The sequence below is a fragment of the Erythrolamprus reginae genome, chromosome 3 (genome assembly GCF_031021105.1).
Source record: "Erythrolamprus reginae isolate rEryReg1 chromosome 3, rEryReg1.hap1, whole genome shotgun sequence".
In the NCBI taxonomy this organism is placed as follows: domain Eukaryota; kingdom Metazoa; phylum Chordata; class Lepidosauria; order Squamata; family Dipsadidae; genus Erythrolamprus; species Erythrolamprus reginae.
Window position 1 is genome coordinate 115050189 of NC_091952.1, and position 144179 is coordinate 115194367.

Here is a 144179-nt window from a genome sequence, read left to right on the forward strand (position 1 = left end):
AAATATACTTCCTTTTTGGTGGATCCTGAAATAATTGTATGGTCATTTTACATGATTTTCTGGTTTGCTTCTGGTTTGCTCATTGGGTGGTTCTTTGCACTCCAAGGCTTCAGGGAAGCTTCCCTAATGCATCCCCAGGGTGAAACAGCCTTTCCCAAGCCCAAAAATCATCTGGCCAGCATGGGCATGCACACTGGATAACATAGGGCAACACATGCCTTCTGATATGGCTCCATGTGCCACCTGTGGCACATGTGCCATAGTTCACCATCACGGTACTAGGAGATCCTAGAACTGTAGTGTAGTCTGGAAGAAAAAATCACCTCAAATTAAGGCAATGGCAAATCACTTCCATAATATTGCTAAGAAAGGTATACAGAGATTTGATTATTAGAAGTTAAGCATGACTCAAGGGAACTTTTACCTTTTATTTATATAAAAGCAAATAAATCTTACTTTGAAGGCAATTCCCTTCCAAAGTAATAGTGGACTGAAAAACCCATTTCTCCTGCCTGGTTTCCCCAGATTGTTAGCAAACTGGGACAAATTTTTCCTGAAAACAGTTCTAATGATTCCCACTCATGTGGGACATACTGTAGCTATCTGTGTTCAAACGACTGAGCCATCAAACCACACCCAGCCACCAGTATTTATAGAAAGAAGGCAGCTCAGGTCTCGCTGTGTTCACCCTAGAACAAGGACAGAAACACCAGCCTGAAGATGATGAGTGGGACCTCATCGAAACGTCGCCAGAAATTTCCAAATCCTACACGGGAAGAAACCCGAATATACCAAGACCATCACATATACATATACATATATGTATACATATACGTATACATATACGTATACGTGTATATGATATGCATACGACACATATTCATATCATATACACGTATACGTATACGTATACGTATACGTGTATATGATATGCATACGACACATATGCATTCTTACATGCAAATCAGATTGGCTAAGAGAAAGGGATAACTGTGGTGGAATGGAAAGGAAAGAAAAAGGTAGCTGAAGAAATGGAAAATGGATAGAGAAGGAAAGGGATGAATGGACAGGGGAAAAGAAAGAAGGTAAAATTACACAAGCAAACCTCTGTTTCCAAGAAGCAATTAAATTTCAGTCTGCTTTACAAGTGGCTTTCTGCCATTTGCAACTGCCCCATCCGGGATGGCAAGGTGCTAGGGATGGAGAATAACTAAACCTGAATGATGCCATGCCATTGTTACTAACTTGCTTGCATCAGTCAGACATCAACCCAGGGATGGGCTACTGCCCAGATGCGGGGGAACGCAGTGGGGTAGCAAAAATGGAGCTCCACCCCAGAGCACCCAATTTGCACAGAAAGATGTTGAAAGAATATCAGGGCATCCTGCATAAGCCACGCCCAAAGTGTGGTAGTAAAAATTTTGGTAGTCCTTTTTCTTGGGGAGGGGGGTATAAATTTTTATTGTTTTTCCACACCTTACTGAGATTCAAATTCACATACCTCAAATTAAAATACAATACAATATAATACCAAATGTCAAATTCTTAATCCAAATTTCCTAATTATTCATCCAATTTATTCTGATACATATCATTCATCCTGTGCTACATGCTTTTCGGATCCTATCATCCGGATTTCAGATATTCTCCTTCGCCTTGATTTGAATTCAAAGTGTCTTTAGCTATCTCAATTTCTCATGGCTATTTGGTGTTTATCTACCAAAACTGTGCTGTTTGTGCTACAATCCATTTCTTATATTCTTAAATTCATTCTTATGATAAGACCCTCATCTTATAGTAACTGCCCTTAACAAAAGAAATTTCCAAATTTACTTCTCTTTATGTCCCAGGAAGGAAAGAAAAGATAACCATTCATATCAAATCTTAATCTAATTATAACAATATTAATATACATAGGAGGAAGGGTTGTGTTTTTAAAATTTAAAAATTTATTTCCCATTTGTTGCATTCCTTTCGTTTCTTTCATTATACCAATATATCATTTCTGCCTTAATAAATCATAATCATTATATATCATATTATTGAATTACTTTTCAAGAAAAGTATCAAAAATCCCAAGTTAAAAAGTAATATTTTTCCTTAATCTATATATCCTCCAATGTCGTTCTTAGTGGAATAAAATTCCCTAATCTATAAATTCCACTGCCAAGCCCAGTGTAATTATCTTCCCTTTTCTATGTGTCACTCTCATAACAGTGCAATAATCTTCCCTATTCTAATTGCTTTCACTGCCAATTGCAGTGTGATAATCTTCCCTAATCTATATATTTCCCTATTTTATGTACCTTCCATTATCAAACTCAGTGTAATAATCTTCCCTAATCTATTAGATTCAGCTTTTTCCTACTTCATCCATTTTTACTGTCATACCCAACATAATCAATACTAATTATTATCCCATATTAATCCTCCTTTAATAATTCTTTTCCACTTTTCCTCCTATTATTTATCAGTGTAAATCATATAATGAATTTATAATTCAAAAAATCAATAAATGATCAATTTATAATTCAAATAATCAATAAAACTATCAAAAGAAGTAATCATCCAAAATAATCATAACCATAATCACAACCATTTTTTATTTTCTCATCCATAATAATCATAATCATAACCTTTTTCAATTTTCTTATTCCTAACCATTCCTAACCATTTCAATTTCCTCTCCTTATTCCATCATCCCATTTTAACCTTTTTATCTCTAATTTTCTTTTCAGGAATAAACTCCAATAAAATTAAATCATTAATAATTCCAATTCATTTAGTTTCATAGTCAATTCCTTTTATAATTTATAGCTTTATGGGGGGAAACTCAGTCCCTTCCTCTTCTGAAGTACTGCTATCTTATGCTGTCTTCTGGGTTTCCAATGTCAATGTTCTTAAAATTTCTCAAACCTCTTTTCAACTTGCATTATCCAATATGTTTTCAAACAATTAGGTCAGTTCTATCTTGAATAGTTTCTTCCTTCCAGGCCACAGCTGACAACCTCCCTTTTCATAAAAAAAAAAAAAGACAACCAATGTGGAGGCCAAACAGATGCTTCCAAGCTGTATACACAGATTAGCTGCTATATTTCCTCTGACCACTACATGATGCTAAATAACAGGTTTGTTCAAATCTTCTGGTATTTTTAGAATTCCTCTTTCTCTTTCATACCTGTAAATGAGAAAGAAAATAGCCTCCACAGCCAAAATTTAAGGGATCCCAATTAAAAAAAAACAAATTTAAAAATGGTTAAGAATCTTAAAAGTCCAATCTTGGGCAATTGCTGATTTTAAAATCCTTCGCACTTTGCCTCGTTGCAAGGACAGCTGCTTCCTCCATTTCTGGCTGTTTTTGCTCCATTGAAATCAAATCAAGCAAAAAAAAATTCCAAAAATCCTTTTTGGCTGCTTCAACTCACCAGCACAGCTTTAAATCTCTCCTTTCTCTGTTAGTAACACCTCCAGTTCTTTCCATATGTTACCAATCATCTATCCATCCTGGCGTTGCATTGTCTCTGTGGCTGTGTTGGCACCACAGCCGGTGCGAGACTAGGCCAGTTTATCTGCTGGGACATGCCAGCCCCTACCAGACCTCTGGAAGCGTCCCCTACATCACCTTCTCTTCAGGTAGCATCCGGTCTGGTCCAAAAGGGCCAGAATCCCCAGGCAGTGGGGATTCAGAACCTTTCCAAGGGAGAGAAAAGATTCCTGCTGCCGCGGCCATCAGACCCCACCCCTCTCCCAAAATTTTGGTATTCCTTCACTGCATCAACCCTTCTATTCTTACAAGAAAGCAATCACTCCCTTCACAGTTCAGAGATGGGTTCCTTCCAGTACGCACTGGTTCTATAGAACCAGTAGCAAACCACTGGAGCTCATGCACGATGGAGCTGGTTCTGGAGTGGACAAATTTTGGGGGGTGGGATTTTGTTATTTTCGGCTTTTTTTAAAAAAAAGATTTTTGGCACTACGCATGCTCATGCCTTTGCACAGTATGAGATGAAGTGAATAAGTGGCAAGATAAGGTGGAACCTTATCACAGTTAATTATTTGACTTCCTGTAAGGTATGTGCAACATTAATAAATGTTTCATAAATGAAGTACTATGGGCTTTGAAAGTGTTTCATTTTGCTAGCTGTCTTATTTTACTCATCCCATTCACTCCCTTCAATGCCTTTTTCATTCAACAGGTATTATCCAATTATTGGGGTTCAGAGCTTTATTTAGAATGGTGGAGGGTGGCCCTTTACTCTCCCTCCCTATAAATATAAATACAGAGCATGACTGATTGCAGGAAGTAAAAGTTTGGAGAAACATCGCATATGGGATATGCATTGAAATAATCATGATCATTTGGCAGTGAGTGGGAAGTTATCTACGTACTTGGCAATTCAATTCCCTTTCATCTCTTCTTGTGAGATTTTGTGGCCTATCCTAGGTTATCTCTACTGTATCACCTGGAGAACACTTGAAGCCCACGCTCTTCTATTCATTATATATCTCTGATTCATTTTGTTCCTATTCATACATTTGTTTTCACTTATGCCTCCAGTGAATCTTAGGGTCACTTCGTACTTCAGTAAACACTTAAACATGTAAAGAGTGAATGCTCTACACTGTTTGGTTGTATGATTGTACTCATTAGCCCAACCTCCCTTGAGAAATGCCTCTATTAATAAGCTGAAGTGTGAATATCCAGTCATCTAATTTGAACACTTCAAAAAGCATTCATGCTCCGTTTAAGCAAACCTGTTAAAAATGCTGTCCAGAACATTTAAGATTTCCCTTAAATTTCCTAAATTTTAATTTAAAATGACTAGCCTGCATTTAAAGAGAGCAATGTCCCTTGCCATGTTGCCTCTTTATGTAATAAAGATGCAGCTGATGTGTCCTCACTTAAAGCTGGTATTTTAAGCCAGCATAACATCATTTTATTTGATTTAATAGAATCTAATAGAGAAGGCCTTGGAGGACTTTCGAATGGCTTCAAATGTGAACCAGAGCTGCTAAAGCCACAAGTAACAGATATAATGAAGATACTGCTACATATGTAATCACACCACAAAGGTACTTAAAATTTGCCTAGGAATGGAAGGCTGTGCAAATAGCAGAGAACCAATCTCCTTGGAGGTGCAAGCAACTAAGAAACAAAACTTTAAAGATCCAAGCACAGCAAAGCATTACCTGTAAAATCCTATATGGCATAGGCCTTGATTACGCAAGGGTTTACTATCTACCATAACATTGTCTGGCTTATGTGATCTTGCAGGGTTGTCAGTCTGTTTTCCTTCAATCTATATATATATAAAAACAAAATCCATGCATGCATTAATCATAAAATCTCCAGAACCGTAAAGCTTACAAACTTGAAATTGGCCATATATGTTCCTCTTGGCTTCTAGATGCTCACTAAGACAGGGTTTTTTGAAATGACCATTTAAGCATGAGTATTTCTTATCTTATTATTAACAAGCTCTGATGTTAAGGAGTTCTACTTCCCCACCCCAACTGAAAAGAAATCTGATCCAAGTGCAACACACAAGCAAAGGAGTTTCAGTTTCACTTTTTCTTTCATAACAGCAAGCAGCTTTGCTTAGTTGAGCTTAGCCATGCTAGCTAGATAAATACTGATAGATGCTGGAATCCCCCCTTATTTTCTTCCTCAGTTCAGACAAATCTGTTCCTTTTATTGTAACAGCAGTTAAGTGAAAAAGAAGCAAAAAATGAGGGGAAAAGATTTACAGAAATCTGTACAGAAAAGAAATGTCGTGATGCGAACCAGTAGCAAAGGTAAGTGGAACCCACCCCTGGAAGTATGATTGCCACATACCATATTTTTTGGAGTATAAGACACACCGGAATAAAAGATGCACCTTAGTTTTGGGGGAGGAAAATAGGGAAAAGAATCTGCTCACCAGATATTTATCTGGCTAGCATCCTTAGTCTGGTCAGCTTCAGCACATTATTTTATCCATTGGTTAAGGGCTTTTTAAAAAACCTTATTCAGAGAGAGTAACAATGAAAGAGCCTGCAAGCAGGTAAGAGCTGGGGACATCGTTAGCACCTGGTTAGGGCTGGAAAGAAACATTTGGAGCAAATAGAGCAATGAGAAAATCCCTGCAAAGACTTGGAGCTTGGAAAACATTCTTCGCAAAGTGTAACAATGAAAGTGTTTGCAAGCCGGTAAGAGCTGGGGACATTGTAAGCTGGATAGGGATAGAAAGAAACATTTGGAGCAAGTTCGAGCAATGGAAAAAAAGCTTGCAAAGACTTAGGGATGGAAAACATTCTTCGCAAAGATATCAATGAAAGAACCTGCAAGAGTTGGGTAAGAGTTGGGAAGATCGTTAGCATCTAGTTAGGGCTGGGGGGAAAAAGCTTTGAAAAAAGCTACATTCAGAGTATGAGTCACCTGAATTTTCGCCTCTTTTAGGGAGGAAAAGGGTGCATCTTATTTTATTTATTTATTTATTGGATTTGTATGCTGCCCCTCTCCGCAGACTCTGAAAAACACGGTATTTAGACTGTATTGATATTTTATCCTTCTATCAAATCCCTCCCAAGGAGCTTGGACAGATGGATGTTGTTCTTTGATAGTTTTAGAAGGGCAGCCTAGAAATCCAAACAAGTAAGTAAATTGTTGCAGGATGTAAGCTGTTTCAAATAAACCTGCTTTTTGCAATTGACTGATGAGTATTTTGTTATCACTGATGCTGTTCAATGGTGCTCCATGTTGTTGTGGGATTGCACCAAAATCCTATATCTGTTAATACTATATTTGCTTTCTTTTTGTCACATTTTCTTTAGTTCTATTTGCAGGTCTTGGTGTTTTATGGTTTTCTCCAATTCTTTCTTTTCTCTTATGCTGTCTCCAGGTACTGCAACATACACTGTCTAAAGTTTTTTAAGTCTTTCTTATCAGCAATTGTTAAGACTGGGCTACTGTATGGTAGGTGTTTGTCTGTTTGAATTCTAAAATCCCAGAACACTTTAGCTATTGCATTTTCGATTACTTTGTCTGTTTTATGTCCCACTAGTTCCTGCCTGCAGGCATGTCTTGCAAATATTCCAATACATAATTTTTCTACTTTGTCATGCCTTCTGTGCAAACTTCTTTAATATGATAGGGGAAGGTTTGGTAGGGAAGGTTTGCCTATTTGCCGATGACTCTAAAGTGTGCAATAGGGTTGATATTCCTGGAGGCGTCTGTAATATGGTAAATGATTTAGCTTTCTAGATAAATGATCAAAGCAATGGAAACTGCAGTTTAATGTTTCCAAATGTAAAATAATGCACTTGGGGAAAAGGAATCCTCAATCTGAGTATTGTATAGGCAGTTCGGTGTTAGCAAAAACTTCAAAAGGGAAGAATTTAGGGGTAGTTATTTCTGACATTCTCAAAATCGGTGAGCAGTGTGGTCGGGCGGTAGGAAAAGCAAGTAGGATGCTTGGCTGCATAGCTAGAGGTATAACAAGCAGGAAGAGGGAGATTATGATCCCGCTATATAGAGCGCTGGTGAGACCACATTTGGAATACTGTGTTCAGTTCTGGAGACCTCACCTACAAAAAGATATTGACAAAATTGAACGGGTCCAAAGACGGGCTACAAGAATGGTGGAAGGTCTTAAGCATAAAACGTATCAGGAAAGACTTAATGAACTGTTGAAATGTACCATGAGTAGAGTGCATTATGGAACCATAAGTACTGTGAATATATATTGAGTCAGACAAAATCTAATTGAAAATAGCCAAATCGGTTAACTTGAAACCATGTTATTTTCCTAAATGTTCATTTTTAAAATAATTTTGGTTAATGCCTAGTTAAAAATATGAGCTGGATGCAATGGCAGTAGTGTGGAGTTATGATAAGAACAAAAATGGAACTCAAGGAATGTTCATTCCTCATTCTTCATCAAAGTGAAGTATTGAATGAGGGTGCCATAAGATTCAATCTTGGATCCTGTCCTCTTCATTATTTTTATTGATACTGATATTAATTTGTTTATTTTTATTTTATCATTTTTTAAAATAAATAATTCAAGGTGCTGAACATAGTTAATGCTCCTACCTCCTCCTTATTTTACCCAAAGCAACAACCCTAGGAAATGAGTTGGACTGAAAGAGTGGGATTGGTGAAAAAATCAACCAACTAGGTATCCTGCCTAAGGAAGGATTAGCACTCATATGCTCCTGGTTTGTAGTCTAATGCCTTAAGCATCAGAGAAAACTGGAAGGAAGATTTATTAGGTTTCTAATTAAAAAAAACAACACCCCAAATGCATGAAATAATATTCAATTTTATCTTGACAGTCAGAGAAGGTGTTGAATGCAACAGAATGAATTTGTAATAGAAAAATATGGAGCTCTTCATTTAGGAAACAAAAAAAATCAAATGTGCATATAGGTAGGGGTAAAAATATAGTTTTGGAAGTTCTATAAATCAGAATAGTAGTTGATAACAAGCTGAATATAAATCAATAGTATAATGTGGTTGCAATATATCAAATTCACTCTTACATGTACTAACAAAAATCTACTATCTAACTGATGAGAATAGTTCTACTTTATTCTGATTTGGTCAGTTCCAACTTTGAATACTGTGTTTTGTCCTCAATATTACTTGAAGGATTCAAACTAGGACAGATTCAGAGGAGAGCAACAAGGATTATCAAGAGACAAAAAACTAGAAAGTCATACGAAAAGACATCAACAGAAATGGGAATTGTTAGAGGATGGGGGATAAGGATGGCACTCTTCAAACAGCCGGAAGGTTATCACACAGAATGTCAAGATATTTTCTGTATTATTCCAGAACACAGGATTTAAATTGTAAGAAGATAGGTTCTTATTGAAAGTTCTGGAGGGGAGGGGAGACCCCTTCCAAGTTTGAGAATGATTTGACAGTGGAACTAATTACTTAGAGACAGAGTGGAATCTACTGTACTGGTTGCGTTCAAGCAGAAGATAGACAACTGTCTATTTGGCAGCCTTTTGTCTGAATCTCCATTCTGGAGAGGGGGTTGGACTCAGTGGCTTAAATTCTTCCATTTCTGTGATTTTGTGTAATGACTGGAAATGGATGAAAATGACACAAATACCTGTATTAGACTACTTCAGCTATTCTTTGGGTTTATCCATGCTTCATGAAGATTGTGAAATGGAACTACTGGTTATATAGGATCAGATAGTATGCAGACAGTTCTGATAGTATGCAAACAAGGGCCTCCTTCACCATTGCCAAACATTCCACTCTCCCTCCCTCTCTCCTTTCCTCCCTCCCTCCCTCTATTATTATTATTATTATTATTATTATCATTATCTTTATTTTTATTTTTATTTTATTTTATTTTATTTTATTTTATTTATTTATTTATTTATTTATTTATTTATTTATTTATTTATTTATTTATTTTATTATTATTATTATTTTATTTTTATTTTTATTTTTTTTATTTTTTTTATTTTTATTTTTATTTATTTTTTAAATTAGATTTGTATGCCGCCCCTTTCCAGAGACTTGGAGTGGATCACAACAGCTATCCTAATATCACTAGAGATTATTGATGAAATTTGATCTTTTTAATTCCTAAAATTATTTTCCTCTACATTTTGTGTATCAAAAAGAATATTTGATATGAGAACATCCCATTTTGTATAAGAAAATGCCATGGGCCAGAAAGTCTTGATGAAAGTCTTCCTAAACTTTATTGGTGTATACTTTTTTGTATTTCTAATGCAATTATTTTTTTAAAGTACTTTTTTTTACCTTTATGAGGTAAACTTATATTCCATCCCATATTTTACAACATTCTATGGGTGTTTCACAACGTCAGCATATTGCCCCAGCAATCAGGATCCTAATAATTATACCACCTTTTTTCTTTTCTTTTTTTCTTTATCCTATTTTATATTTTATTTATTTATTTATTTATTCTTTGTCCAATATACAATACATATGAAATATAAATGATAGGAAGTGAAGAGGAAGAGAAGTAGGTGGGAAGGAAAGAATATATATGATAAAATGGAAAGGAAAGACAATTGGACAGGGGACGAAAGGCACATCAGTGCACTTATGTACGCCCCTTACTGGCCTCTTAGGAACCTGGAGAGGTCAATCGAGGAGAGTCTGAGGGAGAAATGTTGGGGGTTGGGGGTTGACACTATTGAGTCAGGTAATGAGTGCTCTTGTGTTGTTGCGGTTGAAGCTGAAGTAGTCGTTGACTGGAAGGACATTACAGCGAATGATTTTGTGGGCAATACTTAAATCTTGTTTTAGACGCCGCAGTTCTAAGCTTTCAAGATCCAGGATAGTTAGTCTGTTTTCGTAGGGTATTCTGTTACGGGTGGAGGAGTGGAGGGCTCTTCTGGTGAAGTATCTTTGGACGTTTTCGAGAGTGTTGATGTCTGAGATGTGGTGAGGGTTCCAGACAGATGAGCTATATTCGAGGATGGGCCTGGCATAGGTTTTGTAGGCTCTGGTCAGTAGTGTGAGATTGCCAGAGCAGAAGCTACGTAGAATCAGGTTTACAACTCTGGAAGCCTTTTTGGCAATATTGTTGCAGTGGGCTTTAGCACTTAGGTCATTTGAAATTAGTATTCCGAGGTCTTTTACTGAGTGTGGGTTTGCTGTGAGAATTTGTTTGTTCAGTTCATATATGAGGTTTGGGTTCTTTTTGCCGATGTGGAGGGTAGAGCATTTGTTGGATGAGATTCGAAGTTGCCAGATGTTAGACCAATCTGAAACATAGTCAAGGTCTTTTTGGAGAGTGAGTGTGTTGTCAGTGGTGTTGAAAAGTTTTACATCATCGGCAAAGAGTACACAGTTGCTTGCGATATTATCACAGAGGTCGTTGATGTATAGGATGAAAAGAGTAGGACCTAGTACGCTGCCTTGGGGAACGCCGCTTTTGACAGGGACAGGGGAGGAAATGGCGCTTCCGATTTTGACAACTTGTTGCCTGTTTGACAGGAATGCAGTAATCCAGTTGTGGAGGAGTCCTGAGATGCCATAGGATTTGAGTTTTAGGAGAAGTTTGTCATGAACCACTGAGTCAAAGGCTTTGCAGAAGTCGATATAAATTGCATCTATGGATTTTCCTTGATCAAGGTGGGTAGTCCAGATGTTTTTGAAGTGAAGTAGTTGTAGGTTGCAGGATAGTTTCTTTCTGAATCCAAATTGTTTTTTTGATAGTAGGTTATTAGATTCTAGGTAAAGGGTGATTGATCGATTTATGATTGATTCCATGATTTTACAAGGGACGCAGCATAGTGATATTGGTCTGTAGTTGTCAACTAGTGATGGGTCTCCTTTTTTGAAGATGGGGATGACTACTGCTTTAGACCACAGCTTGGGGAGAGTACTGGTCCTGAAGGATTTTTGGAAGATAATGCTTAAGGGCTCAGCTATGGCAGAAGAAAGTTTTCTTAAGAAGTATGCACAAAGACCATCTGGTCCAACAGATAGGGAAGGTTTGAGATCACGGATTGCTTTTTCAACGTAGTCTGTAGTGAAGATGATTTGGGTTAGGTTTCTTAATGAGTTAGAAGTGTGGTTGGTGAAGAGGGGGGATGAGCCATTACTGTTAACAAAAATGGAGCCAAAAAAGGAGTTGAAAAGGTTAGCTTTGGATGGGTCATCATGGTATTCTATGTTGTGTGGTCCTACAAGAGGTGGAATAGGTCTGGAGTCGTTAAGTTTGTTGTTGACAAAGTTGTAGAAGGCACGGTTAGATTTGGAGCGTAGGAGGTTTTCCTCTTGTTCACTGTGGTAGTTGAGACATTCTGCTTTTATTTGTTGGCATATGCTTCTGTAGCGGCTTTTAAAGTTGGTTACTGGACCTTTTTTGTTTCTACGCCAGAGGGATCTTTTTTTGGTTTGAAGTTTCTTTATTGAGACAGGAATGTTATTTTTTTGTTTCCTTCTAGGAGAGGTAATAGGGACATGCAGATTTATGAGATTATTAATTTGGTGTAAGAATGTGTTGTAAAGTTCATCAATGGTGATGCAGTTGGAGAACAAGGAATGCCAGTTGATTAGTGAGAGATTGGCATCTATGAGTTCGTAGTTGGCTTTCCTGAAATTGTACTTAGGTGCCGTGTTGTTCTGTTGAGTGTTATGATGGCGTAGGTTGAGGTTGAAGTTGATCATACTATGGTCGCTGTTGGAGAAGGGTTCTATGATATGCAGTCCATAAATAGCACTTTTGCTATTACAGAAGATGAGGTCGAGACAGTTGTTGAGTCTGGTATTGTTGGATACTAATTGTTCCAGTCCCAGGCTGGTGACGGTGTTATAAATGGTGGTATGTATGGGTTCGGTGGAGCATTCATTTAGTGTCCAGTTGATGAGTGGTAGGTTAAGGTCACCTAGGAAGATGATGGGATAGGGGCAGGAGGATGCCCATGTTAGTAGGGAGGTTAATTTTGATGCATGGGTAGTGTCATAGTTTGGAACTCTATAGCACAGTAAAAAGCGGAGAGTAGTGTTGAGGGAGAGATCACAGATTAAGGTTTCAGGAAGGGATAAATCATGTGCTACTTGAATGTTTTTTAGATTGAGTGAGCTTTTATAGAATATGGCTACACCACCTCCTCTGCGGGATTCGTGGTCAGACCGGAAAACCAGGTAGTTATTATGCGTGATGATGGAGTCAGGAAAGGAACAATTCAACCATGTTTCGCAGACAAAGATTAGGTCAAATAAGTTGGTGTCGAGTAGAATGAGGAATTCTGATAACTTATTGATTAAGCTTCTTGCATTGATGAGTTTGCATTTGAGATTGAATTTGTGTTCAGGGATGAGATTTAATTGGGTTGAGTTGGGGTGGGATTGAGGCAAGGTAGTAAGGGGCGCATTTTCCTATTCATTGCTGGAGGTGCTGGGGAGGTCAGATTGTTGATGAGGGATGGTGGGCAGAGAAGTGTGGGAAGGTTGGGGAGGGGCAGGAGGGGTAGTGGGTTTGGGGATGAAGGGAGGGTTGTGGGTTCTGGTTCTGATGCAATCAGAGTGGTAGTCAATGAAAAGGTTATTTTCCCCGAGTTCACGACGTCTCCTAAGTTCAGCACGTAGTTCATGGGAGCGGATGCGTTGGAGTAATGTTAGGTCTGGTCTGCATCTGAGTTTGTTGTATTTGGTGTAGTTTCTGGCGATGGAGTTCATGGTCCTGATGAATTGTTGTTTGGAAGTTTCGTTTGTGCAGACTATTCTGCACAGTCGGGGGGGGGGGCGTTGATCCGTCGCTGTACTTTAGTGTGGGGCCGCTTCTGGAAACCTCTAAGATGTCATCAGGGGTAATTGTTTGAGGATGTTGATTGTGGATAATGTTTCGTATATTTGTTAAGTCAGTGATATGCTATCACTTCCCCCCAAAGGGGGGATAATGCCAAAAACAATGATGAAAACAATGTAATATAAACATCAGTGTCATAAATGCCTCCCCCCAAATAGGCAAAAGAACAAACTAATATAAATTTACATTGTAAACTCAATTCAGTGCTTATATTTCAAAATTCATTGCAAAATGCTTACAAACATTTATTTTGGCATCAAAAGAAACCCAACAACCTAAAAATTCCCTCTCCCCAAATCGTCCATATATAGTGATAGGACAAGTCCATCAGATATTTGGATATATACCATCTTGAATTAAATATTGAAGAGCCCAGTTAGAGCCAACATCATTGCTTATTGTATGACCAAGTTGGTTCCAATGGCAATGGGGTGTGGGGTGTGGAGTGTGTTTAAAAAGGACACAGTTCTAAAAACTATGTTGTTCTATCACCTTGCAAGCTGTGGCTTCTTTGTATGTGTGTTGTAAAGTTGCATTTATGTCTCACAATAGCAAAGCCTGTGGTGTAACAGCATGAGACTTGCTTTTGTCATTTTAATGAAAGATGAAAATGATGAAATTCCTGCAGGTACCTATGTAAGATTTCACTAAGGTAAACTTGTAAACTAGTCATAATCCCAGCAACCAAATTCTGCTTCTGCATCATGGGATAATGTGAACAATGCTTCTATATTAATGAAGGAGCTGGCCAAATAGGCTTTAGGCAACAGCCCCTACTCTAGTGCAAGAGAAGATGTCAATCATGGATTGAAAAGGGAAAACTGCACAAAAATCATTTTATTAACCAATCACTTTCTAAGTTCACTAATGAAAATAAGGTGCAACCTGGTAGAAACATAAAAATTCTTTTTCATATCAATCAAAAACACTTGTATATGGAAACTAGTGTCAACATTTCATGAAAAATTCATTGTTTTTTATCTCCCAATCCACACTCCAAAATAAGAATGCCATATTATGATGAACATTGATTTCTAGTTTCAATGAAATGTGAGTACTACAGAAGACTTTGGCCCACTAGACTTGAGATTCAATTTCATGCTTATTTGATTTATGATTGGTTATAATGTTTTCTGTTTTGACCTTCACTAGAGTCAAGTAAGATATTTTAATGACAAGACTAAATTAGGACAAAATAAATTAATAATAATAATAATAATAATAATAATAATAATAATAATAAACAACCCTGAATCTAAGAGGTCTTTCAAAACTAGAACAGGGTAGTTATTGTTGTTAAATTTATTATGACCATCCACTCCAGAAGACTTTGTTATTTGTATTATGGTAATGGCCCTGTGGCTATTCATATTGTGCTTAAATCAGTAGGGTTCTGTAAACAAGCAAAACAAACAGCAATAAAAAAATTATCCTGGGTCATGAATATTCACATTTATTCATAAAACACAAAGAACGAAAAGAAACATGTTCTAAGTTTATATTTAAAATCATTTCATATATTTGAAATCAATGAGTTTTAAATGCATTATTAAACTTTGATAACAATTCAACAATTGAATTGATAACTTTATTAAAATTCTAATTAATCTTTATTTAACTGAAACACCTTGTTAACTTCCCTTAGAACCACCTTTGAAGTACAGTGGTACCTCTACTTACGAACTTAATTTGTTCCGTGACCAGGTTCTTAAGTAGAAAAGTTTGTAACAATAAGCAATTTTCCCCATAGGAATCAATGTAAAAACAAATAATGTGTGCAATTGGGGAAACCACAGGGAGGGTGGAGGCCCTGTTTCCTCCCAGGAGATTCCTACAGAGGACCCATGGATGCTTCTCCCTGCCTTTTCTGGCTTTGTTTCCTCCCAGGAGATTCCTAGAGAGGCCTCACAGAGGCTTCTCCCTGCCTTTTCTGGCCCAGTTTCTTCCCAGGAGATTCCTAGAGAGGCTCCACGGAGACTTCTTTCTGCCTTTTCCATTTACAGTTTTGGTAGCTTGGGTTTGTAAGTGAAAAATGGTTCTTGAGAAGAGGCAAAAAAATCTTGAACACCCGGTTCTTATCTAGAAAAGTTTGTAAGTAGAGGTGTTCTTAGGTAGAGGTCCCACTGTACTTTAACTAAACTAACCAAAATCCTGTTCATACTTTCCACCAAACAATTCTCAAATCCTATGCTTCCATCTTATGGCAGAAAGGCATTTCTGAGAGGTATTTATGACAAATGCCAAGAGTATAATCAAGGGTCATCCAAGGAGTGAAGGTCATCACAGCTGCCCAGAGATCTGTATTGGGGAGTGATATGGGAAAACACTAGGGATAGATTATTACTTTAATGACAACAGCAAAGGCATAATTTCATGCTGCATGTAAAATGACAATGATAAACTTCACCTGTATTTTAGCAAAAACAAAAATCAAACAAAACACCCACAACCCACATGTGGAAGTTAAAGTGATTGATGATATAGTACCTTATGATGTTCACCCTGCACTCAAGAGTCTGTTAGGGAAGAAGTGAGGAATTTTCAGAGTACTAATGGTGTTTATGATGCAGACAGATTAAGGCCTTCGGGATGTCTAGTTCCTGATGTTGCCATGCAGTAAAGGAAAATATGAAGCTGCAAATACAGTCATGGTGGAAATATTGAATGTAAAAACATGATCATAGAAAATGTCCACATTGTGAAAAATGAAGCAAATCAGCTACAAGATCAGAAAGTCAAGCTGATTATTAACCAGAACATGAAAATCCAGGAAGGAACAACATTGTTGAATGTATTTGGGTAAAATATATTCAAAAATCAAATAATATAAATTAGACTTCACTGATAACCCTTTATTGCGCCAGACGCAGAATAAGAACATGGACACAAGAGCTGGGTTAAATGGGTCACTTTATTAAAGTTAAATGAACTTTAACTGATTATAAACCAATAGCCAGGACCTGCAGAGGCCACTAAGAATTTGGGGCAGAAATAATTCACGAATAACTTTCCTGGGCAACTATGGACATAGGTCCTTGATGAACAAGATGAAGGTACCATGCCTTCACCTGGTTCCTGGCCCCACCTTGGCATGTGGGAGGGCTCATCATCCCATCCCCTTGCAGTTATTGGGATAGGTGAGTCCCAAGGGCTCCCCCTGTCCAATTGCCCTGGCCACATCGTATCTTGAGCTCCTGGCGAGAGGCTGCCCATCATCTTTGAAAAGATGCCCTAAAGGAGAACACGCAGTTGCTACCACTGTCTATTTACGCCACTAACCTGCCAACCCCAGTGACCAAAGGGAGAATCAATTATAAAATTGTGACTAAATGTGCCACACCCCTTAACCAGTCCATCCTCACTCCCCAATGTGGAGTAGGTGAAAAAACAGTCACAACTAAAAGCGCTGAGACCACAAAAATTCCTATTCAGCCTGCGTGGACGAACTCTTCACGGCATACTGAAAAATAAGGTGGGCGGGCAGGTGGCCGCTCTTCTACAGTCAGAGGTGAAAGGAGGAAAGCATGAGGTGCAGCCCTATTTATAGGACTCACCCGGCATGCCCATGGCAAAAAGATGACACATGCGAGGGTGTGGAGCCAGCCACAGCGATCTCGCATTACTATGTGAGACTGCTGACATTCAGGCTGGCGAAAGTGCGCAGGCACTTAGCCAGGTCTGAAAGGCTGTGCACGGTGGTGCGAACCAGTAGTGGCTATCTTGCCATCCCCGTGAGATTGCAGATGCCCAGGCCGATGTCAGCACTGGGGGTTGGGGATGTTCTCCTTGCCCTGGTGCAAATTTTGCCTGGCTGTTAAATGGCTCACGGTGCAGATATGACACTTATTTCAATTTTTGTTGCAACTTTTGAGGCAGATTGACAAGTTTTATGATGAAGCTCTATCTCAGTTTCATGTGCTGAGTTTGAGATTGCAACAACAAAGTCAAAAACAGGAAGGATGGAAATATAATCGGGCTATGTGGCCTAGGACACAAAAATGAAGCAGAACATCTGATCAGCTTCTGCCACTCTAATGCTTTCTTAATTCTTCAAAAATCCAAAAATAATGCCTGTATAAATAGCCATTACATAATGGGGCACTCATAAGTCAAATTAAACTATATTCTTCGTTCCAGAAGGTAGAAGACTTCAATTATAAACGTAATTGAATGGCTAGATGTTATGATCACATGGAAGTTCAAAATCAAGCTAAAAGGAAAGTACATCAACCAATTGACCCCATGACAAGTGTCAACGAAGCAGCGGAAGTGATGTGCCGGTGCCTGGAGGCTGTTGGGGCCTGGATGGGTGTCAACAAACTCAAACTCAATCCAGACAAGACGGAGTGGCTGTGGGTCTTGCCTCCCAAGGACAATTCCATCTGTCCGTCCATCACCCTGGGGGGAGAAACATTGACCCCCTCAGAGAGGGTTCGCAACTTGGGCGTCCTCCTCGATCCACAGCTCACATTAGAGAAACATCTTTCAGCTGTGGCGACGGGGGCGTTTGCCCAGGTTCGCCTGGTGCATCAGTTGCGACCCTATTTGGACCGGGAGTCACTGCTCACAGTCACTCATGCCCTTATCACCTCGAGGCTCGACTACTGTAACGCTCTCTACATGGGGCTACCTTTGAAAAGTGTTCGGAAACTTCAGGTCGTGCAGAATGCAGCTGCGAGAGCAATCATGGGCTTTCCCAAATATGCCCATGTTACACCAACACTCCGCAGTCTGCATTGGTTGCCGATCAGTTTCCGGTCAGAATTCAAAGTGTTGGTTATGACCTATAAAGCCCTTCATGGCACCGGACCAGATTATCTCAGGAACCGCCTTCTGCCGCACGAATCCCAGCGGCCAGTTAGGTCCCACAGAGTGGGTCTTCTCCGGGTCCCGTCAACGAGACAATGCCACTTGGCGGGACCCAGGAGAAGAGCCTTCTCTGTGGCGGCCCCGACCCTCTGGAACCAACTCCCCCCAGAGATTAGAATTGCCCCTACCCTCCTTGCCTTTCATAAGCTACTCAAAACCCACCTCTGCCGCCAGGCATGGGGGAATTAAGACCTCTTCTCCCCCTAGGCTGATACAACTGTATGTATGGTATGTTTGTACGTATGTTGGTTTTATACATTAGGGGGTTTTAAGTTAGTTTTTAGTATTGGGTTTTTACTGTATATTGTTTATGACTGTTGTTAGCCGCCCCGAGTTTTCGGAGAGGGGCGGCATATAAATCCAATAAATGAAATGAATGAAAAGTGTTGTACCTCATGATTCTTGGGAAATGTATATTTTCTTTTATGTACATTGAGAGCATATGCACCAAGGACAAATTACTTGTGTGTCCAGTCACACTTGGCCAATAAAGAATTCTATTCTATTCTATTCTGTTCTGTTCTGTTCTATTCTATTCTATTCTATTCTATTCAGACTAGCACTGTTCATAGAGACAGAGTTCCTAAGTACAGCATCAAGTTTCCAGTTTCCCTTCCCTTGTAACAACTCCTAATTCCCGCATCTCTCTATTCTGCCCAGTGCTGCAGCATTCTTATGTCTATTCCGGTGGTGCAGTGGTTAGAAGGCAATATTGCAAACAAACTCTGCCCACAGCCTGAAGTTTGATCCTGATGGACGTCAAGGTTTAATCAGCCTTCCGTTCTTCTGGGATTGGTAAAATGAGGATCCAGATTGTTGGGAGAAATATGCTGATGTTGTGAACTGCCCAAAGAGTGATGCAAAGTGCTATGGGATGGTATATAAATCTAATTCTTATTGTTATTCCCCACTATTTCTTTGGTCTTCCTTACTTCTAAATGCATTTTCAATCAAGGATTGAAAGAATGGAAAAGCATTTTTGGTTACAGGGACAAGCCAGCCTATGTATATCCAATCCATTCTTCTTTCTGTTATGAATCTTGCCTAGTCAAAATATGTAAATTTGCATGGTATTTCATTTACTAAGGAAGATAACTTCAGAGACACTGAGAGCAAATGTTTCTCCTATGTAGAGTATCTCACCCATCTCTGAGGGTTACTTCATATGCATCTTACTAAATTCAGCAGGAACTAATTTTCAAATAAGTGTGCATAAAAACAGAGCATTAACAGCTCGTAACAGGGTTTTTTGCTGAGATTTATTTCGGCTGTTCTGCAATATATACTGTTAATATTTCTTTGTGTATTTGCTGCTCAAAGAAGAATATTAAAGTAGTTCTCTCTCCTGTGGTCTACTGCTTCTACTATGTTGACTGATATTTTAATAATTGAGTATCTGCCTCTTTTCCCAAGATATTTCCTACCACACGAAAGTCCTTTTTATTATTCAAGTTCAAAGAAAAAGCTCCTTCAGTTAGATTTGATTTAGGATTTATATGTAAAAGAGCACACTTTTCTCCTCTGACCTTCTTAAGGGAGTGATCTTTAGAAAAGGAGATATGGCTTCCATATCTTCCACCCTCCCCAAAAATATGCTGATAAAGTTTGGGAAATCCTTATTCATGAGTCTGAAGCATAACTAGGCAGAGAACATTCAAATGCTGCATTGCAAAAGTAAATAGCAGTATGTTGTAAACTGTCATTACATGTCATTGGTTCATGACATAATAGTCATGATAGATAACTTTTAATGTAACTTTCTCTATGGAAAATTTGCATATTATTAGGTCAATTCCCTATCTGCAGGTCAATAATCTATTCTGGTCCCAGCTTCTCCCATTAAAAATCACCTAAAATTTTAGATCTCATATAGAAACACTGAAATATCATGAAAACTTGCATGAGAACGGCCAAAATGTTGTGAGATTTCAAAGTTTTTGTAAGGGGCTTCACAAGATTTCAAAGTTTAGAATTGGTTTGCTTATATGATCATTTGTTCTCCATGTATTATTTCCTATTATGGAATTATGTTTTCCCTATGAATAGATCTCTTATAGGCTGGCTTCGCATATTGAAACTAGATAAACCAAATAAATTCAGTGTATGAACTTGATTATTCTGATAATCCAATGTGATCAGCTGCATTTAATCCCCAAACCTTAAGTGCAGATCACAAAGTACGTAACAGGTACAGAAAATGTTTAAGAATATGACTGAAGAAAAACCATGTTAACTGCCTTTAATTCATAAAATATATATATAAAATTTTAAATTAAATTAGAAATCTGTTGTTAAGCAGTCAAAATGTGGTCTTTGCTTCCCCTCATCTAAAGAGGTTGCACATTCAGTTATCCAAAGAGGCTGTGTGACCTTAATGGTTATGTAAGAAAATGTTAACAAATATTTCCAATAGAAAATTGAACAAAAATTTCCTAACATCTAAAATTTGGCAGGTGTTTGCTATGTAATCCATTCTGTATCAAAGGGGAAATGATAATGTTTTTCAAAATTAGATGAATTAAAAATTAATTCATGAATAAACTAAGCGATGGAGAAAGAACATTTGAAGAACACAAACTCAAACGGATCTATAGTATATTTCTAGTAAATCTGATCATATTCTAGTGTCAAATGCAGCATTAATCTTCCAGGAAATGATATCAATTAATGATTAAATTATTAGGAAACTAAATCTCAACAGGAGTACTTGCAACTATGTCCCAGAAAACAGATGACATTTTCTCTCTTCTCATTTATAATAACATACAATAAAACATAAAATAAACTTAGGTAGATGCAGAACAGAATACAGAATAAAAGAGTTGGAAGGCATCTTGGAACCTTCTAGTCCAACCCCCTTGTACCATTCCAGATAAATGACTGTCGAATCTCTTCATAAAAACCTCCACTGATGGAGCACACATAACTTCTGAAGGCAAGATGTTCAATGATGCTTCATACATCTCAAAGAAGTAATTATCTATGAGAAAACATATTCATTTGGTCAGAGTATTTGATATCTTTTCAGTGGCAACTAAAATGAGAATGTGCAAAATGAATATGCATGAGGGAAAATTTTCTCAGGTCTCAAATATCCTTATATCTAGGCATCTTGAAATGCACATAAAATGATTTTATCTGGATTTTAGACTGAAGGAATGAGAATATGAGGTCCTTTTAAAAATATTTTACTTGAGGTAACCACTGCCCTTTCCTCATCTTCCAAACCTAAGTAGGGGAACAACTGAAGGATGGTTTGATCGGAGACTAGGAGAAAATAAAATATTTGGAACTAGACAGGAAAATCCAAACATTATCCTAAAAGGCAATGACAGATCATTTTGAAATTATTTTGAAATTATTGCCCAGAAAGATATATGACTATGTACAGGTCAAGGAAACCTATTTATTTATTTATTTATTTATTTATTTATTTATTTATTTATTTATTTATTTATTTATTTATTTATTTATTTATTTATTTATTTATTTATTTATTTATTTATTTATTTATTTATTTATTTATTTATTTATTTATTTATTTATTTATTTTTTTATTTATTTATTCATTCATTCATTCATTCATTCATTCATTCATTCATTCATTCATTCATTCATTCATTCATTCATTCATTCATTCATTTATTTATCTATCAGATTTGTATGCCGCCCCTCTCCACAGACTCGGGGCGGCTAACAGCAATAATAATACAATGTAAACAAATCTAATATTTAAGTTAATTTAAAACCCCAATTTAGAAACCAATCATACATACTGACATACCATGCATAAATTTTATAAGCCTAGGGGGAGGGAAAGTCTCAATTCCCCCATGCCTGATGACAGAGGTGGGTTTTAAGGAGCTTACGAAAGGCAAGGAGGGTGGGGAAAACTCTGATATCTGGGGGGAGTTGGTTCCAAAGGGTCGGGGCCGCCACAGAGAAGGCTCTTCCCCTGGGTCCTGCCAAACAACATTGTTTAGTTGACGGGACCCAGAGAAGGCCAACTCTGTGGGACCTAACTGGTCGCTGGGATTCGTGCGGCAGAAGGCGGTCCCGGAGATATTCTGGTCCAGTGCCTTTTTACCATTACTTGAATAACCATTATATTGAAATTTAGCTACAAGTACAGTAAAATTTAGCTACAAGTATAGTAAATAATTAAAAAAATCAGTAATTAGGATGATATCCATACTCAGCCATGTAGTTTTAGTTATTACATACTGGATGAATTAACACATGAATGGAGTTTAGTGTTGAACTAATAAAGGCATGTATATTTCAAAAGATTTGTCTTTATTGAGGATAAAATTTCAAAAGATTTGTCTTTATTGAGGATTTTTCTTTAATTTTTTCCTCAAGGGTTTCTAAACCTTTGGGATCATAATTTGGAATTTGATGATATTTAATGAGCAGTCAAAAATGGCTGCTAAGATTGGTGTTGGTTTCACTAATACAATATATTATTATCATCAAACCAATAAGTGAAAGTTGATATTTACCACTTCCCAAAGGCTTCTATAATGTACTCACTTTAGCTTGCTTATGATTTTTTTAAACACATAGGCATATGTCTCAATGTATTGGAATCCTTATTGCAATCTATTTTTTTTTTAAATTAACAAAATGCCTCCAGGATAAATGCAGGGCCCAGAAAATACTTTGAAAATAATTATTATGTTTGAAGCTGGGATTTTGCTTTGGAGCATACCAGCTCTTCATTTAATCTTTTTATGTTTATTTATTTTATATTATTTATTTTATGTTTATTTAACCAGGTAGTTTCTTCCAGCCCAAAGGTGTTTATGGGCACCACAGTATTCATGCAAAATGCCTATAGACATCTTTGATCCATGCATGCAGAGAAAAATGGGTCAGGGAATGAAAGAACATAAAGGTTTTTTTGGTTTAGTCCTCAATTCTCCTGATTGAGCAATCTCAAAGCACAGAGAGCCTTTGCCACTCAGGGAAACAAGTACAGTGGAACCCCGACATAAGAGCTGCTCTACTTAAGAGCAACTCGAGATAAGAGCTGGGAGGGGAGAGATATTTTTGTTCTACTTACAAGCCCAAATTCGAGATACAAGCGCCAAGGAGCTGTCTCCTGAAGCCAAACGCTAACTTCCGCGTTCGGCTTCAGGAGACAGCTGCGAAGCGGCGCGCGTGTTTTAAAAGGTTGCAGCCGGCCTGGGGGGCTCGGGGGGGTGCCTGCAGCTTTCTTTCTTGCTCTTTTTCTTTCTCTCTTTTACCTTCCCTTCCTCTATTTCTTCTTTTCTTTCTCCTTCCCACCTTCTTCCCTCCCTCCTTCCCTTCACTCATTCCTCTCTTACTCTCCCCTTTCATAAGTTTCCTTGCTTCCTTCCTCTGTTCCTGTCCCTTCCCTCTTTCCTTCCTTCCTTCCCACCCTCCGTCCATTCATTCACCCATTCCTCTCTTGATCGCTTAAAGCCGGTCCCTGGTGCAAAAAGGGTTGGGGACCTCTGTCCTACAGGATTGGGTGGCAGAGAAGTTGAACATATGTAAATTTAAAAGTTTAAGAAAGTTTACAAGTTAAGTGAAAGAAACTTCATTATTCATTTATATGTACATGTACATTTCTTCATTAAAAACATGTCTTTCTGCATAATTTAGACTAACTTTGTGAGTTTTTTGAGGGCTGGAACCAATTAAAATTATTTACATTAATTCCTATGGGGAAAAGTCATTCGAGATAAGAGCTGCTCGACTTAAGAGCCCAGGTCCGGAACGAATTAAACTCGTATCTCGAGGTACCTCTGTAATATTGAAATTGGAGAGGACTAATGATTTGACTTGATATAAAGCAGCATCCTATATTCCTTCTTGTCCATAATGCAGCTGAGATATTGATGGATGCATGAATAAGCACCATTTGTTTATTTAGAAGTAGCTTTTTAACTAGACTCCCCAAAGCAATGCACAATATGAATACAATAATAATTATGGATGCCAGCTGGAGAAAGGCTGTTATACAGTTTTAAAGGTTAATACCAGCCCAATCAATAAAGCCCAGAAACAGTTTGATAACTACCAGAATACGTTCAATAATGGTTTAAAGTGTTCCATACAGTTTGCCCTGAATAAAAGCTCTGTTGTCAAATTATAGACCAATTGAATTCCAGGGCATCTCACTTCCCTCCCTGTCTCCATCACAAATTATATTTGTCTTGGGCTGCTCCTCATTTGGCCAGAATTTCCAGTTGTTCACCTCTGATCATTTGCCAGAATGAGTCAGTTTGTGTGAAATACAGTGAAGAGTCATTGACACAATATTCCATTGTAAAATTGGTCTGTACAAATACCAGAAACTCACTTTCAACTGAAACTTTTTTTCCTAAATTGTTTAATATTTTATTATTCATTAAACCGATTATCAATCAAAATATTATTGAATTAAATAAAACATTCCCGATGTATATGCCCTAAGTGCTTCATGCTATAAAACATAAGTAATTTTAACAGTTTTAAAAACAACAAATCTTATGTAATGGAACATGAATGAAAATAACTGGAATTTAATTTCGGCCTGATAACATTCTGAAAAAAATGATGTAATTGTCTCTTGATATCAAAATACAGTATTATTATGTAGAAATCCAGAGAAGCAAGGGAACTTTCTCTCTGTCTATCTCTCCCTGTCAGATGCACTTCTAAACATAAGAAGCCATTCAGTAGTGGTTTCTAAAACCCTTTACTACATGTGCACGTGTGCGATCACGTGCACTTGCAATGTAAACTCAGAAGCATCCCAAGTGGGTGGGCAGAGACTCCCACCACTGGTGCTACCAGTTCTTAAAATCAGATTGAACTGGAAGCAACCCACTGCTGATGCCACTATAGTATCAGTTTTATACCTACGTTCTCCTTATCAGCACCAGAAGGCTGAGTTGTAGAAGATGGCTCTTCAGATACCCTGACAAGAGACCATTTGGGCTTCACAGCAAAAGATCTCTTCCATCTTATGGAATCACCATTATTGAACAGTGATACAGAGAACATTGAGCAAAATTGTTCTTCTGAGATTAAGTAAAAAGATGTCGCTCAGATTATACCTGAGAATTAAGTGGTAAAGTTTTATGTCCCATACTATAATCTTCATTGGGCAAAGAAAGGTTTCTATTTGTGATAAAGAATGAAATGGAACTGCTGTCCTAGTTCTACAAAAGCTGACAGTTCTGGTAGCTGAATATTGCAGAAGAGACGGAGTAACGACTCGGACACAAGAGCTGGATTTAAACTTGGGTCATTTTTATTATAATAAATTTGCATAATTTATTAATTAAATTAGCATGAATTAGCATAAATTTGCATAAATCAACATATTCAACTATGACCCGGAAACAGTGGACCTGCAGGGTCAAACAAACACTTCCGGGGCGGAAATGACGTAAAAGGTCAACATTCCTGGGCAACTATGGGCGTAATCGATGCTGGTCCAGGTGAGGGACCTCTCCCTCACCTGAGACCCTGCCATACACTCGCATGAGGGGGGTCCCGCCGGCTCACCCCTACCCTGGGACTTCAATAGCGGGACCCAAAGACAGGTTCCCCCCAAGTGCGCAGGTAGCACCCACCATGGGCTTGGAGAGAACCTGTCAATCATCCCCAAAGATGCCCAAGGGAGAACGCGCAGTTGCTGAAACCACCCAGATTTCCGCCCCTAACCTGCCTACCCAATGACCAGAGGTAAGCCAATTAACCTAATTAAATGCAAAACACCCCCTAACCGCACATCCATCTCCCCAGTGTGGAATGGGCGAAAAAACAGCCTGGCCTAATGGGCGAGGCTGCAAAAAATTCCCATTCGGCCCCCGAAGGCGACCCCTAGGCACACTGCAAAATAGGGAAGGGCGGGTGGGTGTCTGCTCAGGCAACCAGGTCCGGGCGAAAAGGCTGTCTTCCCGGCCTGCTGCCCCTTAAATAGGGCCAGCAGGCCCCGCCCGGACCCGACGTCATGCCCAGCCACATGGGCAGGGCATTCTCAGCCGAAATCTCGCCTCGCGAGATTTCGGCCGAAAACAAGATGGCGGCCGCCATCTGAAGGGTCCGAGTCTGCCCGGCCCTTCAGCAACATCGCCGTGGGGCCGGTAAGTCAGCCGGCGTTATTGCAGAAGAGACGGAGTAACGACTCGGACACAAGAGCTGGATTTAAACTTGGGTCATTTTTATTATAATAAATTTGCATAATTTATTAATTAAATTAGTATGAATTAGCATAAATTTGCATAAATCAACATATTCAACTATGACCCGGAAACAGTGGACCTGCAGGGTCAAACAAACACTTCCGGGGCAGAAATGACGTAAAAGGTCAACATTCCTGGGCAACTATGGGCGTAATCGATGCTGGTCCAGGTGAGGGACCTCTCCCTCACCTGAGACCCTGCCATACACTCGCATGAGGGGGGTCCCGCCGGCTCACCCCTACCCTGGGACTTCAATAGCGGGACCCAAAGACAGGTTCCCCCCAAGTGCGCAGGTAGCACCCACCATGGGCTTGGAGAGAACCTGTCAATCATCCCCAAAGATGCCCAAGGGAGAACGCGCAGTTGCTGAAACCACCCAGATTTCTGCCCCTAACCTGCCACGGAGCGGGGGTCAGATCTCTATCTTGGCCCCCCGACTCCCCCCTCTATCTGCGCCAGCTCACGCAGAGACCGCTGCAGGTCCTGTAAGAAAATGGCGTTCCCCTGTTCTGACAGGTGAACGCCATCGGCCCGGTAAAGCCACGGCCGATCTACGGTGATGAGGGGATGGGCCACTACCACCCCACCTAATTCTTTGACAGTTTTTCCCACGGCCTTATTCACCCTACGTCTAACCCGGTGGATGGCCCTAAGGGAAATGGCGTCCCTCCAAACGATCCTTGGAAGGATCTCTGACCACACCACTTGCGTGGTGGGCCATACCGTGCGAAGCCGCCGCAGGTCTTCGCGCGCCTGGACGATCAACGGTAGACCGCCAAGCAGGCACAGGTCATTGCCACCGAGGTGCAAGACCAGCCATCTGGGTGCGGCTATGGGCTGCCGACCACCCAGTCCCATCTGGGCGCGACCCTGGGTAGCCGCCCGCCCAGCAGCGCCGGGTACCGCCCTGAGATGCTGCGTACCCAGCAACGTCGGTAGGAGTCCCTCCCACCGCATACCCCTCCGGCCCATCCAAACAACATTGACCCACCGTCCCAACGACAGCTGGGTCCCGATGGCGCTTCTAGCTGCAGAGCGGCCGGCCCAGAAGACCATGCTGTGGCCACACAGCAGCGCCGTCGGTTTCTGCCTGGACTGGGAACCTGGAAGAGGACACACACAGAGAGGTTACCTAGCCTAAACCCTGCCCAGAATCCTCAGCGGGCCTAACATAACCCAAATATGCCGCTGACCGCCAGCGGCCGATCTCCTGAATCCGTTGGGCCGGGAAACCAGAAAGTGCCGCGCTAGTGGCGGCGCCGATACGGAACGAATGCGTTCCATAGCCGGCGGGATCCATGCCTATCTGAGACATTGCCTTAGACACTATTGCCCAGAATTGATACCGGGTCAGGGGGGAGCCATCCTGGTGTAGAAAAAGGTACCCACGCCCTGACCCACGCAAAACACAAAATTGCTGCAAAGCAGCCACCGGGCAAACAGACTTATCGGTGGCTGCGCTGAGTTCAAGTCTAACCCCTCTGTGTAACTGATCTGTCTTGGAGTGTCTCACCAAAAGAGAGACACCCCCCTGTCTAAAAGTCAGATCAGCGAGCTGGAAAGCGCGGAGCGACACGTCAGACTGCGAGGAGGCCAGTGCCTCGCTGACCCTAAGGGCCCCAAAAAACATGACGCAAGTCGCTGCCCTGAACAGCCGAGCCTCGTAAAGAGAGGCACACAGACTGCCAAATGTCTGATTAATCAGAGACAGCTGCTGAACCGTCAGGGCCCGGCGAGTGTCAGAAGGGAACCCCTGTCGTTCCCTCACCCAACCTTCCAGCATCCTCCGGATGCGAAAATCACCCGAAAAATCACCAAACCCCCCCGCCTTGGACAGAAAGGCGAGGCCGGCTAACCTAGCCCTGATAGTCCTCACTGAAAGGCCACGCCCCTTCAGCAGGACACAGAATTCAGCCAGGTGCTCAACCGGGGCAGGCCAGCAATGGGGGTAACCCCTACCCTGCCTGAAATCCCCAAACTCCTTACCTGCACGCTGATAAGCCCGCAGGGTGCTAGGAGCTACCGATAAGGCGATCGCCCTGGAGGCCTCGTCTCTCCAGCTCTCGAGAGCCCGCCCAGGCTCCACAGGTGGGCCGGAAACACCTCTGGCGACTCTCGGGCCACGGGGCCAGGGTCCGAAACCTGGACAACTGACCACGGGACAAGGCGTCAGCCACCCCGTTGTCTAAACCAGGGACGTGCCTAGCCAAAAACAAGGCGTTCAAAGACAAGGACCTGTGCACAAAATGGCGGACAAGCCGCATTACCCTGTCACTCTTAGAGGACAGGGCGTTCACAACATGGACAACCGCTAGATTGTCACACCAAAAATGCACAGTCTTATCCCTGAACTGCTCTCCCCAGAGCTCTAAGGCCACTATTAAGGGGAAAAGCTCCAAAAAAGTTAAGTCCTTAACCAATGAACAGGCACTCCATTCCGGAGGCCATGCCGACCAGCACCACTGGTCACCTAAAACTACCCCAAAACCGCAAGTCCCTGCGGCGTCGGAACACAGCTGCAGCTCCGCTTCCAAAAGAAGCTCCTGCCGCCAGAAAGACAACCCGTTAAAACGTTCCAAAAACTCCCGCCACACGCAGAGGTCAGCCCTGACCCCTGCACATAAGCGGGTACGATGGTGGGGCAAACTTAGCCCCTTCATCGCATCATACAACCGGCGAGAGAAGGCCCTACCAGGCACCACTACCCGACAGGCAAAATTAAGAATCCCAGCCAACTCCTGGAGCTGCCGAAGAGTAACCTTCCTGCAGCCCAAGACCGCCTCAAGCTTGGACCTGATTTTAACCAACTTATCCAGGGGCAATCTGGAAGATTGCTCCACTGAATCCAATTCAATACCAAGGAAGGTAATCCTGGTGGCAGGGCCTTCGGTCTTCTCGGAGGCTAAAGGCACCCCCAATTGAGCACAAAGGGCTTTGAAGTCCCGCATCAAAGCAAAGCATTGCTCCGATTGCGCAGGCCCGGCCATCAAGAAATCATCAAGGTAATGAACGACGGAACCCAGGCCACTACTACGCCTCCTGAGCACCCACTCCAGGAAGGTACTAAAGCTCTCAAAAAGGGAGCAGGAAACAGAGCAGCCCATAGGCAATGCCCTATCCACGTAAAACCCACCTTCGAAATGGAAGCCCAGCAGCTCGAAGTCGCCCGGGTGAATGGGGAGGAGCCGAAATGCCGACTTAATGTCGCATTTACCCATAAGGGCTCCCACCCCACACTCCCTAACCATGGCCACGGCCGCATCAAAGGAAGCGTACCGGACAGAACAAAGCTCGTCAGGAATGAAGTCATTCACTGACTCCCCTTTTGGAAAAGACAAATGGTGAATCAACCTAAATTCACCACTCGCCTTTTTGGGGACCACACCTAAGGGGGACACACGAAGATTCGGAAAGGGCGGCTCCGGGAAGGGCCCAAGGACCCTGCCCTCAGCCACCTCCTTTCGAATCTTAGCCCGTACAATGTCCTCATGTCCGACAACCGACCTGAGGTTGTCGGACATGAAGGCCCGCCTAACACCCACATAAGGGATCCTAAATCCCTCAGAGAAGCCCCTCAAGAGCAACTCGGCTCTCGGGCGAGGGTGGTAGTCGAACAACCAACCCTCGAGCACAGATACTTTAATTGGGCTGGGCCCCTTTTCCCCCAGCCGGTGGGGGAGGTTTTCCTGGACCCCCGCCCTTCTTCTCCGCCCCTTTCTTGGGGCGGGGACAGACTGAAGCTGCATGGGACCCCCCACAATTCCCGCAGGCATGCTTGTACTTACAAAAGGGACGAAAACACGCCCCTTTTGCAGCAAACTCATGACAAGCGGGCGAGGCCCCCTTGCCAGCCACACCAGGAGTCGCCTTGGCCGGTGAAGCCGCGCCAGGTTCCTCCTCCATGAAGTGCCCACTATCCGTACGCTCACAGCCTTCCTTTCCAGACATATGCGTGGCCCGGAACCACAGGTCCGGGACCACCATATCCCATGGCAAATTAGGCTCAACCGAAATTCTCATACGGAAACCCTTATCATAATGGCGCCATATGGTGCCCTTATATTCGAAGTGGGCCCTGGCAATCAAGTCTATATACTTAAACATGGCAGAGGCCATAGCCGGCTGCCTTTGTATCACCACAGACCCATAAGTAAGAAAAGCATACAGCCAGGAGCTGAAGCATTTCGTTACCTTGGTCTTCTTCGTCTTCTCCCCCGGGACAATCTCTTTCTCCTGCTTGGGAACCTCTCGGTTCAAAAGCGAAAAAAGATCCACGTACTCACCCCGCCAAATAGCCTCCTTGACCGACGGGTGAAGGTGGCATCCTAGAGGGGTGGACGGCAGCCCGCACGGTATGGCCCCCGCTTTAATACAAGCGAAGGGGTCCCATACCGAGTTGGCCGTTACACCAAAAACTCCCGCCCCATGGGGGTAAGGGAAAACCGGGAGCGGGGGCATGACAGGAGGGGCCGGTGGAACCCACCCCCCAGCACCTGGCACCGCTGGTGTCCCCGCAGGACCCGTCCCAGACAATGGAGCAGCGCCGGCCGCCGGCGGCCCCGGAGGGGGAACCGGCGGAGCCCACACCTGCCCGCAGGCACCCGCGGGGGACCCCAAAAAGCTGGACCCACTCCCGACCCCCGCCTGGGGAAAACCCGGGGCGGGGGGAGGAAGAAAGGACAGAGATGTAGTGTGTGGTGCAGCCTCACCTGCCCCGAACGGGGTTGAAGACATCCACGGGGGGCCCAATGGTGCGGGGCCCGGGAAAGCCGCCATCGGCCCTGCCGGGGCCCGCCGTCCAAATGGAGCCGTCTGCCCAGCCTGGGCCGCCGCCGGATCTCTCCCCAACGCCGCGGGCACTTGATCGCTGGACGTTCCGGGGACCGCACCGCTCCGCCACTGTTCGAGCTCGTCGAGCCTCTCCAGCACCCTAGCCCAAGACATGGCAGGAGAAAGATCAGGTTGAGGGACAGGAGGCACCGAGACCACCCCCCCTTGCTCAGGTACCACCCCTGCAGTCCCCTCCCTACTGGCCCGAGCCCGGGCAGAAGGCCTAAGGGCCCTCCTGGGGCGCGCCGCCGGCGGAGCCGCAGGGGCAGTGGCAGGCCTCTTCTTTGGAGCCATCCCAACTTTTCCCCCAAGTATACAAAGAGCCACAAACAACTGAGGACCGAACCCCCTAACTGAGCGGCAGGCACAGGTCCCCCACCGCAGAGCCCTACCTAGGGCCCGGTACCAGAAAAGGGGGGAAGCCCTTGCTACCCCCTAGGCCCTTATGCAATTATTTTATTGTATGCTCCTCCCTTCAGGGCTATTGGCAAACCCCCCTGGACAGGTAGGCCCAAAGGCCTGCGATCCGGCCCTCCAACAAACCCAACCGGGGGCCCAGACCAAACACCCCCCCCCACGCCCTCCTCCCAGCCGGGAGGAGGTTACCAGTCCCCCTCGGGCCCGAGGGGGATCGCTGACAACAGCTCGCAAATGGAGAGGAGTAAGGCCTCAACGACGTTCAGCAGTCTTTTCGCCCCCTCGGCAGGCCACAAAATGGCGGCCGCGACACGAGGGGATCCCAAAATGGCGGCCGAGCAGCACCAAAGAAGCGTCTGCTCAGGCAACCAGGTCCGGGCGAAAAGGCTGTCTTCCCGGCCTGCTGCCCCTTAAATAGGGCCAGCAGGCCCCGCCCGGACCCGACGTCATGCCCAGCCACGTGGGCAGGGCATTCTCAGCCGAAATCTCGCCTCGTGAGATTTCGGCCGAAAACAAGATGGCGGCCGCCATCTGAAGGGTCCGAGTCTGCCCGGCCCTTCAGCAACATCGCCTTGGGGCCGGTAAGTCAGCCGGCGTTATTTCCTCAGTAATGAAGATGTGAAAGACCCTCCACAGCATCTGAATACAGCTGAAGAAACACATGTCACATCATGTGGCACCCAAGTCTCTCTTCCAGCAACTTGCAATTGCTTTCTAGTCTCTGTTTCCACTTCACATTTCTTAATTGGAGAAGTGGCTTCAGTCCCAATTTATATTAGTGTGGTAGAATGTAATCCAAAATCACAGGAGGAAAGAGCTTTTCCCCCAGGGAACAAACAGACAACCTAGCTTGGAATCTTTGGGAATCATGAAGAGGGCAAAGGTAGATTCATGCTAGCAGTTCACAGGGTTATTTATTTTATTTTATTTTATTTTATTTTATTTCGTTTTATTTCATTTTATTTCATTTCATTTTATTTCATTTTATTTCATTTCTTTTCTTTTATTACTTACTTACTTACTTACTTACTTACTTACTTACTTACTTACTTATTGGATTTCTATGCTGCCTCTCTCCGAGGACTCGGGACAGGTCACAACATATAAGGTATGCAATACACAATATCTTAATCCAATTAATTAATTAAAAATAAAATAAAAACACCATAAACCATAAAAAACAATCATTCCATTCACTCCATATTCTCTCAACACATTCATTGAGCAGGGGGCAAAGATCTAATGGCCCCAGGCCTGGCGGCATAAGTGAGTCTTCATACTCTTATGGAAGGCAAGGAGGGTGGGTTATAAAATGCTTTAGTCTGGCAAGATTCATGTCCCTAGAAACTATTCTGAATTAACAACTACGCTGAATCAGGGGTGAAATGCTCCCAGTTTGGGCATGTCTACAGAGAGGGGCAGCATACAAATCTAATTAATAATAATAATAATAATAATAATAATAATAATAATAATAATAATAATAATAATGTCTGCTGGTCATCAGTCGCAAGAGCAGTGGAGGCATTGCCCACATGCCTGGATGCCACCATTTCCATAAAATATTTTATGCATGCATGGAGGGTAAAAGAACCAAATGGTGGGTGGGCAATGCCTCCTGCTGCCATCATGACTGACTCTCCAATGACTGGCAGGTAGGCCCAAACTGGGAGCATTTCACCCTGCTCTGAATTAACTCTTTGTGTCGCTGTTTCCTTGGGCCTGAGAATTCATGTTTGTAGTAGCTAACATAACAGGACTTCATTAAAATAGATTGATGGGAATTAGAGTAGATTAGTCTAAAGAACTGGGAGAGTGAAACCAGTGCCCAGTTAGTATAGTTGTAATTCTTTCTGCTGATCTGTAACAAGGAGCTCCCAAATCAAACATCAATTATTATGGTAGCTTCTTAACTGATATTTAATAGTCTGATTATGCCAGGGGTGGGTTCTAACTTACCTTGCTACCAGTTCGCCTCCTCCCATGCCATGTGGGTGTGCGCACATGTGCAGGGCCAAAATCCAAGCTTCTGCAAATGCACAGAAGCAAAAAACAAAACAGTTTCTTTGCATGTGCATAAGCCAAAACCAAGATAGCCAGTTCAGGGGCATGGCCAATCAGCAATCATTCCCAGTTTGGTGAGTAAGGGAAAATTTCTGCTACTGGTTCTATAGAACTGGTCCGAACTTTGAGCAACTCACCTCTGGATTATACACATGTAATTTGGTCTATATGAAATTTGATCAATATATGACTTTATATGTAGAAAGGCATAAACTATAACCCTGTCAAAATCAAATATGCCAAGTCCGGTCATCTACATAGAGTCTGTCTTGGGTATTCCTCCTGGACTGTAGGAACCAGGCTGAGAAGGAGTGCATTGAATGCAATAAGAGTCTAAATATGGATTCCATGGAAAACTAAAATTTTATTTATTTATTCATTTATTAAATTTATATGCCACCCACCTCGCTGTCTGAGGCAACCTTTTAAGCAAGCCACACCTTAACTGGCTTACTATTAGTCTGCTTAGCATCTTAGTTTTATAGATTTTTATTATTCTTTTTTAAAAAATTCCTTTTGGAAATTTGTGCTTGTTGAGTTGCCAGCTATTGCTTTTAAAAAAAAATAATTTGAAATATTATTCCCCCAGTCATGGATGACACCTATTCTATTAGCACAGGCATGCACATGCCCTGGCATACTTGATGGGATACTAATACAACCCCCAATCACTCACTCTGTGCCAAAGAGACCTTTTCACTAGTAGCTGCCCATTTCTATGTGGTGGGGGGGAAAATCAGCAATATAACTGGAAGTTTTTATATCTTCGCCTCAAACAGCCTCCTTGAATAATCTGAGGGAAAACAAATTTATCATGTTTTAGTCCATTATGTTTGGAATGTTAAAATATGGACAGCAAAGAGCAATCCAATAGAGACAGAGAATCAGTAAAACGAAGACAAACTGAAGGTCAGCTGTGACATTGCAAAATGTATTTTATAGCTCTCTTTTCTCTCTTTTTTTTCAATCAAAAAGAAAAACGAGTAAAGCAGTATTTAATTAATTTCAGTGTTTTGTGCCCTCTAAATATGGATATGACAGCGCCTTTCCTTCCTCTTGTTTCTGGCAGACCAAAATCAATACCTGTTGCCTCAGTAAAATCTGACTCTGAGAGGACCTCCCTGTATGCAGTGTAACAATACTAATGGTCTTGTACTGTTCCTCAGACAACCAGCACTGCCAATGCAATTTTGTTCCACTTTTCTGGCAAGCCATCTTCCAGCCACTTTGTAATTCAGTAGTCATATACCTTAGCCCCAAAGGCCTTTTTTTCCACTTTCATTCTTAACTGTCCTTTTCCCCTTTGATGCTTCTTTGATCACTGTGACAACCCTCTAAATTTACTTTACCTTTAATCTTTTACTCAAAACAAATAAGAATTGCTTTCTTGGCTATGGGAACTTTTAAGTTAACTCCTCCCTCCCTCCCTCCTTCCTTCCTTCCTTCCTCATAAAATCATACTCCTATCAGACCAGATAAGAAATATTACATTTATAAAATCATGACCAAAAATGAATATGTCTATACATACAGAAATCTGACACACATACGCACACCCCCAAAAAAACCTCCATACACCATTGATTCATTCATTTCAATAGAGTCTAGTTTTGCAAAAATATATATTCTTAAACCAAATCTCAGCCAAACCATTCTTTAACTGGTGAGGGGGGAAAAGACAGTTTAAGAGATTGTATAAAAAATCTGAAAGAAACATGTTTACAAATTTGCACATTGCCAACAGATGGATAGATCTAAACATACATATGGACAGACAACAGGAAATCTGCTCTTTTAACCATTTCTACTTATGGTTGTTTCACTTCTGCAATCCCACATTAACACTTGGCACTTTTCAGTAAAAGAACAAGTGGAGGTTAGAGATGGAAATTCGCTAGCCAGCAACCCTGAGGAGGCCTGTGCAGTTGCTAAGGGAGCTGTGAGCTCTTCTACTGTGAATAGCTACTAACTAGATTTTATGCATATGTCTGCTTTCCAGGAGTGGGATTATGATTTTAACATAAACAAACACCTTGCTAACAAATGCCACACATGTTCTCTTAGATATACACATAATTTAAAAACAAAACACAATTAATTATTCCAGCAAAGTGTAGAATCTTCAGAAATGGAGGTTAAGCGATTTAAGTATTCTGGAAGTTTGCATGCTGCTCAGTAGCAGAATATTTTTACTCTTTGCTAGTGCGATGTAGAATGAGGGGGGTGGGGGTCCATGCAGCCATTCAGCTTGGGGAAGTGATGACAAAATGAAGTAATAGAGAAGATAGTGGCCACACTGGGATTGGGGTGGAGCTACCATTTTTGAATGCATAACAAAGGAAAACCAGGAAAACAGGCAAAAGAAGGGACTGAAACATTTCAACTTGATGTGCTGTTCATAAAAAGAAGAAATCTTTTTATGTGTAAGAAGTCAAGAATTGGGCATTCTGGAAGTAGTACATTAAATTATCAAATTAAAACCAAGGGTGTCAGTCTTTGCAGCATCGTAACTTCCCTAAATTTTCTTATTATATCATGTTTTAGAGAAACTTTAGAAGATCTCTTAGTTCTTGGGCAGAGTTTTGAACTGTAATGTTGCAAGACGTATTTGCTTTGATGGTTACATTCTCTGCATCCAACTTGACCATCTGCACTCCTTGATATATGTGTCCTCATGATGTCTTGATGTCTTTCCTTGGACACAGTTGACTGTATTTTATAATGCAAAGGGAAATAAAATAGCACCCTTGCAGATTTCAAGGAGACTTTGATCGTGAGAACCTCACTCTTTGATTGAAGTAAATGAACATAGTTAAAAAAGAAAACTCAAAAGCAGAACAAATGTTTGGCATGCATCAGGGTTCATGATGGTCCTAATGAATCTCATACTAAGAAATGATAGTCCTCGCCAGCCTCAAGCAGTAATCCCATGCACGTTGTCACAAAAAGGAACTTATTTTGCTGTGTTAACAGTAACACTAATCAGCAGCTTGCTGCTAATGCTTTCTAAAATAATTTTTAAAATGGTGTCTATATTTCTGCTTGATGGATGCTGAATTTTCCTTGTTGAAGTAGAAAAGGAGAGGAGAATGTGCACTGGTGGTGGGAGTAAAAGTGATATGTAAGAGAAGACACACTCACAAAGAAGAAAAAGTTATTTATTTATTTATTTATTCATTCATTCATTCATTCATTCATTCATTCATTCATTTATTTATTTATTTATTGGATTTGTATGCCACCCCTCTCCGGAGACTCGGAGTGGCTAACAGCAATAATAAGACAGCGTATAACAATAATCCAATACTAAAAACAATTAAAACCCATTATAATAAAAAATCATACATACATACAGACTTACCATGCATAAAATTGTAAAGGCCTAGGGGGAAAGGGTATCTCAATTCCTCCATGCCTGGTGGCAGAGGTGGGTTTTAAGTAACTTATGAAAGGCAAGGAGGGTGGGGGCAATTCTAATCTCTGGGGGGAGTTGGTTCCAGATGGCCAGGGCCACCACAGAGAAGGCTCTTCCCCTGGGTCCCGCCAAGCGGCATTGTTTAGTTGACAGGACCCGGAGAAGACCCACTCTGTGGGACCTAACTGGTCGCTGGGATTCGTGCAGCAGAAGGTGGTCCCTGAGATAATCTGGTCCGGTGCCATGAAGGGCTTTATAGGTCATAACCAACACTTTGAATTGTGACCGGAAAGTGATCGGCAACCAATGTAGACTGCGGAGTGTTGGTGTAGCACAATCTGAAGTTTCCGAACATTTTTCAAAGGTAGCCCCATGTAGAGAGCATTACAGTAGTCGAGCCTCGAGGTGATGAGGGCATGAGTGACTGTGAGCAGTGACTCCTGGTCCAAATAGGGCCGCAACTGGTGCACCAGGTAGGCTGTGGCAGAATGATGGAAGCGAGATGGCAGAGAAAGTGTGTGGAATGTAAGGAGTTGGTGGTTCTGAGACAGGAAAGGGGAGAGGAGAAAAAAGATGCATAAATGGCTGTAGCGATGACTGGCATTAGGATGAATGGCTAGGCATTAGGAATAGTGAAAAGGACAAAAGCATTTCTGCAAATGATTACCTCATTCCTTAGATATTTCAAATCCAATTCTCACCATTGGCTTCAGTAATAATAACATAGATTGACTTCAGTAGCAATGACATAGACTTGGGCTGGATTTTTGACATTATACAGCCTCATATTAGTTCTCTTCGACGTATTTTCATATTTTATCAGTTTTTTTCTGATTTCTTGACTATTTTTATTTCCTCCAGAAGTCATTCCAGTCATAATAAAATTCTTAAGGTATTTTATTTTTTTGAGTCTAACACAATTCATGGTATGATCATACATATTTTTTTTTTGGGGGGGGGGATTGAAGAACTGATTTGCCACTGCTTCCTTCTGACTTCTTAATCTATTGTATAACCTTCACATATCTTGGTTACTATTGCATCCAAGTAGTAATCATATCTAATCCTATTTACTTTGTTTCTATATTAAAAATGATAAACAGATATCAGCAATAATCTTGGATAATCCAAATCAGGGATTTTCTGGTAGAATTTTTTTTAAAAAATACTCAAAAGATTTTTGGAGCCATTCTATGAGCAGTGAAGTCTACTCATTTTTATTTGTAACAGAGAAGACATTTATGAGGAAATTAGAGAAAATAGATGAAGTTAGGTACCTTTGTGGAATGTTCCCTAATGAGAGAAATTGGAAATTGAGTTGCTAAAGAAGTGCTGTGATAATACAAGAAGAGAAAATATAGGGATGGGGGCTGTAAAAATGCGGATTTATTTTAAAAAGGGACTAATAATGCAAGAAATTTACTGTGACAATTTAGTCACATACTGTAGAGAGAATAAAATGAAGTTTGAATCACAAAACAAAACAAATATATGAAGGAAGGGTGAACAGATAAAGAAAAACAGGTCACATAAAAAAGTGGTGGTTGTAATTCTGAAAAATAAAGAGGCAAGATATTTAAAAGCTCCAAAATATTGTACAAAGTGGTACCATGTCTTGCAAAGATAGAAATGTCCAGAGATATATGTCAGGTAATGCTGAGGTAAACTAGAATTGGGTACATTTCCTTTCCTTTTCTCTTACCTCATGCCTTGAATTTTCTTGCTATTTCTTCCTAATATTTCTTCCTAATATTTACCTAATATTGCTTACCCCCAAAAGGAATAATATAATGGGTATGTATGTATGTATGTATGTATGTATGTATGTATGTATGTATGCATGTATGTATGTATGTATGCAGGCCTGCCTGATTTCCAAGGCATCTTGGTAGTTTGTAATGTTGTTATTGTTTTTCAGAAATTCATGTCCTTTTTATCTAAGGGCCAGATGAGGCTAGATTTTTTTTTTAATTCTCTTCCTTAGAACAAGAAACTCAAATATCTTCTTTTCTTTCTGAAGTAAAATACCCTACACGAAAAGTTGCTTCAATCTATCAGCATGACTCCCAAGGAGTCAAGGAGGATCCTTTAAATTCACAGACACATACACAAAAGGAACAATAGCTCTAAATCCAGAGCATAAAACCTTTGGCTTTTATGTGGAAAATTTATTTGTCAATTCTATTCAAAAATATGAGGCAGCTGACATCTACAACACATGTGACCAACAATTCATGCTAATGTTTTATCTATAAGCCAGGTAATGATGTATTGTATCATGTCTCCTTTCTTTGAGAAATGTCACTAGCATTGTTTTATTTCTTCTCTGGTTTTTATTTCTTATAAGTCCTCATTCCTTTGCCTATACAGAAGCTATCACATTTTACATTGATATTTCACTTTCTGCAGAATTTACTGGCAAAGTAAAAATAGATTCTCTATGGTTTCTTTTCTCTGTAGCTATTTGCAAACATTCCTAAAGTTTATAACAATTCAATTTCCAATTAACTAAAAATATAGGAAAAATAAATTAGAGCTAGATTGCCAAGAATTTCCCTTCCTCCTGATAACTTCACCAACTGCTTTATGGAGAAAATCCAAGTGGTCATTTTAGATTTTTATTAAATAGGCTTTTATTTTTATTGTTGTTCTTTACTCTTTTGTAAGATCTAGAAGGAAAGATGTACTATTATAATTATTATATTGATAATGATAAAGAACTGGCGAAATTAACTGAATGGTCTTTTATGCAAGCTATTATTTTACTTTGTTTAGCAATTTAGATTGCTAAACACTCAGAACAGTGATGGTTAACCTTTTTGGGGTCGAATACCCAAAGTGTGTGTGCATGCACAAATGCATGTGCACATGCCCCAATCCCCAAAATGCAACGCGAGCACTCCCCGTGTATCGTCCCAGCTCCTGCGCATGCTCCCAGCCCCTGCATGCTTGTGCATGTTTCCTGTGCATGCGTCCTCCCCCGGACCATGCATCCCAGCCCTGTTTTGCCTTCCAGGTTGGTGCAGGAGGCTTTTCAGGGTGAAAACGGGGTGTGGGGTGGCCTCATGATCTCCAGTTTCTCTCCCAGGTTTTTATTAGCTTTCTCCTCTATTCCTGCCTTCTGTGCCTGTCCATGAATATGGATTCCTTTGTTTTTTTGCTTTTTTATTCGTCATTTTACCTAATTAATAAAATAAATAAATAAAACTGGAATAGTCTACATTACTGGAATATTGTGAAGATAATGGAGGCTGGAAAAATGTTTATTAAAATGTTGTTTGCAAGAAAACAAACACGCACACAATTACATTTGTTAAGGACTATTGATTTCTTGGTGTTTTGACTGTAGGCTATTGTGTGCAGAAAATGAACCTATGGTATAATTATGTGAAAATCAGCATATTCATTTCTCTCTCTCTCTCTCTCTCTCTCAAATAACTGACTCTCAAGAGACCAAATCATGAATTTATCATAGCTTCTACCAGTCACCAAGCAAGTTACACTCACTTGTTTTTAAGAATGTCCCCTTGAAGATGTTCTACAATGGAATTTTTCTTTGACTGTCATAATTTATATTTGCTCCTTCTAGAAACTGTTGTACATAATCCTGGTCAGTTGGAGGATGATGAACTTGAGGACTCTGATACAGATAGTGTTTATGAATTAGTGGTAGGTCCGGGGTTACAGGTAGTACAACAGGTGGGAGGCCAGCCACAGGATGTTGCTATGAGTCCAGAATCTAGCGAGAAAGAAACAGACATTCGCTGGGTCAATCCTAAATTCAGAAGGGTCCAAAAATGTAAGGAACAGGTGTTTGGAAGAAGATATTAAGGGGAGAAATGGGTTAAATACTGGAGTGATGTATTTTGTACGTCAGGGGGCCAGTGGGGAAGAAGGGTGGAGTTTCAATGTTGTAGTGCTAAAATGAAAGGTGTTCCCGTTCAACTCTCAAGCGAGCGAATTCATACTGAGTTATTTTACAGTCATTTCTGCTGTTTTTGAATCATGCTGTGACTACATAAATCTTGGTAAATGGAGGAGGCTGGGAGGAATGCATGTGGAATGTAATTAAGAGAGATAATGGGAGAGAAAGGAATGTGCTAGTATGAACTGCATTTTGAATACAGAAGAGAATAGAATAAAGATGGATTTTCTTTGTTTATGAAATACTGCATTTAGTAAGAGTTATTTGTAATAGCTAAAGTTCTACCAGAAACCAGAACAGAAACCGCTATACCATACTTGTAAAATGATGGCAGAAATTTTGTTTGTTAAATATATGTTTCTGTATAAGGTGCATATCTGACAGCTGTTGTAACTGTAAACTCTGTCACATTAATAGGGTGTTTCCAGTTTTGATCATCTAGAATGCTAGGTAGGTAATTACAATGGAACTTGCACAAATGAGCTGCATTCTGTAATTTATGTTAGTCATTTTGTTACCTGAAAGTACATGATACAATTTGTGACATATGCAATATGATGATGTGATGTTGCCCAATTGCGGATATGCTGGCAATAATATTGAATAACCTGAATTCAAAAAGCTTATTGATGCTTTAATCCTTTTCCCCAAATCATAAAAATGTGAAAATACCCTGCTTGCTTTGCCATCAAATAATTTTGTTTCCACAAGGCTCTTGATGTCTATTTAAAAAAAAAATCAATGAAAGGAGGGGGTTTTTTTTCAGTCATTCTCTAAAGAGCATGTTCAAATATGCAGTTAAATGAAAGCTAGACAGATGTTGTGGAATCTATATTTTATTTGTTCTATTCCACAATGCATCTGTCTCATCAGATAAAAACCTGGCAAAGCAACAACATTGCATTTATGTGTGTGTTTCTATGCATGTGTGCATATGTGCATTTGGGTATATGTACTGTGACCAGTAATCTCTATATAGTGAGTAGTACTGATATTTTTCTAGAAAAAAGTTTGACATTGGGGACCAATGGGGACCATTGATGCTGCCAAGAGATCCATAATGACAGAACACCATGTAAATTCTTGTTTCAGAGAATTTTGCAGTTTATTCCTGCTCAGTTTAATGAATTTATAACTTACATGTTCAGTTTTTCATTTTAAGTCTTGATGGACTTAAACATAATTGTAAAAGCTTGAAAAGTGATTCATACCCTCCTTATTTTTATTTATTTATTTATTTATTTATTTATTTATTTATTTATTTATTTATTTATTTATTTATTTATTTATTATATTTGTATGCCACCCCTCTCCGTAGACTCGGGGCGGCTCACAGCAATAATAAACAATATATAACAAACCTAATAATTTAAAAGAAACACTAAAAACCCCATTATTAAAAGCAAACATACACACAAGCATACCATACATAAACTGTATAGGCCCGGGGGAGATGTTTCAATTCCCCCATGTCTGACGGCAAAGGTGGGTTTTAAGGAGTTTACGAAAGGCAAGGAGGGTGGGGGAAGTTCTAATCTCTGGGGGGAGCTAGTTCCAGAGGGTCGGGGCCGCCCCAGAGAAGGCTCTTCCCCTGGGTCCCGCCAAACGGCATTGTTTATTTGACAGGACCCGGAGAAGGCCAACTCTATAGGACCTAATCGGTCGCTGGGATTGATGCGGCAGAAGGCGGTCCCGGAGATATTCTGGCCCGATACCATGAAGGGCTTTATAGGTCATAACCAACACTTTGAATTGTGACCGGAAACTGATTGGCAACCAATGCAGACTGTGGAGGGTTGGTGTAACATGGACATACCTAGGGAAGCCCATGATTGCTCTTGCAGCTGCATTCTCTTCAGCTTACATTAAACATTCCAGAATGTCATTCTTTATGTTAACATATAGTGGGTGTATCAAACTGCCCTCTGAAAACTCTATCAAATATCTTAATGTATTTTAAAGAAAGTGCTGTTTTGTTTTCCTCATAATATGATACGCGGCAATGGTCATAAGTTATTATAGAGCTTGGGTGGCGCAGTGGTTAGAGTGTAGGACTGCAGGCTACTTCAGCTAACTGCTTGCTATAGTTCAGCAGTTCAAATCTCACCACCGACTCAAGGTTGACTCAGCCTTCCATCCTTTCCAGGTGGGTAAAGTGTGGACGCAGATTGTTGGGGGCAAAATGCTGATTCTGTAAACTGTTTAGAGAGGACTGTAAAGGCACTGTGAAGTGATATATAAGTCTAAATTCAATTCAATTCAATTTATTAGATTTGTATGCCGCCCCTCTCTGAAGACTCGGGGCACCTCACAACAACAATAAAAACAGTATAACAATGGAACAAATCTAATAATAAAATTACATTAAAACCCCCAACAATTTAAAAAACATACAACACATACATATAAAATATAAGAAAGCCTGGGGGAGATGTCTTAATTCCCCCATGCCTGGCGACATAGGTGGGTCTTGAGTAACTTGCGAAAGACAAGGAGGGTGGGGCCGTTCTAATCTCTGGGGGGAGTTGATTCCAGAGGGCCGGGGCCACCACAGAGAAGGCTCTTCCCCTGGGACCTGCCAAATGACATTGTTTGGTCAACGGGACCCGGAGAAGGCCAACTCTGTGGGACCTTATAGGCCGCTGAGATTCATGCGGTAGAAGGCAGTTCCGGAGGTATTCTGGTCCAATGCCATGCAATTGCTATACTTTTTCAATGCCATTGTAACTTCAAACAATCGCTAAATAAATGGCTGCAAGTCAAGGACTACCTGCATATGTATAATAAAGCAATAGATAAATAATAAAGAGCATATAAATGGAAATGAACCTATTTGGCTACAGAATGAATAATGTGCCAGACAGATTGCACAGGGCTGATTCCTTTATACATATGCTTAGAACGGTACAAAAATTGCTAGAGTACCATCATCTGATGAGATGGCTGCCACAAGCTGATTAGCAGAAGTATGGATTTTCTGTCCTTATTTAGAGGATGGAGGATTGGAAAGTGGAGGCAGGAAAGAAATACTGTAGCCATAATTGTGCTAGCATTGCAATGGCCTATATTTGGATCAGATCTGGAGCTCCTAGTTAGCTGTTGTTCACATATCTAGTGCTGACCTAACCTCTCACTAAAACAAAACACAGGATTTCATTTCCTTCACCAAATAATTTGGTAAAATCCCTAATTATTTAATCTAGAGAATCCCCCCCCCTGGCCACTGTTATCTATAAGAAAATAGAACTGAAAGGAGAAGGGGGGAAATTAAAAATAACAAGTTGAAAATGTCGTAATTGGGACCTGATGCATAGGATGACAATAATCATATAGTGAAATTCTTGTTCAACTAAAGTTAGAGATGTTTGCAGTCAGAGAGAAGGGAAATTAGAAAATGTGTGTGATGAGGTTATCACACCAATGCCATAAGCTACATACATAGTCAGGCTTCAGGACACAAGTACATGCATGTTGATATCACTGTATGTGCCATCATTGCTGTTTGCTGCAGGTCATACCAATATGGAATTTAGGTAATAGTTCAAATATTGAAACTCCCATTATATAATACATGACATACATACATACATGCATATACAAACTGGATACATTAGCTTGTCATCTCTGAGGGAGATGGATAGTTACAAAATTTTAAATACTACTACTACTACTACTACTACTACTACTACTACTACTACTACTAATAATAATAATAATAATAATAATAATAATAATAATAATAATAATAATTTATTGGATTTGTATGCCCCTCTCCGTAGACTCCATAGCTGGATAACCATTCTTCTCTACGAAACTGAACTCCTTAGACTGGAGTAGAATTTCTAAACTCCAAGCCCACAGGCTGGATGAGTCATGCACTGGCCACACCCACTGGCAGTTGGAATAGAGTTCTTTTCAGGTGGGGAGGGGGAGTAAAATGTCTAACATCAGAGCATGTTAATAGTAACATAAGAAATAAATAATGATCTGATGGTCAAAAAATCCTTTGTTAGTAGCACCGAGAAGCCAAGAGGAACATGCATGCCAAGTTTCACGTTTATAGGCCTTACAGTTCTGGAGATTTTGTATGATGCATGAGTGGCATTTGGCTTTCTTTCTTTCTTTCTTTCTTTCTTTCTTTCTTTCTTTCTTTCTTTCTTTCGGTAGATAGATAGATAGATAGATAGATAGATAGATAGATAGATAGATAGATAGATAGATAGATAGATAGATAGATAGAGACGGGCGGACAGACGGGCGGATGGACAGACAGACAGTCAGACAGACAGACAAACGAATCTTCTTCTTGTTCTAATTTTCACAGTGTGTATTTCTGATTCTTTTCCATAGTTGTTATTTAAAAGAAAGAAGCTAGACACAGTAAATCCCATCAAGTACATAACATCATAATTAGCTAGTCCTCAGTTGCTAAAATTTTGGAATCCCCATGATGGGAAAGGAAGCAGGCTACTTTACAGGAGGGGCAGAGTCACACAATGTACAACAGATTGCTAGGGTTGGCTGCTTAATTAGTATAATAAGTATTTTTCCCCACAGATTCTTTCTCAATGTTTAGTGGTTCTTTTTTTAATTTCATCTGACAGTCCCAGATTGCAATGAAGTTATCATTTGCTACAAATCATCTGGCATTCTAGCTCAAAGTTTCACTGATTCAAAGAGCACCATTAGGATAAGAATCTGTGTCAAGGAGCCCCAAGTGACTTAACTTGGCATGGCAATCAAGTGCAGATGTTAATTAACTTTATCTTCTAGTTAACTTTTACTTATAAAAGCCATTTTATAATTTAAGTAACATTGGTATTGGTAAAGGGAGTTGAAATCCAGCTAGTTTGCTTATTTGCCATTCAGCAAAAGGATAAATTTCAAAATCCAGAGGTAGAGCCAAGGAAACTTCCTTTAGGCCCATAGTAGGCCTGTTAAGTTTCATCTTATCGTGGTACAGAAATGCCATATTGTGATTTTGGTTGATGTTCTTATGTATTTTTAGAGTAATCAAGCTATTATTATGACATCTTCATTTTTATAGGAAAGACATTGCTTGTACAAGTCTTATGGTGAACTTACGCTTCAGAGGGGTTCATTAACACAAGGCTGTCAAACTTGAAGCCTATAGGCTGGATTGTCATGTCTTCGCCACACCCAAGCACAGTTTAACAAAGGGGAAAAAGTTGCAATACAATCATGTTATGACACCATTACAATGTGAGTTTTACACCCCTGCCTTAATACAATAGAATAGCAGTTTCTTGTTTTGATGCCCAAAGTGTTCTTCAGTTAGTGTCACTGGCTATCACGGCCAGAGATTGTAACAATTGTGCCATGGGCATCACGGCTAGAAATTGTGTGAATTGTGTTTTTGGTCATCATGGTTGGAGAGCATGAGAACTGTGCTCCAAATAAGAGTGAGATCCTAATATAAAATCATTTATATTTTGAAATTACCAAAACTGATTGAAACAAGTTGAAAGAAAAGCCAGCAAACCATCTCACATGTTATTGACAGACAAGCCCTTGAATGGTATGTAATCACAGACGAGATAGAATACTTGTCTATATATTTCATCACATTACATTTTATCTGTGTGATGATGCAGTGATTTTGAATGCAATGGCTACATTGAAGTCTCACCGTAAAGCATGTTTACGAGAACAGTCCTTTAGAGATGCAATATATTTTCAGTTTATCTATTCAGCGGTAATCTATAAACATTTTAGCAGACAGGTGGGGCCTGTTAAGTTGCACTTGATAGAATACTTAAATATTATAATACACTACCCCTGCATAAATTGTATCAGAATGACAGAGAAAAGGCTTGCGTGCTCAAGTCAGACTGGGCTAATTATCTTATGCAAATAGGAATAATTTTGTTTAAACATATTTCAAAAAGCCAGCAAACCATCTCACTTGTTATCCACAGATAAGTCCTTGAATTGTATATGCAGTGATGGGCTACCAAAATTTTTACTACTACAATGTGGGCGTGGCTTATGCATTTTGTTCTCAACATCTTTCCATGCAAATTGGGTGCTCTGGGGTGGAGCTCCAAATTTTGCTCCCGGAACTGAGCTCCTGACCAATTCCCGTAGGAGCCCATCACTGGGTATATGCGTCAAACTCATGTCATCACATCATCACCATGTGATATATTGGGACTTTTCCCCCCTTTGCTAAACTGGGGGTGAGCGTGGCCAGGATGGGACGCATCCAGCCCATGGGCCACCCCTGGTTTATGCCATAAGAAGCTGAAGCTGGTTCAAGTTTGCCCACACATGAACCTCGAACTGGAGGAATGTAACCTGTGGGCAGGTGAGTTATATATCATCTCAGGGCCCTTTTCCTTAACCTTTAAAACCTTCTCTGTCCATAGTGAATTGACTTTTGTGATGTGGTTTCGAATTAGACTGTGCAGCCTTTTGGATACATTTCCAAAATTCACTTTACTGCCTGCAAGAGTTATCTGAACTGTGCTATCTGAAAAAAAAAGGTGTTACATTCATGGATCCTTGTGCTCAAGGGTGGGCTGCTGCCTGGAGAGGTGGGAATGCAGTGGGTTAGCAAAAATGGATCTCCACCCCAGAGCACCCAATTGCATGAAAGATGTTGAAAGAAAATGCAGAGTGTCCTGCATAAACCATACCCACAGCATGGTAGTAAAAAAATTGCTAGCCCTTCACTGCTTGTGCTCCAAAGAACCTTTCTGAAAATCAACTCTAAACTTGGCGATCTGCTTTCTGATGCTTTGAGACACTTAAGACTAAAATAATCTCCTTTTAAAAATATTTATTTAAAAAATTCTCCCCCAAACAAAGAAACAAACATCCTGGTTCCACTTATTTGGATCCTCAGCCTGATCGTGATGAGCTTTGGCCTCCTCCCAATCCTTTGGTGTAGATTTTAGTCACCCAACCCACCCCCAAATTATATATAGTACATGCTTGCAGACTTACTGCATTCAGTCAGGCATAGTTCTCTGCTCCACAAAGCAATGCCCTAAACAACTATGTTATAATAGATTCACAAGTTCCCCAGGAACAGTCCATGCTATTCAATATTTTCCACCTGAGTAGAAATCTGACATACAATGCCTATTCTCAGCAGGATTCCTGTCTTTAGCTGTGAGGAAAAGATTCATCTAATTACATATGTAATTGTGTTCTAATACTTTTCCAAGACAAAGGTCTGCCAGCTAAAATAGAGGTGCATAATTATTTATCTATGCAATGGTCCTTGCTTAAAGACCATTCATTCAGAACCACTCATTTGAAATTACAATGGCACTGAATGTCTACTTATGTCTAGTCCTCAAAGCAAGGGCTGTTGGAGTGTGCCTGTAGTCACTGATGAAAATTTGAGGACCTAGCAACGAAAACAGACTAACTATCCTAGGTCTTGAAAGCTTAGAATTGCGGCGCCTAAAACACGATTTAAGTATTGCCCACAAGATCATATGCTGCGATGTCCTTCCGGTCAACGACTACTTCACCTTCAACCCCAACAACACAAGAGCATGCAACAGATTCAAACTTAATATTAACCGCTCCAAACTTGACTGTAAAAAATATGACTTTAACAATTGAGTCGTCGACACGTGGAACTCATTACCGGAGTCTATAGTGTCTACTCCCAACCCCCAACATTTCTCCCTTAGACTCTCCACGATTGACCTCTCCAGGTTCCTAAGAGGCCAGTAAGGGGCGTACATAAGTGCACTGATGTGCCTAACGTCCCCTGTCCAATTACCTTTCCTTTTCTCATATATCCTATATATTCTGTCCCTCTCATCCACTCCTCTTCTTTTTTTACTTACTATCCCTATATATACTACTTAATGTCTATTTCATTCCATATGCATTGTATATTGGACAAAGAATAAATAAATAAGATAAATAAATAAATCCATCTTTAAACTGCAGGGAACACATTGCAACCCCCACCTGCCTATCTCTCCCCATTTCTGCCCTTTTAGCCCCCTAAATTCTGCAGCTTCTGCTGCTTTGCGGTCTGCTGCTCCAGTTGATTTATGGTAGCTTTCGTTCCCACTGCTGATGAGAGGAGGGAAGCACTGCAGGGCAAGCAGCTGCCTCAGAAAGGACCAGGCCTGGCCTATCTCAACAGTAGAAAGAATAAAAATTAATGGTCAGCTGGTGTGGTGGAGGACAGGATAGTAGGAACCTCAAAATACAAGATGGTTGAACCACTGGGGTTGGAATGTCAGCCTATACTGTATGGCTGGGGCAGCTATGGTTTTGCACTGAAATTAGAATTAGAATTATTAGAATTAGAATTACAGAATTGGAAGGGAACTTGGAGGTCTTCCAGTCCAATCCCCTGTTAAGGCAGGAAATTCTCCACCACTTCAGACAAATGGTTGTCCAATTTCTTCTTTAAACTTTCAGTGTTGGAGCATTTACAACTTCTGAAGGCAACTTGTTCCACTGATTAATTTTTCTGTCAGGATATTTTTCCTTAGTTCTAAGTTACTTCTCTCCTTTATTAGTTTCTACCCATTGCTTATTGTCCTGCCCTCAGGTTCTTTGGAGAATAGCTTGATTTTCTCTCCTTTGTGGCAGCCCCTGAGATATTGGAACATTGCTATCATATCACCCCTGGTCCCTCTTTTCATCAAACTAGACATACCCAGTTTCAGCAACTGCTCTTTATGTTTTATCCTTCAGTCCCCTTAATCATCTTTATTGCTCTTCTCTGCACTCTTATAGTTTATAGTTATAGTTTATTAGATTTGTATGCCACCCCTCTCCGAAGACTCGGAGCGGCTCACAACATAACAGTGATACAATACTTTACAAATCCAATAGTAGAAAGTTAAATCAATTTAAAAAACATTAATACATAATAAAATCCCTAACTATACAATCATACACATTCAGCCTAATCCATCATACAGTAAGGCCAAAAAAATATTAAAATGGGGGAGAAGGTGGTAATTATCCCCACGCCTGGCGACAAAGGTGGGTCTTCAGCATTTTATGTAAGGTGAGGAGGGTGGGGGCTGTTCGAATTTCTGGAGGGAGTTGATTCCAGAGGGCTGAGGCCACCACAGAGAAGGCTCTTCCCCTGGGTCCTGCCAGCCGACATTGTTTGGTCGATGGGACCTGGAGAAGGCCAACTCTGTGGGACCTAATCGGTCGCTGGGATTCGTGTGGCAGAAGGCAGTCTCAGAGATATTCTGGTCCTTCACCATCAACTCTTCCTAGAGTCTCAACATCTTTTTTACATCAGGGCAACAAAAACTGGATGCACCCGCACACTGTACTGTGGTGCTAAGGTACTTGCTAAGGAATAGCTTTGTGCTAGATTGTAGCAACTCCTTGTGTACCACCCTGTCACCAACAGCACCCATCCCTGCTCAGGACTTCTTTGTCTTCCTGCTGGCTTCCTTATTGACTTTGTTTATCAAGAAACTGTGACAATGCCCTCACTCTATGACACACAATTCTCACTGAATGATGGCAATATGGACAGCCAGGATTGCCTTCAATGATGAAGGGGTCATGTGGTCATGTAATGCCATGCTTTTATTATTATATTGCTTAGTGATGAGAATTCCATTCCCAATTACCATCACAAGCCAGGGACTACCTGCATATATCCACACATTTTGAAGGGTGCTATGCTACAAACAAAATTGATGGCACTTGGAACAGGGAGAGAGATGAAAATTATATCCTTGTTCAGGTAATATACTGAGACGATAGCATCTTTTGCATACACAGCATGAGCCTTTTAAATTTAATTACAGGTGCTTATTGTTAACAGTGAAGCTGGGGCTCTTAAAAGAATTACGTTGTGTATGTTTTATCTCTCTGTTTTTCCATCATTATAGCTATTTTGATTCAAGAACTGTGTCATTCACTTAGAGGTAGTTTAAGTGCATTCCGTATGTTTTGTTTCTCCACATAGATAATGTAGATTGTTTAACTCATCAATTTCAAACTACATTTTAATCCCAATGGGCTTTATTATATATATGCAGTTCCTAATAGAAATTGTAAGCTCTAGCAACTACATCAAAAATAAGAATGTCATTAATTCTTAGTCTTTTTAATCCTATCTCAAAACTTGTATGTTTATTTACATTTATATAGATGCAGGGGTGGGCTGCTGCCCAGATTGGAGGGAGGGAATGCAGTGGGGTAGCAAAAATGGAGCTCCATCCCAGAGCACCCAATTTGCACTGAAAGATGTTGAAAGAAAATGCAGGGCATCCTGCATAAGTCATGCCCACACTGTGATAGTAAAAAAATTGGTGTATAGATGTATGTACATGTAGATATATGACTACTTCACCTTCAACTGCAGCAATACGCAAGCACGTAATAGATTCAAACTAAATATTACCAGCTTCAAACTTGATTGCAGAAAAATATGACTTCATCAATAGAGTGATCAATGCCTGGAATGCACTACCTGACTCTGTGGTTTCTTCCCCAAACCTCAAAAACTTTAATCTTAGACTGTCTACAGTCGGCCTCTCCCTGTTCGTAAGAGGTCTGTAAGAGGCGTGCATAAGCGCACCACTGTGCCTACCGTCCCTGTCCCACTGTCCTATTGCCCTCTTTATTGTTACTTTTTACTTATGTTATATTTATACAAATTACTACTATCCTATACATGTCAATATGTATGTGACTGTCATGGAATGTAAATAAAATGTATGCTACATGAACATATGTAATATATTTTTATTATATTTCCTTTTGCCTTTCAGCCCCACTCCAGGGACCATCCAGGTTACACACCATATTATCAAACTTACAAAGAACTGATAAAGATATAAAGAGAGACTAGTATAGATCTCTTTTGTGAATGGATAGTATGGATCTCTTTTGTAAATCACTTTTGTGAATGGAAGTATTCTATTCTTTATAAGGGGACAGCAGTGCTGAACTCTCTGTTATTCTCTCCTTAATTTGTGTAATTTTCAGGATGGCTAACTCAATTCCTTATAGGAATTTAGATCTTCAGTTTTGTTTGGCTCATTATCACTAAAATCAGAGCTCTCAATATATGAATTACTGTACTCTAACGGATGATGATAAGGAGTGCAGTTTCAGCAAATGGAAAGTCAAATTTAAAAATTCATGGCTACCTAATAATGGGAACTCCTCTAAATCCTTCTCTGCTATCCTTCTCTGGGATAGTTAACTGAATATAGTTAACTCTTAACCAGGGGTGGGCAGCAGGCAGAATGGGGTGGAAGGCAGTTCCACCGGCAGAAATGAAGATGTATGCGCAGCTCCAGCTGATCAGTGGCTGTCACTTCCTGGATTACAGGGCTCGGCTCGGCTCTCCTTTTCTCCCTGCTGCTGCTGCTACATCTGTGTTCCTTGCTTTTTTCTTCTTTCCTCCTTCCTGGCCTTGGACGAGTGTCCTTCTCTCCTGCCCGGGTCCCCTCCAGCCTCATGCAGCCACCTTCCACCTGAGGAGCAAACAGAAGACAATTGGTGGAAGTGGCGCCGGAAGCATTTATGCTTCTGGCAGCACCCATTCGCCTAGCTACCCAGCCTGAGGCAGGGGGATGATATAGGAAGGAGAGCACGGGAAACATGAAGCAAATTGGCACCTCAGTAAACCACATTGGTAAGGTTATAAGTCGAGGACTTAACAGTTCACTTGAAAAATGATGATCATTCAAGCCACTCCCACGTGGTCACATGGCCGGCAAGCCACTCCTATCCAGTCACATGACCATTAAGCCACACCCACAAAATAAGCCACACCCACAGTGTGGCAGTACAAATTTTGGCTGCCCATTATTGCTCTTAACTATCCTTTTCTGGGATAGTTAACTGAAGAACACAGAGTGTGTTAATCCAAGAGTTATCTATTACTGGTAGGGTTGCCCAAGATGTCAATGTGGTTCCAGAAGTTCAGGTAAAAGCGAGAATGATGATTAGGAAGAGCATTTTGTCATACTGAAATATACTGGATAAGGCAGTAGTAAATCAGTCCTCTGCTTTACTAAGAAAACTGTAGGCTTGGATATCGCCTAGCAAATTAGACCAGACTGAGAAACCAATGTCGCATAAGTTAGGACTACTGTTATTGTAATATGTATAGAAACAGAATCTTGGAAATCTAAATGTGCTTCTACCTCCCTCCCTTCCTTTATCTTTGTGTGAGCTAGGTAATGGCTGGCTTGTCTGAAATATTGTCAAGTTATTTTCTCGGCCTAGGTTCAAACCCTTCTTATTTGACCATTGACTTGGTAGTGACTGTTCCTCCTGTCCTTTATGGGCATTCTTTAATCCCTCTATAATAGACAAGATAAAGTCATTGACTAAAAAAGAGTCAGATGATGGCCCTCAACATGCTACATGCTGCTGAAGAATTGCTAAGGAGCTTTCAGATCTTTCATATACAGTATCTATAGCAGCTGGAAACATATTTTGCAAATCCTGTACGTTGCAATGTTGCAAAGACAGAAATACAGTAGAAACACAGAACATAAGAAGCATGAATATGGGAAAATGCAACATAGCAATAGGTGAAATAAATCAATTATATTTGTATATTTTAAGCAATATGGGGGGAGGGATGGTCTAGTGTTCTTGCCCCAGCTCCTGCCAGCCTAGCCATTTGAAACCCTGCAAATGCAAGCAGATAAATAGGTACCACTTTGGAAAACAAATCCCAGGATCATCCAATGAGGTTTAGAGCCCTACATGGAAAGGAAGCAGACAAATATTCAAATCATTTTTAGAAAAGGTAGAGATAGCAAAAAGAGACTTCATGGCTGATGCATGCTGGATAGGTGGCTAAGGCAGGATGTGAAACAAAGCAAGTCATAAGTGGAGTAGATGATCTGTAAATGTCCCTTTTAGCACTGAGATCAATAAGGCTTAATGCAGTAGAGAAAGTCTCTTTTGGAAAAGTACAAAAAGAGAAGTAGCTAGACTTCCTGAGAATTGGCTGGCCACAAACAGGAAATAACAGGAAATTTAGGAAAGTCAAAGATGTCTAAATGAACCAATGCCCCATATATGGGAAAGTAAAGTATACATGGCCAAAGGAAGACAAGCATGTGTTATCTTAATTTCTTAATAAGGTAAAGGGCTGATCTATTATGTAAAGCCAACCCATTAGGTCTAAATGTCTTTTGTAATTGTGAAAAAGTATAAAATGGCTCTCTTTTGTATTAGAAATTGTTCAGATCAGAATTTCACATGCTATGTTCTGCAAGCCTCAGACTGAACCTCTCTGCACAGAGTTAGAAATAAAAGGCTTATCTTGGTCTCCTGTGGTCTGAATCTTCTGTATCAGGCAAAGTGAACAAAAAAATACCCCCCAAAAATAATATCTGTTTCATTAATTACATAAAAGCCTTTAATTCTGATGTCCATATCAAACTATGGAATGTACGTTAGGACTCTTATTGTCTTTATGAGAAAACTTTCTATCGAATAGGAAGCCACAGGTAGAACATGGTGTCATGATATCTGAATGGAATATGGAGAAAAAGAATAGAATGTCATCACATCTTCTCCCTTCACAGTGGAATTTTAATATACACATCTCCCTAAAAGTCCATATATCAACCTGAGCAATGAAAACGACACATATAACAAAACTTCAAGAAAGGTGGATTTATTGTAACAATGTAATTAAAAGGTATTTTATACCTCTCCAGCATTCTGTCTGCATCTCCTCAAGGGAGATATACAGTGAAGAACTACCAAAATTTTTACTACCACACTGTGGGCGTGGTTTAAGCAAGACACCCTGCATTTTCTTTCAACATCTTTCAGTGCAAATTGGGTACTCTGGGGTGGAGCTCCATTTTTGATACCCCACTGCGTTCCCCCCATGTCCAGGCAGTAGTACACCCCTGGAGATATATCTCATAATCTGAGAAAACATAAGGCCTCTTGTTGTCCTGATTGCAGGCCATGGAACATACAGTGGAACCCCGACATAAGAGCTGCTCTACTTAAGAGCAACTCGAGATAAGAGCTGGGAGGGGAGAGATATTTTTGTTCTACTTACAAGCACAAATTCGAGATACAAGCGCCAAGGAGCTGTCTCCTGAAGCCAAACGCTAACTTCCGCGTTCGGCTTCAGGAGACAGCTGCGAAGCGGCGCGCGTGTTTTAAAAGGTTGCAGCCGGCCTGGGGGGCTCGGGGGGGGTGCTTGCAGCTTTCTTTCTTGCTCTTTTTCTTTCTCTCTTTTACCTTCCATTCCTCTATTTCTTCTTTTCTTTCTCCTTCCCACCTTCTTCCCTCCCTCCCTCCCTTCACTCATTCCTCTCTTACTCTCCCCTTTCATAAGTTTCCTTGCTTCCTTCCTCTGTTCCTGTCCCTTCCCCCTTTCTTTCTTTCTTTCTTTCTTTCTTTCTTGCTTGCTTGCTTGCTTGCTTTCTTGCTCTTTTTCTTTCTCTTTTACCTTCCCTTCCTCTATTTCTTCTTTTCTTTCTCCTTCCCACCTTCTTCCCTCCCTCCCTCCCTTCACTCATTCCTCTCTTACTCTCCCCTTTCATAAGTTTCCTTGCTTCCTTCCTCTGTTCCTGTCCCTTCCCTCTTTCCTTCCTTCCTTCCCACCCTCCGTCCATTCATTCACCCATTCCTCTCTTGATCGCTTAAAGCCGGTCCCTGGTGCAAAAAGGGTTGGGGACCTCTGTCCTACAGGATTGGGTGGCAGAGAAGTTGAACATATGTAAATTTAAAAGTTTAAGAAAGTTTACAAGTTAAGTGAAAGAAACTTCATTATTCATTTATATGTACATGTACATTTCTTCATTAAAAACATGTCTTTCTGCATAATTTAGACTAACTTTGTGAGTTTTTTGAGGGCTGGAACCAATTAAAATTATTTACATTAATTCCTATGGGGAAAAGTCGTTCGAGATAAGAGCTGCTCGACTTAAGAGCCCAGGTCCGGAACGAATTAAACTCGTATCTCGAGGTACCACTGTATTCTAAAATGATACATTTGCCTCAGAAGTTTGCTTTTTTCATTGTACTCAGTGATCTCTGTTTTCATGATTATTCCATCTTCTTGGCTACTTCCATAATTATTTTGAGAGCAGTAAGAGAATTTATCTTCTGTTAAATGCCCTTCTTCTCCAACTAACTCAGAACCCATTGTTGTATATAATGTGCTTCTGAATGTTAATGGGAAATGTAGCAAAACCAATTTGTTTAGTCACAAGTGCTGTAATTTATTTTGGGACATACATAAATATAGATTTCACTGCTACCACTTCAGATTGGAAACTGGAGAGTTTTTGTTTCCTTCCTGCAGCTCATTTCCTGTCATGCAGTATTTTTGGTTGGGGGTCAGGATTATATATTGTGGCTCATTACTCAGATAATTGTTAAAGGGCCACCAGTGTGCCTAATCCAAATTGTTCTTTAAAAGAAAACTTTAGAAGAAATTGTCTTCTTTTGCTTTCTTTATATTATGTCCACTGCCAACTCCCTCTCTACCCCTCCTCATACATGGGCCCATAGTTCCCTCTAAGCTGAGCAGTGAGCAATCACTCACTTAAAAATCATCATCAACTCAGAGTTTTCCAAACCTGCCCAGAAGCCGAGAGGGAAAGAGTGAGAGGGAAGGAGAGAGAGAGGAAGAGAGGAAGAGAGAGAAACAGATAGAAAAAAGAGAGGAAGGAAAAGAGAAAGAAAAAGAATGGGAGTAAGGAAGAGAGAAAGGAAATCAAAATCTAGTTTGAAACTAGCTCAACTATTTAAGTGGCATTTTGATATTGATAGAGTTGCCCTATTATGAGCTCACTGTTATAGACACACAGTACAGTATTTATTTTGAAATTCTCTGAGGCAAAACAGGGTGGGTTTTTTGTTTGTTTGTTTGTTTGTTTGTTCGTCCGTCCGTCCGTCCGTCCGTTTGTTTGTTTGTTCGTTCGTTCGTTCGTTCGTTCGTTCGTTCGTTCGTTCGTTTATTTATTTATTTATTTATTTATTTATTTATTTATTTATTTATTTATTATTTCTGTGCCGCCCAGTCCCGAAGGGACTGCCGCTCAGACACTATACTTTTCTGCCCACCCACCCCCAAAAAATTAGAGGGAACACTGCATGGGCCCCCAATTTGGATTTCTTTCCCATCTTTCTTATAAGGAAGTATGAGTGGCATGGTGGGCCAGTAGTAAAGACACTTGCCTCCCACTTGGAAGGTTAAGAATTCAATTCTAGGTAGCAGCAGATGATTCTTTCCCAGGGAGCAAAGCAAAAAGAAAATCTGCTATGAACTCACATAGGCATCAGGAGAACATACAGCCAAGAAATGCTCAGCTATGTCCAGTTGCCTTGACTCTATCCAGAATAGAGGCTACAAGATCATAAAAAGACAATTTCCCTATAAGAAAGTTTCCAGGATACACTTATTATTTATTAGATTTATATCCTGTCAAGGCAGCACGCATACATAATATTTCTTCCTCTTCCTACTTTCCTCTAATAGGTGGTGGCCAAAGTCATCCACTTAGCTTTCATTCCGAAAGAAAGATTAGAATTCACAGTCTCCTGGTTTCTATGCAGGTACCTTCACCACTATACCAAACTGGCTCTATAGCAGAATGGAACTAGTCTGACATTTTATTGCAGATTATTTATTTTAATGATCAAAGATTATTTATTTATTTTATTTATTATTAGTTGGACTTGTATGCCGCCCCTCTCCGAAGACTCGGAGATCCTATATTATCTAAAGAAGAACTCTCAAAGAGGATGTTTTTGTATGATAAACCACATCCCTCAACTTTTTCGGTCTGATTCTTGTTCACGTTCTGCCAAAACTGTACAAATGTATTTATGTATTTTTTTTCTTTTCTTCTTCTTTCTTCTTTTTTGTATTTTTTAAAAAATCTGATTATGGTTTTATATCTAAATGGCAGTTTGTCACATACTCTTCATTGTATTCACATTTGCTATGTCCTTTACCAGAAGATTAAAGTCACGTCAAGACAGACTGTAATGTGTGCTGTCGCCTTTAATATTTGACAAGTAATATTTCCTCAACCGGCATTATCAATCATAGGAAATTGTATGCTAGAATGGATATGCTTTCAGTCTCATTGTTTAGGGCATTAGCTATGCAATCATCAGAAGATCAGGAAGAACTTTATTCATTTGTTTTTCAAAATTTGCATTGTTTTTATCATTAAAAATTACTCAATAAACATTTAAAAAATGTTTGGTATCTATTGCTTTTGAGAATATTGGTATAGGAATTGTAAACATAATGTACAACATAATATTTTCTTTATATATACAATGATTCATCCATCTATCCCTTCATTAGGAAATCAAGGTTAATGTGGCTTTTCGTTATATTGAATCATTAGATTAGATGTGCCAGATTAAGAATATGGACTTGAAACAAAGTTGTGCCCAAAATAATAATAATAATAATAATAATAATAATAATAATAATAATAATAATAATAATAATTTATTAGATTTGTATGCCACCCCTCTCCGAAGACTCAAACATTTTTATGAATTTCAGCAATTTATAGGTGAGAATAATATTTTATTTGTTTGTTTGTTTGTTTTGTCAAGTACATATTGGTGGTATACAAAAATATAATAAAATTTATATTATTATATAAATAAATAATAGCAGACATAAATGGCTAACTTATTGTGAGATACTAGAATTTTGCCAGTTGGGATGCAATATAAAACTAAAAGAAGTACAGAACCGAAGGGTATACAGGCCAACATTTTTATTTATTTATTTATTGTTATTAAAAAGTAGACAAGGTGTTTTGAACATTGTAAGAGTTAATTTGAAATAATCTTGTTCTTGTGTACAAATGATGAATATGTAAATGCGTAAACCTTTACTGAAATCTGAAATAGGAAAAAAAAGTGAAACATGATAAAGTAGATTAAAAATGTTGGTTAGAATATAGAGATGGAACACTTTGAATAATGCATATATGAATACTGTGACCATTTCATGGGATTCGTTAATAACACTAATCAAGGCCTACTTGTGCTATGAAGAATTACTGATGGTACAATGGATACATTTTTGCACACTTTGGCAAAATTCAAATGTAATAGACCAGTTGTTCTCTACTATTAGAGCGGATGTAGTGTAAATCTCTTACTAACTATTATGGTTTTCATAGGTAGGTAAACGAGATAAGGTAGATTGAATATGCTGGATCTATCTCAAGAGATAGTTCTTGATAGAGAACTGAGATAGATACAACTGAAAGAGACCATTAGCTCAATATCAGCATGCAGTATTTAAAGATTACATCTGGGCCTGTGAATGGGTTTTCAGAGTTGACAATTTTGTTGGTGTGTTTTAATCCTGGAGCCCTATCCAGCCGAATTTATGTGCTCCCTTGTTGATAAGTCTGGCACAAACTGTATCATTGTTGGAAAGAGATATAATTGTTAACAGTTTCCCCCTGTCTCCCGCCCATTGGCTTGTTACATGAGTGCATTGTGAAAATGGCACTGAAAGGACAGGATTGCATTAAAAGCATCCTAGATTAGTTAAGGAGGGGTGGGGGAAAACCATTCATGAAAAGTAGCCCTTTTTTCAGAGTTGCATCTTTTCCTGCAAATTTTTGAAATCAGTAAAGTGTAGCTAGACTGTGTTGGAGGTGAGGGCTGGAAAGTTGCCAGCAGCACACAAGGGCATGCGTGACTGGAGAGAAGTGAAGTGTCAAATGTGTGAATTTCCAGCTGAAGAGCTTTTTCACTTTGAAGGATTCTTGTATTCCATACCTCCAGGTTAGGAGAAATTTAAGTTCAATACATTTGCATGTAGTAATCTTATTTCGATTGATGCATTTCTATGAGCTCTGGGCGGAAGGATATTTGCTAAACCCAAAAATGCTTGTGTGAACAATTATCCAAGCTAGAAAGGCTGAAAACTGTTTTGTGAAAAAGAGAGAGAGAGAGAGAGAGAGAGAGAGAGAGAGAGAGAAATATATCTCTAGTTGAATACAGTGTTTAAATATGTCCCTACTCCCTATGGTCCTGTAGTAACAGAACTCACAAAATTACCCCCAAAATTTCAAATACCGGTACATCCAGTTAAATTGTATGACTTTCTCTGGTGTAATTTTATGTTCATAATCGCCTGGTAGAAAGCAGAGGAATTTTCTGTCTAAAGCAATTTAGGAAAAGTAACGAATAGTTTCCTTTTGAATAAAGACAGAAGGCGACCAGGTTATTTTGTGACCTAATGTTGGAAAGCAATTGTTATTCTTTTTTGGCGTTGGTTGAAATCTATACTGTTTTTTAGATAAACTGGTAAAGAAACAATAAGACCTATAATAACATTTCATGATATCCCCAATCTGCTGCCCAAATTAACCATGTCATTCTGCTCTGCCTATTGGTGGGGCTGAATGTACAAAGAAGTGTCTAAAGGAAAGGAGTCCAAAAAGTTGGTTGCTGTAATGTATTTGCCCAGAGATAGCACGCCGCTATCTCACAGGCTGCTCCCTATCTCCAGGAAAAGTTCCCAAGTTTCGGCGGGAGCGGAGCTGGGCAACAATTGGTTGTTCTAAGTTTTAGCCAGGTATAAATAACCTGTCATTTACCATGTTCTTGTTCTTCTCCTATTAATCTTACTTCTAAATAAACTTATACTCTCTGAGACTGGCTCTGACGTAATAGTTGCCATAACAATACAATTGCCTTCCTGTTTCTTTTTATATATGCACACATATAAATCACATGGTTGCAGTTTTGATTTATTGAACATGCCCCGTGTGAATCCTCCTGTCTGAGCATACAGATTGCAATGGAGCCTGCCCATTGTAGTTGTAAGTTGGGTATAGTCATAAAGTGGGTCACTATATGACTGGACCTGATCTTTATTTGTAGCAGTCATAAAATGAATGCTGCAGACATAAAGTGAGCCCATTGTTTGCCACATGCCGTTTTTGCTGAAAACCAGAAGTAAATAAATAGTGGTTTTGGACTGTAAAATGCAGTCTTGTGACCCTGGGACATTTTACATGGCCCATAAAGCCTAGGGCATGATATGCAAACATGTGATTGGGGAGGGCAGGGTAGGCTGGCCATCAAAACTTTGGAATTGGGTTGTAAGTGCTTTGGAGAAGGGGGCCTGTTGCAACTTCAAATGGCCACTAAGTGAATGATCATGAATTGAGAACTACCTCTAGATAGTTTTCTATCATTGTCCTGAACTGAAGAATTGTGTGTGTTTGTGTGTGTGTGTGTGTGTGTGTGTGTTTGTGTATACAGCTACAGAGCTGTATACAGCTACATAGTATTGCTTTGCACTTGAACAATATCATTCAGTATTACAGTTCATCACACAGTCAGCCAGACGTTTAGCCTAGATTTGGCATTTTTATCTATTGAGTCATTCCAACAGAGCTAAGATAGGCAGGTATGGATGTGTGATGGTTGTTAGAAGCATTATTGCAGGGCAAAAACTGTACCTACTCTATTTTCCCTACAATAAGACATCCCCTGATAACAAGCCCAATCGGGCTTTTGAGTGCATGGCAATAAGGCTAAGTGCTTATTTCAGGGTTCAAAATAATATAAGAAACATGGTAGTAAAACTGCCTTTTGCACTTGGCGGATGGTGAATTCGTCAATGCTGAAAGGTGTTCAAGGGATGCTTCAGCTGTTTTGGATTTGCACTTAAAGCACCTATTAATATTTTGTAATTTATAACTTTTACTTTCTTTTGTCACAGTTGATGTGTATCTATTTCAAGGTCTTTGTATTTTGTTATCTTTTCTAATTCTTTTTATGGTTATGGTTATGGTTATGGTTGTGGTTGTGGTTGTTATTACTATTACTATTACTATTACTATTACTATTACTATTACTATTACTATTACTTATTGTGGTTGGCTCTGGGACAGCTCCTGCTCCAAGGACTGTGGGGGTTGATGTGGGAGAATCCTCACATTATCAGAGGCCGGTTTTACTGCCAACAGCTTCCGACAGTGAAGCGTCTGTATCAGGGGAAGATTCTGGAAGTCAAGTTGGATCTACGGAGGAGGTAATTACAGGCAGCCCATTAGCTAATTACCCCATTAGTGAACCATCATCATCATCATTATTATCGTTAGATTCAGAAGGGCAGGCATTCATAGATGTTCGCAGATGCAGGTAGATGTCAAGGAAGGAACAAACACGCAAATATTATAGGAAAAAAGGGAGAATACCTGTAGCTCGGGCAATTAGGCTAATGGGGCTGCTGATAAATTTCCAGCGTTGTTGCCTCTCGGCTTGGGAGTTTATCCGTTTTATGAGACAGAGAGACTTGTGGTTTGCTTCGGGATTTACAAAGACTTTTGTGAATGGCTTCAGGATTTTCAAGGACTTTGTGGAACAATTCACAGTTAAGTTTCATCATGAGGGCTCTTTAAGGGGGGTGGCTGTGACATCTTCCCAGCTGCTTTTTATCTGCTTTGCTTTTGTTTTATGTTTTTCACAACATTCAAGGATTGTGGTGTGTGGGAGAGCACTTTGGCTGATTAAAAGTGCATTTTGGACAGTATTTTCCGTTTGATAAACCAATTTTGTTTACTTTACAAACCTGTGTGTTTGAATATCTCCTTTGGACTTAATTTGGGTCTTGTAACATTATTATTATATTCACAAAAACAGTAATACACAGCAATTGAGATTTATATGCTGAATTTCGTATCGCAATATCACAAGTCGAACACTTCCCAAGCATCTAGGCCTATGTGATATATTTTTGCATGATGTGCACAGATCCAAGTATGGTGGCCTTTTGCAACTTACAGATCATAATTTTGTCAATGTTTATTGTTTTCAAATGCCAGCTGAGGTTTTTGGCACAGTGAGCCGATTACCACTAGGACCACCTGTACTGGTTTATGACAGAGTAGTTGTAGTTCAATTTTAAGATCCTGATATTCTTGTTGTTTTTCATCAATTCGGCTGTTACCTGGTATGACGACATCAATGAGCCACACTTTTCTCTTTTCTACAATTGTGAGATATATTGTGTTCCAAAACCTTCTCAGTTTGAATTTCAAAGTCCCAAAATATTTTGGCATGTTTGTTTTCAACTACTTAGTCAGGTTTATGATCCCACTAATTCTTTACCACTGGTAGGTGGTAGTTGTGGCACAGGTTCCAATGAAGCATCATAGTTTTGCCTCTGTTTGCCTCTGTCTGTGCAATTTTCTTTCACTCACAAGATGGTGATGATTATGATGATCTCTTTAATTCATTAAACATGAAACTCAGTCAACTGAACATTTAAAAAAGTGTGACAAACACCACTGACTAGTATTTACAATACTTTTTACGGGTTGCTACCAGGATCCTAAGATATCAACCAAATATCTTCTTAAAATATATGATGTTCCAAGTAACACCGTTTTTTGCAGTTTTGCTGGTATTATTACATCAATTTCTTGATGTTTTTGTGAAATTCTTGGACTTGGTACCAAATGCCCCAGTGACAATGGGTATCATTGTTACATGTTTTATCCATAGCCATGTAATTTCAATGGCCAGGTCGTGATATTTTGTAATTTTTTCCAGTTCTTTTTATTCTACTCTGGCAACTCCTGGTACAGCAACATGAATAAACTGTACTCTTTGGCCCTCGACAACCATGCTATCTGGCGTGTTGTGTTCCAAATGACAATCTGTCTGTATTTAAAAATCCCACAAGATCTTTACCATCTCATTTTCAGTAAATTTTTCCACTTTGTACTCCCATGACTTTTTGGATATAGGTATGTCATACTTTTTACATAATGACCAGTCTACTAATCAACTCAATCATGTCTAACATTGTTGTTGTTGTTGTTGTTGTTGTTGTTGTTGTTGTCGTTGTTGTCGTTGTCATTGTCATCATCATCATCATCATCATCCCATTTTTTTTAAATATTTGGAAAGGAGGTGAACATGCCTAATGCACTTGTATATTTTCCTCACAACAACAACCTCATGAATGTTCAGTTCTGGAGACCTCACCTACAAAAAGATATTGACAAAATTGAACGGATCCAAAGACAGGCTACAAGAATGGTGGAAGGTCTTAAGCATAAAATGTATCAGGAAAGACTTAATGAACTCAATCTGTATAGATAGTCTGGAGGACAGAAGGGAAAGGGGGGACATGATCGAAACATTTAAATATGTTAAAGGATTAAATAAGGTCCAGGAAGGAAGTGCTTTTAATAGGAAAGTGAACACAAGAACAAGGGGACACAATCTGAAGTTAGTTGGGGGAAAGATCAAAAGCAACATGAGAAAATATTATTTTACTGAAAGAGTAGTAGATCCTTGGAACAAATTCCCAGCAGACGTGGTTGGTAAATCCACACTAACTGAATTTAAACATGTCTGGGATAAACATATAGCCATCCTAAGATAAAATACAGAAAATAGTGTAAGGGCAGCCTAGATGGATCATGAGGTCTTTTTCTGCCATCAGTCTTCTATGTTTCTATGTTAATGTGGGTTAGGCTGAGAGAGAGTAACTTACCCAGGCCGAAAACTTACATTCTCCTAGTTTCTAGGCCAGCATCTTAAAGACTACCTCAAACTGCTTCTCATATATGATTAACTAAGTATTTATGTAATTTCATTCATTTATGTAACTATTTGCATAAACGAAGTCAATTAATTGCATTTATGTCCATAAGACAAATATTCAGTACTTCAGAAGAAATATATTTTTTTTTGTAATAGAAATCTTCAATGAAATACCAACCTCAGTCTGACAACAACAACAAAAAGAACCTTTAAAAATAACATTTGACTTGATGACAAAATCTCTAGGGTTTCATGTGGTTAAAAAAAATGTGTGTAACTATATTTATTAAAAAGCTTACCCTAGGCAGATTGTACAACACATATTACATGATTTAATTATTTAACACTTTAAGCTTCACATAATACAGTAAATGGCTGACTTCCAAGATATAGTTCTCTTTGTAATACTCTTGTCAATTTCAATAGGATATGTATATATAATGACTTTTCCAAAAATGGAAATAATACAGTAATTAATCAGGCTTAGGGGACAATATTGTTTCCTATAGGAAATTTCCCATGGGAAATAGAATTTGATAGATCCCTGACTCTCCAAAGGCAGAGAAATAACCCATTCTTTAATGCTCCTCTCTAACAGTACAATATTCTTTGTCATCAATGTGATGATTGAGGAAAGGAAAGAGATCTATTTAATTATTCAATGTGTTTTGGCGGTTAATTGACTAAGCCCCAACTCTTCTATTTTCCTACAAACTATAGGTGTTAAGGGAAGATGGTCAATGGTTTTAAAGGCAGAAGAGGGCTCTATGTCCCAATGGCAGATAAAGTGGCAAAACCATTTTCCACTGCCTTGTGGCTATTTCCATAATTGTAAAAGGCTTCCAGAGTACACCTTGAGGCAAAATCCAAAGCCAGAGTCCGGGAAGCAGTTTGTGACTGTGTACAGTCACATTCTGATAACTTCTGGGTTGCAGCTGGAACCAATCGTATTGACTTTGCCATTCCATTTGATTATTTCAGAAACGTGGGAGAGGGGGGATCTGCTGCTTGGGTAACAGTCTATCGTCTATACTGACCTACCCTGGCCTCATGCTCTGGAGAGGTTACTCCAGCTTTGCATACAGCATTTTAGGAACTCTTTCCAGAGTATGATACCATAGTCTTTTGAGACAGAAGGTTGCCAATTCGAAAGTGTTCAGAACAGGAGAGGTTGAAGTATTCTAGGTCAGCATATTTATTTATGTAAGGTGAATGTTGAAAACAGCAAATAAGTTCCTGTTATTTTGCTGAACCATCTGAGTTATTTGTTCCAATGTTCAGATTGCCAAATAGTAACTGTAGGCAACTCATAATAAATAACTATAAAACTTAATGTTATTTAATAACCACAATTAGCATAAGGTTTAAAAAATGAAGATTTTGGATGCCAGATTTTGGATGGATCTTAAATACGTGAATAAGGACATGGAACAAAATAGAATTTGTGTGGTGAGATGATATGATAACTCTTTTTGTGATATGATCTTGAATTTCAGGTTAGTTTGGACTATTCCTTCCTCATCTCCTATTGAACTATTTTCAACAGAAACCAAGGGAGAAAAATTAATTTGCATAAATAACATATTCTGATATCACATAAATTAGGTTATTTCTTTTGGCAACTATCACACTGTAAAAACTGTTTCTGAAATATCTGTTAATCTCTAACATTTAGGATTTGAATGGATCCAACTTCTTTTAAGCAGGCATTAAGTGAATGTATTCACTTAAATATGTGGGGGGTTTTTTTGGGGGGGGGGTTTGGCTGAAACTGAAAAAAAGCAGAGACTGGTCATAAAACATTGCAAATCTTGGTCACATGACTGTGGGTTCAGCAACTGGTTATAAGTGCAAGCACTCAAAATATGGTCATGTGACTCTGGGGAATAGCACAATGCTTTATGATGGACAGAAGTGCTTTATAGGCTTTAAAATACCATTGTAACTTCAAATCGTCATTAAACGACCAATTATTACAGGACTATCTGTACTAGGAGACTTAGAAGAGATACAAAGAAAGAATTTTGACTAAAAACAATGTTAAAGAATGCTAAATTGCCTGCTCAGGCTACACATGTCTGAAAAAAGAGAAAAGAGATTAAATTTGAAAATTGTAACATTAACAAAAATGAGATATAAAGTAATAAAATTATCCATATGGGATTTGAGGGTTATAAATATCTCTTACAAACCTCTTTCAAACCTGAGAAGAATACATTACCAAGACATGGCAAGTATACACCAAAGCATCAACAAGAAATTAAAAAGTTACACATGGTTAAAGCTAAGACTGAGTCATCCCTGGCTAGTAAAACTCTGGCAGATTCAAATGTTCTTATTTATTCTTTGTTTGGTTTTGCATGCCACAAGAAATAGCATACAAAGCCTAGCTACCTTGTATGCTGTTTCTCAAGCCAGGGTCGATCATGGAAAGTATAAATTGCTTTTATTGATGATTGGTGAATCCTGATTTGCTGAATTGCTGATCTGGAATAGAGTAATTTTAAAAAATAAAACTGGCATTACAAGAATGATATGTCCAATACAACGGTGGATTCCTCTTACCTTCCTACTAGTGTGCTGCGTGTGTATCATGATGTTTCATCCTCTCACCAGACTTTGCTTCTGTGCATACGCAGAGGATGATTTTATCTACCTATCTACCTATCTACCTATCTACCTATCTACCTATCTACCTATCTACCTATCTACCTATCTACCTATCTACCTATCTACCTATCTACCTATCTACCTATCTACCTATCTACCTATCTACCTATCTACCTATCTACCTATCTACCTATCTACCTATCTACCTATCTACCTATCTACCTATCTACCTATCTACCTATCTACCTATCTACCTATCTACCTATCTACCTATCTACCTATCTACCTATCTACCTATCTACCTATCTACCTACCTACCTACCTACCTACCTACCTACCTACCTACCTATCTATCTATCTGAAACATAGAAGACTGACGGCAGAAAAAGACCTCATGATCCATCTAGTCTGCCCTTATACTGTTTTCTGTATTTTATCTTAAGATGGATATATATTTATCCCAGGCATGTTTAAATTCAGTTAAATTCACGTCTGCTGGAAGTTTGTTCCAAGGATCTACTACTCTTTCAGTAAAATAATATTTTCTCATGTTGCTTTTGATCTTTTCCCCAACTATTTGTTTGTTTATTTGTTTGTTTATTTGTTTGTTTGTTTGTTTCTTTGTTTCTTTCTTTCTTTCTTTCTTTCTTTCTTTCTTTCTTTCTTTCTTTCTTTCTTTCTTTCTTTGTTGATTAGATTTGTATGCCGCCCCTCTCCGTAGACTCGGGGCGGCTAACAACAATAATAAGACAATATAAACAAATCTAATATTTAAGTTTAAGTTAAATTAAAAAACCCTAATTTAAGAAACCAATCATACATACAGACATACCAAGCATAATTTTTTCCTTCTGCACATGCTCAGAGAGCAAAAAAAAAAATGGGGACAGACCAGAAATAACAGCACTGGAGCCACTGTGTGCAAATTGCACAATTGGAGGGCCACTACCAGAGCGGCACACCGGGGTTGACCGGTAGGAATCCAACTCTGGTTCAATAGTTTTGACTTGTCCTGAATCTCGTGGATATATATTATTGTAATAGATAAGGTATCTTTTTGCATCCTCCAGTCAAACATGCTAAATGAATATCATTACATTGGACTAAGGTGAAGGATCTGATTTCAAATGTTAAGCTGTGGGGTAATACATAGCTGATGCCAGATTGTATTTCAGGATATCTTCCATGGGAAGCTGAGTGATAATACCAGTATCTTCTTTAACAATCTAGATCGGATAAATGTAGTCTGAATGTTATCCCTGCTTGCTCAGAGCCCAAAGACAGTAAGTAAGTGGGGAAAACTGGGAGAGAGAGCTTGTTGTAAACTGGTTGTTTCCACTCACTTAAAATCTGCCTCCTAATGTCTGTAGAACTAAGCCTATAGGAAAATGTGCTGGCTTCAACCAGCCATTTAACATAGTCTATACTATTCTAATGTCCTTTCTCACTATTCCTTGCATACTGAAGTTCTGGGGGCACAGGGCTTAGTGGCTACAAGTATACGCTGACATCCTCTGAAATGATGAAATCTTAAAATAACTGCTGTATTCCTAGCTGCATTTTATGAAGCATCATTAGCATGGGCCCTTTTATTTGCTTTAGCCTGGAGGATTACCCCAGGTATATATAACATTGGATTTGTTGAATGGCATGGTTGTTAATAGACCAGGAGTGCTTTGGGGAAGGGGGCTGATTTGCAAGTGCCATTGTTTAGCTTTAGTGTAGTTAATTTCCAGCTGGTTCTCTTTACAGTGATGTGCAAAAGTGTCCAAAGCTCTCTTGAGTCCAATGGATATCCTCAAGAGGATTGCTGTATCATCACTAGTTGGGAAAACATTACTCACTGGTGCATTAATTTGATGGGGATTTGTCGAAGTAATGCTAATAAATTTGGAGTGATCATTATCGACTTGGGGAAAAGTTTTAAATGATCAAGAAAGTGTAGAAGATTTCCAGATACAATTTCATAGTCAATAAGGCTGCTTTTGGAACCATTCCAGAAGGTAAGGTCTGCAGAAGAATTCTTGAAGAGATGATAACAAGCAATACACTTTCGTCTAACTCTAATCCTTTAGGAATAATACTCCTCAGCAGCAGACATCATGTATGCTTGAGCGGTTTAAACCAGTATAAAAGGGGAGGTATTTTTCCCCTTGTTAAACATGACTCCATTTGTTTGTTTGTTTGTTTGTTTGTTTGTTTGTTTGTTTGTTTGCTTTTAATTTGGATGCCAACCAACTCCCGAGGGACTCCCTTTATTTCTGCAGCACTTAACAATTTATGAACAGCCAATATTTAAGTTGGAAGTAATAATGGGAAAAGGCTAATCCGAATTACAGTCATATATTTATACGACATTTAAAATAATGTACAAAAGGGTAAGTGCTACAATAGTCCAAAGATACTTCCTTGGGAGACTATGGCCATCAGTTTGTCACATTGATATAGTTCTTTCATTTCACTTAAATTCTTTTTAATTATCTGAAAGATCTATGTCACCTTTGATCCATCTTTCCACTTTTCGTCTAATCCATAAATGTGAATTTACATGTACGGCTGTGAACATTTATTCATAAATGAGTTTATTAGTGTCTGCAGAATTTACTGTGCCGACTGCTAGAAATCAAATGGTTGTCTTGAGCTGTAATCTAAAACATTGCATTTTAAGTTTATTTTTTCCTGAAATATCGCCGGCTGACTTACCGGCCCCACGGCGCTTTTGCTGAAGGGCCGGGCAGACTCGGACCCTTCCGATGGCGGCCGCCATCTTGTTTTCGGCCGAAATCTCGCTGAGAATGCGGTGCCTGGGGCAGGGGGGTGGGTCCCCCCGGCCCCTGCTGTCATGCCCCCGCTCCCTGTCTTGCCCTACCCCCACGGTGCGGGAGTTTTTGGTGTGGCGGCCAACTCGGTATGGGACCCGTTCGCTTGCATTAAAGCGGGGGCTATCCCGTATATGGCGGGGGGAATACGTGGATCTTTTTTCGCTTTTGAACCGAGAGGTTCCTAAGCAGGAGAAAGAGATTGTCCCGGGGGAGAAAACGAAGAAGACCAAAGTAACGAAATGCTTCAGCTCCTGGCTGTATGCTTTTCTTACTTATGGGTCTGTGGTGATTCAAAGGCAGCCGGCTATGGCCTCTGCCATGTTTAAGTATATAGATTTGATTGCTAGGGCCCACTTCGAATATAAGGGCACCATATGGCGCCATTATGATAAGGGTTTCCGTATGAGGATGGCGGTCGAGCCTAACTTGCCATGGGATATGGTGGTTCCGGACCTGTGGTTCCGGGCCACGCATATGTCTGGAAAGGAGGGGTGTGAGCGTACGGATAGTGGGCATTTCATGGAGGAGGAGCCTGGCGCGGCTTCACCAGCCAAGGCGACTCCTGGTGTGGCTGGCAAGGGGGCCTCGCCCGCTTGTCATGAGTTTGCTGCAAAAGGGGCGTGTTTTCGTCCCTTTTGTAAGTACAAGCATGCCTGCGGGAATTGTGGGGGGTCCCATGCAGCTTCAGTCTGTCCCCGCCCCAAGAAAGGGGCGGAGAAGAAGGGCGGGGGTCCAGGAAAGCCTCCCCCACCAGCTGGGGGAAAAGGGGCCCAGCCCAATTAATGTGTCTGTGCTCGAGGGTTGGTTGGTCGACTACCACCCTCGCCCGAGAGCCGAGCTGCTCTTGAGGGGCTTCTCCGAGGGATTTAGGATCCCTTATGTGGGTGTTAGGAAGGCTTTCATGTCGGACAACCTCAGGTCGGTTGTCGGACATGAGGACATTGTTCGGGCTAAGATTCGAAAGGAGGTTGCCGAGGGCAGGGTCCTTGGGCCTTTCCCGGAGCCGCCCTTTTCGAATCTTAGAGTGTCCCCCCTGGGGGTGGTCCCCAAAAAGGCGAGTGGTGAATTTCGGTTGATTCACCATTTGTCTTTTCCAAAAGGGGAGTCAGTGAATGACTTCATTCCTGACGAGCTTTGTTCAGTCCGGTACGCATCCTTTGATGCGGCCGTGGCCATGGTTAGGGAGTGTGGGGTGGGAGCCCTTATGGGTAAATGCGACATTAAGTCGGCATTCCGGCTCCTCCCCATTCACCCAGGCGACTTCGAGCTTCTGGGCTTCCATTTCGAAGGTGGGTTTTATGTGGACAGGGCATTGCCTATGGGCTGTTCTGTTTCCTGCTCCCTTTTTGAGAGCTTTAGTACCTTCCTGGAGTGGGTGCTCAGGAGGCGTAGTGGCCTGGGTTCGGTCGTTCATTACCTTGATGATTTCTTGATGGCCGGGCCTGCGCAATCGGAGCAATGCTTTGCTTTGATGCGGGACTTCGAAGCCCTTTGTGCTCAATTGGGGGTGCCTTTAGCCCCCGAGAAGACCGAAGGCCCTGCCACCAGGATTACCTTCCTCGGTATTGAATTGGATTCAGAGGAGCAATCTTCCAGATTGCCCCTGGATAAGTTGATTAAAATTAGGACCAAGCTTGAGGCGGTCTTGGGCTGCAGGAAGGTTACTCTTCGGCAGCTCCAGGAGTTGGCCGGGATCCTTAATTTCGCCTGTCGGGTAGTGGTGCCTGGTAGGGCTTTTTCTCGCCGGTTGTATGATGCGATGAAGGGGCTTCGGTTGCCCCACCATCGTACCCGCTTATGCGCTGGGGTCAGGGCTGACCTCTGCGTGTGGCGGGAGTTTTTGGAACATTTTAACGGGTTGTCTTTCTGGCGGCAGGAGCTTCTTTTGGAAGCGGAGCTGCAGCTGTGTTCCGACGCCGCAGGGACTTGCGGTTTTGGGGTAGTGTTAGGTGACCAGTGGTGCTGGTCGGCATGGCCTCCAGAATGGAGTGCCTGTTCCTTGGTTAAGGACTTGACCTTTTTGGAGCTTTTCCCCTTGATAGTGGCCTTAGAGCTCTGGGGAGAGCAGTTCAGGGACAAGACTGTGCATTTTTGGTGTGACAATCTAGCGGTTGTCCATGTTGTGAATGCCCTGTCCTCTAAGAGTGACAGGGTAATGCGGCTTGTCCGCCATTTTGTGCACAGGTCCTTGTCTCTGAACGCCTTGTTTTTGGCTAGGCACGTCCCGGGGTTAGATAACGGGGTGGCTGATGCCTTGTCCCGTGGTCAGTTGTCCAGGTTTCGGACCCTGGCCCCGTGGGCCCGAGAGTCGCCAGAGGTGTTTCCAGCCCACCTGTGGAGCCTGGGCGGGCTCCCGAGAGCTGGAGAGACGAGGCCTCCAGGGCGATCGCCTTATCTGTAGCACCTGGCACCCTGCGAGCTTACCAGCGTGCAGGTAAGGAGTTTGGGGATTTCAGGCAGGGTAGGGGTTACCCCCATAGCTGGCCTGTCCCGGTTGAGCACCTAGCTGAATTCTGTGTCCTGCTGAAGGGGCGTGGCCTTTCAGTCAGGACTATCAGGTCTAGGTTAGCCGGCCTCGCCTTTCTGTCCAAGGCGGGGGGGTTTAGTGATTTTTCGGGTGATTTTCGCATCCGGAGGATGCTGGAAGGCTGGGTGCGGGAGCGACAGGGGTTCCCTTCTGACACTCGTCAGGCCCTGACGGTTCAGCAGCTGTCTTTGATTAATCAAACATTTGACAGTCTGTGTGCCTCTCTGTACGAGGCCCGTCTTTTTAGGGCAGCGACTTGTGTTATGTTTTTTGGGGCCCTCAGGGTCAGCGAGGCAATGGCCTCCTCGCAGTCTGACTTGTCGCTCCGCGCTTTCCAGCTCACTGATCTGACCTTTAGACAGGGGGGTGTCTCCCTTTTGGTGAGACACTCCAAGACAGATCAGTTACACAGAGGGGTTAGACTTGAACTTAGCGCAGCCACCGATCAGTCTGTTTGCCCGGTGGCTGCTTTGTAGCGTTTTTGTAGCTTGCGGGGGTCAGGGCGTGGGTACCTTTTTGTACACCAGGATGGCACCCCCCTGACCCGGTATCAATTCTGGGCGATAGTGTCTAAGGCTATGTCTCAGGTAGGCATGGATCCCGCCGGCTACGGAACGCATTCGTTCCGTATCGGCGCCGCCACTAGCGCGGCACTTTCTGGTTTCCCGGCCCAACGGATTCAGGAGATCGGCCGCTGGCGGTCAGCGGCATATTTGGGTTATGTTAGGCCCGCTGAGGATTCTGGGCAGGGTTTAGGCTAGGTAACCTCTCTGTGTGTGTCCTCTTCCAGGTTCCCAGTCCAGGCAGAAACCGACGGCGCTGCTGTGTGGCCACAGCATGGTCTTCTGGGCCGGCCGCTCAGCAGCCAGAAGTGCCATTGGGACCCAGCTGTCGTTGGGACGGTGGGTCAATGTTGTTTGGATGGGCCGGAGGGGTATGCGGTGGGAGGGTCTCCTACCGACGTTGCTGGGTACTCAGCATCTCAGGGCGGTACCCGGCGCTGCTGGGCGGGCGGCTACCCAGGGTCGCGCCCAGATGGGACTGGGTGGTCGGCAACCCATAGCCGCACCCAGATGGCTGGTCTTGCACCTCGGTGGCAATGACCTGTGCCTGCTTGGTGGTCTCCCATTGATCATCCAGGCGCGCGAAGACCTGCGGTGGCTTCGCACGGTATGGCCCACCACGCAAGTGGTGTGGTCAGAGATCCTTCCAAGGATCGTTTGGAGGGACGCCATTTCCCTTAGGGCCATCCACCGGGTTAGGCGTAGGGTGAATAAGGCCGTGGGAAAAACAGTCAGGGAATTAGGTGGGGTTGTAGTGGCCCACCCCCTCATCACCGTAGATCGGCCGTGGCTTTACCGGGCCGATGGCATTCACCTGTCAGAACAGGGGAACGCCATTTTCTTACAGGACCTGCAGCGGTCTCTGCGTGAGCTGGCGCAGATAGAGGGGGGAGTCGGGGGGCCAAGATAGAGATCTGACCCCCGCTCCGTGGCAGGTTAGGGGTGGAAATCTGGGTGGTGGTTCAGCAACTGCGCATTCTCCCTTGGGCATCTTTGGGGATGATTGACAGGTTCTCTCCAAGCCCATGGTGGGTGCTACCTGCGCACTTGGGGGGAACCTGTCTTTGGGTCCCGCTATTGAAGTCCCAGGGTAGGGGTGAGCCGGCGGGACCCCCCTCATGCGAGTGCATGGCAGGGTCTCAGGTGAGGGAGACCTGGACCAGCATCGACTACGCCCTTAGTTGCCCAGGAATGTTGACCTTTTACGTCATTTCCGCCCCGGAAGTGTTTGTTTGACCCTGCAGGTCCACTGTTTCCGGGTCATAGTTGAGTATGTTGATTTATGCAAATTTATGCTAATTCATGCTAATTTAATTAATAAATTATGCAAATTTATTATAATAAAAATGACCCAAGTTTAAATCCAGCTCTGGTGTCCGAGTCGTTACTCCGTCTCTTCTGCAATATTTCATTGTATGTTAGCCTCTCAGGCCCACTGTTCTCATGGAGCCCTATTGATTAAAGTGTTTTCAGTGGCAACCTTCAAGAGCTCCCCTTCTCCACAACTGTGGTATGAACAGTGGAAAAACAGCAGGAAAACAGTCATCCTTTTTTCCATTCCACAGTAGTCTTGTGCTCAGCAAGCCTCTGAGCAGCACATTATTGAAAGTTGGAAAGTTTAGATTGGGGGCAGTGGCACCTGCAGTGGGCCATCCGCATTATAAATTAGCTGATGCTTTTCAAATGTTTGAAAAGCATTAGATGAAAATGGTAGTAGCTGGCCTTTTAGAGATTTCCCCATTCTTGCAAGACTGCATTCCAAAGATTCTCCTTTCTGGGTGTTGATAGGCAGGTGGGCACTCTTAAGAAATCCTCTTGGAAAATGCATGAATATGAAGTTTCCAGTTAATTTTAATTCACAAAAAGATAATATTTAAACATTCTGGACCACAAGTCTTGTTCTTTGCAGATAAATGTTTTATCTGTCTAATCAAAACGAATGCCCTCTGAGCTGAATGTGAATATGCACTCACAAAGTCATATCTAGGTCTGCAGCCTTATTTTCCAAATATTTGGCTAATCTTATGGGAAAGCAGGAAGAGTGGCAAGCAACAAGCAACCCATCCAGTCTGTTCTCTGTTCTTAACTTAAAAAAACCAACACCCCTTACTCTGTGACTTGGCCAATCTTTCTCTCTCAGCCTGATCTACCTCATAGGGGTGTTTTGGGAAAAATATGTCTGCTGCCTGTTTTGCCCTTTACACAGATTGCAATACTCATCAAGGTCTTCTTTAACAACTTTTATTCATAACATTTTTATCCAAATTATCAAAATATCATCTCTTTTCCAGCTACATTCATTTGTTCTCAGCATTCCAATCTCACTTCTACTTTAATCTTTATCTTTATCTTTATTTAGATTTGTATGCCGCCCCTCTCCGCAGACTCGGGGCAGCTCACAACAAAGTGGAAAAAAAAACAGTTTATAACAAATCTAAATTTCTACTAAAAACATTTTAAAAACCCCATTTTCTAAACACGCATACATACACACATACCATTCACAAATTGTATATGCCCGGGGGAGATGTCTCAGGTCCCCCATGCCTGACGACACAGGTGGGTCTTAAGAAGTTTACGAAAGGCAAGGAGAGTAGGGGCAGTTCTAATCTCCGGGGGGAGTTGGTTCCAGAGGGCCGGGGCCGCCACAGAGAAGGCTCTTCCCCTGGGGCCCGCCAACCGACATTGTTTAGTTGACGGGACCCGGAGAAGGCCCACTCTGTGGGACCTAATCGGTTGCTGGGATTCGTGCGGCAGCAGGCGGTCCCGGAGATATTCTGGTCCAGTGCCATGAAGGGCTTTAAAGGTCATAACCAACACTTTGAATTGTGACCAGAAGTTGATCGGCAACCAATGCAGACTGCGGAGTGTTGGTGAAACATGGGCATACCTAGGTAGGCCCATGACTGCTCTCGCAGCTGCATTCTGCACGATCTGAAGTTTCTGAACACTTTTCAAAGGTAGCCCCATGTAGAGAGCATTACAGTAGTCGAACCTCGAGGTGATGAGGGCATGAGTGACTGTGAGCAGTGAGTCCCGGTCCATATAGGGTCGCAACTGGTGCACCAGGCGAACCTGGGCAAACGCCCCCCTCGCCACAGCTGAAAGATGGTTCTCTAATGTGAACTGTGGATCTAGGAGGACGCCCAAGTTGCGGACCCTCTCCGAGGGGATCAATAGTTCCCCCCCAGGGTAATGGATGGACAGATGGGATTGTCCTTGGGAGGCAAAACCGACAGCCACTCCATCTTATCCGGGTTGAGTTTGAGTCTGTTGACACCCATCCAGGCCCCAACAGCCTCCAGGCACCGGCACATCACTTCCACCACTTCATTGACTGGACATGGGGTGGAGATGTAAAGCTGGGTATCATCAGCATATTGATGATACCTCACCCCATGCCCTTGGGTGATCTCACCCAGCGGTTTCATGTAGATATTAAATAGCAGGGGGGAGAGGACCAACCCCTGAGGCACCCCACAAGGGAGAGACCTCGGAGTCGACCTCTGACCCCCCACTAACACCGCCTGCGACCGACCGGAGAGGTAGGAGGAGAACCACTGGAGAACAGTGCCTCCCACCCCCAACCCCTCTAGCCGGTGCAGAAGGATACCATGGTCGATGGTATCGAAAGCTGCTGAGAGGTCAAGAAGCAATAGGACAGAGGATAAACCCCTGTCCCGTGCCCACCAGAGATCATCCATCAACGCGACCAAAGCAGTTTCCGTGCTGTAACTGGGCCTGAAACCCGACTGCTGGGGACCTAGATAATCGGCTTCTTCCAAGGATCGCTGGAGCTGGAGTGCCACCACCTTCTCGACAACCTTCCCCATAAAGGGAAGGTTGGAGACTGGCCAGTAGTTATTAAGTACGGCTGGGTCCAGGGAAGGCTTCTTGAGGAGGGGGCGCATGAGCGCCTCTTTATAGGATGATGGAAAGGATCCCCTCCCCAAGGAAGCATTAATAATCTCCTGGACCCAGCTCCGTGTCACCTCCCTGCTGGCCGAAACCAGCCAGGAGGGACACGGATCCAGTAAACAGATGGCGGAACTCACAGCTCTAATGGCCTTGTCCACTTCATCAGGTGTCACCAGATCAAACTCTTCCCAGACAGGTGGACAAGTACGGGCCCCAGTCACCTCAACTGACTCGTTGTCAGCCGACTCTGTTTTCCAATTGGAGTCGAGGTCCGCCCGGATCTGAGCGATTTTATCAGCGAAAAACATGTTAAAGTCCTCGGCACTACTCTGTAAGCGCTCCCCAACTCCCCTCTGATTAAGAAGGGAGCGGGTCACCCTAAACAGGCGGGATTCCGCTGATGCAATCAAGGCGGCATGATACGCGCATCTTGCCGCCTTGAGCGCCACTTTGTAAGTCTTAATAAAAGCTCTTACAAGTGTTCAGTCGGATTCAGACTTACTCTTCCTCCATTGTTTCTCTAGACGTCTCTTCTGGCGTTTCAACTCCCGGAGCTCCTCGTTGAACCATGGAGCTCTAAGGGGTCTAGCGCCACGGAGAGGTCGCAAAGGCGCAATCCGATCAAGAGCCTCCACTGCAGCCTTGTTCCAGGCTTCCACAAGAGACTCTGCCGAACTGTGGACGAGTGCATCTGGAATAACCCCAAGCGCCATCTGAAAGCCCTCTGGGTCCATCAGGCGTCTGGGGCGGAACATCTTAATTGGTTCCGCCTCCCTGCGGGGAAGGATTGGAGCCAGGAAGTCAAGCCGTAGTAGAAAATGGTCTGACCATGACAAAGGCAGTGCTTCTAAGCCCCTTAGTCTCAGACCATTACTCAGTTGCTCGGAGAGGAATACCATGTCAGGTGCGTGTCCTCCCTCATGAGTCGGACCCTGAACTACTTGAGTCAGGTCCATGGCTGTCATGGTGGCCATGAACTCCTGTGCCAACCCAGAGGTTTCGCTGAGTGATGGCAGGTTGAAGTCCCCCAAGATAATAAGTCTGGGGAACTCCACCGCCAACCCGGCTACCTCCTCGAGTAGCACAGGCAGGGCTTTTGACACGCAGCTGGGAGGCAGGTACGTGAGAAATAAACCCACCTGAACCCCTAAGTCCAACTTCATCAAGAGAGACTCGCAACCCGCAATCTCTGGAGCAATGAGTCTACGTAGGCAAAAACTCTCCCTGGCTACAATAGCCACTCCTTCCCCCCTTCCCTGGGGTCGAGGTTGATGCCATATCTGAAACCCAGCTGGGCAGATTTCAGAGAGAGGAACTCCTCCCTCCGGCCCAGCCAGGTTTCAGTAATACATGCCAGGTCGGCCTCCTCATCCAGGATCAAATCCCGGATGAGGAGATCTTTATTTACTACCGACCTGGCATTGAGCAGCAGCAACCTGAGCCCAGGGCCAGAATTACACTCATCACCAGTGTCCAAGGTTGGGCTCACGGAGCCAGAACAAGGGATCGTTATTAAGGAATGGTCCCTCGTTCCCCTGGAACGGCTAACTCCGTGGCCCTGCCATATCTGCCTCTCCCCAGCAGTACCAGGATATTTCGACCCTCTGCCACCCCAGAAATCGATGTCCCTTCCCCTCCCGCCTCTCGAGCTTCAGGTGGGCCAAATCTATCATTCATACTGTTACCAATCATCTCATCCATACCGTGACCCCACCCACCCCAACCCTCCCAATCACACCAATCATTCGTCTCATGCCCAATGTTACATACATCCCAGTCATCCATTAGTTAAGAAACCCCCAATAGTTAAAAAGTAGATTAAATTAATAGACTAGTTAATAGTTATAAAAACACTAATAAAAATATCACAAAAATATCACAATATGCAATATAACATATAAATAGAAAAAAGATTATAAAGTGCAAGTTCTAAAATGCTTAAAATGCTTAGAAATATAGGAAGTGATTAAAGAACAATTGTCCATCAGGTCAGCAATGCAACCTCAGTTCTAAAAGGTGAGGTTAATGGTTCTGGGGAGCCAATCCAAAAGCTAAGTCATTACTGTCCCAGGTATATAAGATTCCTTATTATACATCACATACTTTCCCCCACACATTCAGATATCTTTCATCTTGTTATCAATTAACAGTTCTGAATAGCTAAAAGCCATGTTTTCTAAAACTACATCAGAGCACCCTGGAAGAAACAGCTTTTACGAGAATAGTTCTGCTCCACAAAGAAATTAGCCAGACTCCCATTCTTTATATAGCTCTAGTGACGAAACAGCCCTCTAAACTACACAGAGTATAGAATCATTTCCCTTTCCCAAACAATTTCTGCTGCCTGCTATGGGATCTTCTGAATCTAGGATCTAACAGAGGTTCATTTTCCATAAAATCTCTCTCTCCTCCTCAGAAATAGTCTGCATTAACACCTCTCCACTTTCGTCTTCCTCCCCTTCACTTTCTGCCTTGGCTGGCAAGGCCATGGGGCCAGTACCTCCAGATGGTCCTGGTTCTTCCTTGTCCTCATCATCTGACATTATCAAAGTTGATCTAGGCTCACTCATAACACTGCTAGAGATCCTGAATAAAACATAAAGTACAAAATTCTTAAGCAAACCCATGACAACACTGTCTTTTTCTACTCCCTAGATCAGTGTTTCCCAACCTTGGCTACTTGTAGATATTTGGACTTCAACTCCCAGAATTCCCCAGCCAGCAAATGCTGGCTGGGGAATTCTGGGAGTTGAAGTCCAGATATCTTCAAGTGGCCAAGGTTGGGAAACACTGCCCTAGATCACCCAGACAAAATAGACTAATGACAAATACAATATGAATGGAAACAGATGCATAGATCCAGGCACTATGAGACCATCAGTTCTTCAGAACTAAAAGGCCTTTAAATTTGCTTGCTACTTCTATGGCTTTTCTATTGTTCCTGTTTCAAACATGACACCTGTTTTAATTTTTGCATTGATTGCTTGAATCATTGATGTTTTTATTGTGATGCTTTTAAAATAAAATCTCCCTTATTTTAATCCACTTTGGCATTCTCTGGGAGAAGCAGCGTTATAGATCTAAAACAAAGACAGGTAGTCCTTGATTTATGACCGCAATTAAGTCCAAAATTTCTGTTGTTAAGTGAGGCATTTGGCCCCATTTTATGACTGTTCTTGCCACAGTTGTTACGTGAATCACTGCAGTTGTTAGCAACAGTTGTTAATCTGGCTTCCCCGTTGGTTTTGCTTGTCAGAAAGTCACAAAAGGTGTTGTTCATAAGTCACTTTTGTCAGGGCTGTTGTAACTTTGAATGGTCACTAAATAAACTGTTGTAAGTATGCTACAAGGATACCAGAAGATGCTGTTCACACTACTAAAGCAGATGAATATTGGAGGCAGGTGGCAAATCCATGCGAGTGTTATCTTAATGGCATTGAAATGGAACAGTGGGTTATAAGACTTCAACATTATTTTTCTATGCTCCCTAATCTTTTATTCTGATTTTTATTAGAGCAGTGTCTTGTGAAACATGTAGTTACTTCACTGCCTTTCAGGTCGGAAGGCCAGACAAGACTCATAACATCCTTTTAAAACAGGGGCTTAAAAGTCAATAACCACCATCATGTACATTTTTGAGAGTTCACATAACAGCCTGTAATTTCTATTATAACCCATTATATAAATATGCAATTATCTGCTCAATAGATTTGCAGTTTATCTGTAGTCACCATCAAGTAATACATTCAGGGTTTCTTAAAGGATGTTCAGTTTATGGATCACTGACCTTCAAATCCTGGTGACAGCTGTTAAGTAAATGCTGATAATTCCATCTTTAGGGGGAAGGAGATAGTTTATGATAAAATTTTGGACCTGAGCGATGTCTTTTTAATACTGCAGCTATTAGAGGAGTCATATTTTTTTAAAAAATGAAAAGTTAGCTATTGGACAGAGGCAATAACCTGTTTTCTAGAGAAAATCAATGGTTCTTTGATAGCTGATATACAAATAGCTCTGACAGAAAATAAATTTTTTTTCTTTGCTATTATAAATATCTAGAGGGAAAAATGGAGGCATATTTTAATGAAAAGAGTGGGGGGGGTGTTTCATTTTCAAGTCCAGTAATAAATATAATATAAACTATATTTTTTCTGTGAAAAATGCAATGTGGGTATAATAAACTAGCAATTAATTAAATCTTAATCCAATTGAAATCAATGTGTTTGCCATTTGTTGAATGTTATAACATAGTTCTACTCCCTCCAATGTTTGTTTTGATGTGGAAGTGCCCTTCCTTTAAACAGAGGAAAGGGACAAGTGAAACAGAGATACTCAATACAATTTTCAAAAACTTGTGGGCTCCATCTTGGATTCAAACACTTCATTCTCCCATATGGTTTTAGGATTGAGTCTATCTAGTCTTGAGCTGGCTGATTGAATAGCTTCCCAAAGGTTTTCATAGATAGATGACATTTGAAAAGAAAATGGGAGAAAGAGAGAAACAAAAACTGTCCTGCTTAAGAAAAGGCAGTTGGACTTCCGGGTGAGGAACGAGCCTTCGCCGGCCTCCATTGTGGGAAGAATGGAGAGAGAACAAGAGAGTGTGAGAGCAACAGACAGAGCAAGATAGAGAGAAAGTGAGAAAGAGAGAGAGAGAGAAAGAGGGAGGAGAGAAAGAGAGATAGCAAGAGAGAGAGAACAAGAAAAAGAAAACAAGAGAGAAATAGTGAGAGAGAGAAAGCAAGAAAGAGAGAGAGAAAGAAAACAAGAGAGAGAAAGTGAGAAAAAGAGAGAGAGAGCAAGAGGGAGAGAGAGAGAAAGAGAGAGAAAGAAAATGAGAGAGAAGAGAGGAAGAAAGAAAGAGAGAGTGAGTGAGAGAGAGAGCAAGAAAGAGAGAGAGAGAGATGAGAGAGGAAGGAAGAGAGTGAGAGTGAGAGAGGAAGAAAGAGAGAGAGAGACACAGAGAAAGCAAGAGAGAGAGAGAAGAATGGAAGGAAGAGAGAGAGAGAGAAATGATAGAAAAAAGGGGGGGAAAGAGAAATGAGAAAATGATTGAGGCCGAGAATGACAAGAAAGAGAAACAGAGAAGTGACTCTTGATTTAAAGCATATGGTAAAAGCACTTAAATAATAAAAGAGAAAAAAACCCAGCCCTCACCTGTTTTTATTAATAGTTATGTTTTTTTGTTTTGCTGATTGTTTTAGTTTTAATAGTAATGGATTTTGTTTTTTTATTATTAATTTATTTTAATAAAAAAGAAGGGATTTTTTCTTATTTATTTATTTATTCATCCATCCATCCATCCATCCATCCATCCACCCACCCACCCACCCACCCAACTTATTTATTTATTTATTTATTTATTTATTTATTTATTTATTTATTTATTTATTTATTTATTTATTTATTTATTTATTTATTTATTTATTTATTTATTTATTTATTTATTTATTTATTTATTTATTTATTTATTTATTTATTTATTTATTTATTTATTTATTTATTTATTTATTCTTCTATGCCGCTTTGTATGGTATGAAAAGTCCACAACTCATTCATACTTTAACAGAAACATAATTAGAAAGGCATTAATAGATGTTTGGAATGAGATTTTTAAAAATCACTTTTTAGTAATGCTAGAATGGATCTCACCGATAGAAGCTATTTTTCACCCTAATTTGTTAAAAGAAGGTAAAATATGGAAATATAGAAATTTACTTGATAATCAACTAAAATTGAAAACAAAATAAGAATTTCAGGAGTCGCGGCAGAAATAGATTTTGTGGCAGTATGCCCAGATTAATTCTAGATACCAAAAAGTTGCGAGAATATTCATATTTTATTTTTATTTATTTATTTATTTATTTATTTGTTTGTTTGTTTGTTTGTTTGTTTGTTTATTTATTTATTTGTTTGTTTGTTTGTTTTTATTTTTTATGTATTTATTGTCCAATACACAGTAAGGGTTTTAGTGGGTATATATCTATATACACATAGTAAAATACATGATGAAGGTTATAGAGAAGATACTCATAGTAAAATATATCTAAGAAAGAATAGAAGAGAAGATATAGGAATAAAACATATCAATGAAAGAATAGAAGAAGAGATATAGGAACAGAAGAAAGGTATAGGAGATATAGGAGAGCAATAGGACAGGGGACGGAAGGCACTCTAATGCACTTGTACTCGCCCCTTTAAGAAGGATAATAATACACTTGGGAAATTACTAACTCAAAATCAAGGAAAATAGATTGGGAAGTTATATAAATATTTAATAAACTACGAGATGATTGGTTGGATATTAAAAGATAATATGATCAGTTGGTGTAAACATTTTGGAAAAGAAATATATCTAGATACATGGGAAAAGGTTTGGATATACAACTGGAAAATAACTAAATCAATTTCTTTTAAAGAAAATCAAATTAAGATGTTCTATAGATGGCATCTTCCACCAAATAGGATCTCAAAGATATTTCCAAGTGCCTCACCTATATGTTGGAAATGTAAAAAAAAAATTGGCACATATTTTCTTGGTGGACATGCCCAAATCTAAGATTTATTGGAATAAGGTAGAAAAATGGTTAAAGGAAATTACAAATAAGGAAATTAGAAAGACCCCAGAATTTTTCTTATTAGCTATTACTGATACCAAATATAAAAAAGAAATATATTATTTAATAATTCATATATTAGTATCAGCAAGAATTGCATTTGCACAAAAATGGAAAGAAAAGGAAATTCCAAAAGACCAAAAGGTCTTTAGGAAGATTATGGAATGTGCAGAATTGGATATGATGACGAGACGGTTAAATAACCAAGTGGAAACAGAATTTTATAAAACTTGGGACAAAGTTTATAATTGGTGTAATATAAAAAAGGATCATTAAAGATATTAAAATAAAGCATGGAATAGTTAAATTTATTAGGTTGAACATATCGCATAGTAATACTTGATAGATAAGTTTATTTTTATTAATTGATTTCAATTATTTTAATTATAACTATACTATGACTAGAAAATATTTGAAAGTTTAGATTTCTATGTTATTGTTGTATACAAAGAGATATTTCATTGACAAGTTTATTTTTCTGTATCGATCTAAACTAGAATTAGTCTTTTTTTCTGTATTAAGAAGACTTCTATACTTAATGGAGCAACAGTAGCTCCTTTACATGTTAAATGTTGTCTGTTTTGTTTTGTCTTATATTTTTTTAAAATTAATAAAAATATTTTTTTAAAAAAAGAAAAGAAAAGGCAGTTGGGTTTTAAAAATTCCCACCTCCATTATTCTCTTAATGTTAGCTTTTCACAGCCGGAAGCAATACTGTGTTTTCTAATTATGGAATCAAACTACTGGATTGAATTGGATATATATGAAATTCCTTGATACTTTTTTTCAATTAGACATTATTGCAAACATACTTTTGATATGCTTCTTTTACTTTTTTCCTGCCCTCAACAAAATTGCATTCCTTTTTTGCAAAACCATCATGGAAACGTAGAAGGATAGAATGAACTACAGTATTTTAAAATGTTTAAAGTAGAGTGGGGTGGGAGGGAGTATATTTATTTGAAATGTATTTGTGAATTTGGAGTTTCAAGTACATTTTTATTGTGGGGTTATAGATTGTACAAAGTACAGTAGGAGCCCTGACAATCCTTAACTCTGTAGGCATGATTGCCTTTCTTATAGCTAGATTTAGATTCTATTACAGAAAGGATGTGAATAGCATCGGTTAACAAATGTGAGGTTAAAACATTTTTTTGAGGTACAGCTTTTGCCACAGTGGCAAGGCTAACATATAATTACACTCCAGGTTGATTTTTTAAAAAAATATCCTCTAAAGAAATGGAATTTTGAAGCATACATCATGGAGAACTATTACTAAATTCCCTTCTCACAGGGAGTCATAGAAAGGGAAATTATTTTTACCTTTAGGGCGGGTATTGTATTTACAACTGACATGCTGAAATAAGCATTCAAAGGTATAGTAGATGTTCAGCAGGCTCTATAGGACTGAGTACCTGCCTTTGAGCAGAGTGAGGTCTTGGGCAATAGATGGAAAGTTACGGGTAATCTTTGATTTACAACAATTTTTTTAGTTACCATTCACAGTTACAATGCCCATTGAAAAAAGTGACCTAAAACAAACTATCAATTTCCACTTTTTTAAAAAAAAGTTATTTGCTGAATAAAAATGCAAGGAATTGAACAGATAATGTTTTTTTAAAAACTTGGGGCTGCTTTTCAATTTTATGGGAATTTGGAAAATACCATGAATATATATCTAACCCAGCTGTCAATGAAATCCTGAAGAACCATCAAGATTCTTCCTTAAGAGTAGAGAATTAATATCACTGCATTAAAACGTTTGAGGACAAACCCTTGGTCCAAATTTTCCATGATGTCATAGAAAAGTCATAGAAAAATCATAGAAAAAGTCATAGAAAAATCGATGGAAAAATCACAACAGGAACAGTATGCACAAAATCCATCAAGACTTGTCTTGCTGTTCATAGGCATGCATCCAATGTATCATTTTAAAATGGAATGCCAGATATTTAAATGATAGCTTAGACAGGGTGTCAAACTGATGGCCCAAGGACAGGATGTATCATGCCTGGACACACCCACCCCAATTCTGTGAAGGGAGAAACGTCACAATATATCATGTGACAGCAAGGTGACACTATGAGTTTGACACCCATGGATTTGAAGTACATTATTAACTACTGGTTTGATAGTAAATTCTTCTCCACATGTTTATTGCCCTAAGCCAATGATAGTGAACCCATGGCACGTGCATCAAAGATAACAAGGCATAATACTTTGGTGACATACCAATATTCACCAATACCTAACAACTATTTTCAAAAGCATGCCCTGTTTTCATGTTGATTTCTGAAAGCTGCAGAGGCAGTATAAGAATAGAATGCATTTTTGGGCAGTTTTGGAGGCGGTGGAAGGGCATTTTCTGAAATGCTTTCAAGAACAAAATCCTCATGCAATCTGGAGCTGCATCAATTTGTCTACATTTCCAAAGATTAATAAATATATGGAGAATTGTTTCTCTCTCTCTCTGCCTCCCTCCCTCCCTTTCTCTCTCTCTCTCTCTCTCTCTCTCTCTCTCTCTCTCTCTCTCTCTCTCTCTCTGTGTGCTTGTGTGACATGTAAGCAGTGCTAAGTTAGGCATTTTCTAATTTTTGACATGCCAACTTGCAAAGGTTCACCATCATTGCCATAAACTCTGGCTAAGATGAGCAGTACTGAAAACACTGAGTGATTGAAAACTAATGTCATATAGGCTTTTAATAAAATTCCTTATTTCCATTGAATAGGAACAGGTTAATCCCAAAGCTAAATTGCAATATCTGAGTCAGTGTCAACTGAAATTCTGAATAGGAAAGCAGAGGTTGTAAGTCTTACCTAAGAAATAATAATAATTAAAAAAACCAATGGTTTTTATGCACTTATGGATTCACCTTTCCTTAATTAAGAAAATGATCTTTCATGGCAAGACACAATATATTTTTTCCTATAATATGCTTCCGTGGGTAGAAATGTCACTAACTGAGTACACTTACCCATATGAATCAACAACAATGCTATTAAAAGTTTTATAAGAATCTTTGTAAAAGTTAAATTTTGCCCCAATATATCAGTTTTCAAGCAGAATGAATGTAGGTTAAGTTTCTTCTTTTTGATACAAAAAAATTCCATTGCCTACACACTAATGTATGTGAAGCCACAGTGAAAATGAAGTATTAGATTATGAAAACTACAGTGAAATGTAATTTTATTGATGTGTATGAGTTTAAAAAGAAAAAAAAAGAAAAATGGTGATTGTTGATCATAAATAAAAACCTTCACTATGAAACAATAATATCCTATAATAACTGAAGTTCAATAGTAAAACCATAGTGTAAATTATTACTTTGGGTTCAGTAACTGAACCCAAGTAATAATTTACACTATGGTTTTATTGTAGGCTATTATTTCTATCCCAGATGCATGAATCTTTCAATCTAATTTCCTATGGCTCCTTATTACGGGGAGGAAGTACTTCAAAGTTTTTTTCTGGATCTTTTGCAAAATGTGGCATGTAGGTTTTTATTCAGCAGTTGTGAAATAATAATAACAAAAACTAAACAAAACTTTATAACATTTCTAATGCTGGTCTAGGTCTTTTATATTTTCCAGTCTCACTAAGTTATATCTGCTTATTCTGCTCAATGTTTTCTGAGCCTGCACTCTTACCTTGACGTTTCATAATATATTATACAACAAAATCAATTATCTGTCTTTGAAGGTACAAACTAACAACTGGCAGCACAATGCTAGGATTCTATTGGGGTGTCTTAGGTGCAGGCATGTGTCCGGATGATATAACTATCGCCTTCATGCAGCTGTCTTGCATGATAATTTGGTAAACAGATGAAGCATAAAAACAATAATAGTTGTTCATTATGTACATTTCAGTTGCTGCATTTAACTTTATATTTTAACTACCTTATAATTATCTCTTCATTCAATAGCACCCAGGAGCTTTTTTCTTTCTAGGTTGTTCTTATCTACAAATTGAAAATTTGTGACACATATAGATTTGTCATTCAATTCATTTAACTTTGTAAAAAAAAAGTTTAAAAATCATTATTAAAACTTGGGTCAACATTTAGGGCACATTGTCTGGAAGGGAAACAGACATATGATGGAATGACTTTCCATGCTACGTATGTCACATTCAAAGTAGCCTGATTTATTATTTATGATTTCATTTGAGATTCCATTTTTGCTGTAACTGAACATTCAAGATAGATTATAAAGTAGGTAAAAATAGTGAAAGAAGTTCATAAAATGTACAAATACGAAAAGAGAAGCGTTATTTACACTAGACAAGAAATTTAAAAAGGAATATGGGATCAATTGATATGTATATGCACCCTAATACGTTACCAGATACAGGTAGTTCTGGACTTATTATCACAATTGAGCCCAGAATTTCTGTTGTTAAGTGAGACATTTGTCAAGTGAATTTTGCCCCATTTTATGACCTTTCTTGCCTCAATTGTTAAGTGAATCACTGCAGTTAATGTTAATAACCCAGTTGTTAAGTGAATCTGGCTTTCCCATTGACTTTGTCTGAAGATTTCCAAATGTGATCACATGCCCTTGGGACATAGCAACAGTCATAAATAGGAACCATTTGCCAAACAGCTGAAGTTTGATCATACTCTCAAGAAAAAAAATCACATCCCCACCTCTTCATTAAGGCTGCATTACTATTACATTAGCATTTCATTATTCCTATCACCCATTTCTTCTCACTTAAGACTGTGTGAGTTTGATGCAGGTTGTGGGACCATGGGGGAGGGCCTTCTCTGTGGTTGCCCTGGCTCTATGGAGCCAACTTCCAGCCGATGTCTGTACTGCTCCCATACTGCTGGCCTTATGTAAGGCCACAAAGACTTGACTTTGTCGGCAGGTCTGGGGGCCATGGATTTACATCCTTGTTGGACAACTCTATGAATGGTGTGCATGTGTATGTCTGTGACTGCCTTTTTTAAATAACTGTTTTATGGGGTTTTAGTTTTAGATAATGTTTGACTCCTTTTTTAAATCTCTTTGTATCTATTTATATTGTATTTTTTTATTATTGTTGTAAGCCACCCTGAGTCCTTCAGGATTGGGTGGCATAGAAGTCTAATAAATAAATAAAATTAATAATAAACTTATTGCTTGTATCCTAACAATTTATATTAATATTGATTGTTTTCTTTTATGTGTACTCAGAGCATATGCACCAATGACAAATTCCTTGTGTATGTCCAATCACACTTGGCCAATAAAGAATTCTATTCTATTCTATTCTTTCAATACTGGCATGACAACCTTCTTTATATGGACAATGAATAAATTCCACATTCACTCACACTGAAGATATTAGTCAATAGTGAAACATTGGCAAGAAAACACCCAAACTCAGGGTGTCCCTTGGACTCCACAATTCAACCCTGACATACTTCTATTCTGTCCTGTACCATCTCATTCCATTTCATCTTATCCCATCCCATCCCAACCCATCCCATAACATTCTATTCATAAAATATTATTAAAGCACATTTAGCATTTTTTTATTTCAAATTGAATGTGAAGCTCTGGCAGACATCTCCTCAACATCTACAGTCAGATGATGAAACTGTAGGAACAAATACCACTTTAAGAGTAATATCTTTATTACATGCAAAATGCCAGCAAGACATTTAATTTAAAGTCCTTTTTTTAAGTTCTTTTATTGTTCAGTTAATTTCTCTAGTCAGGCATCACCATTTCAAGCCATCTTTGGTTTTCGCTTTTATTTTTTGCTACATGCCCCTATTCTGGAAGATTTTTTCCCCAGGAACTACAAAGTACCCACTCTGGTCTGCTATATAATGATCAACTAAATTGCATTGCCTATAACAGTGATGGCGAACTTTTTTTTCCTTTGGTGTCGAAAGAACATGCGGATGTGCTATTTCACATGTGTGAGTGACCACACCTATAATTCAGTGCCTGGCAAAAACAGCTTCTCCCAACCCCCCAGAGGCCCTCTGGAGGCCGGAAATAGTCTATTTCCCAACTTCTGGTGGGCCCCATAGGCTCATGTTTTGCCCCTCCCAGGCTTCAAAGCCTTCCCTGGAGCTGGGGTAGGGTAAAAACACCCTCCCCCATCCCCCTGGGAGGGTCTCTGGAAGCCAAAAACACCCTCCCAGAGCCTCTGTGTGAGACAAAAATCATATGGCCAGCACACACATGCATGTTGGAGCTCAGCTAGGGCAATGGCTTATGTGCCAGCAGATATGGCTCCATGTGGCACCTGTGGCACCCGCGCCATCAGTGGCCTATACGTATTCTGCTGATCATCACAGCCACAAACATCTCCCCATTGGTGTTTCAGGCCACATATGATTTCCTGCTAGACTTTTCCTATTCATACGACTATCTAAAATTGTTGTGTACCCTTTTCAAAAAGCAAAGCAGATTTCAGTATATGACAGTCTGCCTCAAAAAAAAAATAATAGGTAGAATAAATTCACTTTGGTGGCCTTTTTTGTATTGTTGTGTTCTATCATCTGATTAAAAGTCTGAAAAATCCTGGGTCAACATGGAACACTTGGTAGAGTAAATCCTCAGTTAAGATTGTAGTTCTCCTCTCTAAAATTTATTGTATTCTGTCCCCACCAATAAATTACTTAAAAAAAAAATCAAAAAGGGTTTTTTCCCATTTCTGAATATGTGCTGAGTTTCTGGCACTGTGCATGCAGTCACCATCTTGGTTTTGGCTTTGTGGGGGGCGGGGAGCATTTTGGGGATTTTTTGACACTGCGCATGTGGGCACCTCTGAGGCACAGCCACGCAGTGTGGGAGGAAGCAAACCATCAGTGAGATACATTAGAAGCCACACCATGTGATGCACATAGTATCTCATAGGCCATATCTTCTGTGCCAAATGTTTGTTCAAAATACAAGAATTGTAGAATTTATAATAATAAAATGAATAGAATTTAAATGCTTTAAAATAGGAATATGTATAAAACATTGATTTTTTTAATAAAACTCAATAAAGGTTTAATGCCTTTGGGTAAGCATTGCCATCCAGGGTCTGTTTTGGGAAAGTCCCTGCGGACAACATAATCGTCTGAAAGAGAAAAAAAAATCCAGTTAAGTGCAAAAAATGTATGCGGTTTGGGGTGTTTGGTTTTTTTGTTTAAATATCTAATCTATCGTGAGTGATTTTTATAAATGGCTATGAATACTAAATTAGTGTTTGATGTATGCAGGAAAAAGGCTATGCAATTCTGTTTTCTAATTTCAGGACTGCTGGGCAAAGCAAACTTTTAAAATTCATATTATATTCAGCTGCTTCCTTAGGGCAGTTGCAGCCACCTTCTTAGGCTTCATATGTGACCTAATATGAATGCTGACGTTGTAATGCTCTTTAATTCATTGCCTCTGTATTGCTATTGACATTATTGCTCTGGGAAAAAGCTCTAGTGGCATGCCTGGCAATTGTGCATCTGAAGTGCAATTGTGCTCAGAAAGACAATGCACCCAAGGAACCCCAGCTATCCATTTCCCCAAAAAAATTCAGCCTTGTTTAATGCAGGTGAAATTAAAACTTCCCTTCTTTCTCCCATTGCAATCTTGCTGAAGATCATTCTTTATCTACATGTTATTAGCATTGGGAAGCAGCCATCCTGATTTTATTAACATTGGGAAACAAGTATCCTGATTCCTGGGAAAAAGGAGAGCAAACATAAAGCCCGCTTATATCACTATGCCTGTAATAAAATGTTCTGGTTCAGGGTTTTTTCTTAGTACACACACACATTTAAATTGGGCAACTCTATAATTCATTCGGAAATCCATTCGACCTTTGTTTCTTTCAAATTAATTCTAGTACGTGGGCATGGAATTGAATCCTAAATCCTGGAGATCTTATAAACCTCCAAAAAGAGCTACTCAAAGTTTTGAAAGCCTCACGTGGATGCAAAGAATCACAATGGCGTTCGACACATACACACAGAGGGCATGCCTGCTATCTCCAAAGGGTTAAGATGATCTTGCTAAATTCGATACTTCGTCTAATGGCTGCTATTTGTGGGACTTGCTTTAAAAAGTGGAATTGGGAGTTGCACAGAGAACATTTTAACGCAGGTAACAATTGGCTGCAACAGTCCCTCTTGTCACAGGTGTCATGGAGGTCAAGTCTAATGATATGCCAAGTCTTCTTTGACAGTTTGCATACAGACATGGTTTATTCAGGGCTGAAGGACTGCCATTCTTAGAAGATGTTGGAGGTATTGAACTGTCAAACTGGGACTGAACAGAGGACAGGCAGCTGATGCATTTTACATTTCCTCTCTTCATGACTGATTTTAGTAAACCTGACTGGGAACAAGTGGTTCTTTCCCTATCCTCCCTTTGACAATCTTATCAGTCCTATGCTCATTTTTCCTTATTAAACCATCATTTAAAAGAGAAAATATATACAGCTAACCCACAAAAATTATCTCCTTTGAAACATTAGTAGTCTTTGAACATTTCTTTGAATTTTAATTTATTAAAATGATAAAGCAAATAATAAATAGCAAAAGAATTGTATCTTGCTTTTTTATCTAGATTTAAAGGCAGAAATGCCAGATATATAAAAAAAATCCTTGCTACAGCAATGGTAATCTAATATATCACAATCATCCTTTAGAAAAAAAATGAATTCAGATCAAAGAGGTGTACTATCATGCAATCATTCTGAAATAAAGTAGCTGTCTTTATTATGCTATGTCTGTCCTATAAGGCTGTCTGTATCATCTTATATTTAAGCAGTGTCCGTATGACATGTATTCTAATATTTATCTGTGATTTTTTTAATCCAATAAATAAACCCTTGTGCATTCTCATATACAGTTCCCTCTAAGATGCATCTCTTTCCTCAAGTGTACATAGTTTTAGATGTTGAATTTTTGAGATAGGGAGTACAGGTACTATTTGGATTATGACCAGGATAGGGACTAGAATTTACATCACTATGCAATGTAGTTGTAAAAGCAGATTTTATGCCATTCTTGTGAACCTTCAGAAATCTTATGGTCTTTTCTGGGTCTTGCAAGGTGCGTTATTTCAAGAACCATGTGTCTTCTGATGCTTCAGAATACATCAGAAGCTTCCCATATGATTGCGAGAGTGGGTCATGCCATTTGGAGAATGGTGGTGCACATTATTTGGAGAATGGACGGCACAGGTAGCTAGGACCCTGATGTGAGCAGCCTCAGGAAGGAAGCCTTCCAGCCACAATAGCTGCCTTGTGTTCCACTAGAATCAGACTGGTCATGCCTGGGCAGCAGCAGGAGTAAAATAGCTGTTCAGTTGGATGTGGCAAAATTTATGAAGCTTAGAATGGTAGGCTTAACTTGGGGCTTGGTGGATGGTACTGGTGTGGCTGGCTGTAATATGGGGCTTGAGGTGGCATTTCTCCACGGCATGGCAATACTGGGACTGAAGTGTTGGTCTGGGAGTAGTAACAGATGATTGAGACAACTGAAGGCACTGAGCCTCTATTTGAGCCCCAGCCCCAACCCCAATACTGCTACCACCAAATCCTACTTACAATGTCCAAAAATACATTGGTTGGGTGGAAACGTATATAGGTGGGCTGCAGTTTTGGTGGGCTGCCAAATGTCTCAATTTTGATTGTGATCATAGTACTCCAACTGCCATAATATCAGACATGACTCATAAGTCCCTTTGTTCAATGCCATCATAATTTTAAATGGCTGCTGAACGATTGTAAATCAAGGGCTACCTTTAGTAACTTTGTGAATTATGTCTGGCTTCATTTTATTTTAATATATTATGTCACCCTGCTTCCAAAAATATATCTGAAAATTTTCCTGCATTTTCCTACCCACAGCTTTCTGTCCAATCTACACATCTTTTCAGAAATAACTTCTGCTGATTTCACTGGGAATTATATTCGGATTTCAACTCTTTGCTTAGAGAAGAAACAGATGCAAAGTTTCTATTGATAGCTAAGTCATTGCAAACTATTACTGGAGAACTAAATGTATAAAATGTTCCTTCTTTGTACAAACTTCCCTGTTAGTGGAAGTATCGTACAGAAGACAACTAAAACTATTAAAAGAGCCCTGCAAAATTCATGACTCTTTGTTACCATATTTTCTTACTGAAACTCTGTTTCTACCCATTCTGATAAGTCCATTTCAGTGGATTAGTCCATTTTAGTGGAATTATAAGTGATGAGATCTATCTGGGTTATAGCTTTTGACCTTGATTCCCAGTTCTTGAGCCACTTCAAATTACTACCCAACCTTGATATAGACTTGGAACAAAAATTACAGCAAGATCTTACTCCTAATTGCAGAGTTCTGCATCCAAAAGTCAACCAACTGTGTTTTTCTACAAGCTGCAATTTTCCACTCAAGTTCCCCTCCCCAAACTCAAGTTAACATTACTTTTGAGCACACATGTCCTTCCGTGGACTAGTTAGAGGAACAGGGAGCCTTGCTTTTGAATTTGTTCTGCTGCAAATGTTGTGATTCCTACAGTTCCAATTTGTTCTTTATATTCACAGTTTTTTGTCTGGTTCTTCCAATCAGGGAAATACAGGTAGTCTTCGAATACAGGTAGTCTTTGTTGGGTTCTTCCAATAAGGGAAATACAGGCAGTCTTCGAGTTCAAACAATGGAGTTCAAAATTTCTGTTCTTACGTAAGACAGTTCTGTTCGGGTCGTATGTGACCCGAAGCCAAGTTTGAGTCCCTGTAAAAATTTTTCCCTGCATATCTGAAACTTGAAATTTCATGACTTTTCATCATTTCAGGGGTTCTCTCTATGAGAATTTTTTTTTTGGGGGGGGGGTGGGGGGCTTAGTTTTTGCTGGGCAAAAAAAGTTCCTAATGTTATGTTCGGGTCACATACGACCCGGACCGAAAACACTTCATTTGAAGTGCTTATGTTTGGTCAATTTGAAAACTTTTTTCACTTGGAAAGTAGTCTGAACATTTCTGCACACAATGATATGAAAATTGAAATGAAAAAATTAATCCTTATTGGTTTATTTTGCACATAAATGTGCTGCCCCCCCCGTTTTTGTGATTTTTTTTCAATTTATGGATAGTTTTGCTTGCAAAATCCATTCTATTTTACTGGAGTTGGTGTGGGATTGGTAGCTTGAACATTTCTGAATATAAGAAAAATATAAAGGAACTGAAAAAAATGATTCTTACTGGTTTTTTAACATCAGAAATAAGGCCTCCCCCCCCCCTCGGCTGCTTGCAATCATTTTCACTTTTTATTTTTTTATGCTCCAAATCCGAAATATTCTTTAAAATCTTAGGCATTCATTTACTCAATTTAACAATGCTGATCATCAAAAAATATTTTTGGGGTGGTGGCTAATTGTTTTCTGGGCAAAAAAAAATCATAACTTCAAATCTGTTTCTGTTCGTATATGACAGGACGAAAAATATTTTTTTTAGGTAATTGAATTTAATCTTTTTGAAAACTTTTTCAACTGGAAAACTAGTTTGAACATTTATGAACATAATGATATGAAAATTGAACTGGAAAAATTGAGACTTATATTTTTATTTTGATCAAAAAGCCCCTCCCCCCATCCTTTCTGAATTTCGTGTGAATTTATATTTTTTAAGGCTACAAATCCCTGAGGAATTTCCCCCCAAAAGGTTTGATATACTAAATTGAACATTTCTGAACATGAGAAAAATATAAATGAACTGAAAAAAATGGTTCTTATTGGTTTATTTTTGCCACAAAAGGGCCAACCCCCGGCCTTGCTGTGTGCCATTATTGTCACTGTTTATACATATTTGTCTATAAATATTTGGAATATCCTTTTGAAAATCAACCACATTGTAGCCAGATAACTAATTTTATGAAAGAAATCCATTTTACTAAAAAAAAGTATGTAAGTTTGAAATTAACAGCATAATTTTTATATAAATTGAAATACATTTATATGCAAAATAAACCAATATGCATCAATTTTTCCAGTTCAATTTTCATATCATTATGTTCAGAAATGTTCAAGCTACAAATCCCACACCAACTTTAGCAAAATAGAATGCATTCTGCTAGCAAAACTATCCATAAAGGAAAGACTATTTCACAAAAACGGGGGGGAGGCACATTTATGTGCAAAATAAACCAATAAGGATTAATTTTTTCAGTTCAATTTTCATATCATTGTGTGCAGTAATGTTCAAGCTACCAATCCCACACCAACTTTAGTAAAATAGAATGGATTTTGCAAGCAAAACTATCCATAAATTGAAAAAAAATCACAAAAACAGGGGGGGGGCACATTTATGTGCAAAATAAACCAATAAGGATTAATTTTTTCATTTCAATTTTCATATCATTGTGTGCAGAAATGTTCAGACTACTTTCCAAGTGAAAAAAGTTTTCAAATTGACCAAACATAAGCACTTCAAATGAAGTGTTTTCGGTCCGGGTCGTATGTGACCCGAACATATCACTAGGAACTTTTTTCGAACAGAACACAAGGGTTAAATGAGCTTTGTCCCCTTTCACAACAGTTCTTGCCGCAGTTGTTTTTAAGTTAGTAACCCAGTTGTTAAGTGAACTTAGCTTTCCCATTGACTTTGCTTGTCAGAAGATTGCAAAGAAGGATCATGTGATCCTGTAACCATCATAAATATGATTCAGTTGTCAAGCATCCGAATATTAATCACATGATCATGGGAATGCTGCCAAAATTGTAAAAATTGTGGCCAGATTACTTGTGGGACTGCCTTCTGTCTTCAGCGACTGGTTAGGTCCCACAGAGCTGGTCTTCTCATTTATGTCACCAGGCTTGGGGCAATTAGATCTTAGGCCCCTTGGTCGATGAATGTTATGTGTGGATGAAGTCTGAGTGTGTATGATTGATTTTTAAAATATTAGGGATTTTAGGTTAGATTTTTAGCTAGTCATTTTATTTATTTATTTATTTATTAGATTTGTATGCCGCCCCTCTCCGTAGACTAGTTAATTGGATTTGTCATTGTATTTTACTGTTTTTTATTATATGTTGTAAGCCATCCCAAGTCTTCGTAGAGGGGTGGCATAGGAATCCAATGAATGAATGAATGAATGAATGAATGAATGAATGAATGAATGAATGAATGAATGAATGAACTGTGAAAAATGGCCACAAGTCACTTTTTTCAGTGCTGTTGTAACATTGAATGGTCACTAAATATCCTCACTGTTGTAAGTTGAGGACTCTCTGTAATAACCTTTTCCTACAATTTTAATTGTAGTAACTAATCTTGTGCGGAGAGGGGCGGCATACAAATCTGATTAAACTGAAACTGAAACTGAAACATTCAACTATATATCCAAGTATCTTCAAAACTGGTATGAACCATAAACTGTTTCACATCACCCAGATAATTATCAGTTTCAGTTGCTACTGAAACACCTTATTGGGGTGTCATTATCATCCCCCCTTTCATATGTGTATGAATATCTCTCTCCCCAGCTCCCAGTAGATTAAAGAGCAGAGTGACATCTGTTAAAGTATTGATTTTGGACTTCCCCCGAAAAGTGAATGATTTCAGATCTTTCAAAACTTCTTTTTTCTTTATATAGAAGATTGATTTCCCTAGTGTGAGACGTTCAAGAACAGTCGTCTTTCTTCATAGCTTATAGAAATGAAAACAACATTTAAGTAGAAGATATTCAGGGCATGACGGCTCAATGGTTAATACTGAGTTGACAGCCCAAGTTTGAGACCTGAGCCTCCCCCCAATGGGGTGATCTCCCTTTACTTGCTCCACTTGCTGCCCATCTAGCAGTTCAAAAGCATTTGAATGCAAGTAGATTAATAGGTACCACTTCAGTTGGATAATAATATGCTGGTCATATGATCATGGAAATTGTCATTGGACAACCCTAACTCCCTTGGCCAAGAAATGGAGATGAACACTATGCCCTAGACTCAGATGTAATTGACAGAGAAATCTTTATCTTTTAGAAGATATTAAAACATTTTTTTATTGGAGGTGTAGCATAGAATGCAATATTGCAGCACAGAGTGCAATATACTGATATTTCTCCTCATCTCATTGTCCTCTCCTCATGAAAATGTGTAGCTGTTCCTGAAAAGTGCAATGAAATGCAAAATCCAAGGTTTACCTTGGAGAGGTCTTAAGCAGGGAACCAACCCCTTAAAAGACGAATCAAATAATCTTGGATAAGATATGCCAGTCAGCATGCGAAAAACAATAGCCCAAGGAATTAGTAGCTCAATGACATGGCACAAGTATGTTAAATATTTCTACAGGTAGTTTTTCATAAGAGGACTGTAGGTGGTTAAGGATGAGTCTATGACATAATATTTATATATACGTTTATGTACACTAAGAGCATGTGCACCATGACAAATTCCTTGTGATTCCAATCACATTTGGCCAATTAAAAAATTATATTTGGGAAAGGATAGGGTATTCTTTTAATTCTTTTTGCCTTGATAAAAATAAAATAAAATATCCAAAAGCATAATATTGGATGGAGACCATTTTTTTTCTTGCTGTGCTCGTCTACCTATGTAGTACTAAAACTGTCATCCTGTTTGTCTGCTTCTCTGTTTGCATGTTAAAGTTAACCCAAATAGTGTATTCCATTGCCTTGAATTTTGGTACCTAAAGTTACCTAACACTCACTAACTTAAATAATGTGTAACAAATCCAGGATCTGTTATTCCTGTGGAGTTGAAATTTCCATGGTATTCAGACCAGTTTTATTTGCAAAGTTGTGATTGCTACATCATCCCCAAGGTGAAGTTACCAGGACTTATGGTCCCTGAAACCATGAAAATACGACTTCAGCAACAGAGTGGTGGAAAGCACCACCTGACATCCTCAAACCCCCAAAACTTTAACCTTAAACTGTCTACCATGGACTTCAACCCATTCCTAAGAGATCTGTAAGAGGACATTCCCATTTATTCATACTGATTTCTTATGTATACAGCTATATCTGTCTATACTTATATGTTAATATGTTCATACTTATACTTGCTTTCTCATACATGCTTGACAAACAAACTGAACAAAAATAAATTAAACTGAGAGCTTCTCACGAGCAGAGTCAATGAGAAAGCTGGTGAATAGTCAGAGGTTGCTCACTGATTTTTTTGTCTGTCTGTGGTAATTCTGGTTCTCTGTTTAAGTAAGTAAATATTGATACAGTAATACCTCATCTTACGAACTTAATTGGTTCCAGAAGTAGGTTCGTCAGGCGAAAAGTTTGTAAGACGAAACATTGTTTCCCATAGGAAACAATGTAAAAGCAATTAATGCGTGCAAAAAGAAAAAAAAATCGCAAAATGGCACTCCACTGGGCGCCACCGCCCAGCTGTCAGCTTTTAAAACATTTTGCGATCTGCGGTGGGTTCGTAAGCCAAAAAAAGTTCATAAGAAGAGGCAAAAATTTTTCGAACCCTGGGTTCGTATCACGAGGGGTTCGTATCATGAGGTACCACTGTATTAATTAATTTTATTTGGTGCTACATTTATTTTCTATTCCTGATATATACTTTTCTTAGATATATAATAATAATAATAATAATAATAATAATAATAATAATAATAATAATAATAATAATAATAATAATTATAATTATTATTATTATTATTATTATTATTATTATTATTATTTATTAATTAGACTTGTATACCGTCCCTTTCCAAAGACTCGGATCATCTAACTCCAAAGACTTAGATGATCCTAAGACTGTTCAGCATTGGGATTAAAAAAAATCTGGTCAGCTTAAATTTAATGTTCATTGTGGTCACATCAAACTGCACTACTTTTCTCTCAGAGGATGTCCAATGGGCATAATTCTTAAAATTATGCTGTTTAAAAGTTAAATTTCCTTTGTATGAAAATAAAATTAAATGTTATTTCTGTTTTCTTCCACGCGTTTCTTCCCCTGAAGTAACCCTTTAGCAACAAAACAAGTTTATTAAGATACATTAATGAAGAACTTTAAAAATGGGTGGAAGGAGGGGAGAGAAAAGTATACCTGTTATTTTTAGCTTAGATATTTTTTCTTGGTTTAGATTTTTCAAATCTTCTCCAGAACTCTGAGATCTGGTGTTTTTTCCCCCTGCTATGTATAGAACTATTCACTATGTACAGATATAGCCAATAGATATAGAAGTACAAAAGATTTCCTATTGCATGGAAGGTTACATAACTTGTTAATTATATCCTAAAACGTAAGAGCCAAGTGTTCAAATATGTGAATCTAAATAAATCCCAGGAAAGTGCAAGCTAGAAGTTAGCCCAATGAAAGTGATATTTTATTAGCACCTAGTCCTAGGCCAACTGTCACTGATGTCAGTAAAAATAGTAAAAGTAGAGTAAAAAATGATGATTAAATGATAAGATCATTAACTGGGCAGTATACCAACGTCATTTCATTCAACTTATTCAACAGTATTTTGGAGTATCATTTTAATAAGTGGGCAAGAAAAGTGGTGAAAATCAGATTCACTCTCTTTACTCGTAGGAACAACTAACCAGCCACTATTCAAATTCTCTTTGTGAGCTTGTTTTATTTATCTCCTAGTAGAACATTTTATATTTTCCCTTAAGTCAATGGATGTTGTATGAAACAAACTTAAATACAGTAGTCTTAATATCAGAAGACAAAACCCTAGACACAAATTTAATTATGGGTTCAGCTCCCCCCCCCCTTTTATATTGTTTTATAGTATTGTTACAAAACACAAGTGGTGCATTATATTATATGGGTACAAGGAGAGTATTAACACTCTGATATATAAATAAGCTTTTAAAGATAACGTGAAATAATGTTTATATCAATATTGGGTATGATTTCTAAAACTCATATGGATAAGTATGAGTTTGGTTATATTTTACATCTTAAGTTGGATATGGCATTCTAAACAACTGCAAAATACATTAAATTATTTATTGTTTAATAAAGGTTTCCATCTTAAGCTTCATACTTCCTGTAATACTGAAGTCTCCATTGTAGTCTTACTTACTTTGCTTGCTTATATATATTTTAACCCCCCCCAAAAAAAACCCCAATAACATCCATAGAAAAAAAAGGTTTAAAAATTATTTGGTTTTTAACTTCTCCCTTTGTAAATTTGCAGTCTTTATAAACATTTAGGCCCCCTTAGAAACCACATTATAAATGTTTATATTTGCTATGGTGAAAATATAAATTGTACCTATGAGAACCATTCATGCGTATTAAATTTGGTGAAGCCTGTGTTGTGAATATATGCTGTTAATTTTACCATTGCTGCATGTTCACAAGGTTTAAATTCCCAATCAGAATTGTTTCTTTATTCCAATTTTTGCTGCTGTGAGAGTATGCATTCAGTGTTTACAACTGAATGCTAAGCAAAACCAAAGCATTTTGACTGAACAAAAATTAAGTAGCTTCCTCCATAATCAAATTAAAATTGCACAATCAGATGTTTCTACATTCCACTACCATGGGGGAGGCCTATGTCATGAATTTAGTTTAGGTTCTAGGATATAACAATGATTACAAATAGATAGTGTCAATGGTAATCTCCCTGCTTCTACACTGGCTCTCTTTTTTATTTATTTGATTTATTAAGTTGATATGCCACCCAACTCCCAATGACTGGGTAATTAACAAAGAAAAATGTAAAGGCAGTGAAAAATATTACAATAGACAGAAAATGAAAAGTAAAGAAGCAAGAATGATCCCTCAAAATAGCAATAGCAATAGCAGCAACAATAACAACGATAATAAACAGATATGGAAAGAAAGCAAACACGCACACCCTTACCGTGACCTCATGGGGCACCTTCAGGAGCCCTGATAGATGGCAGTGTTTAATTGAAAAAAAAACCTGGAGCAACACCAAGACTGCCAGACCAAAACGTCTATGCTTATACTATTGAAATAAGTGGTTCCTCTATTTAAAAGTTTGGTTGGATCCTTTCAAAACATTTTGAACAGTTGGTACCAAACAGTTGGTAAATGTACCAAACAGTTGGTACATTTATCTAGCTGGATCCTTCCTATGCACAACCAAATGAGTAAGGTCTTCCATTGATAGCAAGCCATATGTTGACTTCATTCTCTTCTCAAATGGCACACTAGTTCTTTATATTGCTGTAGCTATAATCCACAATAAAGATTCCTTTTCCAGGCTTGTTAGAAATTGTGTTAGACATTTATCTATTTTATCCTTGCTTCTGGTTTTACATTTGCTCTTATTATATTCTACATTGTTTTCATTCCTGTGGATTAAATCCTTGTTTTGTCTTGGATACCCGAGGACAATGACCTGTTTATTGTATGCTTTTAATTTACACAGTCCAAAGGACTGTGGTTATTGGCTGACATCAAATAAATTAAAAAAGCCTAAAATAAAAAGAAACTTGTAAGCTTCATTCCAGGCATCAGGGAAAACTTATTGATGATTCTACAGAAGATATTGCAATTAAGGAAATCTTGCCTAGTATTATTGTTTGCCTCATCTTCGGTAATTCGGTTATTTATTGCAAAATGAAGGAATGCAAGAGATGTGACAATATGAACTTTTCTTTAATGCTTCTTTTTCTTGAATACATATCCTAGTCAAAAGGACTTGGGGTTAAAAAATAATATGCAGAGAAAAGGATTGTGGTACATATTATTATATAATGTCTAATGTGAGTTAAATTAAATAAATCCGTATAAAACAAAAATGAACCCTGAGGATTTGTATTTAGATAAAATTAACATCTCATTATAAGTCTTAAAGGACTGAGTTGTTTTTTAAAAGTTTGATTTAATTAAGAAGTGTGTAATAAATAAACAGAAGAGAAAACTATTTGAAAATTGAGCTGAGGCCAAAATAATAGTAACGTTGGGTCATTTCAGTGAAGAATCTGGCAGCTAAACACTATAACTACGCTGAGAGCAAGTTTCTTTTTAAACTGTTAAATGCTGTATATTTGTTATTAAATTTTATAGTCAAAGATTTTTATCATATTTTGCATGTTCTGAATGAAGATGAATCAGTGCAAAAGAAGAAATTTGAGATGGTTTGGAATAGCATGAACTAATATTGGGGAAGTAATTTAACTCATTAAAAGAAAACTACATCCTCCTAGCAAACTTCAAGAGATTTGGATAACCCCCACCTTACTTGACTTTTACAAGACACAACCTACCTGTTCCCACAAGCATTTAGGCTGGGATTTTTATCAACTATTCCAGCTGATTGTATGTCTTGTTTTAACTTGCTCTTTGAAATTGGGAGTTTATTTCTTTACATTGATAATGTGACATTGCTTGATTATAGAATAGAATTTTTTATTGGCCAAGTGTGATTGGACACACAAGGAATTTGTCTTGGTGCATATGCTCTCAGAGTACATAAAATAAAATATACTTTTGTCAAGAATCATATGGTACAACACTTAATGATTGCCATAGGGGTCAAATAAGCAATGAGGAAGCAATATTAATAAAAATCTTAGGATATAAGCAACAAGTTACAGTCATACAGTCAACATGGGAGGAAATGGATGATAAGAATGATGAGAAAAACTAGTAGAATAGAAGTGCAGATTTAGTAGGAAGTCTGACAGTGTTGAGGGAATTATTTGTTTAGTAGAGTGATGGCGTTTGGAAAAAACCTATTCTTGTGTCTAGTTGTCTTGGTGTGCTTTGGTGTGGTTTGGTTTTAATTTTTGTATGTTGCTGACAATCATTGTTGAGATGGGTGGCCCTATGAATTGCATAAATAACATAATATATAACAATAGAGATATACTAGTACTTTTTATAATGAAAAATGTGGACCATATAAACATATGAGCAGCATAAACTAGTTCTTTAGCATTTTGCCTTTCTGGAGAAGGTTCTTAATGATAGTATACTAAACCATGTGTGCTGGTAGATGCAACATCACATTGAATGTCAACCATGGCAGATATATCTACTATGTTGGACATAAATCTCACCAAATAAATTTGCTTACTTATTCTCCCTAAGATTCTTTGGAGGTAAACTTCACCCTATATTTCAATTTGCCCCGGAAGCGGAGTAAAGGCATTGAGACATATTGTGGATTAAATAAGGGTCATTTTATTAAATTAACATAAATTTAAATAACGTAATTTTAAATACGTAACTTTAAATATTTAAATTCAACATAACTAAGGACCTGCAGAGGCCAAAACTAACGGGGTGGAAATTCCTACCAGAAACTTCCTTGGCAACATTGGGCAAAAACTCCTTGCTGAACCAGGTGAAGGTAGCCACCTTCACCTGGATCCAAGCCACACCCCTTCATCGTGTGGGAGGAGTTCACCCTCCAATCCCCGTGGGAAATTGGATCCGGTGATTCCCATGGACATCCTCTCTCCACTCCCCGATGTTGTTCCAAGCTCTAGTTCCTGGAGAGAGGCGGTCCATCACCCTTTAAAGGATGACCAAAGGAGCATGCGCAGTCGCTTCTAATTGCCCATTTCTGCCACTAACCTGCCAAACCCCAGTGACCAAAGGGAGGCCTATACTGACATCTAAGTGCGCCGCACCCCCTAACCAATCCAGTTCGCACCGTCAGTGTGGAATAGGTGAAAAAACAGCCGCCTCTAAAGGGGAGGCCGCAAAAAATTCCTATTTGGCCCCGAGGCGACTTCCTTAGGACACACTGTTAATAGCGGAGGGTGGGCGGGTGTTCGCTTTCCAGCAGCTAAAAGCAAGGAGGAGATCCTGTTTGGATTGCCCTTAAATAGGGCGATCCAGGACCTCCCCCGACTACCAGCAGGCGGCGCGCCGACCTGGCACGCTGCCAGAAGCCAAACTTCCGGTTTTCTAAGAACCTGGAAGTTCAGAGCTCCGTGGAGCCGCCCGCAGCATCCCCCTGCTCTGGGGGCAATTTCGGCGGGCGATTTAAGCTGCCAGTCAGGCATTTCTCTCTCTCTCAATTAATACCGTTAATGATGAGATATAATTTCTTTAAAATCTATGATACTTATAATTTTTGCAAGCAAAGTTGAATTTTAGGGGAAATGAGCCCAGACTTAGTTTTTGTAATGACTTCTATGCATATTTTATAAGATAGTCTCAACATTTTATCTGGTTGCTCAAATCTGACAATTGCAGTTTTATTTTCATTCTGTCTCGGCATAACCTGTAGAGCGCTCTTGAGTTTATATAACTGTTCTTCAGTGTAAAAATATGCAGGAGGGTTTTCCACTTTGTCTAAGTAAATATGAAATAAATTATATTTGCCTTTCATGAATTACTGCACTGTTGTTTTTGTTTCTCCCTCCAGATTTTTTATTTAATCTTTGGCAATGATTATGACATTCATATATTTTGCTTCCATGATTTTATTTCTCCTGGTCAATAGCACTCTCATTCTAAGACAAAGGAAAGATTTTAGTCACCTAGTAATCTTAATGGTTATTTTATGTGATCATAGGGTGATAACAACCATATTTTTATCTCTATATGTTGGATAGTTGAGTTACATGTAGCCTGTTTTAGGTGGAAAGAACTCTAAGGAAAACATCTACACATATAAGTATAGCCCTAATCTAAATTCCTCATGTCCCAAATGTATTTCTAAAAATTGCACCAGAGTTTTCATATATATCCTGACTGCTTTACAAACATGCATATTGAATCTTGGCATGATTCCAACTCATTGTGTAACTCGTGATGAGGTGTTTCCATTTAATTTCTTAGTATGGGTGATTTTTTAAATATAAAACAGCAGGGCCATAAGGAGAAGTAGGTGGGTTCAGATAAAAAAATTAGGATATGGATTAATAAGTAATTATGTTAAATGAACTAATGGGTATGATAACCTATTCTCAACAATGACCAATCAGATCCTTCAGAGGTCTAGAAAAAAACCCATGAAAATCTTAGTAGATAGAATAGCTCACTGTCATAGATTCATTTGTCAATACTGTCCAAAACTGATAAAAGCTACCTGTATACTTAAAACAAATAAAGATACACTCCTTTGTTATCAATCTTGGTAATTTTTAAAATAGTTAAACAGGTCATTTAGAAGTATCTCTGGTATATAGTATACATACAGATTTTAAATTCATACCATGCTACACTTTTTGAACTTCTATTTTGAAAATTTAATGCTTTGTTGATCACTACAGAGAGTTCTGTTTTAGTGACCTATTCTTAGTGATCAGTCAATGTTACAAAGACTAAAAAAAAAGATACAAAATTTCCTCAAAGTTTCAACTTCTGCACTCATTCCCTGTAGTAACATGATTGCCTTTCATGGGCTTGGCAACCAAGTTGTATTTCGTAAACTACTCAAGACTCATTTATACCACCAGTCATGGGGGAGTTGAGATAGCTCTTCCCCCTAGGCCATTACAAGTTATGCATGGTATGTTTGTGTGTATGTTTGGTTTTATAATAGGGGTTTTTAGTTGCTTTTTATTATTGGATTGTACATGTTGTGTTTATTATTGTTGTTAGCCACCCCGAGTCTGCGGAGAGGGGCGGCATACAAATCCAATAAATTATTATTATTATTATTATTATTATTATTATTATTATTATTATTATTATCATTATTAATGACCAGCTGTAGTCATATAACTGCATTTTACCATGTTTTTGTTGTTTTCTGACAAAAAACACCAATTTACAAGAATGGATTTACTTAGCCATGATGAGATTTGTTTAATGACCTCAGTGATTCACGTTACAGTCATTGTAAGAACAATCTTAAAATTGAGGCAGGTTATGTGATAACTCATTTATTAAGAACTACAACGACTTACAAAGCAAAACTGGGAGAGACCCACCATTAGTCTGGGTATTCTGGAAGCTGCTTCTATCAACTTTCCAAAGAAAGTACAACATCTTTTAGATATGTCCTTTTCACAAACAGTGTCCAAATTGGAATCAATGAGATCCAGAAAAAAATTATAATGAGAAATTTAAAGAACAGAACAGAACAAAAGTCACCCATTTGTGGTCATTAATCAAGGTCTATCTATAGTACTAAACATCATAGTGGTTGCCATCAAATTTGAGTAGCAATTGGTACCAAGTGTTTGCTACCAAATGACAAAGATATGCTAAAGAAGACAAGAAACACTCAGGAGACTTAAGTTTTACTTTCCTCTCATAAGAATGATATGTATGTGGTGAGGGCAGAGCAGGTTGCTTTTGGTTTGGACCGGTTCTATCGAACTGGTTAGGGGAATTTCTCCCCACTCGTTGAACCGGGAGCGAACACTGGTTGGTCATGCCCCTGAACTGGCTCTCTCAGCAGCACTGTCTTGTTTTTGGTGTCTGCACATTTTATTTATTTTATTTATTTATTTTGTCCAATACACAATAATAAACAATGAAGGTTATAGAAGATATAGTAGAGAAGAAATACGAGATATAGGAGAGACTATAGGACAGGGGACGGAAGGCACTCTAGTGCACTTATGTATGCCCCTTACTGACCTCTTAGGAATCTGGAGAGGTCAACCGTGGATAGTCTAAGGGTAAAATGTTGGGGGTTAGGGGATGATACTATAGAGTCCAGTAAGGAGTTCCACACTTCCACAACCCAATTACTAAAGTCATATTTTTTACAGTCAAGTTTGGAGCGGTTAATATTAAGCTTGAATCTGTTGTGTGCTCTTGTGTTGTTGTGGTTGAAGCTGAAGTAGTCTTTTACAGACAGGACATTGCAACATATGATCTTGTGGGCAATACTTAGAGCATGTTTAAGGCGTCGTAGTTCTAAGCTTTCAAGACCCAGGATTGTAAGTCTAGTTTCATAGGGTATTCTGTTTCCAGTGGAGGAATGAAGGGCTCTTCTTGTGAAGTATCTTTGAACATTTTCAAGGGTGTTGATGTCTGAGATGTGCAAAAGCTTGGTTTTCAGCACTGTGCATGCACTTGCACAGCACACAATGCACAAACATCCACATGGTATGGGAAAAAGTGAACCGACAGCTAGGTAAACTAGAACCCACCCCTGGGTGAGGGAATAGAAGAACAAATTTAAAAAGCAGAATGATGTGGTTGTGATACAATCTCCACACTTTTTGTATTTGACTCATAATGTTGAATACATATATGAACTTTGGCCAAGCTTACTGCATTTTCATTGTTTGACAAAAACAGGCCAGTTTGGCCAGCTCATGGGCAATTCATGGCTGGCATCCATTTTGAAAACATGCTGATTTGCTTGCTTTTTCAGCTTACAATGTGCTTTTGATAAGACAATATTGATTAATATGTCAAGATAGGTAGAACTATGCACAGGAAAAAATTTTTTTACGTTTCAGCAAGAATTAAAGATAGATTTCCCTCCCCCGTATAAACTAATTGTGCAAACATTTCTGTCATGCTTCCTGATCCATTCTCAGAGAAAAGTTAGGAGAGCAATTGCTGTTGCATGATCCAGAAGAACTAGTCAAGGTAGGGTTTCCAGACCAAGCTGGAATTTTAGACTTGTTAGTTAATTTTATAACTGGATTTAGGATATTTTATTGTTTTTTGTATATTGTAAGCCACTCAGTCTTTGGAGAGGGGTGGCATATAAATCCAATCAATCAATCAATCAATTAATCAATCAATCCACCAATCAATCAACCAATCAATAAACAAGTAAAAAAGTAAGTAAGTAAGTAAGTAAGTAAGTAAGTAAGTAAGTAAGTAAGTAAGTAAGTTAGTAAATAAACCTGAGATTGGGCCAAACTATTCTCATATAACACCTGCACTCACCCTCTATTACAGAATTCAAGACTGTACCTAATACCTTTTGTTGATGCTAACAATTGTCAGATAACACTATGTGGTATACAACTATTCCTGCCATAACTCTGCATGTTTCAGCCTGGCTTTTGTGAACCTGAATTGTTTTCGACTTCTCTCTGCTTGTGGCCCAGGTTTGATGAATCAAATCTACAGATATCCTTGATTATTAATCCTACTTTCTTGTGAACTTGTTGATATCTCCATTATGCTTTTTTTCCTTGGCAAATAGAAATTTGCTGCCACTGAATGCAAACATTTAGCTGCATAAGGAGCAGTTTTGTTGCAGACTAAAGAAAGCAAACACTCAAGGCCTTGAGAAGAAAATAAGGAGAGGGGGCGTGGCCAATGTTGCAGCATTATAGGTGTCTCTCGCACTCCTCAGGAAACCCTGAATCCTAGTTGTTTGGAACCAGGTCAGATTCATCCTGGAGGGGCATTGAAGAAGAGAGGCACCAGTCGGTGGTCAGGGGGGAGGTGGCTTGCAACTCCACCCCAGGGAGCCAGCACTAGCCTCTTAGCCAACAGTTCTGTAATCATTAACTGAAATGACCACAATCAGAATGATTGAAATGGAGAGATCATGGATTGCCTGGATGATAAGATCTAAGCATTTGTGCTGGAGAGATGAAAAGGGAGGTTAATAGAAAGAAAGAGGGTGAGTATAATTGTGTATAATCAAGTAGGGTATAAGATTGATGGTGGAATGTTATAAAAAAAATTAGAATTATTATTTTACATTCAATCATGTCAACAGTATTAGTTGTATAAGTATTTATAATCAATTAGCATAATTATCTTGTTAAAAGGTTTTTTATCCTGTATTAGATTGGCATATGATTGTTTGAATTAAATTTTGATGATGGAAGGGAAAAAGGAATAAAAAAAGAAGGGAAATAAATTAGACTATAGTAGTTCAATTGTTGGAATGTTATAAAATTTGAATAATTACTACTTTTCTTTATAAGATTTGTTTTTATATTAGATTTGTATAACTTATAAATTTGATTTAATGTCAAAAAGGATTTAGATAATTATTGACATTTTTGGAATGCTGGAATCTGTATAATTATCAAGGTCTTTATATAAGATTATATAATTTATAAATTGTATTTTATTGTTGTAGAGATGTTAGATAATTAAGGGTTATTTTTTTTCTTTTTTATTGTATATTAGGAAGTTGGTAATGGTATTAACCAATGGATGGAAGTGTTGTGATAAGATTAGAATTTGTTTAAGTATGGAGAATGAGTTAAAATAAAAAAAATTGAAATTGAAAGGGAGTTGCAGAAGAGACGGAGTAACGACTCGGACACAAGAGCTGGATTTAAACTTGGGTCATTTTTATTATAATAAATTTGCATAATTTATTAATTAAATTAGCATGAATTAGCATAAATTTGCATAATCAACATACTTAACTATGACCCGGAACCAAATGGACCTGCAGGGTCAAACAAATACTTCCGGGGCGGAAATGACGTAAAAGGTCAACATTCCTGGGCAACTATGGGCGTAATCGATGCTGGTCCAGGTGAGGGACCTCTCCCTCACCTGAGACCCTGCCATACACTCGCATGAGGGGGGTCCCGCCGGCTCACCCCTACCCTGGGACTTCAATAGCGGGACCCAAAGACAGGTTCCCCCCAAGTGCGCAGGTAGCACCCACCATGGTCTTGGAGAGAACCTGTCAATCATCCCCAAAGATGCCCAAGGGAGAACGCGCAGTTGCTGAAACCACCCAGATTTCCGCCCCTAACCTGCCTACCCAATGACCAGAGGTAAGCCAATTAACCTAATTAAATGCAAACACCCCCTAACCGCACATCCATCTCCCCAGTGTGGAATGGGCGAAAAAACAGCCTGGCCTAATGGGCGAAGCTGCAAAAAATTCCCATTCGGCCCCCGCAGGCGACCCCTAGGCACACTGCAAAATAGGGAAGGGCGGGTGGGTGTCTGCTCATGAAACCAGGTCCGGGCGAAAAGGCTGTTTCCCGGCCTGCTGCCCCTTATATAGGGCCAGCAGGCCCCGCCCAGACCTGACGTCATGCCCAGCCACGTGGGCAGGGCATTCCCGGCCGAAATCTCGTCTCGCGAGATTTCGGCCGAAAACAAGATGGCGGCCGCCATCTGAAGGGTCCGAGTCTGCCCGGCCCTTCAGCAACATCGCCGTGGGGCCGGTAAGTCAGCCGGCGTTATTGCAGAAGAGACGGAGTAACGACTCGGACACAAGAGCTGGATTTAAACTTGGGTCATTTTTATTATAATAAATTTGCATAATTTATTAATTAAATTAGCATGAATTAGCATAAATTTGCATAATCAACATACTTAACTATGACCCGGAACCAAATGGACCTGCAGGGTCAAACAAATACTTCCGGGGCGGAAATGACGTAAAAGGTCAACATTCCTGGGCAACTATGGGCGTAATCGATGCTGGTCCAGGTGAGGGACCTCTCCCTCACCTGAGACCCTGCCATACACTCGCATGAGGGGGGTCCCGCCGGCTCACCCCTACCCTGGGACTTCAATAGCGGGACCCAAAGACAGGTTCCCCCCAAGTGCGCAGGTAGCACCCACCATGGTCTTGGAGAGAACCTGTCAATCATCCCCAAAGATGCCCAAGGGAGAACGCGCAGTTGCTGAAACCACCCAGATTTCCGCCCCTAACCTGCCACGGAGCGGGGGTCAGATCTCTATCTTGGCCCCCCGACTCCCCCCTCTATCTGCGCCAGCTCACGCAGAGACCTCTGCAGGTCCTGTAAGAAAATGGCGTTCCCCTGTTCTGACAGGTGAACGCCATCGGCCCGGTAAAGCCACGGCCGATCTACAGTGATGAGGGGATGGGCAACTACAATCCCCCCTAATTCTTTGACAGTCTTTCCCACGGCCTTATTCACCCTACGTCTAACCCGGTGGATGGCCCTAAGGGAAATGGCGTCCCTCCAAATGATCCGTGGGAGGATCTCTGACCACACCACTTGCGTGGTGGGCCATACCGTGCGAAGCCGCCGCAGGTCTTCGCGCGCCTGGACGATCAACGGTAGACCGCCAAGCAGGCATAGGTCATTGCCACCGAGGTGCAAGACCAGCCATCTGGGTGCGGCTATGGGCTGCCGACCACCCAGTCCCATCTGGGCGCGACCCTGGGTAGCCGCCCGCCCAGCAGCGCCGGGTACCGCCCTGAGATGCTGCGTACCCAGCAGCGTCGGTAGGAGGCCCTCCCACCGCATACCCCTCCGGCCCATCCAAACAACATTGACCCACCGTCCCAACGACAGCTGGGTCCCGATGGCACTTCTGGCTGCTGAGCGGCCGGCCCAGAAGACCATGCTGTGGCCACACAGCAGCGCCGTCGGTTTCTGCCTGGACTGGGAACCTGGAAGAGGACACACACAGAGAGGTTACCTAGCCTAAACCCTGCCCCGGATCCTCAGCGGGCCTGACATAACCCAAATATGCCGCTGACCGCCAGCGGCCGATCTCCTGAATCCGTTGGGCCGGGAGACCAGAAAGTGCCGCACTAGTGGCGGCGCCGATACGGAACGAATGCGTTCCATAGCCGGCGGGATCCATGCCTACCTGAGACATAGCCTTAGACATTATCGCCCAGAATTGATACCGGGTCAGGGGGGAACCATCCTGGTGTATAAAAAGGTACCCACGCCCTGACCCACGCAAAACACAAAATTGCTGCAAAGCAGCCACCGGGCAAACAGACTTATCGGTGGCTGCACTAAGTTCAAGTCTAACCCCTCTGTGTAACTGATCTGTCTTGGAGTGTCTCACCAAAAGAGAGACACCCCCCTGTCTAAAGGACAGATCAGCGAGCTGGAAGGCGCGGAGCGACAAGTCAGACTGCGAGGAGGCCATTGCCTCGCTGACCCTGAGGGCCCCGAAAAACATAACGCAAGTCGCTGCCCTGAACAGCCGAGCCTCGTAAGGAGAGGCGCACAGACTGCCAAATGTCTGATTAATCAGAGACAGCTGCTGAACCGTCAGGGCCCGACGAGCGTCAGCGGGAAACCCCTGTCGCTCCCTCACCCAACCTTCCAGCATCCTCCGGATGCGAAAATCACCCGTAAAATCACCAAACCCCCCCGCCTTGGACAGAAAGGCGAGGCCGGCTAACCTAGCCCTGATAGTCCTCACTGAAAGGCCACGCCCCTTCAGCAGGACACAGAATTCAGCTAGGTGCTCCACCGGGGCAGGCCAGCAATGGGGGTAACCCTTACCCAGCCTGAAATCCCCAAACTCCTTACCTGCACGCTGATAAGCTCGCAGGGTACTAGGAGCTACCGATAAGGCGATCGCCCTGGAGGCCTCGTCTCTCCAGCTCTCGAGAGCCCGCCCAGGCTCCACAGGTGGGCTGGAAACACCTCCGGCGACTCTCGGGCCCACGGGGCCAGGGTCCGAAACCTGGACAACTGACCACGGGACAAGGCGTCAGCCACCCCGTTATCTAAACCAGGGACGTGCCTAGCCAAAAACAAGGCGTTCAAAGACAAGGACCTGTGCACAAAATGGCGGACAAGCCGCATCACCCTGTCACTCTTAGAGGACAGGGCGTTCACAACATGGACAACCGCTAGATTGTCACACCAAAAATGCACAGTCTTATCCCTGAACTGCTCCCCCCAGAGCTCTAAGGCCACTATTAAGGGGAAAAGCTCCAAAAAGGTTAAGTCCTTAACCAACGAACAGGCACTCCATTCCGGAGGCCATGCCGACCAGCACCACTGGTCACCTAACACTACCCCAAAACCGCAAGTCCCTGCGGCGTCGGAACACAGCTGCAGCTCCGCTTCCAAAAGAAGCTCCTGCCGCCAAAACGACAACCCATTAAAACGTTCCAAAAACTCCCGCCACACGCAGAGGTCAGCCCTGACCCCTGCACATAAGCGGGTACGATGGTGGGGCAAACTGAGCCCCTTCATCGCATCATACAACCGGCGAGAAAAAGCCCTACCAGGCACCACTACCCGACAGGCAAAATTAAGAATCCCAGCCAACTCCTGGAGCTGCCGAAGAGTAACCTTCCTGCAGCCCAGGACCGCCTCAAGTTTGGACCTGATCTTAATCAACTTATCCAGGGGCAATCTGGAAGATTGCTCCACTGAATCCAATTCAATACCCAGGAAGGTAATCCTGGTGGCAGGGCCTTCGGTCTTCTCGGAGGCTAAAGGCACCCCCAATTGAGCACAAAGGGCTTCGAAGTCCCGCATCAAAGCAAAGCATTGCTCCGATTGCGCAGGCCCGGCCACCAAGAAATCATCAAGGTAATGAACGACAGACCCCAGGCCACTCCGCCTCCTGAGCACCCACTCGAGGAAGGTACTAAAGCTCTCAAAGAGGGAGCAGGAAATAGAGCAGCCCATCGGCAATGCCCTATCCACATAAAACCCACCTTCGAAATGGAAGCCCAGCAGCTCGAAGTCGCCTGGGTGAATGGGGAGGAGCCGAAATGCCGACTTAATGTCGCATTTACCCATAAGGGCTCCCACCCCACACTCCCTAACCATAGCCACGGCCGCATCAAAGGATGCGTACCGGACGGAACAAAGCTCGTCAGGAATGAAGTCATTCACTGACTCCCCTTTTGGAAAAGACAAATGGTGAATCAACCTAAATTCACCACTCGCCTTTTTGGGGACCACACCTAAGGGGGACACACGAAGATTCGGAAAGGGCGGCTCCGGGAAGGGCCCAAGGACCCTGCCCTCAGCCACCTCCTTTCGAATCTTAGCCCGTACAATGTCTTCATGTCCGACAACCGACCTGAGGTTGTCGGACATGAAGGCCCTCCTAATACCCACATAAGGGATCCTAAATCCCTCGGAAAAGCCCCTCAAGAGCAACTCGGCTCTCGGGCGAGGGTGGTAGTCGATCAACCAACCCTCAAGTACAGAAACATTAATTGGGCTGGGCCCCTTTTCCCCCAGCTGGTGGGGGAGGTTTTCCTGGACCCCCGCCCTTCTTCTCCGCCCCTTTCTTGGGGCGGGGACAGACTGAAGCTGCATGGGACCCCCCACAATTCCCGCAGGCATGCTTGTACTTACAAAAGGGACGAAAACACGCCCCTTTTGCAGCAAACTCATGACAAGCGGGCGAGGCCCCCTTGCCAGCCACACCCGGAGTCGCCTTGGCCGGCGAAGCCGCGCCGGGCTCCTCCTCCATAAAGTGCCCACTATCCGTGCGCTCACACCCTTCCTTCCCGGACATATGCGTGGCCCGGAACCACAGGTCCGGGACCACCATATCCCACGGCAAGTTGGGCTCCACAGACATCCTCATGCGGAAACCCTTATCATAATGGCGCCAGATGGTGCCCTTATATTCAAAATGGGCCCTGGCAATTAAGTCTATATACTTAAACATGGCAGAGGCCATAGCCGGCTGCCGTTGGATCACTACCGACCCATAGGTAAGAAAGGCATACAGCCAGGAGCTGAAGCATTTCGTTACCTTGGTCTTCTTCGTTTTCTCCCCCGGGACAATCTCTTTCTCCTGCTTGGGAACCTCGCGGTTCAAAAGCGAAAAAAGATCGACGTATTCGCCCCGCCAAATAGCCTCCTTGACCGACGGGTGAAGGTGGCATCCTAGAGGGGTGGACGGCAGCCCGCACGGTATGGCCCCCGCTTTAATACAAGCGAAGGGGTCCCATACCGAGTTGGCCGCCACACCAAAAACACCCGCCCCATGGGGGTAGGGGAAAACCGGGAGCGGGGGCATGACAGGAGGGGCCGGAGGAACCCACCCCCCTGCCCCTGGCACCGCTGGTGTCCCCGCAGGACCCGTCCCAGACAACGGAGCAGCGCTGGCCGCCGGCGGCCCCGGAGGAGGAACCGGCGGAGCCCACACCTGCCCGCAGGTGCCCGCGGGGGACCCCAAAAAGCTGGACCCACTCCCGACCCCCGCCGGGGGAAAACCCGGGGCGGGGGGAGGAAGAAAAGACAGAGATGTGGTGTGTGGTGCAGCCTCACCTGCCCCGTACAGGGTTGAAGACATCCACGGGGGGCCCAATGGTGTGGGGCCCGGGAAAGCCGCCATCGGCCCTGCAGGAGCCTGCCGTCCGAACGGAGCCGGCTGCCCAGCCTGGGCCGCCGCCGGATCTCTCCCCAACGCCGCAGGCACTTGATCGCTGGACACTCCGGGGACCGCACCGCTCCTCCACTGCTCGAGCTCATCGAGCCTCTCCAACACCCTGGCCCAAGACATAGCAGGAGAAAAATCAGGTTGAGGGGCAGGAGGCACCGAGACCACCCCCCCCTGTTCAGGGACCACCCCAGCAGTCCCCTCCCTGCTGGCCCGGGCCCGGGCAGAAGGCCTAAGGGCCCTCCTGGGGCGCGCTGCTGGCGGAGCCATAGGAGCAGTGGCAGGCCTCTTCTTAGGAGCCATCACACTTCCCCTTAGGTAAGCAATAAGCCACTACAAACCACCTAGGCCGCAACCCACAGCACGAATGGCAGGCCCAACTCCCCCCACAGGGCCCTACCTAGGGCCTGGGAGCCCCTGCTACCCCTATTAACCCCTGAATTGGGTATAACAGTACAATTATATATATATATATTGACACAGTAGTTATTGAGTAATGTATTATTATGATGCAAACCTCCCTGCACAGGCAGGCCTTAGAGGCCTGCAATCCAGGAACACCCCCCGCCCAAGACCGGGGGCCCAAACCCAACACCCCCACCGCGCCCTCCTCCCAGCCGGGAGGAGGTTACCAGTCCCCCTCGGGCCCGAGGGGGATCGCTGCAAACAGCTCCGGTGAAGGATTAAAAGCAAGAAGTCTTCCAAGCACTTTTCGCCCCCTCGGTAGGCCACAAAATGGCGGCCGCAACACGAGGGAGACACAAAATGGCGGCCGAGCAGCACCAAGGAGTGTCTGCTCATGAAACCAGGTCCGGGCGAAAAGGCTGTTTCCCGGCCTGCTGCCCCTTATATAGGGCCAGCAGGCCCCGCCCAGACCTGACATCATGCCCAGCCACGTGGGCAGGGCATTCCCGGCCAAAATCTCGTCTCGCGAGATTTCGGCCGAAAACAAGATGGCGGCCGCCATCTGAAGGGTCCGAGTCTGCCCGGCCCTTCAGCAACATCGCCGTGGGGCCGGTAAGTCAGCCGGCGTTAATATGAAATGGGAAAAGAGATAAAAAATTTAGGGCACTTAGAAATCACAGAATAAAAAAAAATGAGTAAAGATATAAATTGAGAAAAGGGAAGAGTACAGCCTAAAATTAAGAGGTACAAGAGTTAATGTCTGGAAGATAAGATATAGCGATTAATTTGGAAGAAATTTGAAAATTAAAGGTGGTAGACCCAGGCGACAAAAAGAGGAGGTAAGGAAGCAATAAATTTAAGAGTAGCACTGATATTGGAATGAAATCAGTGTTTTGAATTGCTCATCTAATCCTTGATTGTCCCGGAAGCGGAATAAAGACGCTGACACAGTGTATGGGTTAAAAATAGGATCACTTTATTAAAATTAACATAAATTTAAATAACGTAAATTTAAATACGTAAATTTAAATATTCAAATTCAAATATTCAAATTCAACTATAAAGAAAGGACCTGCAGAGGCCAAAAACTAACAGGGTGGAAATTCCTGCCAAAACCTTCCTGGGCAACATTGGGCAAAAACTCCTTGCTGAACTAGGTGATCCAAGCCACGCTCCCTGGCATGTGGGAGGAGCTCACCCTCCAATCCTCGAGGGAAATTGGATCCGGTGAGTCCCATGGGCATCCTCTCTCCAATCCCTGACATTGTTCTAACCTCTAGTTCCTGGAGAGAGGTGGTCCATCACCTTTTAAAAGATGCCCAAAGGAGCATGTGCGATTGCTCCTACTGCCCATTTCTGCCCCTAAACTGCCAGCCCCAGTGACCATAGGGAAGCCTAATTAATACTATAAGGCGCAGCACCCCCTAACCATTCCGTCCGTACCGTCAGTGTGGAATAGGTGAAAAAACAGCTGCCTCTAAAGGGGAAACCGCAAAAAATTCCTATTCAGCCCTGAAGCGACCTCCTCAGACACACTGTTGATAGCGGAGGGCAGGCGGGTGTTTGCTTCAGGAGGCAAGGAGGAGATCCTGCTCGGACCGCCCTTAAATAGGGTAATCCAGGACCTCCCCCCAGCCCAGCATGCAGCGCGCCGACCTGGGGCGCTGCCAAAAGCCGAACTTCCGGTTTCGCCGGAAACCAGAAGTTTGGAGCTCCACGGAGCTCAGAGCAGCGTCCCCTTGCTCCGTGGCAATTTTGGCCGGCGGTTTAAGCCGCTGGCTGTGCATTTGTATAGGAGGTATAGAATCAAAATCACATGAAGTATGAGTACCACTGTACAAAGCCTTACTAAGGCCACACCTGGAATATGACATCCAGTTTTGGTTACCACATTACAAAAAAGATGTTGGGACTTTGGAAAAAGTGTAAAGAAGAACAACTGAGAAGATTAAGGGCCTGGAGAAAAAAAAACATATGAGAAATGGTTACAGGAATTGGGTACGGCCAGCCTAGAGAAAAGAAGGACTGGAGGTGACATTACAGCAATATTCCAGTATTTGAAGTGCTGCCGCAAAGAAGACGGGGTCAACTTATTTTCTAAAGCACCAGAATGCAAGACAAGAAACAATGGACAGAAACTAATCATGGGGAGAAGCAACCTGGAATTAAGGAGAAACTTCCTAACAGAGAGAATAATTAATCAGTGGAATAGCTTGCCTTCAGTGGAATAGCTTGCCTTTGTCTGAAATGATATAGATTCTTCTGCTTGAGCAGGGGTTGCACTAGAAAGCAGGGGGTTGGAATTTCTCGCTCTATTCTGCTTGCTTGTTTGCTTGCTTGCTTCCAGATGGTTGCAATTTGTGTGTGTGTGTGTGTGTGTTTGAATTGTGGATTAGATCCTGTTAACCGTTTGTTTGCTTGCTTGTTTGTTTGTTTGTTTGTTTGTTTCTCAAAAGCTAAATAGCTATCCATTTCGCAGAACAAGTGACTTTGGGCATATACTGCTTGCTTGTTTGCTTGCTTGCTTGAAGATGGTTGCAATTTGGATTTCTCTCTCTCTCTCTCTCTCTCTCTCTCTCTCTCTGTGTGTGTGTGTGTTTGAGTTGTGGATTAGATCCGATCAACCATTTGTTTGTTTCTTTGTTTGTTTGTTTATTTATTTGTTTGTTTCTGAAAAGCTTAATAGCTATCCATTTCGCAGAACAAGTGACTTTGGGCATATACTGCTTGCTTGTTTGCTTGCTTGCTTGAAGATGGTTGCAATTTGGATTTCTCTCTCTCTCTCTCTCTCTCTCTCTCTGTCTGTCTGTCTGTGTGTGTGTGTGTTTGAGTTGTGGATTAGATCCGATCAACCATTTGTTTGTTTGTTTCTTTCTTTGTTTGTTTATTTATTTGTTTGTTTCTGAAAAGCTTAATAGCTATCCATTTCGCAGAACAAGTGAGTTTGGGCATATACTTCTCTCAAAGGAAGTGGCTATTGGGGTTTTGATTTAAACTATCTGGAAAGCATTAGTTGTTTATTTTTTAAAAAACAGTATTGAATACTTACCCAGAATTATTATGAATGTAGCAAAATCCTGGAGATCACTTTCCAACACTCATGGATATTTTATTTTACCGAACTCATCAGCACTTGAATCCTTGGAAAATTTCCACCCACGTGACTTAGATGCAGGCAGTTACGAATACCAGATAAGTTGTTTTTGTATTCCATTGTCTATTGCTAGTTGTACACATTCACATGCCTCATGCAATTACCAAGCATGGCTGTGATAAAATAAAATAAAATTTAAAAGCATTCTGCCAAGATAATAATATTAAGCCATGTGATCTCATGCAGTGTCTTGTCAAGCAGGCTTACAAATGAAAAGTTTATGTTAGAAATAAAGCCCACCATTTACCTTCACCAGTGGTTCGCATTGCAATGTTCACATCATGGTGTACCCTCAGTTGACTTCACTTCTGTGTATGCTCATAAGGTGGATTCAGCCCAAACTACAGCTGAGCTGTGCTTCAGGAGAAGAAATAAAGGGGGGAAGGCAGGAGGGCTCTTTTTTTCAAAGCAGAGGATGAGGAAAAGTAATCAGATCACAGAAAAATTCGCTAAAAATTGGGGGGGAAATGGGGGTGCCCAGACCAGCACCACCCAAACTGAATGTGGAATGCCATTGTCAAATCACCAGTGTGTCAGATACGGTTCAGTGATCTGTTCCAAACTGGGAGAGACCCACCCTTAATCTGGGTATTCTGGAAGCTGTTTCTATCAAATTTCCAAAGAAAGTACAACATCTCTTAGATATGTCCTTTTCACAAACAGTGTCCAAATTGGAATCAATGAGATCCAGAAAAAAATTATAATGAGAAATTTCAAGGACAGAACAGAACAAAACAACAGTGTGGGAAGCTACCTTAGAGTTTTCTAGTCCAAACCCCTACTGAAGCAGGAATCTCTACAATTTCAAACAAACAATGCCTGTTTGAATAAAGAAAACATTCACATTTTTAAATTTTCTACATAGTAATAGTAACAGGTGGTTACTAGTAAATGGAAGAAGCCCTTGCATAAAAACCATAAAATGTGTTTTATTTCCACAGCCCATTGAGACCAGTTATGCCTCATTCTGATGTCAATTAATCATGAGCTTTGACTGAGACCCTGAGGGGAATATTTTGAGGCTGCAGCTAAATCAGTCACTTTGAGGGAAGCGCCTTTTGCTAGAGGCTTCTAAAGGAAAATCATTAAATCAAAGCCTTTTAAACAAGAACCATAAGAGTTTTCAGCACGCCACCTGAATAAACAGCGTTCCCAGATTTGTGGTGCTCACAAACTTTTAGTTGCAGTTAATTAAAGCCAATATTTAGACTAGAAAATACAGAAAGAAAACAGAGCAGGAGAAGGAAAAACCAATCTGCCTTTGGCAATTCTATTTACTGGGCACATTTTATGTCTTCAGTAGCTCACCGTTAGAGAAATTAAAGGGACAAATATATAAAATTATAAATCCATATAACGCTTGAGTTAAGAATGCTTAGAGACTCAGACTTCAAATTTAAGATCAAGTCCATCTTGTGAATTATTGTTCTGAAATCTATGGAACATTATATGTTTCTACTGTCTCTATCAGTAGTTCCCAACCTATTTTTGCCCATGCCCCACCTAAGCATGTTTAAAATCCTGATGCCTCCGCCCCATGACATATAATTCTTACTGTTCAAAAAGTGAAGTTCTGTTCATGTGGATGAAGCCTAATGGGCTTAACTTGGTTTAAACAAGGTTCCAAGTGCCCCTATTAAAAATCAAAGTGCCCCGCCCTGAGGGGCTTAGGCCCCACATTGGGAACCAGGGGTCTACATTTAGCTTTTTATATATAAATGCAAAAAAAAAAGGTTGGGAAGATTAGAGAGGTTTGAACCAGTGTATCAAGCCCTCCAAAGATTTTTGTGAACTAAAGGGGGTTGGAAGCACATTTAATTGCATATGCTGCTAAAAAGGCCTTCAGTATGATCCCCTCCTTATTGCAATTCCTAATCAGAAGAAGATTTTTAAGTATAGTGACCACAGAGAAGCAAGGAAAGACAAATGATCAGTTGGTAGGATAACATCTTGCCTTACAGATTTGTGTCACGCAACAGGATGCAGTATGCCATGGCAATATTTGCATCATGACTTCACGCTGTGTGTCTCAACTTTTTGAGCCTCCAAAACTGTAACTGGAAAAGGCAGGGAGAAGCCTCTGTGGGGCCTCTCTAGGAATCTCCTGGGAGGAAACAGGGCTGGAAAAGGAGGGGTGAAGCCTCTGTGGGGCCTCTCTAGGACTCTCCTGGGAGGAAACAGTGCTGGAAAAGGCAGGGAGAAGCCTCTGTGGGGCCTCTATAGGAATCTCCTAGGAGGAAACTGGGCCTCTACCCTCCCTGTGGTTTCTCCAATCACATGCATTACAAACTTTTCTATTTAAGAATCTGGTCACACAACCAGTTAAGTTCATAAGTAGAGGTACCACTGTATTTGAAGACAGCTGTTATATTTCATCATAGTTCATCATAGTTTTTCTCTTCTCCAGGCTAAACATAACTAATACCCCCAATCTTTCTTCATGACCTTTGTCATTTCTCTCTACTATATTTTTCAGCATTTAATCACATATGTAAGATAAGTTAATAAGTGTAATATAAAAATAATATTAATTTAAAAAGCAAAAGGAAAAACAGAAGTATTTAGAAGTAAATTCTTCTTAAACTGGGAAATACAGTGCATCTAAATGGCCTTCAGTTCTAACCCAACTGAGAGATTGCAAATACTATATTTTATTAAAACAGTAAAATAAAAATAATAATAAAATAAAAATACCAAATGTAAAAATGTAACTGGAGGGTTGTATTTTCAATGGCAAGGATGTATTTTAATTATTGGCTCTACAAGTCATTTTATCTATGATTCGTTCAACCTTCTCCCATTTCAAAGCCCTGAACTTTCTCTGATGTCATGAGAAAGTCAAAGAAATATTCCAATTGTACAAAGAATGTTAGGGAGGAAGAAGAAGAAAAAAGAAATGTAGCCTTTGGCAATTATGTTTATGAGAACATCCATCCATGTCTGTGCAGGGTGACAGAATGATATCAATTTTGTGCTTATGGCATGAATGGGAACAATCCTGTTCATAAACATTAATCCATTCAGATTTATGCTCTTTGTAGAATTACAGAGCAAGCTATAAATGTAAGATTTTACAAATTGTAGCCTCTCTGAAAGCCTCTCTTTTTAAAGAAAGATCACTTTCACGTATTTAGAAGTACAAGAAAATGGGCATGTTTGTATGTGAGGGATAGAGAGTGATGTTTTGTCTTCATCATAAATATTGTATGAAGTATAAGTCATCAGTGAGCTGATACTGCTTATGTGAGTTCACATATTAGTTGATTTTTTTGCATCAAGATATTTACAATTTAAAAAGCTAGAAGTTATATTTAAGATTTCTCAAGGCATCACTGTTCTATGTTGATCTTATGTAAATGCTCTCTAAGACACTAATGTTGCTCACCTAATTATTTACAACAATCTCAGATTCTTGTTGAATGCCAGGATGTGAATTGGTAGTTTAATTACTGTTCATTCTTTCTTAACTTTCACACACACACACACACACACACACACACACACACACACATAAGCATCCAAGTAGAGATAAGGCATCAGACTTATGACACTACCTATACTATATATATGGATGCTTAATATAGTTTAGATGGCTGCATCAATCATTTCATAAGGATAGGTACATAGACAATATGTCAATTAAGAGAATATGTTTATGAAAAAAAAACCTTGCAAATTTGTCATGCAAAGATTTCACTGAATGTTCATCTTTATCATCAGAGATGTCCTGCTACCGGAACGGTCAGGTGCTATGCACTCTTAGCAATTTTCAGTATGTGCATGCAGCTGCATGTCCTTGATGCATGCATGCACCCCTGCATGAGATTTGGTTTCTGCGCATGTGCATCAAGCAAAATCTTATGTGAAGATGCTCGTGCGAGCGATATTTTGGCAATTTTCATCAATTTTTTACTTCTGCGCATGGGTGGCAGCAAAACTATAGCAAAAATTGGCGAAATCTCATTCACTCGTACATTCCCACATGAAATTTCACTTGCCACGCATGTTCAGAAGCCAAATCTCATGCTGATGGGTACATATGCGTCTGCCAGACATGCACATACCTGCGACGGCCTCGGAGAGCTCACCGGTAGTGCCGAAGATAGCCGTCCTTTGCCGTTTTTAGTACAAAAAAATTGAAATAGAAGGAATCTAACTGTCAAATACTACCACCCCTACTTTTCTCCTAATGGAATTTAATGTATGATTTTCATTCAGATCAAACTCAAACTTTCTGAACTTTCTCAAGGTATATCTATATATAGGGCAAACTAGTTCAACAATATATATTGGAAATTAAATGTGCAACTCATCAGCTCTGACCATTCCAAATTTTTGTATTTACTTTATTGTGTATGCTATCCTGAGTCTGTCAGGAGAGGGGCGGCTTATACATTTAAATTTAAATTACATTTACATTTTTGAATTTATAAATTTAAATTTATAAGCAAGCAAGCAAACAAACAAACAAACAAACAAATAAATAAATAAATACAAAAATGTATGCATTGGTTACTGGAAAATTGTCATAGTGTTTTATGTTAGCACATGCCTCCTTCTTCATACAATCCCTGATCTCAAGTGGCGATACATAAGAAACTACAAAGACCAACTGCATGAGGAAAAAAGAAAAATTCAATATTCAGTTTGATATTATATATATATCAAATGTTTTTAGCTGAAATTTTTTAAAATTAAGAGAGATTAGGATGGTACCATTTCGGCCTTGTTCTGGCCTCATCAGCTAGCCACACCCTTGTTCTGGCCTCATCAGCTAGCCACACCCTTCCTTACTGGGATTCGATCTGGCAGCTTCTGCCTTGTAAGGCAGAGAATTAACAGTTGAGCCACCAGGCCTGATCCCTCAAGCTCTGTACTAGGGAGGGGCTATATGTTTTTTATGTCGGATCACCCTGGTATATTGAAGGAACGTCACAGCTCCTTTTTGCCTCTAGGCCCAACCCAGGACCATTTCAAGGCAGTTAATATATTCATAGCCGACAACTATATTCTGTATGTATCAAATATTTTAGCTGAAATTTTTTTAAATTAAGGGAGACTAGGATGGTACCATTTCGGCTTTGTTCTGGCCTCATCAGCTAGCCACACCCTTCCTTACTGGGATTCGATCTGGCAGCTTCTGCCTTGTAAGGCAGAGAATTAACAGTTGAGCCACCAGGCCTGATCCCTCCAGCTCTGTACCAGGGAGGGGCTATATGTTTTTATGTCAGATCACCGACATATATGGTATATATACTAGTCGCCCTTAATTTTAAAATTTCAGCTAAAAAAACATTTGATACATTATATATATATGTGTGTGTGTGTGTGTGTGTGTGTGTGTATATATATATATGTGTGTGTGTGTGTGTGTGTGTGTGTGTGTGTGTGTGTGTGTGTGTAGATTGTTCTGAGTTCGGGTTTTGCCCTGTGTAATATTTTGCATGTCTATGCGACGTTTCGGTGAAATCACATTCACCATCATCAGGCTGAAGTTCCAAACTTCGTGTTGTTGTAAAATGGAATGTTTGCAACTGTCATTTCTTCCTAGTATATAGTGTGGGGGTGGAGATTTGGTTTGAATGTAGCAAATAGATTGGGTAATTATGTTTTAGTGATCTGATTGGTTGGTGTAATCATAATTATTAGAAGGATTGACATGGTGATTTTTATGAAGTGCTTTTTGTTTAAGGCTGGTTTTCAAATTTCAAAATTCCAAAATCATAATTATTAGAAGGATTGACATGGTGATTTTTATGAAGTGTTTTTTTTGTTTAAGGCTGGTTTCCAAATTTCTGGTAGGCGGGACGTGTCATCTCTTTTATTTAAGCAAAGGGGGCTCCTCTCAATTTCTATGGCTTCCAGAGCAATTCTGGAAGCCAGAACCGGCATTCGGGAGGCTTCTGGGAAGCCCCGCCGCCTGGCTGTCACCTTTTAAAACAGCCGCGCGGCTTCCCAGCAGTCTCCGAATGCCGGTTCGTAACTCGAAAAAAGTTCGAAAGAAGAGGCAAAATTTTTCTGAACCCCGGGTTCGTATCACGAGTTGTTTGTAAGACGAGGGGTTCGTATCTTGAGGTACCACTGTATATACAGTAGTACCTCGACTTACAAATTTAATTGGTGCGGGAAGGAGGCTCGTAAGTCGAAAAGCTCGTATCACGAAACATTGTTTCCCATAGGAATCAATGGAAAAGCGATTAATGCGTGCAAGCCCAAAAATAAGAAACCGGCCGCCACCACCGAAGGAGGCTTGAGCCTCCCGATCCTCCCTGCCCTTTGCCATGCATGTCATCCTGCATGCAGGATGCCATGCAGTCAGGAAGGTCATCCTGCTCCCCCCCCCAGCCAAAAACACAAAGGCTGTGGAGGGAGGGAGGGAAGCAGAGCGGGGTGGCAGGCGAGGCGACCGCCTCGCCATTCGCCAAGCACCACAGGGAAGGAGGGAGAGAGAAGCAGATGGGCAGCAGCCACAGTGGAGGCCAAGTCTCGCTCCGGGCTGTGCCCCCTCCGAGCGCTCACCGCCTGTTCCTGCCCAGCCACCTTCACCCGCCCGGACAACCGCCAGAGGGGCTCCTCCGGAGGGGCTCTTCCGGAGGGGCGCACGGGGAAGGGCTTGAGCCGCCACCTTCTCCTTTCCCCATGGGAGCGCCGCACCTCTTGTCTGCCCGGCCTGAGAGGCACGAAACCGGTGCTCATGCCGGGTGGCCCACCTGGAATGCCAGCAATGCCGCCGGGCCGATTGCCGAGCGGGGGCGGGGCGCGGGAGGAGGCGGAGGTGGCACCACACCGGCCCCTCAGGCCGCTCCGTCCGGGATGGGGCTCCTCCGGAGGGACGCACGGGGGCTCCAAAGGAGCCCCATCCCGGGCAGAGTGGCCTGAGGGGGCCGGTGCGGCGGCGCCTTTGCTTCCTCCCGCACCCCGCCCCCGCTCGGCAATCGGCCTGGCAGCATTGCTGGCGTTCCAGGCGGGCCGCCCGGCATGAGCACCAGTTTCGTGCCTCTCAGGCTGGGCAGACAAGAGGTGCGGTGCTCCCACGGGGAAAGGAGAAGGCGGCAGCTCAAGCCCTTCCCCGTGCGCCCCTCCGGAGGAGCCCCTCTGGTGGTTGTCCGGGCGGGTGAAGGTGGCTGGGCCACTGACAGGGACAGGCGGTGAGCGCTCGTATCCCGAATTTGGGCTCGTAAGTAGAACAGAAATATCTCTCCCCTCCTAGCTCGCATCTCGAAATGCTCGTATATATAGCAGCTCGTATGTCGAGGTTCTACTGTATAGATATAGATATAGATGTAGATATATATACACACACACACACACACACCATTGTACATTTTTTACATGCCTCTTGAGCTGAATTCTCAAGTGTAATAACCTGTTGGGGGGGGGGGGTCAGGATTCATAAGGCATTGTAAGTATAAAAGGTAACTAGGTGAGTCTGTCAATTGATCCAGGCAAATGAACACTGTCAGCATTGGAATTACTAAATTTTAAACATTGTAATAGCCTTGTGTGGTGGAGGTGAGCAGAATGACTGGGAGAGAGCTCAGTTCAGGCATAATGACTGAGGGAGAGCACCGAAAGCTGTTCCTTCTCACCCATCATTCACTGTTCGAGACAGCTGTCTCACTTGGCTTAATGATAGAGTTGACCCTTACTGCCATTCATTTTAGCAAGGATATTGTTGGAGACCAGTCAAAATGAATGCAAGTTGAGCCACTGCATCAGGTCATCTGCTGCCATGAAGGCAGGGATCAGTAATATTCCCTACTAATGTTCCAATCCAGATACAATTATTTCGGCTCCCCTTCAAATTCCCCAGTGACTCGCTCAGCAGCAACCTGTCAAAAACATGGCTTAGCTTTAGGTGTGAAGTACTGAACGCCTTGCAAAGGATACAGACTGAAGAATTTACATTTAAATTGCAGTGCAAGTTTTCTGATTGTTCGGGTATTTATAATTGTATAATATATATAGTATTATTTCTTCAAGGACTTTTTAAAAAAATTAAGGTAAACTATAAAAAAAGTAGGTGACTGAAGGGGATTAGACTTTGCTGGGCCAAAGTTGTTGGAGATCTGTATTAGCAACAGATTGAGTAAAGCTTAAACTCCTTGCATACAATTTAATGTAATTAATTCCTTGAATAGATATGATGGATTATGGCATGTGTTAATAAGACTAACAGATCTACTTGCATGCAACAAAATGTTGCAAATGATTTACAGACATGGATTGGATGCATATCCCTATCCACAATAGTAGATTCATCCACTGAGCCAGTCCAGCAAGGGATTTTCTATCTCTTTTTCATTGTTTCTCTCATTGCACTAAGGCATCTAACCAATAGACCCTAAAACACTAAAGCCTGTTTGGAATTTGCCAGAGGAGTATTCTAAATATTCTATTGCTCTTTGTGTCAACCATATAAAACCCCAAAGCAAGATGTGGGGTAATAGTTTTCTTTGACTGCTGACGATCAGAACACTATTATCTTTGATTTTAGAGATAGTGTAACAGTGACCATTATTAGTAGCTGCTGATAGCTCTATCCTTGTCAAATCGTTTTTTAAGCTGTAATATGAGTTCTGTGCAATTGGATGCAGAATGCTGGATTTCAAGTTGCATTTAATCACCAGCGGAAAATAATCCATACAGGACTTCAGATTTCATTTTTCTACCTTCCATTCATCTATCATCTATCAATCTATCATATCTGTCTGTCTGTCTATTGTCCATTTCTCTGTCTCTCTTTCTATCTGTCCTATCTATACCATCCATCCATCCATCCATCCATCCATCCATCCATCCATCCATCCATCCATCCATCCATCCATCCATCTATCTATCTATCTATCTATCTATCTATCTATCTATCGTGATTGGTTCATGGCCAGCTCCTCTGGTCACTGATTTTGAACCAGAGGAGCCGGGTCCGTCGGATCATAGGAGACCTGTTTGGCTTGCAGAGGAGTCAGACAGTGAAGGGGGAAGGAAAGGTGGAAGTAGAAGGTGCTGGAGAGGCAGAGGCTCCTGCAGAGCCTGTAGAACCCCCAGTCAGAGCCTTGTCGGGGTCAGATGAGGAGGGGGTGATGTATGACCTCATCCTCAATGTTAGGGTGCATAGAATGGTGGGATGCCAGGAGCAGCTGCACAAATGCAGACGAAGATTCTAAAACACAGCTGGAAGCAATTAGGAAAGCTTGCAGCAGGCTTCATAGGGGAGGGCTCGCAAGAAGCTGTGTGGGAGTTATCATTTGGCAGTTAAAAGGAGCAAGGATACAGGAGTATAAATGTCTGGAGACATTTAAGCCTTGTTGTTGAATATTTGATTTTGAGAACATTGGAGCTCTGAAACCCAGTCAAGTGAGTACTTTGCAGAAGCTCATCTAGGAGACATTTGTTGCTGGCTTGAGCCATTAACCCTGACTTTTGGATCATAAACCAACCTTCCTCTGCAGTCATTGTGGCTCTAAGCCAATTTGTACAGAAATATAACTTTGAGTTTCGTAATCCTCAGTCTCTCTGTGTGTTTGTACACTGCTTTGTGGTGTGCCCAGCCTTTCAGGCAGAGCACTATTTATCATCTATCATAACTTCTGTGTTAATGTTTGAAACCAAACACCCAATTCTTCCATGATTACTTGAAATTTTCTTGCTTTTGAGCAAAAGTGTGCCTCATTTCCTACTCCCTGCTCCCCCTTCTGATGTGATTCTTTCCCTTTCACTCTGAAATTTGTGATAAAGGAAAATATATGCATTTTTAAATTAGTAAAAGAAAAAGTCAAGAAAATCTATATTAATTTTCATGTAAGATTTGTTGGAAGCCTTTTTTTTACACGAACTAGCATAATGAGAAAATTTCCAACCAAAATCATGGAAACATGTTCTTTCTTTCGTACTGTATCAATATTTTCTCATTTCCATCTTGTTTTCTATAATGCAAGCTCTCATCATCTGTAATGAACCTCCAGATTGATGGCTTGATGACTGATTGAGTTATAACATTCTGAAAGCTTCAACACATTTTTCTTTTTCATTTTTTTTAAACTCAACAGAACCTCTCACAGGAGTTCAGGTTTTTTTCCATTTTATCTCTTGGAGTGAGCTTAGCGACAGGCTTAGCAAGTGAGCACAAGCTACCCTGGGAACTGTTCAGTGGCTTTCAGATCCAGCTATGACATTTGATTCTCAGGACTCTCTGTTGAAAGCCACTATAGAAGGAATCTCATTTTTTTAGAGATACAGTCAAGGATGTGTGTGAGTGTAAGTTTGAAATTTTGGATTTCCAGTCCATAGAAATAAAACAACAACATTTTCTTCTTTTCTCAAGCCATAAGAATCTTTGCTCTTGTTTTCTCCTTCTTTATTAAGTCCCATAGGGAAAAATCATTGTGGGTTGTAAACTGAAGGACTTATAAATTGGTTGGTGAGATGACTGCTTACAATTAATTCATAGCTGTATTATGCAGCAAAAATAAATATGTGCAAAGTAAAATCTTTGGATCAGGCATGGAAAGTCAAATGATCTTGAGATAGCTCTCATTATTAGTGCTGATGAGCATTTTCCCCTTGAGGACTTTTAAAAATCTGTTTAAATTTTGTCTCATTTTTTCAAGGACTACTGCTACTAAGAACAGGAATCACTCTGAGGGTGAGGAGTGTGGCATTTAAATTTGCTAAATAAATTTTAAAATGGTATTAATCATATTGATGAATTTTCCACTGTTTCATAGACCTGTTGTCTTTATAGAATAGAATGGAATTCTTTAATGGCCAAGTGAGATTGGACACACAAGGAATGGCATGGAATAGAATAGAATAGAATAGAATTCTTTATTGGCCAAGTGTGATTGGACACACAAGAATAGAATAGAATAGAATTTTATTGGCCAAGTGTGATTGGACATTCAAGGAATTTGTCTTGGTGCAGATGCTCTCAACGTACATAAAAGAAAAAGATACATTGAGAAAATGGCAATCACTACAAACAAAAAACATGGCTTGAGCCCAGGTTATGGAATAAAACACAGTTGAAATTAAAGAAACTTCCTCTTTGTTCATGTAAAATAAAATTTCTCATAGGTTCAGTGAAAGAAGAGTAGACCTGCAATGGAAAACAACCATATCTCTAAAGGTATCGCCTACTCTGAGGAAGTTTTCTTTTCTTCTTCTCTACATAGAGTGTGCAGATAGATTTTGTCTGTCATTCTGACATTATTTTGTGCTCAGTGTGAAAGGGAGGGAAGGAGGTAGAAGGGAGGAAACCGGAACAATTTTTTTAAAAAAAATAAATAAACTAGATATATCAAAACAGTGTACCATTTTATACATTAAATGACAGACCAAAAGACATATAACATTGTTTTAAGATGAATAACATTGTTTTAAGAGGGATAGTCCTGATGGTGTTAGCCTTTCACAAGGGACTCAAGAGCTGGTGGTTCTCCAAGGAATTTTGGGCAAGGAAATTTCAGACCCACAAATCAGGTCTACACATGAAGATACAGTTAAAGTGATTTATTACTAAAGCCTATGTCAAGTTGTCTTCTCAACTAATGGTCAACACCTGAGCTAGATAAGGGCCAATTGTACTCAAGAGAGGTTGAATTTAGTTCATTTGTGGCTAACTAATGATTCTAGGCTGATTCTACTTTTCACTCTGCCTCCAGGTTCTGCCATTCCATCTTCCACAGAAATTTAAGTGAATCCACTGATAATTCTGCCTTTCTCAATTGGCTTTAGGGGTCATGTTTTATATACCCAAATATATTTTTAATAGCCACTGTTGGGTGGCCATATAAATAATAAATAATAAATAATGCACTACAGAAAAGTCATTCCAGACTTTCTCTCAATTATAGGTGGCTCTCCATATTGAGATCAGAGGTTCAACAAGAAGAAAATAAGTTCAGTTGACATGATTCAACCTTCAGAACTTTGCCTGTTTGACTGAGAATTTTCATTGACATATATATTTTGGGGAATAAACCAGGGGTGAAATCCACCAGGCTTTGACAGGTTCTGGAGAACTGGTAGCGGAAATTTTGAGTAGTTCGGAGAACTGGCAAATACCAATTCTGGCTGGCCCCAGAGTGGGGTGGGAATGGATATTTTGCAGTATTCTTCCCCCGCAACACCCACTAAGCCATACCCACCAAGCCACACTCACAGAACTGGCAGTAAAATATTTGGATTTCACAATTGAAATAAACCTCTGAGGGATGAGTTGGCACATTCCAACAACTATCTAACTAATTAATTTATTCTGACTGAGAAAGCTGCTTGGATGAGCAGTGAAATGTCTCAAACTAACCAGAAAATAATTCCAGTTGGCATGACTCAACATTCAAACAACTTTATCTGGTTAACTGAGTATCTTCATTGACATCGGAGGTTGAAGTACTCACACTTGGTCTTGCCCAGATAACATCTAACATATGAGGAAATAGAGAGAGCCAAAGTGTCTCTTTAAATGAAGCACCACAACAACACAAGACTTCCATTCTCACCCTTATCACATGGACAGATATCCTACTCATGAGCATCACTGGTAAAATCCTAAGATAAAATACAGAAAATAGTATAAGGGCAGACTAGATGGACCATGAGGTCTTTTTCTGCCGTCAGACTTCTATGTTTCTATGTTTCTATGTTTTTAAATCTATCTCCAAAATAACTGATGAAAGGATAGTGTCACAACAGCCTGAAATAAAAGCTCTTCTGATCTTTTTGGATACAAGAGTAGGCAGGGACAATATCAAGTCTCACTAGCATGTAGTACCATGGAGCCCAGCTGAAAAAATATGCATAACTGGTGCATAACATGTCAGTATCTGTCACATGTCATGTCAATAACATGTCAATATCTGTCACATTGATTGAGTAATGATTTGATCTGTTCAAATCCCCAAAAGGGGAGAGTCCACAGTACCTTAAGGTGTAACAAAACAATTTTAACCCAAAGGACTCAAATTTATCTTGGAGTAATGCCAGGCGCCAAACCCATGACATCACATTGTTGTCACATGATGTATCACGAGTTCCCCCTTTTGCTAAAGCAGGGGTGGGTGTGGCCAGCATATGACATTGTGGGCTAGGGCTTTGACATCCCTGAAGCAGTGGTTGGATTCAAAATTTTGTACTACCGGCTTTGTGGGCATGTATTGGTGAGCATGGTGTGGCTTAGTGGGTATGTCTTGGTGGGCATGAGGTGGCTTGGTGGGTGTGATAGGGGAAGGATACTATAAAAATTCTATTCCCATCCCACTCCAGGGGAAGGATACTGTAAAATATCCATTTCTTCCTGATCAGCTGGGTCTCAGGAGGGTGGGGCCAGTCAGAGATGGTATTTATCGGTTCTCCAAACTACTCAAAATTTCTGCTATCAGTTCTCCAGAACTGGTCAGAACTTGCTGAAACCCATCTCTGCCCTGGAGTAAAGGGAAGAAGAAGAGGAGGGGAGAGGGAAAGGAAGAGAAGGAGGAGGGAAGATGGAAGGAGAGAAAGGAAGGAGATTTTTTTAAAAAAATATTCAGAATAGGGGAGGGAAATCCCACATGGAGACTAAAAGGAATGAACTCTGCAGTTGGTGTTCTGTAGAAGTAATAAAGAGAGAGCATCTTATGGGCATGAATTTTGATCTAGCATATGAATGAAAAAGCTTTTTTAAGATTGTAAAGACTTACTCAAAATACTCAGGGAAAATAAGGAATCTACCAGAAGTACAACAAGCAATTTTAATTTAACTTGCTATGCTTTTAAATTGCTTGAGATGTTATTGTTAAACAACTGTGCTGCTTTCCTTTAATGATATCTTTTTGAAAATATTAATTTTGTTTATTATAGGGTAACATTCTGATTAACATAAACATGAGCACCACCACTGAAAACAATGAAGCAATTACATATCACAGCTAACATAAGCTCTTTTAACTTGAAATTAGACTTCATTATTAGTACTTGGTTTTAAATTCTATCCATGAACTCTAGAAACTGCCTATTTATAAATGAATAATATATAAAAGTATTAAGAAGCATTCAGTCTATAACAGTAATGGTGAATCTCTTTTCCCTCGGGTGCTGAAAGCATGTGTGTGCATGCTATCACATGTGCAAGTGCCACACTCATAATTCAATGCCTAGGGAGGGTGAAAACAACCATTGAGTGGGGAGGGGGTGCTAAAAAAATGTAGCCAAAAAGATTAACCAAAAAAAATTTCTTTCTCTCTCTTTCGCTCTTTCCCTCCCTCTTTCTTTCTCTTCCCCCTTTCTCTCTCTTTTCTCTCTCTTACTCTCTCCCTTCCTTCCTCCTTGTCTCTCTTTTCGCTCCCTCTCTTCCTTTCTCTCTCTCTCTCTGTCTCTTTCTCTCTCTTGCTATCTCTCTCTTTCTCTCTCTTGCTATCTCTTTCTTTCTCTCTCCCTGCTTCCCTCCCTCTCGCTCCCTTTCTCTTTCTCTCTTCCTTCCCTTTCTCTCTTTTTCTCTCCCTCTCTTTCTTTCTCTCTCTCTCTTTCTCTCTCTTGCTATCTCTCTCTTTCTCTCTCTCCCATTTTGCTCTCTCTCTCTTGCTCTGTCTCTCTTTCTCACTCACTCTCTTTTTCTCATTCTCTCTTTCTCTCTCCCTTCCTCTCTGTCTCTTGCTCTCTGTGTGTCTCTTTCTCTCTCTTTCTCTTGCTATCTCTCTCTTGCTCTCTCTCTCTTGCTCTCTCCTTCTTGCTCTCTCTCTCGCTCTGTCTCTGTCTCTCTCTCTCTCCTTGTGTGTGTGTGTCTCCCTACCTCCCTCCTCTTTTTTTACAACAGTCCACATGTCTATCCAGTTCTCCAGCATGGATATCATGCTGCTTAGGCTGCCATAGCAAATTCGCAACCAATATACCGAATGGGTGGGCAGGAGGTGGGGGGTTCTGTTTTCCCCCCAGCTATTTCAGCCCAGGGAAGGAATTGAGGCATGGGTGGGGATGGGGTTGGAGGCATTTCCATCCCCACTCCCCAAATTACCAGCAGGGTTCCAGGCACCCCGGGCTGGGGTGGGGAGAGGGAGAGAGAGAGAGAGAGAGAAAGAGAAGGCCAAGAAGCCAGAATTCCTGGCCAGGGAGTCAGGGAGCCTTGGCCTCACCACAAACAACAAAGGTGACCCCCCCTCCCCAAATTCCTCCTGCCCTTTTGACTCAACCAAGCCTTGCCCATCACCCACCTCCCTTAAACCTTCCTGGGATGCAAAGAGAGAGAAAGGATGGAAAGACTCCCAAGGCAGGTGACCACCCACCCACAAATATATATATGTATCCATTCGTGGCACCAGGGCAAAGGCCCGTGGGGAAGGAAAAACGCCAGGCCGAGATGAACCCACTTTTATTCCCTGGGCGAGCTGGTGCTTGGAAAGAGCAGATGGGTTTTTCTGCCCGACGCAAATGCTGCTCCAGCAGTCCGCCCACCCCAAGCACAGTGGACGGGCTATCGGAGGAGAAGGGGGAGAATGCGCTTCCCATTCTTTTTCCCATTCCCAGCCGCACTTCCCATTCCTTTTCCTCCCCTTTGGTATCCCTGCTAGCATAAAGTGACCAGATGCCCCATTTTTTTAAAAAAACGCCGCGGGATGCAGGACACATTGCTCAAAAGTGGGACTGTCCTGCCAAAAATGGGACATCTGGTCACCTTAGCCTAGTAGGCCTGTTTTTCACCCTTCACAGTCCCATAGACTTCCCTGGAGCCTGGAGAGACTGAAAATGACCATCTTCCCCAGGAGCCTTCCAGAAACCTAAAATGCCTTCTAGAGCCTCTGCGCAAGCCAAAAATCAGCTGAGCTAAGGAAACAGCTCTCCTGCCATAGGTTCACCATCACTGGTCTATAACCACAATCTAAACTAACACTTCTCTTTTTATAAACTGAGTCCTTGACAATGAAATTCTGCTTAAATATTCTTTCATTATAAGGAATCTGCATGCTAAATAGTGGAGAACCTAGTTAATTTAAAATTGAATTTGTATCAAAATAACAAACTTTCCTTTTGGTTTCTTAAAACTGAATCACTTGATCATAATCACATAAAATACCAGCTTAAAAAGAATAGGGGTGACAACTGTTGTAATGAAATTAATAGGTATACTAACTGATTTTCACAAGGTGTGAGTTGCTTCCAATTTTTAAAAGGTGGGGAGCAGTTCTCTAATTTATAACAGTTTCTGAGGTAAATTGTACTTTAAACTTCATGTACTTTAGTGGAAAGTAGGTGTTTATGCCGAACACAATATATATTGCATAAAACAATGAACATTCTGCATAATGTTGGTTGTTATCTGCATGTGGCACTGCAGTTTTCTCCACTCCCAGTAGATTTATTTATTTGTATTTATTTAACAAAACTGTATGTTGTCTATTTCATTATTACTCGGTATGGTGGTGATGGTTTGAAAGCATTGCACAGATGAATTTAATGTGTCAGCCTGCTCTCTCTCTCTTTTTTTCCCTGCATCTATTTTATTTTTTGGCATCTGCAAAAGACTATGGATAACTGTACAGGTTGTCCTAAAGGTCCTAGTGTATTTTTGCATATTTTTACCTATTTGTGAATGTTGAAACACAACCCCCAAAGTGACAAATTAGCAAAAGTCTTCGGAGAGGGGCGGCATACAAATCTAAGTAATAAAATAAATAAATAAATAAATAAATAAACTAGACCAATTAAAATATTAATAATTCAGAACAAATTTCTAAAAAAAAATAATGCTCGAACCTAAAAAAAGCTTAAAAACCCACATACCAGGCAAGATCAGGATAGACTGAAAGAACGAAGGAATTTCTCTAACCCAAAATAGACTAAGTGACAACCACATTATGCCACAGGGAATTCCAGAACTGTGCCTTGAACACTCTCTGCTGATTCATCAGAAAGTAAACTGCAGGCAGATGTAGGATTCTCAAGAGAGCATTTCTGTTAAAAATGGGGCTGCTTGGCAGACATATAAGACAGCAGGCAATTTTACATGGTGTTGCATATTGTTGCAATGCTTTGAAATGCATTCTGTAGCAAAGTGGTAGCCAGTTCAATGCTTTCAAAATAAACCGTATATACTTACAGGAGGGTGATTCCTTCAGCAATCCAGCTGTTGCAATTTGGACTGATTGAAACTTTTGAGCCCAATTCTAAGGTAGTCCTACAATACATCACACTGCAATTGTTCAGCCCTGAAGTTGGCCTTCTCTGGGTCCCGTCGACTTAACAATGCCGTTTGGCGGGACCCAGGGGAAGAGCCTTCTCTGTGGTGGCCCCGACCCTCTGGAACCAACTCCCCACAGATATCAGAGTTGCCCCCACCCTCCTTGCCTTTCGTAAGCTTCTTAAAACCCACCTCTGTCGTCAGGCATGGGGGAATTGAGATATTCCCTTCCCCCTAGGCTTATAAAATTTATGCATGGTATGTCTGTATGTATGATTGGTTCTTTAAATTGGGGTTTTTTAAATTACTTTTAATATTAGATTTGTTTATATTGTCTTTTTACTGTTGTTAGCCGCCCCAAGTCTGCGGAGAGGGGCGGCATACAAATCTAATAAATAAATAATAAATAAGTTGCCAATATACTTTATATTAATCACTGGAGCCAAACAATGCCCATCCAGAAATTATCTGAGTAGTGAGAAATGCGGGAGAAAAGCTCTTCTTTCCAAAAAGACCATTTATGCTTCCATTTAAAAAGATGGTTCTAGGAACACACTCAGACTCTTCACCTTCTTTTGAATGAAATTAAATTCAAACTACGCTGAACTGCTAATAGACTGTGCCTATGGCTTTGGAGGATTCAGTTTCATGTTCCTGTTTTCCATCCAACCTATCTCACTTCCACTTCACTTTCCTCTTCCTTTCTATCACTTCTGCTCACCATTTTATCTGTGCAACTGGGTGTCTTTGGAAAACATTTGATCATGGTATGAGATTCTGATCATTATTTATGTTCTCCAAAACAGTATGTGTTTATTTGTGTGTTTGTATACTGCTGGATTTAACCAAAAAGACTCCCGATGGCTTACAACATAACACACACACCCCCATAAGAACAGCATAAAAACATGACAGCCAATAAAAAGGCCAGCAACCATAAAAATAGTAACTGTAAGCATCCAATCCTCATAGGCCCTCCAGAACAAGTATGTCTTTTAACTATTTTGGAAGGCCATCAAAGAGTAAAATGAGGACCCAGATTGTTGGGAGAAATATGCTGATTCGGTACATCTCTTAGAGAGGCCTGTAAAAGCATTATGAAGTGGTATATAAGTCTAAATGCTATTGCTATTATTATTGCTAGCATTGCTTGTGAGACTTAGCTATCTTCATTTCTCCTACATGGAAGACATTAAGACAGCCACTTATTTTAAAGAGATTGGAAATTCTAAACAAACACAGGAGTAAACAACTTTAGAAATAGATTTATTCACATCAGGTAACATTCCCTCATCAGATTTATAATTCATGAATGATGACTTAGATGGAAAGTTTTTGGCTATGAAAAGTAATAAAGGACATTATAGGCTAAATTAACTGAGTTGGTGACATAATAGGTCCCAAGTGGTTTGTCACTCCAAGCACTGCATTTTTTTTTAGATGTCTAACCAAGAAAAAGGAAACATTGTCCCCCTCCCTCTTCACAAACTTCTCTCAGGTGAATTTATTAACTAGAACCAGTTCCACAAAACCAATTAGTATCTTACACCAGCTGCCCTGCCAGCTTATGAGGCTATCCATCACCTGTCCATTTAACTATTTAGCATTTGTTCCAGCAATTTGTCACATGTCAGAATGTAAGTATTTCCGAAGAAGAACTTTTGGTTGAAGGAAATCTCACTTAGCAATTGCTGATATTTATCCTTTAATAAGATTTACCAAGATGTACATTTCTATTGTACTTAAACTTAAAATACTTCATTGGGATAAGAAGAATGAGCTTTTATATTTCAGCAGGTTTTAGGTTTTGTTTTTTCGCAGAAATGATTTCCCAATATGTAAAAAAAATAATAATAGAAAAATAAATAATGGATTTTATTCAAAGTTCAGTCATGTTAAAGTCCGTCCTTCATGAAACACTTTATCAAAGAGATATCAGGTTTGCATATCTATAGCATTGACTAAAACATCTAAAACATAAGAGCTGCAGTGATGTAGTGGTTAGAATGCAGTACTGCAGGCTGCTTCTGCTAACTGCTGATTGCCTGCAATTTGTCAGTTCAAGTCTTACCAGGTTGACTCAGCCTTTCATGGTCCTGTGGGGGGGACCTTAACTCCCTCAGAGAGGGTCCACAATTTGAGTGTACTACTGGTTCCACAGCTGAGGCTTGATCAACATCTCTCGGCTGTAGCCAGGGGGACTTTTTCCCAGGTTTGCCTGGTTCACCAGTTGCCACTTTATCTGGACCAAGAGGCTCTGTTCAACCCCTTATCATCTCACACCAACACTCCATGTACTGCACTGGCTGCCAATTGGTCTCCAGTCACAATTCAAGGTGCTAGTCATTACTTATAAAGCCCTACATGGCCAGACTATTTACAATACCATTTCCTGCCACTTTCCTCCCAATGACAGATTAGAGCCCATAGGGTTGGCCTTCTTTGGGTCCTGTTGACTAAGCAGTATTGGTGGATGGGCCCGTGGAGGAGGGCCTTCTCTCTGGCGACCTTGGCACAGAATTAACTACCCCTCGAGGTCTATACTGCCCCCACCTTACTGGCTTTCCAAAAGGCCTTGAAGACCTTGCTCTGCCAGCAGGCCTGGGAGCCGTGAGAATTGACATCTTCAATTCTGGCCTAGACATGATTCCATTGGGATGTTTGATGGTATGACTGTAGTGGAATATTTAAGGTTTTTTTTAATTAATTGTTGCATTTTAATCATTTTATATTATTTTTTATTCTTGTTGTAAGCCACCCTGAGTCCTAAGGGATTGGGCGACATATAAATCTAAACAAATGAACAAACAAATAAGTGTCTGGATTTTGATCATATGACCATAGGAATGCTGCAACGGTTGTGTGAAAAATTATCATATGTCACTTTTTTTCAGTGCCATTGTAAGTTTGAATGATCACTAAATGAACAGTTGTAAGTTGAGGACTACCCGTAATTAATGTAATAAATAACAGTATGTTCTAAAAAGTAAAAGACTCCTCTGATCTTATTTCTTTTTATTGTGATAAAATGTAAACCCTTCATACAGATGGGGCATGACTTATTATCATTCATTTAGCAACCTTTCAAAGTTATAAAAGCACTGAAAATAGTAATTTATGACTGGTCCTCACACACATAATTGTTGCAGCATCCTCATAGTCATAGAATAAAAATTTGAGCACTTAGCAACTAACTTGTATTACGATGGTTGCAACATTTTGGAGTCACAGGATTGCCATTGTGACCTTCCCAGCAACTTCTAGCAAGCAAAATCAATTGGGAAAGCTGGATTGACTTAGTGATTGTACGATTCACTTAATTTCAATGATTTACTTAGCAGCCACTTAGTAAACAAAGGTTGTAAAATCAGGCTCAATTCATTTAATAATTATTAAGGGAGTTGAGTCAATTTGATTACTTTTTCCTTTTCCTTTATAGCGTTCTTTAGCAATGGGGATTCTGATCTCAAATATGTTTCTAAATCGGGGAGTATCAGGGGTATCAGGGTAAAGTATATAAAATGTTAGTTTATTAAAGTGTTTAACATTTTCAATCTGTTTAGATCTGAATCTCTAGAATTATAGTCTCTGAAGGCAGGTAGTTAGTAGGAGACCATCAAAAACTCAGCATATGCCTGGCAATGTAGAATGTTATTTATAACATTATAGCATTATATTTATAACATTGCGGCCCTATTTGGACAGGGAGTCATTGCTCACAGTCGCTCATGCCCTCATCACCCCGGGGTTTGATTACTGCAACGCTCTCTACATGGGGCTACCTTTGAAAAGTGTTTGGAAATTTCAGATCATGCAGAACGCGGCCGCGAGAGCCATCGTGGGGCTTCCCAGATTTGCCCACGTTTCTACAACACTCCGTGGCCTGCATTGGCTGCTGATCAGTTTCCGGTCACAATTCAAAGTGTTGGTTATGACCTTTAAAGCCCTACATGGCATTGGACCAGACTACCTACGGAACCGCCTGCTACCTCACAAATCCCAGCGACTGATAAGGTCCCACAGAGTTGGCCTTCTCCGGGTCCCATCGACTAAACAATGTTGTTTGGCGAGCCCCAGGGGAAGAGCCTTCTCTGTGGCGGCCCTCTGGAATCAACTCCCCCCCGGAGATTAGAACTGCCCCCACCCTCCTTGTCTTTTGTAAACTACTCAAGACCCATCTATACCACAAGGCATGGGGGAGTTGAGACACCTTTCCCCCAGGCTCTTTATATTTTATGTTTGGTATTTATGTGTTGTTTGGTTTCTAAATATGATAGGGTTTTATATGCTTGTTTTTTAATATTAGATTTGTTTCGCTATAATATTGTTTTTTATTATTGTTGTGAGCCTCCCCAAGTCTTTGGAGAGGGGCAGCATACAAATCTAATAAATTATTATTATTATTATTATTATTATTATTATTATCATCATTATCATCATTATCATTATTATTATTATTATACTTGGCTAAGACTCAGCTTTTCTGAAATAGAGTTAGTAAGACCAATGCAGCTTCTACTTTTGTTGATTAATCACTACACTAAGTCATGCTTAACTCTTCATAACCCATGGACCATAAGACACTATGCCCCCCTGTCCTCCACTGTCTCCAAGAATTTGCCCAAATTCATGTTCATTGTGTGGTGAACACATTCTAACCATCTAATCCTGTGCCATTTCCTTCTCCTTCTGCCTTCTGCTTAAGCAGGAGATTGGACTAGAAAACCTCCAAATTGCAGAATGCAGCTGCGAGAGCAATCATGAGTTATCCTAAGTATGCCCATGTTACACCAACACTCCGCAGTCTGCATTGGTTGCCGATCAGTTTCCGGTCACAATTCAAAATGTTGGTAATGACCTATAAAGCCCTTCATGGCATCGGACCAGAATATCTCCGGGACTGCCTTCTGCCGCACGAATCCCAGCGACCAGTTAGGTCCCACAGAGTTGGCCTTCTCTGGGTCCCGTCGACTAAACAATGTCATTTGGTGGGCCCCAGGGGAAGAGCCTTCTCTGTGGCAGCCCCGACCCTCTGGAACCAACTCTCCCCAGAGATCAGAACTGCCCCCACCCTCCTTGCCTTTCGTAAGCTTCTTAAAACCCACCTCTGCCGTCAGGCATGGGGGAATTGAGATATCCCCTTCCCCCTAGGCCTATACAATTTATGCATGGTATGTTTGTGTGTATGTTCGGTTTTTTAAATAAGGGTCTTATTAGATTTGTTATATGTTGTTTCATTATTGTTGTTAGCCGCCCCGAGTCTACGGAGAGGGGCGGCATACAAATCTAATAAATAAATAAATAATAAATAAATAATCTCTCTATTTCTCTACCTCTCTACCTACCTACCTACCTACCTACCTACCTACCTATCTATTTATCTATCTATCTATCTATTTATCTTTATCTATTAATCTATCTCTATCTCTACCCGTCTAACCGTCTAACCGTCTATCCATCCGTCCGTCCATCCATCCATCCATCATCTATCTCACAATAAAAATAATATTTCCTGTTCATTTGTAATTTGAAATGTAGAGGTTTTTTTCAGTAAAAGAATATGCAGCAACCCCGTTTGTCTGAACTGTCCTTGATGGATCCCAGCATTATCTTGCAATTATCTGATAGAGTGACAGAGGAGGCTGAATTGATTTGGAGCTGAATGTTTCAATACTTTCCCATGATAACAATTCTAACTTCAAACAAGGAGCAAAAAAGTACTTTAACTTAAAAGCTATCATGATAAAAAAGAAATTACTGTAAGCTGGATTTATAGCTATTCTATTCTCAATATCATTTTCCTCCTGAATTAATGATATTTTATGGTCCCCTAGTAAAAACAAAAACAAAAGCATTAACACCAAAAATAGAACCTATTCACTGAACAAATATACATTTCCAATTACATTTTTCTACTCTTATACAAGACACTAGGCCAAAGAAAAGAGATACAAAAAATACAACCGTAATGTATAACGATTTTCTTTACTCCCTCTCTGTCTCATATTTCTGAATCCTGATTGAAAATCAGGTCCATGTTTAATATTTTTGATAAATATTTTCTAAAACAACTTATTATAGTAGCTGAGGCAAAAGTTTATTCGTAGTCTGTTCACATCTATGCCAGGTTTCCTGAGGGAGCACAATGTGTCCTGGACAAAAATCAACATATTATTTAACTTTACACAATCAGGTATTCCTTTAAGTGTGGAGAAGTGCTCCACTAAGTCCCATGAGTTTTCAAGTACTTTATTGGTTTTATTTAATTTAATAAGTTTTATTCAGTTTTGGTTGCTGACCTGTAATAAAAAAATTGATTTGATTTGATTGAGTTTTAAAATATGATCCTGTGAAGCCTTGAATAAACTTTTCCTTGACTCCAAAGAAGATTTAGAACTTCTCTGGTCATAACAAAGACTTTCCTTCCTCAGTTATTGTATTTTTCTTCCACGGATATTTGCAAATACTAGTGACCTGTTTGATTGACATTATTCTGTCAATCATTTTCTATTCAGTGCAGTGTGACAGTTCATAAAAAATCACTCTTTCTTATTCATCTAATGATCTTTCTTTTGTAGAGATATTGTTTTCCATACAAGACATTATGCTCTATGTTGCCAACACAGGATGCAAAACTATAAAATATCTTTAAAATTCCCAATAACTTCTTCCTGTTATTACCAGGGTGCGTATTGGTTCAGTGCTTAAATATACTGAGTTTGTCAGCTGGAAACCTGACAGACTGTGTTCAAGACTTGAGCGCCACATGCAGAGGTAGGCTCCTCCCAGTTTTCACCAGTTCTATAGAACTGATAACAAACCACTGGTGATGTCACAGAACAGGTTCTGCCAGTCTGTGGATGCCGCCATCTTTTTTTGGAAATTTTTTGGGGGCATTTTTTTGGGGGGGAAATTTTTTGGATTTTGTTTTGCTGATTTTTTTTTTGGTCTTTTAATGTACAGAAGCAGAGTGCCCAGCACTGCATACACCACCATTTTGGTTTTGGCTTTTCTTGGGGGGGGGGATTTATGAATTTTGGGCACTGCACCCTCAGCAACTCTGGGCCTCTCTAGAAGTAAAACTATCTACCCAAATCTGGAAGCCAGAATCATTCTTCTTGGCAAACGTGTGTCTCTCTCTCTGTGTGTGTGTGTGTGTGTTTGTGTGTGAGAGGGACATGAGAGAAAAAAACTGCAAATGCTTGAGAGCAAAAAACAGGTCCTGAAAGCTGGCATTTCTAGCATTTCCACATCCGGTTGTAGTTGTTACAGTCTTTTTGGGCATGCTTGTAGAAGACTCTGAAATTATTTTTTAAAATATCTGGAAGCCAATTGGTTAAGATACCAAGAAAGAAAAAAAAACCCAGGAGACTCTGAGTTCTAGTCCAGGCACAGGCATGAAAACTGATTGCGTGACTTTAGGCCAGTCACTCTCTCAATAAATAATGGTGTTGGATACAGGGAGGTTTACACTGAGAAAATAGCATGACATAAGGGTTAAAGCTTTCCCTTACTTCATGATGCTGATCTGAATGGAGATCTCAGCATTTTAACAGAATATAAAGAAACAGACTTAATAAAACATTCATAACCAGTGTCCAATTAAACGATATTTTAAACATTGCAAATATGTTGGGAAAAAAATCTCATAAGGCATTTAATTGCAATCTTTTGAAAAAGTGTGATTTTTCCTATTAATGTGCAAGTGAAAACTACAGCTCTTAACACTGGAGTAAATTTGTAGTTATAACCTGGTACAAAATAGATACTAATAATAAAAAAGGATTGTAGACCTTATCAAATTGCATCATCTTAACTCTTGACAATTTGTCAGCATGGCAGGCAATTATTTCAAGCAAAGTATTAAGAAAAAATACTTTAAAATTTTTGTACGGATGGAAGGAGCAGGAAAAGCATTAATTTAATAGCAGAGCCCAAATTTCTTTTTTTTTCCTTTTTAAACTTTCAATTAATTAGTTTAATCCTGCTTGGCCTTTGAGGGGGAAAAATGG